This window comes from Hyperolius riggenbachi, chromosome 3 (assembly GCF_040937935.1).
Source record: "Hyperolius riggenbachi isolate aHypRig1 chromosome 3, aHypRig1.pri, whole genome shotgun sequence".
NCBI classification, from domain to species: Eukaryota; Metazoa; Chordata; class Amphibia; order Anura; family Hyperoliidae; genus Hyperolius; species Hyperolius riggenbachi.
Window position 1 is genome coordinate 414221433 of NC_090648.1, and position 144179 is coordinate 414365611.

At 44.3% G+C, this 144179-nt stretch overlaps 1 protein-coding gene across 2 annotated transcripts; it reads left to right on the forward strand.

Annotated features, from left to right (window-relative positions):
* Positions 1-33902: 33902 nt before the first annotated feature.
* NDFIP1 (Nedd4 family interacting protein 1) lies at positions 33903-102653 on the forward strand. 2 transcript variants are annotated; one of them, XM_068277488.1, is made up of 9 exons: positions 33903-34071; positions 74237-74324; positions 80697-80827; positions 82865-82915; positions 87911-87998; positions 91022-91146; positions 92508-92574; positions 94455-94560; positions 98060-102653. In XM_068277488.1, exons 1-8 carry the CDS (start codon positions 34039-34041, stop codon positions 94556-94558), a joined length of 687 nt encoding a protein of 228 aa, XP_068133589.1. In that variant the 5' UTR covers positions 33903-34038; the 3' UTR covers positions 94559-94560; positions 98060-102653. The 2 variants fall into 2 exon arrangements, with proteins under 2 accessions (XP_068133589.1, XP_068133590.1); XM_068277489.1 differs by lacking the exon at positions 82865-82915 and having other exon boundaries at positions 33904-34071.
* The last annotated feature ends 41526 nt before the right edge of the window (positions 102654-144179 follow it).

The window sequence follows — 144179 nt, forward strand, 5'->3', positions numbered from 1 at the left end:
AAATCATACTAGACACTTCCACTGCATTGAGGTCATCCTATCAGAAGGGACCCTAACCTCTATGCAAACGTCCATTTGACCTGGGAGCAGCTGGCCATTAAAGTGGACCTGAACTCTTGCACAGGATAGAAGGAAAACAGATAAACTCGCCCTGTATGTATTTAGAGAGTTTAGACTGTCTTATTCCCCCTCATCTGTGTCTAATCACAAGTTGCAATTTGATCTCTACCCTGTTGTGTCAGCTGACTGCCCTGGCAGATAAGTCCATTTGAAAGCACAGGACGTTAACAATATGTCTGCTTCCATGAAGGCAGGTAGTAGAAACACTGCAGATTTATTGCAGGATTTGTATCGGCTGTAACAAAGAAGTGTTTTTCTTTAACCACTTGAGGACCTAGGGCTTTCTACCCCTTAAGGACCGGCCACTTTTTTTCCATTCAGACCACTGCAGCTTTCACGGTTTATTGCTCGCTCATACAACCTACCACCTAAATGAATTTTGGCTCCTTTTCTTGTCACCAATAAAGCTTTCTTTTGGTGCTATTTGATTGCTCCTGCGATTTTTACTTTTTATTATATTCATCAAAAAAGACATGAATTTTGGCAAAAAAATTATTTTTTTAACTTTCTGTGCTGACATTTTTCAAATAAAGTAAAATTTCTGTATACATGCAGCGCGAAAAATGTGGACAAACATGTTTTTGATAAAAAAAAAAAAACCCATTCAGTGTACATTTATTGGTTTGGGTAAAAGTTATAGCGTTTACAAACTATGGTGCAAAAAGTGAATTTTCCCATTTTCAAGCATCTCTGACTTTTCTGACCCCCTGTCATGTTTCATGAGGGGCTAGAATTCCAGGATAGTATAAATACCCCCCAAATGACCCCATTTTGGAAAGAAGACATCCCAAAGTATTCACTGAGAGGCATAGTGAGTTCATAGAAGATATTATTTTTTGTCACAAGTAAGCGGAAAATGACACTTTGTGAGGAAAAAAAAAAAAAAAAAAGTTTCCATTTCTTCTAACTTGCGACAAAAAAAAAATGAAATCTGCCACGGACTCACCATGCCCCTCTCTGAATACCTTGAAGGGTCTACTTTCCAAAATGGGGTCATTTGTGGGGTGTGTTTACTGTCCTGACATTTTGGGGGGTGCTAAATTGTAAGCACCCCTGTAAAGCCTAAAGGTGCTCATTGGACTTTGGACCCCTTAGCGCAGTTAGGCTGCAAAAAAGTGCCACACATGGTATTGCCGTACTCAGGAGAAGTAGTATAATGTGTTTTGGGGTGTATTTTTACACATACCCATGCTGGGTGGGAGAAATATCTCTGTAAATGACAATTTAATTTTTTTTACACACAATTGTCCATTTACAGAGATCTTTCTCCCACTCAGCATGGGTATGTGTAAAAATACACCACAAAACACATTATACTACTTCTCCTGAGTACGGCGATACCATATGTGTGGCACTTTTTTGCACCCTAACTGCGCTAAAGGGCCCAAAGTCCAATGAGTACCTTTAGGATTTCACAGGTCATTTTTGTTTCAAGACTACTCCTCACGGTTTAGGGCCCCTAAAATGCCAGGGCAGTATAGGAACCCCACTAATGACCCCATTTTACAAAGAAGACACCCCAAGGTATTCCGTTAGGAGTATGGTGAGTTCATGGAAGATTTTATTTTTTGCCACAAGTTAGCGGAAATTGATTTGAATTGTTTTTCTTCACAAAGTGTCATATTCCGCTAACTTGTGACAAAAAATAAAAACTTCTATGAACTCACCATACTCCTAACGGAATACCTTTGGGTGTCTCCTTTCTAGAATGGGGTCATTTGTGGGGTTCCTATACTGCCCTGGCATTTTAGGGGCCCTAAACCGCGAGGAGTAGTCTTGAAACTAAATGTCGCAAAATGACCTGTGAAATCCTAAAGGTACTCATTGGACTTTGGGCCCCTTAGCGCACTTAGGGTGTAAAAAAGTGCCACACATGTGGTACCGCCGTACTCAGGAGAAGTAGTATAATGTGTTTTGTGGTGTATTTTTACACATACCCATGCTGGGTGGTAGAAATATCTCTGTACATGACAATTGTTTGATTTTTTTTTTTACACACAATTGTCCATTTACAGAGAGATTTCTCCCACCCAGCATGGGTATGTGTAAAAATACACCCCAAAACACATTATACTACTTCTCCTGAGTACGGCGATACCACATGTGTGACACTTTTTTTGCAGCCTAGGTGCGCTAAGGGGCCCAACGTCCTATTCACAGGTCATTTTGAGGCATTTGTTTTCTAGACTACTCCTCACGGTTTAGGGCCCCTAAAATGCCAGGGCAGTATAGGAACCCCACAAGTGACCCCATTTTAGAAAGAAGACACCCCAAGGTATTCCATTAGGTGTATGGCGAGGTCATCGAAGATTTTATTTTTAGTCACAAGTTAGTGAAAAATGACACTTTGTGAAAAAAAACCAATAAAATGGGGTCACTTGTGGGGTTCCTATACCGCCCTGGCATTTTACGGGCCCAAAACCGTGAGTAGTCTGGAAACCAAATGTCTCAAAATGACTGTTCAGGGGTATAAGCATCTGCAAATTTTGATGACAGGTGGTCTATGAGGGGCCGAATTTTGTGGAACCGGTCATAAGCAGGGTGGCCTTTTAGATGACAGGTTGTATTGGGCCTGATCTGATGGATAGGAGTGCTAGGGGGGTGACAGGAGGTGATTGATGGGTGTCTCAGGGGGTGATTAGAGGGGAAAATAGATGCACTCAATGCACTGGGGAGGTGATCAGAAGGGGGTCTGAGGGGGATCTGAGGGTTTGGCCGAGTGATCAGGAGCCCACACGGGGCAAATTAGGGCCTGATCTGATGGGTAGGTGTGCTAGGGGGTGACAGGTAGTGACAGGAGATGATTGATGGGTGTCTCAAGGTGTGATTAGTGGGGGGAATAGATGCAAGTAATGCAATGGCGAGGTGATCAGGGCTGGGGTCTGAGGGTGTGGGCGGGTGATTGGGTGCCCTAGGGGCAGATGGGGGTCTAATCTGATGGGTAGCAGTGACAGGGGGTGATTGATGGGTAATTAGTGGGTGTTTAGAGGAGAGAACAGATGCAATGCACTTGGGAGGTGATCTGACTGCGGGTCTGCAGGCGATCGGATGGTGTGGGTGGGTGATCAGGGGCTGATTGATGGGTGGCAGTGACAGGGGGTGATTGATGGGTGATAGGTGATTGGCAGGTGATTGACAGGTGATCAGTGGGTTATTACAGGGAAGAACAGATGTAATTAATGCACTGGCGAATTGATAAGGGGGGGGTCAGAGGGCAATCTGAGCGTGTTGGCGGGTGATTGGGTGCCCGCAAGGGGCAGATTAGGGTCTGATCTGATAGGTAAAAGTGACAGGTGGTGATAGGGGGTGATTGATGGGTGATTGATGGGTGATTGACAGGTGATTGACAGGTTATCAGGGGGGATAGATGCATACAGTACACAGGGGGGGGGGTCTGGGGGGGGGGTCCTGGGGAGAATCTGAGGGGTGGGGGGGGTGATCAGGAGGGGGCAGGGGGGGAGATAAAAAAAAATAGCGTTGATAGATAGTGACAGGGAGTGATTGATGGGTTATTAGGGGGGTGATTGTGTGCAAACAGTGGTCTGAGGGTGGGCAGGGGGGGTTTGAGGGGTGCTGTGGGCGATCAGGGGACGGGGGGGCAGATCAGTGTGTTTGGGTACAGACTAGGGTGGCTGCAGCCTGCCCTGGTGGTCCCTCCGACACTGGGACCACCAGGGCAGGAGGCAGCCTGTATAATACACTTTGTATACATTACAAAGTGTATTATACACTTTGTAGCGGCGATCGCGGGGTTAACATCCCGCCGGCGCTTCCGTATGGCCGGCGGGATGTTACGGCGGGTGGGCGGAGCCAGTTGCCGGGGGAAGCGCGCGTCATCAATGACGCGATCGCTCCCCCGGCATAGGAAAAGGACGCAACGCCCTAAGGCGTATTGCGGTCCTTAAGGCATCCACTTTGCCGCCGCCCATGGGCTGTAGGTGGTCGGCAAGTGGTTAAAGGGTATTATGCAATTTTGTATCTTTTAGAGCAGAGAGGAAGTTCTGAGTTCAGGTCTGCTTTAAAGTAAAGGAAGGGGTGCAGTGTGGACTTGCGCGCACACTTTCAGGTAATTGCACCCATTTTTGTAACAGTTGCATGCAAACTGTTTTGAAAGCTAACATCCTCCACTATTGTAAATTGTAGCACCCGCTTCACATGCAATTGGGTGCATTTATGCCTTTGAGGCTCATGTCAAGTCATTCAGAGGCAACCTGGTTTTTGAGGTGCTGCCATTTCTCCCTACTGTGTACAACAATGTTTTAACCACTTAAGGGCCAGCCTATGCTGGCCCGATCTGTGCTGTGTGGGCTCTCCAGCCCACTGCACAGATCGCTTTGAAGCCAGGGCGACCAGACTTCCCCCTCCCCCCCCCCTTTTTTCCCCACTAGGGGGATGTCCTGCCGGGGGGGGTCTGATCGCCGCCGGCCATCTGCGTTTTGCGGGGGGGTTCCTCAAAGCCTCCCTCCGCAGCCATTTCCGCCCTCTGCCTCCTTACCTCCCTCCCTCTCTCCGTAATGCGCAGGACGGAGTTCCGTCCTGCGCATTGAAGGATAGGCTTCCGCCTAACAGATGCCGGCGATCCCCAGCCAATCAGAGGCCGGGGATCGCCGATCTGCCTTATGGCGCTGCTGCGCAGCAGCGCCGTATGATGTAAACAGCGGGGATTTCTTCCCCGCGTGTTTACATTTTGCCGGCGAGTCGCGATCGACGGCTCTCCGGCTGTTCACGGAGACACCCTCCGTGAACTGACATGGAAAGGCCACTAGATCAAGCGGCCGTTTCCATGGTAACCCACTTAAGACCTGACGCCTATGGGCGTTAGCTGGTCGTTAAGTGGTTAACTTTTATATTTTGTCTGTTTATAGCTGACTGCAGACATCTGGATACTGCTGAAAACATGCAGTGAGAGTGTAAATAAGTGGATCTCTTATGGAAGCCAAAAGGCATGGATTTTTGTGAAAACAAATCTAGCAATGTAATTTTTCACTCTTGTTGAAAAGGCGGATTAAAAATGCAAATGCATGAAAAAGTATGCAAGATGCAAACACATTCAGAAACCTAAAAATGCAAATGTAGATAAAACCTCAGAAACGCACATGCCAGAAAATGCATGTTTTTTTGCACAGACAAGTGTGCTCCCAGCCCAAAGTACATTGAAATACATTGTACAGTGGTGTGAAAAACTATTTGCCCCCTTCCTGATTTCTTATTCTTTTGCATGTTTGTCACACTTAAATGTTTCTGCTCATCAAAAACCGTTAACTATTAGTCAAAGATAACATAATTGAACACAAAATGCAGTTTTAAATGATGGTTTTTATTATTTAGTGAGAAAAAAAATTCCAAATCTACATGGCCCTGTGTGAAAAAGTGATTGCCCCCCCCCCCCCTTGTTAAAAAATAACGTAACTGTGGTTTGTTACACCTGAGTTCAATTTCTGTAGTCACCCCCAGGCCTGATTACTGCCACACCTGTTTCAATCAAGAAATCACTTAAATAGGAGCTATCTGACACAGAGAAGTAGACCAAAAGCACCTCAAAAGCTAGACATCATGCCAAGATCCAAAGAAATTCAGGAACAAATGAGAACAAAAGTAATTGAGATCTATCAGTCTGGTAAAGGTTATAAAGCCATTTCTAAAGCTTTGGGACTCCAGCGAACCACAGTGAGAGCCATTATCCACAAATGGCAAAAACATGGAACAGTGATGAACCTTCCCAGGAGTGGCCGGCCGACCAAAATTACCCCAAGAGCGCAGAGAAAACTCATCCGAGAGGCCACAAAAGGCCCCAGGACAACATCTATAGAACTGCAGGCCTCACTTGCCTCAATTAAGGGCAGTGTTCACGACTCCACCATAAGAAAGAGACTGGGCAAAAACAGCCTGCATGGCAGATATCCAAGGCGCAAACCACCTTTAAGCAAAAAGAACATTAAGGCTCGTCTCAATTTTTCTAAAAAACATCTCAATGATTGCCAAGACTTTGGGGGAAATACCTTGTGGACCGACGAGACAAAAGTTGAACTTTTTGGAAGGTGCGTGTCCCGTTACATCTGGCGTAGAAGTAACACAGCATTTCAGCAAAAGAACATCATACCAACAGTAAAATATGGTGGTGGTAGTGTGATGGTCTTGGGTTGTTTTGCTGCTTCAGGATCTGGAAGGCTTGCTGTGATAGATGGAACCATGAATTCTACTGTCTACCAAAAAATCCTGAAGGAAAATGTCCTGCCATCTGTTCGTCATGTCAAGCTGAAGCGATCTTGGGTGCTGCAGCAGGACAATGACCCAAAACACACCAGCAAATCCACCTCTGAATGGCTGAAGAAAAACAAAATGAAGACTTTGGGAGTGGCCTAGTCAAATTCCTGACATGAATCCTATTGAGATGTTGTGGCATGACCTTAAAAAGGCGGTTCATGCTAGAAAACCCTCAAATAAAGCTGAATTACAACAATTCTGCAAAGATGAGTGGGCCAAAATTCCTCCAGAGCGCTGTAAAAGGCTCGTTGCAAGTTATTGCAAACGCTTGATTGCAGTTATTGCTGCTAAGGGTGGCCCAACCAGTTATTAGGTTCAGGGGGCAGTTTCTTTTTCACACAGGGCCATGTAGGTTTTTAGTTTTTTTTTTTTTTTTTCCTCACTAATAAAAACCATCATTTAAAACTGCATTTTGTGTTCAATTATGTTATCTTTGACTAATAGTTAACGGTTTTTGATGAGCAGAAACATTTAAGTGTGACAAACAAGCAAAAGAATAAATCAGGAAGGGGGCAAATCGTTTTTCACAGCACTGTATATGGTATTGTTTTTATTGTCTGTAAAACACTTTAAGGGCCTAATGTACTAACTAGCGGTAATGCAGTGTGGAGACAGCCCACAGCAATATTAACGGTACTACTGTAACAGTGTACATCAAATATGCTCTTATCGCAGCCCATGGTATTGGAGTAACGCAAGCGTTGCTATGGTAGCACATCAGGCCCTAAGCCTTGTACACACGAGACATGTTGCCTTAGGCTGTATAGACACGTCATTAGCCTCTAGGCTAGTGACTTGTTCTGTTGCTATGGGGGTGGAGGAGGGCTGATGGAGCAGCACATATGTAAGTGGGGAGAACAATGCCTCAGCTAGCACGTGGCCAAGTTGATATTTCAAGCTAGTTATTGGCCCTTGTGCTGAAGGAGACCAGGCGCTGCTGCGCATACCCTAGTTTCTCATCAGAGGCGGTCATTAGTGGTTGCTTTGGCCGAGTTTCACCTAGCATACATACAAGATTTAAAGAGAAACCATGGCCAAGAATTGAACTTCAGCCCAATCAGTAGCTTATACCCCCTTTTACATGAGAAATCTATTCCTTTTCACAAACTGATCATCAGGGGGCTCTGTATGACTGATATTGTGGTGAAACTCTTCCCACAAGAAACTAAGGACCATGGTACTCCTGGCAGTTTCCTGTCTGTGAACCTTGTTGCATTGTGGGAAATAGCTGTTGATAGCTGTTTGCAACTGCCAAAAAAGCAAGCAGCAGCTACATCACCTGCCAGCAGTAAAATGTCACCATGTGATAAATGCCAGAATGTAAATCAGGGAGAGGAAAGCTTTTACAATAGAAAAACACTGACTAAATCATTACTACATAATTTATTTTAAAAATGAAGCACTTTTTTTTATTACATTATTTTCACTGGAGTTCCTCTTTAAGTGAGAGTACTTCCTCTTATAGCTCATCTACAAGCTTAAACCAGGCTGTTAAGCCTCTGACTCCAAAACCTTTTAGGAAATTGTAATATTTGTCTTGGTTGAAATGTTCTAAGTACTCCCATTGCTTAATTAGGTATTTGTACATCCTTGCAGCCAATACCTGTGTTTTAATGACCCTTAAGAGACCAGGTTTATTGCACGAAGCTGGAAGATGGAGTTTTGGATGTACTGTTCACTAAACAGTGTGATTTCTTAGGTGCAAACAAGGCTGGTCACTGAGATGCAAATATTTTTTTACTGGATACAAAACTTGTTAATTTTATGCAAATCTTTGCAGTTTGCAATGGACCAGTCAAAATCATGAGCTACTGCATTAGTCCATACTATTTGTGCAACCTCAAAATTATTAGCATCTCATTGACCGTCTCTAGTTACAAGTACAATAAGTATATATTTTATATTTGTCGTATTAAAAATCATGGTTGGCCGCAAACTGAAGTGTAATGGTGGCCATTAATGATCCAGTCTTTTTTTTTTTTTTTTTTTTGTCCAATCTTACCAAATATTTGTAGTGGAAGGGTAAACTGAGTGACTATATTGAATGAATGCTTTAGGCAGTCCCTTATATTACATAGAATTGGTGAGATTGGACAAAAGACTGGATCGTCAGTGGTCACCTTAAAACCAACCTGAACTGAAAAATAAAAGTAAAAATAAATACACACTTCATACTTACCTCGCACGTAGTCTGCTCATCAAGCTCTTTCTCCTTTCCCGTGTCCTGTTTGTGTACTGTGATCAATGGAATGTTCAGTCCTCTGTGGTGATGACCCCCTAACAGCTTCTAGGTCAGCAATCCGTTAACCAGTAATATTGTGTGAGCCATAGGGAAACATGGACATTACCTTGCTCACCAGTTGTCCTTTCAGTTATAACTGACAGCAACTAATATAGTGAGGCTTTCAGCTTCCTGAGAGGCAAGTCTGACAAGATCTTGTCAGAACTGGAAGGAATCATTGTTAGAAGAAATGGTGAACTTCTAAGAGGAACTGATGGCGAGGTAAGTATGTAATATTCATTTGCAGGCACATCATGTGTTTATTTTAAATATTTTTTTGTGGTTCAGGTTCACTTTAAGGGCAGTTTTTTTGTAATAACAAAAAATGTATACCATTTTGTGTGTGTGATGATTAGGAGTTGTATGCCAGTTTGTGAACTAAAGAATAGCAGTGGCAGTTAAATGACAGTTAAAAATTGAGGTACTTCTAATTGTATTTAAATATTCTTACAGCACTATTGGGAGGGGGGAGGGTAATGCATTTGGATGATAGAAGTTGAGCCTAGAGAGGAGAGCCTTTAAGGTTAAAGTTGTAAAAGAGCAGTGGTATTGCTCAATCTATTCTAGGCAAAAGCTAAAAATGTGACCAATGTAGGAGGGATTAGGCTAGGTAAGAGGGGCGTGTGTGCGTGCGTGCGTCTCCTGTGCACGCCTCCTAGGCACTACAATTTTCAAGGACCTGACTTGAAAAGCCAAAATGACCTCCACCCAGAAAAAAAGCTCAGCAGAGACTATTTTTCCTCCGCCAACTGAAGAAGTTCGGCATGGCCCAGGAACTTCCGACGAGTTTCTACACCACCACGATTGAATCTGTCCTCTGCTCCTCCATCTTGGTCTGGTATGCTGGCTCCTCTGCCAACGACAGACTCAAACTACAGAGGGTCATAAGATCAGCAGAAATGATCATTGGGAAACCTCTTCCCTCCCTGGAACATCTTTTTAACTCCAGACCGCGCTCCAGAGCTTTGAGGATTATCAAGGACCCATTTCACCCGGGCTTCCGCTTCTTCAGCCAGCTTTCCTCGGGATGGAGATTCCTGTCCATCTACATTAGGATGACAAGGCACAGAAACGGCTTCTTTCCTTCAGCTGTTAACTCTCTGAACTCTATGGACTCTCCTCACACTGGACAAAATTAGAAGCCATCTCGATGTTTTGCTATGTTAAGCAAATTATTGTGTTATTTGTATGTATGTCCTGTTTCACACTAGCCCTGTACCTGCCAAAACCAATTCCGGGCGCAACCCTGTGTGTGTTTGTGTGTGTGTATGGGGGGGGGGGATCTGTGTCAGACTAAATCATGCGTATGCTTGATTAAAGTGGGCTGAGGAGACTATCAAGCTTGTGGACAGTAGCCCCCGACCGCCATTCCACAAGCATGCCTTCCGGCCAACTGCTTTGTGCACTTTACGTACCCACTGGTCTCCTATCCCCCCCCCAATTCCCCCCCCCCCCCCTTTCATAGCAACAGAACATCGTGTTAGCTACTCAGCTGACACAGAAAGGCCAGGTATTAATGTGGTATTTACACAGGCACATATTTTTCTTTTCAAGTCTGCTTCAGATGATTTTATTTATTGACCTTGACTGCTAATCTGTTCTGCTATCAAAAATTTCAAGATTTTGACTGTAAAGGTAGCCATGCACTGGTCAATTTGCAATCAGTTTCGACCAACAGATAGATCCCTCTCTGATCGAATCTGATCAGAGAGGGATCGTATGGCTACCTTTACTGCAAACAGATTGTGAACCGATTTCAGCCTGAAACCGTTCACAATCTGTTGTGGTGGTGGTGCTGCCCCCGCTCCCCCCCCCCCCGCCCGCATACATTACCTGCTCCGCTGGTGCGATTGCCCCCGGTCACCACTGCTTCGTCTCCGCTCTGGTCTCCAGGTTCGGCATGCTTTACTTCTTCCTGCCCGGCAGGAAGTTTAAACAGTAGAGCGCCCTCTGCTGTTTAAACTTCCTGCCGGGCAGGAGGAACTGAAGCATGCCAGAGACCAGCGCGGACACGGAGCGGGGGTAGTCGTGCCGGCGGAGTAGGTAATGTATGCGGCTCTATTGCGTCGGGTACTCGAACGCCGCTAGCGATACACTCCCTACCCGCGGGCGATTGACGGTAATTTTCCGCACGGAGCGATTGACTGGATTGTACGAAATGGATCGAAATTCGGCGTGTATCGCGAACGATTGGCAGCAGATTCAATCCCAGTTATCGAATCTGCTGTCGAAACGGCGGCAAATCGGGTCAGTGTATGGCCAGCTTAAAAACCACACCAATTCAGGCAGACTGGCCTACCTGGACTCCCAAAATTGGATTCATTTGCTGATTATTTGCATAAAGCCAAAAAATGAATGAAATGGATATAATTGGTGACAGATCTGCTAACCTTGTACTACTTAGATTTTCTTTTTATTTACTAGTAAGTTACTTTCCTGTATGCTGGGATTTGCCACTTCCTTTTGACATGTGATAGTATGTAAAGCAGCAGACTGGAGCCCTGCAATGGTTTGTGAAATTTATAGCATACCAGTTACTGAGCTGCTCTTGGTTAATGTTAAAGCAGACTGTATATTCCTGTAGTTGCTTGAGAACCCAACAAAAGTAAAGTATCTAAGCTGTTCCTGGGGGGGGGGGGGGGGGGAGGGAGGAGGGTTGTCCTGGCCACATCTTTTACTTCACATACTGAATGGCTGTCAGATCTTGCTTAAAGGGAACCTAAACTGAGGATATGGATTTTTTCCTTTTAAAATACCAGTTGCCTGACTCCTACTGATTCTGGAGTACATTTGAAATCGGCGCCGGTAGACTTGGGCGCAGGATACAGCGTTATAAGGCTGATCCTGCTTCTGCACAAGTCCGGGCCGTTTTAATTACAATTCCCCCTCCAGGCCGCCATGGATAGTGGGGGAATGAAATAATTCGGCTTCCAGCGATTGCTGGAGGCTGAATTATTCTGTTTTTAAGCAACTTCGGCTCCGTCTTCTGACAGAGCCGGCGTTACTCACTGCGCGCCGCTATAGACTGATTCCCATTACAGTCTATGGCGGCGCTGGCTGCGCCCAAATCTAGCAGCACTGAATAGCACTGCTCCGCTGATTCTGTGTCTCTAATATTTTTAGCCGCAGCCCCTCAACAAGCATGCAGATCAGGTGCTCTGACTGAACTCAGACTGGATTAGCTGCATGCTTGTTTAACCCTCCTGGCGGTATAAAAAAATCTGCCAGGAGGGAGCGCAGCAGTTTTTTTAAAAAAAAATTTCCCCTATATCATGTAGCGAGCCCAAGGCTCGCTACATGATAGCCGCTGCTCAGCGGCATCCCCCCGCCCTCTTCGATCGCCTTCGGCGATCTCCGATCAGGAAATCCCGTGCAAAGAACGGGATTTCCTGGAGGGCTTTCCCCGTCGCCATGGCGACGGGGGCGGGATGACGTCACCGACGTCACTGACGTCGGGACGTCATTGGGAGTCCCGGGCCACCCCTCGGCGCTGCCTGGCACTGATTGGCCAGGCAGCGCACGGGGTCTGGGGGGGGGGGCGTGCGGCGCGATGGATAGCGGCGATCGTGCGCGGGGCGGCGGCGATCAGTGTGCTGGCGCAGCTAGCAAAGTGCTAGCTGCGTCCAGCAAAAAAAAAAAATTAAACAAATCGGCCCAGCAGAGCCTGAGCGGCACCCTCCGGCGACTTACCGCCAAGGAGGTTAAGGTGTGTGGCTGCCATAGTAGGTGAATCAAAGAGATCAGCAGAACTGACAAGCAACTGGTTTTATTTAAAAAGGAAACTTCCATATCACTCTCAGTTAAGGTTCTCTTTAAAAAAAAAAACGTGACCAAGAATTGACCTTCATCCCAATCAGTAGCTTTCCCATGGGAAATCTTTTCCTTTTCATAAACTGATCACCAGGGGGCTCTTTATGGCTGATATTGTAGTAAAACCCCTCCCACAGTGGGATGTCAGGACCATGGTCCTGACAGTTTCTTTTCTGTGAATCTCATTGCATTGTGGGAAATAACCGCTGTTTACAGCTGGGTTCAACTGCCAAAAAAGTAAGCAGCATCTCCTTCCACTGACATCACCTGCCAGCTGTATAAATGTCCACCATGTGGAAAATGTCAGAATGTAAATCAGGGAGAGGAAAGCTGTTATGGAAAACACTGACTAATTCATTACTACATAATTATTGTAAAAATGAACTTTTTTTTTTATTACATTATTTTCACTGGAGTTCCTCCTTTAATATGTACATGTTTGCTTTCTCTGGAAATGGCGGGGCAGTATACCACCCTGCTGTGGGGGTAAAACAATAGCAGTCAGCCAAAAGCTCCCAGTATTTCTTATTGCTTTTCCCTTGATCAAGGTCACTTCTAGCTATTGAGGCACATACACTATGCAATGTTTTTAACTGATTAGATTTTTGATTCAATAAACTCACTATATTGAAAGAGATTAACATCTATATCCCCAGTCAATTGGAAAATGCAATTATTTTTTATGGATATGTGCAGAAAAATGTCATTCCAGATCCATGCACCTTTTTTCCTCTGTAATGAATGGGTCTCTTGAAAAACAAGACAGATTTTACTTTCTGCTTTGTGCAGGTGTTTGGGTTAGTAGTAAAATAGGGATGGTTAATGAGATCATTGATAAGCAAGTAAATCTGAGTTGATAAAAACTTAAATTTTGTGCAAATGTATACAGTTTTAAAACTGACCAAATGCCAGGGCTGTGGCGCACTTGGTCCATTTTCATGCTGCATATACTTGCATAAATCTACTGTATTATTTGTTACTGACTGTGCTTTGAGTAAACCAAGGTCCTGTACACAAAGCAGTATTATTCTGACTTTAGTTTTCAATTTGGTAACTTCCTACCTGAGATTCCTTAGGACACCACATGGACAGCAGAGATTTACCGATATGATTGCTTCAGTCAGATAGCAGAATTTCTCCAGACATCTGTATCTTGATAATCACATGTACTTCTTTGTGTTATTAAAGTTTTTTTAGTTGTGTTAAACGGGAAAAAAAGAAAACAATACATTAGATATCCGTATTTGCACAAAAATACCGCTGAACTCCTCAAGGGGATGGTGCGGAATAGAATTGTGATCTCCCCCAGAGCAGATGGATACCAGAAGTCATCACATCATGTCTACTTTTATAATTCAAAAATGTGTTCTCCTCCCCAAACCTCTGCAGTTACCTCTGATATCTTTCCCAGATTGCTTGAGCAACTGCCGACAGAAAATAGGAGGTGATAAATTTGCATAACGGAAAAAGAACATTACACAAAAGTACCAGAGGGTGGCAATGCTGAATATACTAACTGAACAAAATACATGCTGTAAAGAGGCATAACAGTATGGTAATATAATATATTAAACCTCATCTGAGGCAGATTAATAATAGTGTTGCCATAGATTTTAATTAGGTTGGGCCATAGGGTTCCATTGGTGAGCGATTTGCCAATTGCTGGCGAAAAAGTGCTACTAGTGGATGAGTTTGATTTTTATTTATGTTGCGCTCATGCAGGGCTGGGACCAGATCCACCACCAACAGAGGCTGAGCTGCCCAAGTGTGGACTCCCCCAACGCCCCCCCCCCCCATCGGCCACAACTATGTCAATGACATGAATTCATGGCAAGTCTCTCCCTGTTATCGTTCCTCTTTATGGGGTGGTGTAAATAGTGAGGTTCATAGGACTGTATTTGGCATGAATACAGTAATCATCAGTAGTAAAGATAATTTATGTTTTTTTTTTGTTTTTTTTTGCTATGGGTTTTAAAGGTAGCCAGGTATAGAGGTAGGAATCCTGGTATAGGTGCCCCCAGATTTCATTCAGACACTTCATAGTCTCCTATTAGACTATAACTATGGTAGGGATTAGATTGTGAGCTTCTCTGAGGACAGTCAATGGCATGACTGCGATCTGTAAAGTGCTGCAGAAGATGTCAGTGCTGCAACCACAAAATAATAATTTGGGATAAAGATAGGTGAAGTGAGGGGCACCAAAGCATGGGTGGGTGTGCCACGACCCCGTCCCAGTGTCCCTTGGGACCAGTACTGCCAAAGTGATGAATGGGTCGGCACAACCAAAAGTAAATAAAGCTCTTTAATGAACCAAGGCACAGCAGTGACGGACGCTGTTTCGGGCTGACAAGCCCGTCCTCAAACTGCTTACCAGTGCTTGCCAGCCCGAAACAGCGTCTGTCACTGCTGTGCCTTGGTTCATTAAAGAGAGTCTGAAGCGAGAATAAATCTCGCTTCAGACCTCAGAGTTAGCAGGGGCATGTGTGCCCCTGCTAAACCGCCGCTATCCCGCGGCTTAACGGGGTCCCTGATCCCCCAAATTCCCTCCGTAATGCAGGGAAGCGTTTCCTGGTTGGGGCAGGGCTAACCGCTGCAGCCCTGCCCCACGCGTGTCTGTCAGCGCGTATCTCCGCCTCTCCCCCGCCCCTCTCAGTCTTCCTTCACTGAGAGGGGCGGGGGAGAGGCGACGATGCGCCACTGACAGACGCGACTGGAGGCAGGGCTGCAGCCGTTAGCCCTGCCTCCAGGAGCGACCAAGTCTGCGACCAAGTGTCGCAGTGGGGGGTTTGGGGGTCAAGGGACCCCCGTTTAGCGGCACTATTGCGGCGGTTTAGCAGGGGCACACGTGCCCCTGCTAACTATGAGCTCTGAAGCGAGATTTATTCTCGCTTCAGAGTCTCTTTAAAGAGCTTTATTTACTTTTGGTGGTGCCGACCCATTCATCACTTTGGTAATAATTTGGGATGACATATGACTGATTATACTGTGTGCTACACTGGAGACATGACTATGTACTCTGTAAAGTGCTGCAGACGATGTCAGTGCTATATAAATACATAATAATAATAATAATAATATTGTAGGACATTAGATTATGACTACAGTAGAGATTAGCTAGTGAGCTCATCAGAGGACAGTCAGTGACATGACCATGTACTTTGTAAAATGCTGTGGAAGGTGTCAGTGCTATATAAATACATAATAATAATATGGTAGGACATTAGACTATGACATCCCTCAGAGTGTGATAAGTCTTTATGTAAGCTGCTGCTTATCTAATTTTAAATACTATTTTTTTTTGTAGTTCAGGTTTTTCATAAGGTTACATACCAGTAAGGAAGGGGTTGAGGTTAGGCCCTAGGCAAGGGTGATTAAATTTTGGCTTCAGGAATAAATGTAGCCATTGGGAATTGTACAGGATGCTGTGCTTGGTTGCAGCTGAAGAACACATCTGTAAGAGCCAATTCATGAAACTGTTGCCCAGGGGGTCATCATATCTACATGAGACAGTTATTTAAAGTTTGTATGCGTTACACTAAACATGCATATACATGCTCTATTGGTGTTACCAGTCAGGATGGAGCTTGATCCTGCAAATAGCACTGCAAGAAATGAGCGCTGTACAGAGGCATTGTTCTGTATGTATAGCAAAGCACACTGTTTCTGTAGGTATAGGGGACTGCATGGCGCATAATGGCTTCTGGCAGGTGATGTTTTAACCTTTTGAGGACCACAGGCTTACACCCACCCCCCTCCAGTTGTTTACAATTCCACACTGCGCAGCTTTAACGATTTATTGCGCAGTCATACAACTTGACACCCAAATGAATTTTACACCCTTTTCTTCCCACCAGCAGAGCTTTCTGATGGTGGTATATAATTGCTGCTTTGACATATATATATTTTTTAATCAATTTTCTTTTTCTTTTTTTAATAAATAAACCTATTTTTCTTTAATAACCTCCCTCATTCCTTCCCTCCCCCTGAGATCCAAGATTACAATCATCTCTCAGAGGCATCAGCCTATGAGAGGGATCATATTGTAAGCCTCTCCAGGGGACAGCTTAGTGATAAAGCATGCGCGCACCAATTCCCTGCTAATCCCCGCCTCCAGGACCTGCCGCCAGTCAGCATTAGACGGTCCTGGGGGAGCCACTCTGCGACTGCCCATCGGCGTTAGGCGATCGCAGAGCAGTTAAAGTTCTATGTGCCAGATCTTTGAATAACCTTGAGGGGCACCTGTACTTGCACTACATTCTGGGCCGAGACAGCCACAAATGTGGCTTAAAATATACCATCGGATAGGGGAACAAAAATCTACAAGTTTTGGATACCTGTTTTTTCTTTACATCATCAGACATTTGGAGACTTGTGGCGGACTCCTCCACCAACCCCTTCACGGTCACAACGCCACCCGGTTCCAGTTGGAGCAGGGTGTATGTATTGTGCACATAGCAGACATTGCTGCGAGGGTACTAGTCGTGCAGTTAGGAAACATTCATATGCCCAGTACACTCCCGGCAGTGGTTGCTACAAGCAGCCATGTGGGAGTGAGCAGAAAGACTGGGTATGGAGTGGAAAAAAAACGATGCTACAGTGGCAGCAGAGCAGCAAGGCCAGAGACAAAAAAGAGCCCCAAAGTATTATCACATTTTACTTTAAGAGCTTTAGAAGACTTCCACAAGTGACAGCCCTCATAAGAGCACAGACCTGTTCACACATACAACAGAGCCTCACTGAAGCACATGTGCTGCCTGTCCCAGCTGCTACTCCTGGGTCCTGACCTCACTATACTGCCCTGTCCTCAGGCACTTTTCTGCACAGGAAAACTAAAAAACCATGTTATTCAGTTGGCTAGTGCAACTTGAATGTGTTTTCCCCATGCAGATAGAAACGGACAGCAGTGAAGCACTGGGTGCATTCTCTCTATCAATTACCGAGCATTAGCTTCTGTGATAAAACATGCATGTATTTCACACATGCAGACGGGGGGGGGGGGGGGATTGGGGGGTTTGTAAGACTCCTTATCAGTGGCTGAGCAGATGCAGTCTTTGGAACAACTGTGCAGAGAGCTTTTCCTCTTCGCACCCTTAGTTGTCCATCTCTCAGGACAGGGGAAACATTTTTTTTCCTGGACGGCCTGTGGTTTGAAATGCCTCTGAAAGTGCCCCACCCCGACCTGTTGACCTGCCCACTCAGAGGCTGCAGCCTCTCGATCCTCTGGGTTGAGCCTCTGCCCTGCCCTGCATTCATGTATGTTATATTTTTTTTTTTAACAAAAGTAGAGTTGCCCTTTAAGCATGGAGTCTGGCTGCTTTTCTTTGCTTTTTTAGTGGATCACATTATTTTAAGATTAGCTTCAACAGTTATTCTTGGATTAGGGAGGAGTCTAAACCACATTTTGTAAATGTTTTGCTCTACTGGAACTAGAAATTGTTGGAGCTGAACCAGAAATTTGCTTAGGTTTAATCAGCTTCAGAAACCTAATGATTACTGTATTTTTTGGACTATAAGACTACCTTTTTCTCCCCCAAAAGTGGGTTAAAAAAATTTGTTCTCCTGTTTTTTATCCTCTAAACCTAGGCAAGTCTTATTGTCAGGAGCTTCTTATAGTCCGAGAAATATGGTATTTACCTGACAGTTCCAGTTAAGCTCCTTCAGATTCAAATAATTGTAATTGTAGAGCCAAAAAATCCTCAAAATCTGGCAAGTCCACTCTTACATCACATCTTTTAGTTGATGCTTTCCCCTGTAAAATAGGTCAGTTGAGTTTCCCACTGAATCAGTTGAGGAGCCAGCACTTTGGTCACTGAGTTAATAGTATTCAATGAAGCTCCTGCTTTCAGAGACTGAGAGGTTAGTGGGATTCTTGCCCCCCCCCCCCCCCCCGCCCCCCCGAGATTTTATCTTAAAGAGGATCTACAGTGAAAATAACGTAATGAAAAAGGTGCTTAATTTTTTACAATACTCACAGCGCTGCCCATAATTATTCATACCCCTGGAAAATTTTGACTTAAAGTTACTTTTATTTAACCGGCAAGTAATTTTTGACGGGAAATGACATACGGTAGGTGTCTCCGATAAGAATGTACAAGAGGCATTATTATGGGGAAAAAACATCAGCTTTTATTTACATTTGTGCAAAAAGTGTCCAGTCCAAAATTATTCATACCCTTCGCAAGCTGTCACAGTCTGTGGAAAAATCCAAAGTTCTATACCATTCCAAATAGTCCAAGCTGTTTTAAAGCATCCTAATTACCTTAGTTAATTGGGAACAGCTGTTTTAATCAACTCAACAGGTGAAAAACAGCAGCTCTCTGCAGTTGGTTTGTGGACATTCATAACTAAGACAAAAGCGCCCAGTGAGGACATGTGGCTGCACCTTGTGGCTGCTCACAAGTCAGGAAAAGACTACAAGGCCATTTCTAAATGTTTTCAATTGCCGGTGGCTACAATGCAAAGTATTATTAAAAAATACAAGATGTTCCGCACTGTGGAAAATCTCAGAGGACGTGGTCAGTAGCCAAAAGTGACACCTGTGCTGGCCATGAGGATAGTGATAGATAGGTGAAAAAGCATCCAAGGATCACCACCAAGGCCATCCTGGTGAATCTGGGCTCTGCTGGTGGCATTGTCTCAAGGCAGACAATCCAACGGACACTGCACACTGCTGGGTTCCACGGATGCAGACCAAGGAGGACGCCATGTCTCCAAATAAGGCACACAAAGGCTTACTTGGCCTTTGCAAATGCTCATCTGGACAAAATAGAAGACTTTTGGTCTTCTGTGGATGCGGTTGACAGGTGAGTGGTTAGGGAGGGGGCCGTGTGGGAGATCTGCCTACACGGGGCGCCCCTGTAAAAGATGTAATCTATGATTACATCCAACCGAAGCCTCCCACCTGAATGCTAATTTATGCAATTCCTGCTAGATTTGGTATGGCAGGCAAAGAGTGTATGACAGTACACCTGATTGGCTGACTGGCGCCTGCTGACCAAATAAAGGTAGGAAAGTGCCTTAGCTGGGAGTGAGCAAATTGTGTGTGCTTCTGTGTTATCGTCATATGAAACAAAAATGTAATTGTTTGGTCACAATGATGTTTCCTTTATTTGGCGTAAAAAAAGGAGAAGTCTTCAACCCAAAGAACACCATCCCTACTAAAGTTGAAGAGAAATCAAGAGCCCAATATGGTGTAGTATGTCAAAATTGATTGGATAAATGAAACAGTGAGATGGTAATACTCACAAACACGGGTTACTACCTAGGTAACCACTCATTAGGCAGGTGAGGAGATTAGACCTGTCCTCACTCAGGATTAAGAAGTCGCTCTCTGTAGATAGGAAGAAAGGGGGTAGATCACCCCTCCACCTGGGGTGGACTCAAATATATTGGTAGGTGAACAGAGGCGCCAGAAGGATAAAAGTACATAAAATTTTTTAAAAATTGCTGGGAGGAAGTGGTGGACTCGCCTGCGTTAAAGCAGACACCAAGGACTGTAAATATATAGATATACACATTTATTGAAAATACCCCAAAGATGCAACGCGTTTCGCGGGCACAGCCCACTTCTTCAGGCAATAAGCAGGGGATAAACAACAGCAATTCAGTTATAGCAAGCAGAGCACCTCTGTGACAATGTCACAATGATGTTTCCTTTATTTGGCGTAAAAAAAGGAGAAGCCTTCAACCCAAAGAACACCATCCCTACTGTCAAACATGGTAGTGGGAACCTAATGCTTTCGGGGTGTTTTTTCAGCCAATGGACCAGGGAACCTAATGACTGTAAATGGCACCATGAAAAAAGAGCAATACATGAGGATTCTCAATGACAACATCAGGCAGTCTGCAGAGAAACTTGGCCTTGGGCACCAGTGGACATTTCAGCATGACAATGACCCAAACACACAGCAAAAGTGGCGAAGAAATGGTTAGCAGACAACAGAGGCGGGACAAGGTCCTTCAGCACCCAAGGCTGAGACACCAAAGTGCGCCCACCCCATCCCTCCCACCCCAGCCGTCACACACTGATTGCTATTAGACTAATAGGTGCCACAAGGCCCCCAACCTCCCCAACACCTTAATCTCTAGTTATCTGGCTTGCAGTCACTGTCATGTATCCCCTTTTCTTATTTCTTTCTGCTTCAAACACAATTGGGAATGACAGCTGAATGAATTGTGCGCCCCCTCCCTACACTTCACCCTGAGGCTGGAGCCTCTCCAGCCTCTGCCTCGGCCCGGCCCTGGCAGACAACAACATTAACATTTTGGAGTGGCCCGGTCAGAGTCCTGACTTGAATCCAATTATGAATCTGTGGAGGCGCTAAGGATCAGGGTGATGGCAAGAAGGCCCTCCAACCTGAAAGATTTGGAGCTCATTGCTAAAGATGAAAGGTCAAAAATACCTGTGGAGACATGCAAAAAGATGGTCTGCAATTATAGGAAGCATTTGATTGCTGTAATAGCCAATAAAGGCTTTTCTGCTGATTTATTGAGAAGGGTATGAATCATTTTGGACTGGACACTTTCTGCTCAAATGTAAATAAAAGCTGAGAAATGTTTTTTTCCTCACAATAATGCTTCTTGTACATTGTCTTATTATCTTTTGGGAGACACCTATGTCATTTCCTGTCAAAAAATGATTTGCTGGTTGAATAAAGGTAACTTTAAGTCAAACTTTGCTAGGGTAATGAATAATTATGGGTAGCACTGTATTTATAAATGATTTAGTCAGGGTTTGTCCATTGTAAAGTCTTTCCTCTCCCTGATTTACATTTTGAAACATATCACATGGTGACATCTTTACTGCTAGCAGGTGATGTCTGTGAAAGAAGATGCTGCTTTTTTGGGCAGTTGGAAACAGCTGTTATTTCCCACAATGCAGCAAGACTCCCACAGTGTGATGTCAGTACCTAGATGCTGACATCACACTGTAGGAGGGGTTTTACCACAATATCCGCCATACAGAGCCCCTGGTGATCTGTTTGAGAAAAGGTAAATATTTCTCGTGGGAAAGGGTGTATTAGCTACTGATTGGGAAGTTGAATCCTTGGTTACAGTTCCTTTTTAAAAAGGCAGTGATAGACTATACTTGCTTATTAAGTACACCGTTCCTTTCTGTTCACTGACACGTGCCTCACTGAACACTTAACCAAAGTAAAACCGGTTGTTCAGGTCTAATTGTATCTCTCATAATGTGCTCTGTTCCTATAAAGTCAATGTAAAGCACATGCCTCTTGCTTTGTAATTCACTAACGTAATGAGTGCTGAGGTTGTATTGCAGAAATGAAACTGGTGCTTCAGGTCTTTTTCTATGTTGACCTTAATAAGATGGAATTATCCAGTGATAGAATGTCAAACATGTATTATATTAGTAACAGCATGCTGAGAGGTGATGCATTGGTCTGAAATGTTGCCAGCTGATGATTTTCTTATTGAAGGGAACCCCTGTAAAGTCCTCAAGGAACCCCGGGGTTCCATGGAGCCCTGGTTAAGAAAGCCTGATCTAGAGTTTGGCACAGCATGACTTGTGCCCTGGATGTCAGAGTATTGCCTGTGACAGCACAACCAAAAAACAAGGTGGCTATGGATACTGGCTTGGCTGAAGAGTATTGGGAAACATGAATGGGTAGGGCCTGTCTGATACTAGAGTCTGTCCTGAGGTGCTCTCTGTTTCTGGGGTGGTCATGGGAACTGCAGACTGTCATGTGATGCTGTCTTAATGGGGCAGACATAGGAGCAGGGGGAACTTTGTGTCACTACAAACTGTCAAGGGGTGGTGTCTGCTACTGGGGTCTGTCATGAGGGCAATCAGGCCTCTGCCCACTTCAGGCCTTGTCACCGCCTCCTCCCTCCCCTTCTTTCCACAGAGCACATATTCAGTGTTTGCCCTATGAGAAAATGGCGTTCGAGGCCCTGAACAGGAAGGCTATTTGTGTCTCCATTGCAGGGCTTCGGGTGCCATTTTCCCGTAGCCCTGCTCTTCCTGTCAGCGCGGGATTTTTGCAGCTGAACTTGCTGCAATGAAGACGATCGGAGAAGCTACGCTGGAGACCTAGAGAGGAGTCTTCTGCCAGGTGAGTAAATGTTTTGGCTTTACAGGTGCACCACTAGCACCAGTGCTAGTAGGGGGCACTAATGAGGGGGTTGGGGGTGGATAAAAGAGGAGCCCTGCCTATGTGCATTTTCTAGTAAAAGGCTGACGTATTACGTGTATTTTCTGGTGAAATGCTACTGAATTATGTGTCTTTTCTGGGGAAAGGCTGCACCATCATGTGTATTTTCTGGTGAAACCCTGCCACATAATCTGTATTTTCAGGAGAAAATACATAATGCATAATTATGTGTATTTACTGGTGAAAAGCTGCTGCATTATCTGTATTTTCTGGGGAAAGGCTGTGCCATTATGTGTATATTCTGGTGAAACACTGCCATTATATGTCTTTTCTGGGGAAAGGCTGCACCATCGTGTGTATTTTCATAGCGTATAAACGCTGCCATAATTATGTGTATTTACTGGTGGTCCCGCCCTCTGGTCAAACTTGAAAACTCAATGTGGCCTTCGAGTCAAGATGTTTGCATACCCCTGCCCTAGATGCTATTTTCCTTGATGTGTCACTGTGACAGGATTATTCCTCAGTAAAAGTGACATTGACCTTTAAGTTTACCCGTTACTTTTGGAAAGCAAAACTTAGATACCTCAGTAAAGGGAAGCATCTCGATAATCCAGAGATGGGACCCCTCCCCCCCCCCCCCCCCCCCCCTTGAGCTCACCATTACAGCACTGAAACCTTCTGAACCCTCTAAATGGGTTTTTATCTACGCTTCCATCTGTGTTTGAGAAGGACTGCATGCAGGTGCCAGACGGCCTGCGCAGTAGCATGGAACAGCTTGTGCACATTTTTTTTCCTCCATGCACAAGGAACTCCATGCTACTGCGGCGGCCATGCTCGTTCATGAACGGGAACACGGCTGCAGTGATGAAGAAGGTCCTGACACGCAGTGGAGGGGTTGCAAATGATCAGAGAACCTTCTGTAGGATCTAAAGCCTGGTACATACATCCAATTTTGTCCAGTTTTACCATTTCCATATATGGGAGCTTACCTACACAATCTGTTCATAGTTACTGGCCATACTGATTGGCCAATCAAAATTGGACATATTACTACTTTGTCCAATAAAGTCACCGGTTTGCTTTTAAGTACATGGTTTGGAGTCCCTCAGCAATCACCATCTATGGCACGGACTTCCAAACCTACAGACTGTAATCTTCTCAGCTGTTTTTTCCCTGCCTGGTAGCAGTCTCAACGGTATAATAAAGTGGTGCTCTGAAAGACGCTCAAATTTTGTCTGGAAAGCACTTTTGGGGCATTTCATTGGCCTAAGGAAGTGAGCACGGACCCAGGAAACGTGTTGCCAGTGCATAACATTAATCGTTAATATGAATTTGTAACCCTTTTTTCTCCTTTATTTTGTATTTCATGGAGTTTAATCACACCCCTGGGTGCATTTTCTCCTCCCCTTGTGCTTGCCCACTCTCCTTTGGAGGGGTGTTCCCTGGCCCTTTGTTGGTTTGCTTCTATTAGGACCAGAGATTGTTTTATGTATTGAGGAGCATGACCACATCCAGTGTTCCTGGATACCCGTGTGGAGTTGGGTTTACACATCTCCACCTGCTTCTTGCTGTTAGTTGCCCCCTTTTGCAGCCTTTCTTTGTGAGTACCATTTTTCCTTCCAATTCCTACTGGTTGTGACATATTACACTATTGGTGCTCCCGCTGTCTGTACTCTTTCTTTTCAGGGTGTCTTCTCACCCTCCCCACCTACAACTCCACCGTAATAACAGTATATAAAGAAAGTATAGTTTTTGTAGAAGACCGTGTTCAAACTGACCTCCTGATGGCTGGTGTGTTTTAAATTTGATCCTACTCCAGTTCCTTTCCACACTGCAGTCCCTCAGTATGGTCCACCTGTTGTGCTATGATTGATGAAAATATAGTGTCCTTCTTTGTGTGGTTATAAAGCAGCAATAAATTGACACTTCATCTTGTAAGTCTTTTTTGCATTAAAAAAAACTACTGCATAGCCACATGATGCTGAAATCATCATGTGATCTGGCTGACCATGGATGTGGTTGGGAGGTGACTGTGGTTCAACAAAACCTTTAGTTGAATGGTGCTTAAAGGGAACCCGAGGTAAGAGGGATAAGAAGGCTGACATGTTTATTTCCTTTAAAATAATGCACATTGCTTGGCTGTCCTGCTGATCATCTGTATCTAATACTTTTAGCCATAGACCCTGAACAAGTATTCAGATCAGATGTCTGACAAATCTGACAAGATTAGCTGAATGCTTGTTTGAAGTGTGTGATTTAGACCCTACTGACCAGAAAGATCAGCAGGACTGCCAGGCAACTGGTATTGTTTAAAAGAAAATAAACGTGTCACTCGGGTTCCCTTTAAAAGGTATTGAAGCCATTTCTGTATGTGGAAGAGATGAAATTGGGCACTAGCTTAGCACCCATCCCATCTTTGTAAGTGGACAGCAATGGAAAATTAAAATTTAAAATCCAAAGTTAATTTTTACATTTTTAACTTAGGTCTCATTCACACACTTTACCCAACATTTGTAATAATACCTTATTTCAAATCTCTGTGTGTGATTCAATTGAAAGTGCACAGTGAAGCATTTTTCCCTTTTGCCCACCTTGCAAAAGCAGAATTCATGTGGGCTGCACTGGAACGTAGTTAATCAGCTTCAAAAACTAATGATTAATTACTCGGTTAATCAATCATGCTTATGTGTATCAATTATTATCCTTGTGAATCTGATTAGACCTGTGCAGTTGCTTTTCAGCACAGTAGAGTGTTTCTGCTCCTCTGCAGAGCATGGAATACTCCAATTGGAGATCACGTGTCCTTACTTGCAGATAGTGCAATAAAGCATCATATGCCTTCACCCATCCCATCACATTGACTTTTCCTATGGTGTTTCCCTTAGTGCAGAGTCAATTTGTAACTGAGTTTGCTGGAAGGGTACTGTATAGCCTATGTTCTGTGAGAGATTGCTTAACCTACTGTTCTCCCTATACATATCCTCCGCTGGCAAGGTTATCTCCTCCATGGATTTTAACTATTGTCTGTATGCAGATGACACCCAGATCTACCTCCACACCCCTGACATATCCACCACTACCATGGACAAGGTCTCCTCCTGCCTATCAGCCATCTCCTCCTGGATGTCCGCTAGGTTCCTGAAACAAACCTGAACAAAATGGAATTTATGATCTTCCCACCTCGGCCCTCCCAGATGTGAATGTCCCTGTTAACCACACTACCATTCGCCCTACCTCTCAAGCCCGCTGTCTGGGTGTCACCCTGGACTCCGCACTCTCCTTCACCCCCCACATCCAAAACCTCACAAAGTCCTGCAACTTCCACCTCTGTAACATCTGCAAGATCTGCTTTTTCCCTACCTTTCACCACCAAACTCCTCATCCATGCCCTCATAATTTCTCGCCTTGACTGCTGCAATTCCCTTCTGTCTGGTCTCCCTATGACCCAAATTGCCCCTCTGCAGTCCGTCATGAATGCGGCAGCCAGAATTATCCACTCCTCCCATCGCTCCACCACAGCGGCTCCTCTCTGTGAATCCCTCCACTGACTTCCTCTCCAGTCCAGATTCAAGATACTGTATCTGGCCTACAAATCTGTCCACAAAACCTGCCCAACCTACATTTCCAACCTTACTCAGAGGTACACACCTAGCTGCTCACTCCACTCCTCCGATGAACTTCGCCTGAGTACCCCCCGCATCACCCAATCCCATGCACACCTCCAGGACTTCTCAAAAACTGCTCCAACATTATGGAACTCCCTACCTCCCCCCCCCCCATTAGGGTTCCCCCTCCTTCAACATCTTCAAGAAGGCCTTCAAAACTTTTTACTCTGGCCTACCCCCTCTCACTAGTGCTTTAAACCCGCAGCTGAACTCTGGTCCCCTACCTTTTGTGTCCCCACCTCTGCCTCTAGATTGTAAGCCTTCAGGCAGGGTCCTCCTCCTTATGTCTCCTACCTGATCACGCACCTTCATTACTGTACACCCATCCTATGGACCTGGGTGAACTCGACCTGCCTTTATTCTCCTCCATTATCATACATGATTGGTCCATTTTCAAGATGCATAGATTTGCACACAGAATTTGCATAATCCTGCACTAAAAGACTCTGTAACGGAAAAAAGTTTCCCTGGGGGGTACTCAACTCGGGAGGGGGAAGCCTCAGGGTCCCAATGAGGCTTCCCCCTTCCCTGTAGCTGCAGGCACTCCATCGCTGGCTCAACCGAAGCGTCCCGCAATCCTGGCTCGACAAGCATGACAAGGCTTGATATATTTATCTTCCCTGGCTCCAGCGGGGGAGCTGTTGCGGCTCTCAGCACGGAGATAGGCGGAAATAGACGATCTCTGTCGGGTCTGTTATACTACGCAGGCGCAGGAGACTTGCGCATGTGCAGTAGAGCTGCCCGACAGTGATCGGCTATTTCCGCCTATCTCTGAGCGGAGAGCCGATACTGCGCCTGCGCTGGAGCCGGGAAGGTAAATATTTACATCCCCGCTGTTCAGATGGGCACAGTGAAACTGCCGTGGGGCACAGGAGGACGGGGGAAGCCTTGATAGGATCCGGAGGCTTCCCCCACCCGAGGTGAGTACCCCCCAGGGGAACTTTTTTTAGTTACAGGTTTTTTTTTTTAGTTACAGAATGATTTATATCTCATTTGACTATCCTTATCAATGGGCATATCTGCAGGGATTGAGCGTAGGAACACACTAGGCAGAATCGCATATGCGTTTTCCACTATGTGCTATGGGGAAAACTCATGCGATTCTACCTAGAGTGTTCCTTCCTTAAAGGGAATGTGTAAAGTTTTTTCACATATTTTTTGCCTTTTCACTGATTGTTACACAAATAATATACTTATTTTTTTACTTAGAGACCTGAAATATCTTGTGAGTAGGAGAGAATGTTTGCGGTACTGCTTATTGCAGAAGTAATTTGTATTGCGAGTCTCCGAACTTGGGAACTGATAATAAGGCCTGCCCTATTTTTCCCAAATGGAGGGATCTGATCTGCACTTCAGCCAAATGAGTATTTTCTTTCGATTATATTTTAGCCACACAAAGAAGTGAGGCTAGGTTCACAGTGGGACGTTATTTTCTTGTGTTAATAAAGTCGCACAACGCAGGTTACTGAACTGCAATGTTAACCCTATGTGATGTTAAAGTCGCATTGCAAATGTTGCGTTTATTGTGAAGCACTGCTGCAGTGCGTTACCTCCAAACGCAGAAGTTAAATACAGGGAAGCATACTTTTTTTTATTGCCTGTATACTCTACTGTATCTACTGTATGCAACGGTAATGCATCGTTAAGGTGCGTTGCAACTTTTTTCTTGCATTGTAATCTTGCGTTTGCGACTTTAACGTTCCATCAAAACGCAACGTCCTACTATGAATCTAGCCTGAAATTCTGAACAAAGATAACATTTGTGATACAGTATTTAATACTGTCTTTCCTAATTTAACCACGCCATGTAGAGGCTCTGTACATGTTATAGATCACAGTAGTTCTGAGGTATATCCGTATTGATTTAGAAATAAGTTATCATTACTTATGACACCAGTAGAGTGTTGTGTACCGTGTTAGCTATCCGTAAAAGCAAGCAGTTTTGAATCAGGATGTTACCATTTATTGGCTAACTTAGAAGACTCCAAGTTAGCCAATAAATAGCATCATCATTATTATGTATTTATATAGCGCCAACATCTTCCGCAGCGCTGCAGCGCTGTACAGAGTATATTTAGTCTTGTCACTAACTGTCCCTCGAAGGAGCTCACAATCTAGTCCCTACCATAGTCATATGTCTATATTGTGTAGTATATGTACTGTAGTCTAGGACCAATTTTTAGGGGGGGGGGGGGGGGGAGCCAATTAACTTATCTGTATGTTTTTGGGATGTGGGAGAAAACCAGAGTACCCGGAGTAAACCCACGCAGACACGGGGAGAGCATACAAATTCCTTGCAGATAGTGCCCTGGCTGGGATTTGAATCGGGGACCCAGAGCTGCAAGTCAAGAGCGCTAACCACTATGCCACCGTGCTGATTCAAAACTGCTTGCTATTACTTATGACACCTAAGTGATGGACACGGGGTTGTATTTTTTTAAAAAAAAAAACATTATTCTGTTTACTATGCATTTTAAAGAGAAAAAGTATATATTTTTTTCAATTTGAAACTTCTATTACTTAAAATAAACATTACACTTTTATCTGTAGCTGCAGAGGAGGACTCGGAAGCACTGATCAGTATATTCAGCCAAAAGGAGACAATGCTTACCTGTATGCTTCCACTTGTGTCTGTGTGGAGAGGGTGTAGGAAAACACGGAACTGATGCCTAATTGGTCCTCTATTGGTTGTTACAGTAAATGAGCACATAAATGAGCACAGGTGCATACTAGTACATACCCTTTGCTTATTAACCCTCTGGGCGATACAATAAGATCGCCCAGGAGGGGGCGCAGCACTTTTTTTTTAATTTTTTATTTCTTAAATCATGTAGCGAGCCCTGGGCTCGCTACATGATAGCCGCTGCCCAGCGGCATCCCCCCACCCACTCCTATCGCCTTTCGGCGATCAGAGTAAGCAGGAAATCCCGTTCAGAACGGGATTTCCTGCTGGGCTTCCCCGGTCGCCATGGCGACCGGGCGGGATGACGTCACCGACATTGTGACGTCAGAGGGAGTCCCGATCCACCCCTCAGCGCTGCCTGGCACTGATTGGCCAGGCTGCGCAAGGGTCGGGGAGGGGGCTGCGCGGCACGGCGAGCGGCGGCGATCGGAAGTTACACGCAGCTAGGAAAGTGCTAGCTGCGTGTAACAAAAAAAATTATGCAAATCGGCCCACCAGGGCCTGAGAACTCCTCCTGCGCGACATACCCCGAGCTCAGCTCTGGATTATCGCTCAGGAGGTTAAATACTGAAGACAGATATTTACAGAATCTTCAGGCCCATTTCCCATCCCTGCTGTGTTTCAATTACAAAGCACTGCAACAGGGGGACACTATGGCATTAGATTTCAATCACCGCCATACGGAAACGGTTAAAAAGAGTTAACTTGAGAAATCTATTACTTTTCACAAACGGATCATCAGGGGGCTCTGTATGGCTGATATTGTGTTGAAACCCCTCCCACAAGAAACTGTGAGGACCATGGTCCTGGCAGTTTCCTGTCTGTGAAAAGACATTGAATCTCTATGGGCCGCTACTAATTCCGGGTCGCTATGACCCGTAGTAGCACAGCTGCGCTGGGCCGGCGGTGCGCGACTTTGATCGCGCGCCTGTTGCCGGGCACTCTCTGCGCATGAGCGTGACGTCACTCATGATGTCACGCACATGCGCAGAGAGTGCCCAGCAACAGGCGCGTGATCAAGGATGTGCACTGCCAGCCCAGCGCAGCCGTACTACTCCGGGTCATAACGACCCGGATGTAGTACAGGGTGAGGGGTTCGCTGGCGAACGGTTCGGGAACCGTTCACCGACATCACTGTCTGTGAACCTTGTTGCATTGGGGGAAATAGCTGTTACTGTTTCCAACTGCCAGAAAAGCAAGCAGCAGCTACTTCTAGTGTCATCACCTGCCAGCAGTAAAAATGTCACCATGTTTTAAATGTCAGAATGTAAATCAGGGTGAAGAAAGCTTTTACAATGGGCGATCTCCCTATACCTTCCATTGAGCCAAAGCGCTCAGAAAATGGTACATGTAGCGCATTTGCATTTTCAATGATAACAAAACGCTTACATGTGAACACTGTCATAGGAAATCATTACACACGCGCTTTTAGGGCAATTTGCAAAATCGCCAGAGCTTAAAAAAATCAGCAAACACCAATAGTGTAAACAAGCCCTAAGTGTGTAGATGACAGCAGCAGTGGTGGATGATGTACCCATAATATAGTTTATATTAGATTATAATAGGTATGTGGATGCATGGAGAAGTGGTATATGACTTTCCCATGATATAGTGCATAGCTCCCAACTGTCCCTCTTTCAGAGCCCTGTCCCTCTTTCCTCCTCATTTGTTCCTCTTTCAGGACTTGTTCCTCCTTTCTTTGTAAATATATATTTCTCTACTAAAAAAATTGTTTGATTGACTTTAAACGTTATTCCCATCCTTTGATACAATACTAATTGTAAAATGTTAATATGAAGGAAAATGAACTAGGATAGAAAGGACCAGTGTGGTTTGAATTATAAAACAACATATTTTTCTTATGAAATCTTTATGGTATGCATGACTAGGGGTGTAATGGGTTGTGACAGGGGCGTGGCTTAAGTGTTCCTCTTTCTCATCTCAAAAGGTTGAGAGGTATGATAGTGTATGTTAGGTCATGATAGTTATTGTGGATAACTGGAGCAGTGGTACAGTAACATTAAAGAGTGTAACATCCCCTATGATGGCGGCTGCGGGTACGCAGGATACCTCTGCAGCCGCCTTTGTTCTCGGTACTGAGGCCTCATCCGTTCCGCTGGCGTCTAGCACGCCAGGGACGGGACTGTCAGTTGCTCATAGGGTCGCAGTCTCACGCGGGCGCGCGCGGAGACAGGACCTTTATGCTGGAAGAAGGCGCGTCAGCTGACCTGCCAGTCGGCTGACATCAGGAGAGACTCACGGCGCCCGGATTGGCTGATTGGCAGGAGCGTGGCTGTGGGCTCTCCTCGCTGCTTCATAAGCGTTCTCCGCTCACTTGCAAACTATCTGCTGTTGCGAATACGTCAGTGTTAGTGCTCAGACCTTAGACTAGTTCCGGTGTGTTTTGATCTGGGAGGAAACCAGGGATTTCACACAAGACTAGGATTATTGCCTTATTGTATTATTGATATTCTGTGTACGACTCTGGCTTATCTCTGATTGATTCTGCTCTACGTTTCTGTACTTCTGCCCATCTGATCTAAGTTGCCGAACCTCTGCCTGAATCATTACTATTCTCTTGCCTTCTGATTTTGTACTGTACCAGCCTGTCTGTTGCTGAACCTTGCCTGTCTAACCCTTCTACTCTCCAGTGATCCCTTGTCACTGGAGAGGTGCTCTGATAGTACCCACCAGCCTCTCTGGTGAGGTCTAGCTAAACTATCTAGTTACTATTTTCGGTAGTACCCACCAGCTCCTCTGGTGGGGTCTAGCTACTATTTATGAAGAAGTGGAGATCGGCACCATCTAATATATTCAGCTCAATTACTTTATTATAAATACATCTTGACAATAAAACGATGTTTCGGAGGTGGACCTCCTTTATCAAGTTCCTGTCAGTGTCTGATTAACATTGAATCATACTCTCTCTTTATATACACCACCATGGAAAATGAGCCAATCACGCCAGTGGGGTCGCCTCTGGCGACCAATCCCCTGCTGTCACGCTCGGCGGACCTGATGGGGAACTATATGTGCGCATACAGCGTGCGCACAGTCTAGGAGGAACTCTCCAGGCGGCGGGGCGGAAACGGCGCAGCCCGAGCCCACAGGGCGCACCGCCGACCAATAGGGAGACACTCAGCGTTGACATCACCATCAGGTCACGCCCCTGGATGAGGCGGACCTGATGGGGAACTGAGCGCTCCCTCGGCAGTAAAAGAACCGCCCATTGTCCGGTGACATCATCACGGAGCTACTATTTAGTTACTGTTGCTGATAGCGCTCACCAGCCCCTCTGGTGTAGGCTCCTAGCTACCCAGCTTCTATCTTGGCTAGTACCCTCCAGCTCCTCTGGTGGGGCCTAGCACAGATTGGTTGCAGATAGTATCCACCAGCTCCACTGGTGAGGTTTAGTCGAACTATTTGCCATTTCCTCTGGTAGTTCTCTCCAGCCTCTCTGGTGAGATCTACCCTCTACTGTTGCACCAAACACTATTGTCACTACATCTCTGCTTTCTATACTTGCATTATTGGTGATACTGGATTAGGGATTAGATTGTGAGCTCCTTTGAGGGACAGTTAGTGACAAGATATATATATATATATATATATATATATACATATATATACACACACACACGCACTGTACAGCGCTGCGTAATATGTCGGCTCTATATAAATACTAAGTAATAATAATAAATATTAATACTGCAGATTACCACATAATCAGGTATAGAGTCTGCATTATTGGTGATTCTGCAGATCACACAATAATCAGAGGTCTGTGTTGCTACACAAATACGTTATACAATCGTTACAAAGAGACTCTGTAACAAAATGTTGAGCATTGTTCCTATACCTGTTCTAATGTGCTCTGGCTTACTGCAGCCTTTCCTATTTGCACAGTGGCTGTGTTATCTCTGTTACATGATCTAATCTTCTCTCCTCTGTCGGGGCTGTCGGGCTCAGGCAGTCAGGCTGGAATGTGCTGTGCTGCTTGTGATTGGATAGAAGCTATACACACCCTCTCCAGGCCCCCTGCTCACTCTGTATGACTCACACACTGAGCTATTCTCAGCCTATGACTTGCTATGTCTTTTGTTTGTAAACACTTAATAAAAATGGCAATTACAAGCCAGGATTGCAGCAGGGAGTGGCAGAAACAGCAAAGAGGGGCCCAGGAGAACATAATGAATAGAATGGTATGCTTTTTATTGTAAGAATTTTACAGTACAGATTCTCTTTAACCTCCCCTCTGCCTAAAGCTATGTACTTGCCATGCAGCGGGTCCAGCGACTTCTTCTTGACGACGACGACGAGCGTGCAGTAATTTCTCTTCCAACTCATGACGGGTACGAACTGGAAGTCAATCAGTCGCGGACTCGCGGTACTTTGTGCGGAGTCGTCAGGGATCTTAAAGATCCGATCCACCATGATGGTCGTTATCAGCGCATGTCGCTCTCGTGATCGCGCGCCTGTACCCAAATCGCAAGATCGCAGAGACGACTGCTTGTCACTCAGAAAAATCACCGGTCTTTAAAATTGCATGCTGGGTACAGGCCTTAATACTAATCTCTCAGCCCCTCTGCCTTCACCTATAGGATGCAAATTCTGATAGGTTGCAAAATATGCTACAACACTACCTCTGGCTAACCTAATCCTGGGGGCTGGGGCTACCTCGGGATAACTATTACTGGGGCTACTCAATACTGGGGGGCACCTCTGGCTACGTGCTGGAGTCAGAGGGGAGATTTTTACACCCTCGCCCTGGGAGCTATGTGACCTATATATTAGATTGTGCTAGCTGTGTGGACGGATGGAACATAATATATGGCTGCCCATAATAACATTATGTACAGTAGGCTGTGCTAGGTGTGTGGATGGAAGGAAGGAGAAGTAGAGTGACACAGCTAGTGGCCAGTGTGTTTGCAGTGAGCCTCCTCCTTGCTGACTGAGTCGAGCTCTCTCCTCCCCCTCCATAGGACAGCATTAGCCATCTCGTTCTGCAGTAAAGAGTCACAGGCTCGGTTCTCTCCGGCCGCCTTGGTTGGTCTCGGTTCCCGGAATCCTCCATCCAGCCGTGCCCGGGTCCCTCTTGCAGACATGTCGGAGCAGAGCGGCAGCAGATACCAGCAGGTATGGCGGACAGGCGGGGGAGCGGGCTAGGCGAGGCCCGGGGATTGGCAGCCAGGCTGTAGTAGGCCTTGCCTCAGTGTTGTATTACAGCTTCGCACCCGGAACTGCAGAACCCGGCCTGTGGCTTCATTATAACCAGACCTGCTGCTGGCGCCGTGCACGAAGCCGCCTCAGCAGCACAGGCTGTGGGTAAGCAGGCCAGGCTGTGCTGGACCTGGCTGGGAGGTGATCAGTGCGTATCGCACAGACATATGGTACTCCCGGCTATTATATAGCGCACTGCTGCCACATCGGAATCTGTTTTTGCTTTAAATTGTAATCGTCCTGAGTCGAAATTATTTGCAGCTCTTTATTATTGGACGTAAAGTGGAGAAAGGAAGTGGAGACATCAGGCATCCCCCATGATGAGGAGATGATGCCCAGTCAGGCAGATATAATCCCAGCAGCAGGGATCATCTGGTTGCCGAGGGACAGTTTATTCCAGCAGCAGTGCTGATTAATGGCAGTAGAGCTGATCCCATTACTAGTTTGTTTTTTCCCACAGGAGTTTTGTGACCAGCACAGCTTTAGTATTATTGCTTTTCGCATGAACCTCATATTCTTTATTATTTGGAACATACATGACCATTACCGTATTCTTCCTGAATAGAAAAATTCAGCTTTGGGGTTAAGCCAACTCTTATTGGCCTATTATTATTATTATTATTATTATTAAGTATTTAAATAGCACTGACATATTACGCAGTGCTGTACAGTATATATATATAGTCTTGTCACTAAATGTCCCTCAAAGGAGCTCACAATCTAATCCCTACTATTATCATATGTCTATGTTTGTATTATGTAGTGTAAGTACTGTAGTCTAGGGCCAATTTTAGGGATGAGCCAATTAACTTATCTGTATGTTTTTGGGATGTGGGAGGAAACCGGAGTACCGGAAACCCACGCAGACACGGGGAGAATATACAAACTCCTTGCAGATGGCCAATTGGTGAATTATACCACATCCAGGTAGTATGAGGGCTAACAGGTTTTTGTGCTTGTATGGTTGAGTTGACTCAGCGGGTTTGCTCATAGGGAAGTTACGCTAACATGATTGGTTGCTGCTTCAACAGTTCTGATAGCAACCTCTACATCTTTGGTTGTACTAGGTAGTAATAACTATGCCTACACTATTCAACCAATTACACGGTTCAAGTTGTAGAGGGTGCTGTCACTGGAGACCTGTTGAAACAGCAACCAATCACTTTAGCGGAATTTACCTATGAGGTCTCCCACTGTGTCACCTCAACCATACTAGGGGCAAGATCTTGAATACTATGAATAGATAGTGCAGGTAAGCTTTCATACTACATTTAAGGCCTGTACACATGCTGGATTGATTTTGCCCGACCAGCATTGGGAGTCCCAATCCCTCAGGCGACACTGCTGGACTAAGGCTGCTGTACGGACATGTAGTCAGCTGTACGTGTTCTGTTGTAGTGCAGGGAGGTGTTGGGTCAACGGAGTGGCACAGATGTGTGGTCATGCGGTGGGCTGCATACAAAGGAATTGGCCGTTACTTGGCTGAGTGGATCCGCCTGGCTGATTGCTGCCCAGGTGGATGTTGGGGGCTGCTGTTTACACATCTGATTGTCGATTGAGGTGGCCCTTATTCACCTGAGCCAACTTTAACCTAGTGTGTGTACTGGTGGGAAAATTGGCCAATGATAATTGGATGTGTATACCTCCTTAGTGCAGGGTAAACATTAGGCCCCTTTTTACCATTCATATTGCGTTGCTATTCTTCAATTGCACTGCAATGTTCCCGAAACACAGGCATACAGTAAGAGTGTGCCTCACTTCTGTGGTAAATGCATATGTCATACAGTTAACACACTCCATGCAGTTAGTTACAGTGTCGGTGCCCGCTGGACTGCATAGCAAGCAATGTGATAGCCTTGGGCTATCATTGCTTTTGTGTCCGTATGGGCTGATTTTGTGTGATAGGAGCCCTAGGCCTCTTTTCCACGGACTGTTGATAGGCAGTGAAATGCCTCTCAAACTCTCACAACTGCTCACTGCTGCCTGGTAACTGCTTGTTGCTGCCTAGTATCTGCCTACTGCTGCCTGGTAACTACTTGCTGAGCACACAGTTCAACAGTCCTTAGAAAAGAGTGTGCTTAAAAACAAGAAGAGAATCGAGAGCCCAATATGGTGCAGTATTGTCAGGCAAAATGAAGAGTTCAATACAATTTTATGTATATATATACTCACAAACACGGGTTACCAATAGGCAACCACTTTAAATGCAGGTGGGGAGCATTAGGACCTGACCCCACTCAGGTTAAGAAGTCGCTCTCTGTAGATAGTAGATGGGGATGCACCCCTCCACCCAGGGTGGACTAGAAGATCAGCAAAAACTCGGTATACAGAGGCGCCAGAGTAAAACGTTTTAAAAACCGCTTAAAAGGAGAGGGGGATGTTAAGGTAGACTCACCTCCCTCTTGCAAAAAAAGAAAACTCACTTGAGTCTCAATAAAATAGAATTGTCAAGTAATTTATTCAACTCCACAAATGCAACGCATTTCGCGGGCGTGACCCCGCTTCTGCAGGCAAAAATGGGAGCACAACTCAGTGGGTCAAGCAATAAGTTTGAGCGCCTCTGTGAAAAGAGGCCTTAGGCCTGGTGCACACCAAAACCCGCTAGCAGATCCGCAAAATGCTAGCAGATTTTGAAACGCTTTTTCTTATTTTTCTGTAGCGTTTCAGCTAGCGTTTTGCGGTTTTGTGAAGCGTTTTTGGTGTAGTAGATTTCATATATTGTTACAGTAAAGCTGTTACTGAACAGCTTTTGTAACAAAAACGCCTGCAAAACCACTCTGAACTGCCGTTTTTCAGAGCGGTTTGCGTTTTTCCTATACTTAACATTGAGGCAGAAACGCATCCACAATCCTAAAAATGCCTCACCCCGGGAGTATGCGTTTCTGCAAAACGCCTCCCACTCTGGTGTGCACCAGCCCATTGAAATTCATTACCCAAGCGTATCTGCAGCCGCAAGCGGATTGAAAAACGCAGCCGAACCGCTCTGGTGTGCACTAGGCCCTAGGTTCTCAACGTGTGGTACGCGTACCCCAGGGGGTACTTCTGATGGTTCCAGGGGGTACTCTGGCTTGATATACTTAACCAAGAATAACAAATTTAGAGATTTAGAAAATGATAAATCTTATTTAAACAACACCAAGTTAACATTCTAGCTAGTTAAAAGCAATAGTAAATGCTTAGAAATTGTTTAGAACCAATTATCATGTACTGCAATCAAATATATATTTGTCAAGGGGTACTTGTGATAATTTTTACTATGCTAGGGGGTACTTGGTGATTACTGGGTTTTAAAAGGGGTACATACCAATAAAATGTTGAGAAACACTGCACTAGGCCTTAGTGTTGAAATAGAAAATAGCTGTATATGCAGAGAACGTTTTGAAAGTTTCTCAAAATTTGCATTGATAGTGCCAGGGGAGAATTTCTATCCAGCAGTTCAGATCTGCATGATGTAGTTTGCATCACATGTGCATGCAAACTGGAATTATTTTTACCTTCCATCTATTGAGCAAGCACATTACCAGGCATTTTTGTTTATTTATGAAACTGTTTATGAGTAATTTAGACTTCATTAATGAAAAGGGGTACTACAAAAATCTTATTTTGTGAACAGAGTTTACTTGGTGGTGTTTAGTTTGAAGACGATTGCTTTATTTGTCTGCATAAGCAAAAGCTTGCCTCCCTCAGCCAGTGATTGTTGATAATCTGGCACATGGCTATGCCTTGCCAGCTGACACTGTATGGTGTCACATGACATGAATTCTGTGTTTGTGCAAGTCTGTTTCCACAGATTGTGTCATGGAATGTTGAGTGTGGAAATACTGCTGTGGGTGAGCTGAGTTAGCATGTTTTGCATAGTTCCCTGAGGCTGTATGATGCATATGCTGCGCAAGATTGGCTTTTGCTAGTAGGGATGAACTGTGAAACTTGCAAAAATGTTTGAAAAGCACTTTTTTTTTCTGACTGAGGATACATTTGGATAACCAGAGGTAGGCCTAAATGATAAATCGAATTTAAATCGAAATCGTGATCACCAAGATCACAATTTCGGAATCGTCAAAGCGGCAATTATCGCGATCACGTCATTTTCACATGGGGGAAGTTTGAAGAAGTGTGCTTGGCAAAACTCCGGGTTCCTGTATGTCACATGACATACAGGAAGTATTCAGTGCATTAGAAGCTATGTCCAGAACTGATGCAGCTTGGGGGACAGTGGAGGCACAGAGAGACACAGAGAGAAAGAGCGGGCACAGAGACACAAAGGGGGCACGAGAGAGACCCAGGGGAGGCATAAAGAGGCAAAGGGGGTACAAAGAGACAGGAGGGAACAACTAGGCAAAGAGAGGGAACAAAGCTTGATTGGAAGGAAACCATGCATCGAATCGAAATCGCAATTTTAGACAGAAATCGTTCAATTCAATTTTTTCCTAAAATCGTTCAGGCCTAACCAGAGGTCTTCTCATGCCTTGTTGACTTAAATGCATTTAGCAAAAAGTCTCGTTGTGAACGTGCGACTTGGGCTATGTTCACACTCTTTTTTTTTTTTTTTTTTTTTTCTTCTTGCGCACTCATTCTCAAATGTGCATTTTTTGATGCATACCATACATGTTTATTTCTAGTTAAAACATACATTTCCACTTGAAATATAATATATATATACAAAACTGTGGCAATGGCATCATATTGTAATGGTTATGGTACGTTTATGTCGGCACGTAAGTGGTGCGGCGAATGCAGTGCGTGTTAATGGTTGCAGTGCAGCATACTTTGTATAATGCGCAATGCTTCTGGGGGATTTGCAATGCAACACCCCACTGTGAACATAGATGAAGGTTAGCAAGATATTTTTTTTTCTAAATAGGGCGGAAGGGGTCCAGGCTATTGTAACAGTGCAAAACGGCGCTGGAGATTTGGAGGCTGCCATAAGCCGTGATGTGAATTATGGCTACAACGGCGGGCAGACATTAATTTGGGCACTGTCAAAAGACGGAGCCCAAATTACTTTAAAAACAGCGTAATTCGGCCTCCAGCAGTAGCTGGCACCCGAATTACGGCTTTCCCCTAAGTCCATGGCAGTCTGGGGGGTAATAGTAATTAATGCCACCAGGACTCTTATAGGAGCAGGTTGAGTTGTCTTTCGGCTCCACCCTGTGCCCAAATTACCCTTCGCCGCTTTTTTTGTATGTTTGCCTTGCTATTACTTGGTGGTAGTGCGAGGGTTGGAATTCACTTATGTTGAAAATGATGGATCGATACTAGCTAATGCTATTGTACTTCTGTTGTGGTCTCTACAGCAGGGTGCCGCCTCCCACTCATCCTTCCTCCCCCCCCCTGCCGTTACAGTAACATAGAAGAGGATGCTCTATAGAGGCTTCAGGAATCTGTCAGTACAGTTATCAGTCATAATATGCCACCCCAAAAGATTTCTTCCAGTTGTTTCAGGGACAGTTATTGAAAATGTGTATGGGGCTTTCTAGAGGCCAGGTTGGTGTCCCATCAGTCAGCTGGCTTGTGGTCAGTAGTCAGGCAGCAGCATTCCAGGAGAGGAAGTCAGGTAGTTAGATTGCAGGTCTGGATGAGGATGACTTCACGTGTCAGTTGCTTTCATTATGTGCAGTACATTTCTACACCTATTTACGGGGATGCTGTCTCTTCCAGTCCCCTAGTGAGAGTACAGGTGGGAAGTTAAAATATTGCAAAATAAAAATATTTTCTACGGTATGATACATGTTGTTTTTGTATTGGATTAGAAGTTATGAATTACCGCCTTTCCCACACACATTATGCATTTAATACACAGATAGTTTCATATGGTTTCAGGCTGTAATTAGGTGGACCTGAACTCTTGCACATGACAGAAGGAAAACATCGAGAAATGCACCCTGTATGTATTTAGAGTTTAACCTGTATAATTCCCCCTCATCTGTGACTAATTACAGCTGTAATTTGATCTCTCAGTTGTGACAGCTGGCTGCCTTGGCAGAGCAGCTAATTTTTAAACATAGGATGTTAGCCCTATGTTTACTTCCATTAAAGCAGGAAGTAGACACACTGCAGACTTATTGCAGAATTTGTATCAGCTGTAACAAGGAAATGTTTTTTTCAAATAGCAATATGCTATTGCTTATATTTTAGAGCAGAAAGGAAGTTCTGAGTTCAGGTCCGCTGTAAAGCCTTGGGCACACGCTACATGGAATTAAGCCAAAGCAGTCATTTGCAGGGCTGTGGAGTTGAGGAGTCGGAGTTGGTGGCAATCTTGGGCACCCAGAGTCGGAGTCGTGGTTTCATAAACTGAGGAGTTGGAGTCGGAAGATTTTTGTACCGACTCCACAGCCCTGGTCATTTGTTTCCATCTTGGCCAAGAATCCAGCTTAAAGAGAACCCAAGCTGGGGTTATTTTGTAATAAAAAAACATACTACCTGATCCGGGGGGCAAGGACCTCCTGAAACCTTTAATGGCTTACTTTCACTTTCAGGGGTCAAGACGCTGCATACAGAGCTCAGTGCTCTCATCCGAGAAGCACAGAGCTCATAAAGGTGGGGGATAGGTGGCAAAGGTGTGGGATACAATGCTGAAGAGCCATTAAGAGGAGGTAGAGGAGTTCTGACTCCCAGACTGAGTGTTTTACAGACGTGCCTCTCCTGCAAGGGGACGCCCCTTTCCCTCGAGAATGCCGATGAGCTGTATGTTGGCAATTTTGAGGGGTCGCAGAGGGGGGGCTGAGAATGTTGTAAAGGGGACACGGCATGGCATAGAGCAGTGAAAAGGCCTTTGCGTAGCATATGTACCCTCCGGGTATACTTTGAGCAGGGTCCCCCAAGCTTGTTTGTCTGCCATGCCAGATCTTTGACAGTGAAGCATGAGTCATTGTACTCCTCCTTATCCTACCTGCCAGAAGAAACTTCACCAAGCATTATGCCATTATAACTCCTCCACCTAGCAACAGTACATGTCTCTCTGGTATACCAGTGACTAGAGTTGGGCCGAACTGTTCTACCGGCAAATAGTTCGCAGGGGTGTTCGAAATTTGCGTCTAACCCGATTTATAAAAAAAAAAAAAATTGCTTTCACAGTTTTCCTACAGACTTTAATGGAAGGCAAGCGGCCGCAAACTTTAGCGGTTAATAGAGAAGCCATCTTACGTGCTAGAAAAAACTAATTTTCAGGGTATGTTGAGGGTGACAGTGGATACAAGAGGGAAAAAAATGTCAAAAAGACCTTATAGTTTTTGAGAAAATTGATTTTAACGTTTCATAGAAAAAAATATATTTAAATGCGGTAAATGTAGCAAACCTAACGGTAGTGTAAACTTACATATGCCAAAAGAAAGGGCAATGAATTTCATGAAGGGGTTTCCAGGGGGTACGGACCCCCTGGAAAACCCTCCAAAGTTGCAACGCTTTGGCCAGGGATTGCTATACAGCTGCAATATGGCTGTATAAAGATCCCTGGCAACTTTACCTATTTTTTGAAACTTTTTTTTTTTATGTTTAGAGTGTGGGAAATTAAAATAAAAATGATGTGGGGGTCCCTCCTCCCAAGGCTCTTTAACACATTGTCCCCCAGGCAGGCTGGAATAGCCAAAATGGGGTGCCTTGGAGCCAAATTCAAAGATTTGTGTTTTTTATTTCATTTAATACTTTGTGGAAATGGGTAAGGGGTATGTTGTACCCCTATAGCCATTTCTCCTGAGAGGAGGGTGGTCATCTGGGAGTCCCCTTTAAATGACTTACGAGGCCAAAATCACTAAAAAAGTAAAGTACCTGCATGATGTTTAAATGCACGGAGGACGCCCTCTGTGCAGTTCCACCGGGTCCCCTTAGTGAAATCGCCCCCCGTGCCGCTCGCGACTGTGGGGTCGCAAGCGGCACGGGGGGGGTAATTTTACTAAGGGGACCCGGCGTAACTGCATGGGGGGCACGGATGGCGTCCTCCGTGCATTTAAACATCATGCAGGTACTTTACTTTTTTAGTGGCCTCGTAAGTCCTTTAAAGGGGACTCCCAGATGCTATCATGAAACCTGTGGGCACATAGTGCTAAAGGCCGGTGCTCTGCAACCTTAGTGCCACAACCCACTAGCAATCACAAACTTTAAATGATTGCAGTTTGTTCATAATTTTGCCCAAATGTTCCTAAAGATTTTAAAGGAATGCACAATTTAGCAAAATTCCTTCAATAAAAATCACTCAGAAAATGCTGCAGGTGGCGCGTTTGCATTTTAATACAAAATGCAAGGGATGTAGCAGTATCACCCTCATAGGGTTCCCTGTCCTATTGCTTTGCTGATTGTTGGCAATTAGCAAGCACAGTAAAAGCGCTGCTAGTGGGCCCTGGCCCTTGTTGTTTAAAGTAAGTTTACAAAGCTGTGATAGTTCATTTCATTAGTGAAGCCTCTACGCACATACAAGGACTGTCGCCCAGCACTGAAGGAAAAGCTCCTGCAGTAGATGTACACTGCAGACCACAGTGGGAACTACAACAGTGTTCAGCCAAGTGTAGATTAAAGCCACTTACACATGCGATGCCTGGCAGTTGGGATGGATAAGGAGATGCAAATAATTCAGAGTTAATGCAGTATTATGCAAATTCTGTATGCAGCTTGAAAATAGACCAGTTGAATTCCACCTGGACAGAGGTTGATTTGGTCCATCTTCAAGCTGTATAAATTTCCATAATCCTGCATCAACTCGGAACTATTTGCATCTCATTGACCTTATGTACCAGGCCGGGATCACGACTCAATCCCTGAGGCAATAGTACGTCACTGAAGGGGAGGCTTACAAGGCTGACAGATGCCTGTAGTCACACTGTGTTTTCGCCTAAACACCCCAGTGTTCTCCCCAGAATTTTTTTCCAGCCGGGTGGCATGAAATAGTAGCCGGGTGGCATGAAAAAGCAGCCGGGTGGGACGAGATGAAAATGCAGGGCAACTCTGCTTACAGCATATTAGGAGGTGAGGAGGTGAGCCGATGACAGCCGGGTGGTCACCAAATCTAGCCGGGTGGAGCACCCAGCTAAAAGAGCCTGGGGAGAACACTGCACCCCCAAAATAATAATTCCAGGTGATGTAAGTAGACTGTGTGCACGTACCTTAACTATGACCACAGTGCTCTATGTATGTGTCTGAGCAGTGAATGATCAATGGCAGATGTTTGAACTGTGCTGGGAAACCTTGTGTAGAGGCCTGAGGCCGTAGGAGTGTTTTGTTGTAGATGGGTGATGGGTCGAGTTGTGGAAACAGTTATTTGCCTTTGTAAACTATTCACAGTAAAATGAGATAAGACTTGTGTGCATATATAAATATATGTAATGAATCCATTTGAAAAGATAAAAGCCCATCTACCAGCACAAGTCATGTGGCAGAGTTTTTTTTGTTTTTTGTGAGCACAAGTAATGTGACCGAGTGTTGTGTTTGTTTTTGTGTGTGTGTGTGTGTGTGTGTGTATGTGGTCCTTTATCACTTCTGTTACCTGTCAGTTTTCGTACTCGCAGCAAAGCTTTCAGAGCTGCAGGCTATGATATTACACAGCTTTGCTTGTGCCTCATTCTCTTGCCATCTGAACCACATGGTTGTTTTTAATCCACGTAGCAGCACATGTGTTTTTTTTTTTTTTTTCCCCATTCACGAGCCAATAGAACAACATTATATAAACAGGAAAGGAGGTACCAAACCTACCATATAAAATATTAAAATCAATGTGAAATAGTGGACTTTTCTCCAAAGAACTGCAATAGCTGTAATAAGGGTAAGTTTATTAAGCTCATGACCCAGCAGTCTAAGGGCTGGTTCACACGGGCGTCTGCTGAGCTTTTGCTTGGCATTGCGTTCAAACGCCAGCGTTTAAACGCCAGCGTTTAAAAGCTAGCTTTTGAAGGCTTTTGAAAAGCGTTCAAGGCTAGCAGTTCTGGTCTCTGCTATTGTTTCCTCGCGTTTACTGCCTCTGAAAGCAGCATGTTGCTTTTGAGACTAGACGCAACGCTGGGATCTACTGCCAGGCTTTCATGAAAGCCTGCAAAAGCCAGCTCTAAACGTTCCCATTCACTTGCATGGAATGGCAGTAGATCCCAAAAAACGCTGCGTCTGAAACGCTGCGTTAAACGCCACAAAAACGCCCGTCTGAACCAGCCCTAACACTCCCACTTCTTCAGGCGTACAATGAGCCTAATGGCTGGATCAAGATCTACGTGCCTCCATTCAGAACAGGATTGGTTAACTAAAGTGCTCACTTTGGTTCGTGCACATTACTGCAGCTCCCAATTCCTTACATGTTAAAAGGAACCCGAAGTGTGAGACCTATGGCAGCTGCCATATTTATTTCCTTTTCAACAATACCAGTTGCCTGGCTGTTTTGCTGATGTTTCCGGTCAGTAAGGTCTAAATAACCCTCTTGAAACAAGCATGCAGCTAATCTTGTCAGATTTGATATTTGATCTGCATGCTAGTTCAGGGTACGTGGCTTAAATATTAGAGGCAGAGGATCAGCAGGACAGCCGGGCAATGCGCATTATTTAAAAGTAAATAAACCTTTTGACCCCTATACCCCTGATATTTTAGGTTCCCTTTTAAGTAGCCCATTCTGTGGCCTGACGTGACCCATGTGAAGTTTTTAACCTTAAGGGTCGCACACACTAGACATGAGCACTGCCACACTCAGTACTTCCATTGCATTGCCTGCTGGTGGTCTAAAGTGCGGGTGTGCCAATCATCATCTGACTGGCACTGCAGTACACTTTCTGGAACAATATGTGCTGTGGGACATTTCTGTGGCAGTGCCCAGTGGACAACAAAACAATAGACCTGTGGGTAAGGCCCATAGCAAAGTGTGTGGACATTGTGTATCACTGGCCTACTGCGTTAAAATGCAGGGCAGAGCACATAGTGTGAAGGGATCCTTATCACAACTTGCAGGCTAGGTTTTCAGAATCCCTTATGCTGGGAATACACCTTACAATTTTATGTTAGATTTTCTGTTAAGCCTCATCTATACGGTACAATTTTCCGTCACATCCAGATCTATTAGACGGATCTATTAGATAATTTCCAATCGGATTGCAGTAGATTTTATAATAGATTTTGGGTACTTATCAAAGCAAAATCTATCGCAAAATTGATCTGGAACAATTTGGACGTCTACACACTATGCAATTCCTTATAAGATCTATCTAATGGATCCATCTATCTGATGGAAAATTGTATCGTGTAGATGAGGCTTAAAGCCCAATCTACACAATATGATTCTATTTACGATCCGATTAAATCGGACATGTCCGATCGGGATTCGATTCAATTCGATTTGCCATTGCAAAATGGCACAAAGAATCGTATCGTGTAGATGGGGCTTTAGATCTACCTGCCAGATGGATAAAATCCAACATGTTGGAAATTATCTATCTAACCATCTATCTGCCCAGCAATTAGGCATTGTTCTACTCAGCAGGAGATAACCAGAAGACAATGCACCAGAGATAATGACCAGTCTCTACAGAAAATAATCTAATTACAATAAAGGTGGCCATACACTCCTTAGATTAGCAGCAGATAGATCATCAGATGGATTTCTGATCTATCTGATGTGTTTAGGAATATTTTTTACTAGAAACAGATTTCCAATAGATTTCATTTTGAAATCTATTGAAAATCAATCTGATGGCATTTTTTTGCCATCAGATTTCCATTAGGGCCAATGCAAAATGATAAGCAATCTCAACAGATCGACCTAGATTTTCCAGCCTGCCAGATAGATTGAAATCGGCCGCAAATCGATTTTGATCGATCGGCCAAAAATCGGCTTGAGTGTATGGGACCCTTAAATCTAACAGATAAATCTAACAGAAAATTGTATGGTGTATTCCCAGCATAATGTTCTCAGCAATCTCCAAAACCATAGTAATTAGGTCTTTATCTGCATCCTCAGTCATTTGCCCTGCCCTGATTTTTTTAAGTTTTGTTGTAATTAAACAAAAACTGTTTATGCAATGATTGCTAACCACATTAATATGTATCATCCTTTATAATTTTGTTATTTTAATTGTTGTAGACAGGATATCATAGCAACTTAAATATGACAGATGAAACAGAGACTAGAGATGGGACCACAAATTTGTAGAATCCTGATATCTTCGGAAGGATTCGGGATTCAAATCCCCCCCCCCCCCCACCATTCTTTTCCCTACCTAGAATCCTGCGCATTTCTTTCCCGCCTCGGCAATGCATTTCTGCAGAAATCCATCTCCCCCTCCCCTTCTGCAGCAATCTAATTTGCCGGCATGACCCTTCGTGGATATGCAGTGTGGCAGTGAAAAGGTTAACTTACTACTACAGCAACTTCTTGAGAAATCTTTTACTAGAGAAAAACTAGTTGATCATCGGCCAGTGGTAATACCTGCCTTCAGAACTTCCGCTGGCATTTCTGTGTTCCAGTTTTCCTTACACACTGGACTTCTCCTGCACATCTATCAGCAGGTTTCTTATCAGACACCACAAGAGCAAACAGTTGACTGGCAACAAACAAGTATCCAGCTGTCACAGCCAGAAGATGTTGAAGGGTGAGATCGTTCACTTATTATTTAACTGGGAAGTGCAAACCCTTGCAGTAAGGGGTTGGACTCAGCTCTCCAGACATAGAATTTGCCATTTATTCAACAGGACAGTACTATGTAGATGTACTCAGATGCCTAAATCCAGCTTCAACAGCATTGTGTGTGGGGTCATTATTATACAGGCACGGAAGTGGTGAGCGTCCCCTGTGCATGCCTCCTAGGCACTACAATTTCCAAGGACCTGACTTTGAAAGCCAACACGACCTCCACCCAGAAAAAAGTCCAGCAGCGACTATTTTTCCTCCGCCAACTGAAGACGTTCGGCATGGCCCAGGAACTTCTGACGAGGAACTTCTCCTCTCCATCTTGGTCTGGTATGCTGGCTCCTCTGCCAACGACAGACTCAAACTACAGAGGGTCATAAGATCAGCAGAAATGATCATTGGGAAACCTCTTCCCTCCCTGGAACATCTTTTTAACTACACACTGCGCTCCAGAGCTCTGAGGATCATCAAGGACCCATCTCACCCGGGCTTTCGCTTCTTCAGCCATCTTCCCTCAGGACGGAGATTCCGGTCCATCTACACCAGGACGACAAGGTACAGAAACGGCTTCTTCCCTTCAGCTGTCAACTCTCTGAACTCTTCTCACACTGGACAAAATTAGAAGCTATCTCGATGTTTTGCTATGTTAAACAAATTATTGTGGTATTTGTATGTATGTCCTGTTTCACACTAGTAGCCCTGTACCTGCCAAAACCAATTCCGGGCGCAACCCAGTTGTGCTTGGCGAAATAAAAGATTCTGATTCCTTGTATTGGTAGAGAACTTTCGTTAGTTTAATTATGCTACTACTGTATATGGGAGTAGCAGGATATGAGAGGATATTATTTGGGGGAGTGTTATTATGGGGGAACTTTATGTGAGGGAACTATTATAGGGGCATTGCATAGGGGAAATGCTTTTATAGGGTCACCGAGAGAACTACAACAGAAGGGAGCACTAATATAGGGCTAATATACTAAAGGGGCACTATATACTGAGAGGGCACTGCCCATCTATGCTAAAGGGCACTGTATACTGAGTGGGCATTACCTTTCTCTATACTGAGGGGGTACTATATACTGGGGCAGGGGCATTGCCTATCTATACTGAGGGGTTATTAGTTATTTATACTAAGGGGTTACTATATACGGAAGGGGCATTACCTATCTATACTGAGGGGGTAATATATACTGAGGGGGCATTTCCTATCCATGCTGAGAGGGCATTACCTACCTATACAAAGGGGGTACGATATACTGAGGTCATTACCTATCAGTACTGAGAGGGTACTATGTACGGAAAGGGGCATTACCTATCTAAACTAAGGGGCCCTATACAGTATACTGAGGGTGCATTACCTTCCTGTATTTAGGGGGTACTATATTCTAAGGGAGTTTTACCTATGTTGAAAGGGAGCCAAGAGTCTGTTATACCTACCTCCCTCAGTTGTTGCTTCTTCTCCATTCATCCGATTCTCGGGCGAGAACATTTCTAGCATGTGTACAGGCCTAATGTCTCATACATACGAATGAGTACTGTCGCCTGCAGTGATTTGGACTTTATTCCTCTGGTGTCAGTTTGGGGCCGAGTTCCGTACACTGTCTCTAGCCTAGAGGACCTTGACTGCTACCAGAGTGAGTTTAATCCACCGTATGTACCAAGATTGCTGCCCAAAGCACATGAAGTGGCCAGTCGGTGGGCTGCTAACCAAATACCTAATAAATATTATATCACATAAGCTAATCAGGGAGATTCTAGGCAGACAAATGCAAGTTCTGCAACCGTGTTACCGCACAGATCTAGAAAAACATTTTTTTTTCTTCTGGATTTGGACTTTAAGTATCCTGAGCAGACTTCTTGCAGAACCTATTACAGGAATCGGCATAAAACTGTTGGCTAGAGTTTAATTTCCTCTTTGCGGCACAGAGCAATGAAGCTTTTGTAGGAGAATTGGAGTAACTTGATATGTACTCTGCTGTGTGGACGTCAGCTCTGAGACTACAGAAATGCTGAATCACAAGCTTACCATGTCCTCAAATGGTCACTAATCTCATGGGGTAGTCGTACATCACATCTTCAGTACCTTGGAGCTTATAAAGAAGCTGAGTTTTTAAAGAGAACCTGAGGCAGATAAAAAAATAATAAGATGCTTTCCTAAGAGGGAAGCCCTTGGATCCTTACCTAAGAAGACCGAGCCTTCCCACGTCCTCCTCCAGACCACCGCAGCTGACGGGGACCCCCTTGAAGTTTACGGGCGCACTTCTCTTCTTGCACAAGCGCCACCATACTGCACGAATAACAGCGGTGTAGCACAGAGCTTCTCATGGACAAGCGGCTTCGGCTTGCTGTGCAGGTGCTGCCACACTTGTGTAGGCACAGTATGGCTACGCTCGTGCATGAGGAGAAGAGTGACCATATTAACATCTAACAAGCTTCACATATGTACTTCATAAACCTAGAAAGTATAAAATGTATGTTAAACTTGTGCCATTATAAAATTTGTTTGTGATAAACTAGTTCTTTAGGCTTCTTCTTAAAAAGTGCTTTCAAACTTATCCTTTGCATTGTACGACAGTGACAACCTGTGCAGAGCCTAAGGGCTGCCTAAGCCATTAAAAGGCCATATGTGCCAAGTGGACACGCTATTAAAGCCTTATGCACATGCCTGACTTAAAGAGAGTCTGAAGCGAGAATAGATCTCGCTTCAGACCTCATAGCTAGCAGGGGCATGCGTGCCCCTGCTAAAACGCCGCTATAGCGCGGCTTAACGGGGGTCCCTGTCCCCCCAAACCCCCTCCGAGCAGCGGGGGAGCGCTTCCTGGTTGGGGCAGGGCTAACCGCCGCAGCCCTGCCCCATGCGCGTCTGTCAGACGCGTACCTCCGCCTCTCCCCCGCCCCTCTCAGTCTTCCTTCACTGAGAGGGGCGGGGGAGAGGCGGCGATGCGCGTCTGATAGACGCGACTGGAGGCAGGGCTGCAGCCGTTAGCCCTGCCTCCAGGAAGATCAGCTCCAGCGACCTTTTTCCGACCCAGGTTTGCGGGGGGTGGGTTGGGGGTGAAGGGACCCCTGTTAAGCCGCGGGATAGCGGCGTTTTAGCAGGGGCACACGTGCCCCTGCTATATATAAGACCTGAAGCGAGATTTAGTCTCGCTTCAGTGTCTCTTTAAGTCGGCTGAGGCAGCTGATAACGACCTCCTCAGCTGACAATCAGGCATGTGTACGGCATGTGATGACAAACCCACAAGCGATCTGCTGGACGAGTCTAACCAACCCTAGCCACGCTAATCCCATTGTTCGCGCCACTCCCCCGGACGCCGCTTGACATCTCCCCCCGCGTAGCAACATAGCGTGTTAGTCAGCTACACAGCTGTCACACATGTGCAGCAGGGCTCAGTGATGTCACCCAAGGGGATCAGTTCCTGGTCCCTGAAGAGCGATATTACCGTATTTTTCGGACCATAAGACGCACTTTTTCTCCCCCAAACATGGGGGGAAAAAGTGCCTGCGTCTTATGGTCCAAATGCTGCAATTTTTGCCCGGCACCAGTTGGCACCAGTTGTCGCCCCCACCCTTAAAATCAAGTGACCGCAGCTGCCCCGTCTGCTAAAGTCTGAGTGTGGCCTGCAGTATGTTAATGCACAGTGTGTGTCCCCCGAGGCTGCCGCGACCCGCCATACATTGTTTCCGCCCGCCCTCCGTCCTCCTCTGCCCCTCCTCTGCCTCCCTTCCCTGGCTCTCTAATGTGGGGATATGCGGGGAGTGTGAAGGCTGCTGCGGCTTACCGAGTGATTATCGCGCTGAGCATCGGTAAATCCGCCGCGTTAACAGCCGCTGGGTGGTCCGTGCACGTTGCCGTAGCCTCTCTGCCTTCACTTCCGCTTACATCACCAATGCGGAAGTGAAGGCAGAGAGGCTACGGCAACGTGCACGGACCACCCAGCGGCTGTTAACGCGGCGGATTTACCGATGCTCAGCGCGATAATCACTCGGTAAGCCGCAGCAGCCTTCACACTCCCCGCATATCCCCACATTAGAGAGCCAGGGAAGGGAGGCAGAGGAGGGGCAGAGGAGGACGGAGGGCGGGCGGAAACAATGTATGGAGGGTCGCGGCAGCCTCGGGGGACACACACTGTGCATTAACATACTGCAGGCCACACACAGACTTTAGGCAGACAGATTGTCACAGGGGACAGAAAAGTACAGGGTGCACAAGAACACGGGGCATTTTAGAGGAGGGGGGCACTTTGGAGGACCCAGAGGGGCACTTTGGAGGACCCAGGGGGGCACTTTGGAGGACCCGGGGGGCACTTTGGAGGACCCAGGGGGGAACTTTGGAGGACCCAGGGGGCACGTTGGAGGACCCGGGGGAAACTTTGGAGGACCCAGGGGGGAACTTTGGAGGACCCAGGGGGCACATTGGAGGACCCAGGGGGCACGCTGGAGGACCCAGGGGGCACGTTGGAGGACCCAGGGGGAACTTTGCAGGACCCAGGGGGAACTTTGGAGGACCCAGGGGGCACTTTGGATCACCCAGGGGGGCACTTTGGAGGACCCGGAGGGCACTTTGGAGGACCAGGGGGGCACTTTGGAGGACATAAGGGGCATGGATGAGGACACAGGGGGACAGAGGACCACACAGGGACAGTGGAGGTCAAAAAAGAGACACTACAGGTACAAAGGGGACACATAAATTGGGGAGGGGAGAATATCCACAAGATGCCCCTGTACCATGGATGCCACAGGTTTAGTATTTTTTTTCCTGGTTTTTGTCCTCTAAACCTAGGTGCGTCTTATGGTCCGGAGCGTCTTATGGTCCGAAAAATACGGTAATCGTGAATGTGTATGAGCCCTAACATGGTTAGGAACACACTGTTCTATGTCAGAGGCCATTCAAGCTCATAGAACATCACACCACTATGGTATCTACCACTATAGGTGACACAAAGACACTTGAGCCCACGCAATGTTCCACCAGCTGTGACCATGTGTCTTCACACTTCCCATTTTGTTTGGAATAAAACTGTTCTAGAGCTGAAGAGTATATCCTGTAGGCATTCATTGCTAACAGGAAGTTAACTTTCATCACTTCCTGTCACATAGACACCACAGACAGCAAGGGGAAATATTTCCATAAACAGATGTTCTGATTCTTCTCAGTTCAGTTGAACACTATTATGATATAAGTTTTGGCCGTCAATATCCTGACACCAAGTTTGCTGTGACAGCTTTAGGAATGCTAGACTGTAAAAATTAATGTGTCCAGGGTCTTGATGGCAGTGATTCCACACAGTGGGGGTTACTGAAGCATTTTCTAGCTGTTTCTTGTTCTTTTACGGAAAGGCACCAAAGTGAATTTAATGTAAGCAAAAGAAAAAATTTACAGCTGGCAAATCGGAAGGCCTGGCTATAAATAGATGTAATTCTATTCTCCAAGCAATAGGATCTCTCTGAGCAACCTACTAGGAGAGTTTGGCAGCAATCCACTTAGCTGCAGTTACTTTGTCATCTGGCTGGATTCTTTCTTGTGCCTCAGCAAAGCAACAGATCTATTACGTAATGTCTTTAGAATTCATAAAAAAGTAGAAAGCAGAAGGTATAAACGCTTTAGAAAAAGAACGCGCATACTAGTGTCATAGTTGTCCAGTTCACTGGTGAACGCAAAAGATTCTTTCCTTGCTGTACTGCAGTTCATATATACAGATGTCTCCTGAAGCAATACCTGCACTTGTGGAATGGTATGATGAAACCACACCCGTAATCAGGCCTTTTCTGTTCTCAGTCAGGCCTGGGAACCACTATGCATGGATTGCTCATGGCCAGACTCAGCCTGAAAGGCCTGGGAACCACTATGCAGCATGGATTGCTCATGGCCAGTCAGCCTGAAAGGCCTGGGAACCACTATGCATGGATTGCTCATGGCCAGTCAGCCCGAAACACTGCGCCTTGGTCATGTGGGCATTATGGGAAGGGGGTGCTCTTAGTTAAAGCCATGCCTCTACACAGGCTGATGACCTATTAGGATACATGGCTCTAGACTATTCAATGAGAGGAGGAGCAGGGCTGTGGAGTCAGAGCAATTTTTGGTACTTGGCGTCAGTCAGTGGTGTCATAGACTGAGGAGTCAGTCGGATGATTTTTGTACCAACTCCATAGCCCGGGGGGGGGGGGGGGGTTGTTTGTTTTGTGCACAAATCAATTTAGTTTAGGTATTTTTTTTATTTACTTACTGTAGTAGGACATTATTTTTTTCAATACATTTTCATGCAGCATTTACTATAGTCAGAACCAAAGTCGACTTATAAGTGCCATATTAAAATAAAATCTGTTTTGAGGAAGACAGTGGTTTTAATGGTAGTTGAAAATACTTATTTTAAATTTAAAAGTGTTTCCAGGCACCAGGCAATGTGTATTTTTTTTTTCTTTCAAATGAATCTCCCCATGAGGGAAGTTTGTAATGTAGTGTTGTACAGCACTCCCCAGCACTGGACAAGTAGTGCCTCAAATCGTGTGGGGAGCGCTGAACAAAATTGCTACTTTATTTTCTTGCAATTTTCCTATGTAACATCCTCCCCTCTTCTTCATCAGAAATTGCAAAAATAATTACAGCATGAAACTCAACTGATCACATAGAAAATCAAGCCGCAAAAGCATGGAGCATTGCATGTGTTAAATAGGGGCAAATTGAACTCGCACCACAGCGCTTTATGCTTTGTATGTAAGCTTTTGTTTACTGTCTATTAGACAAAAATGCCGCCTGTCATATGTGTTTATACTTGTTTACATTCAGCAAACCAGTGCCCAGATTCGATAGTGGCATATATGTTCCCAAACCCTTGCAGCCTTAGTTAACTTGCTTAATGTGAAAACAACCCAGAAATTTCTGGAAAATCTTTAGAATTTTTCCAGTCACAGAAACCAAGTAATGAGTTCTAAAGAATTTTCTGTACAACAAATTTTGATTTGTTTTTCATTTGAATCTTTTACCATGGCTGGAAAATTATGGGATATATCACTTTTGTAACAAATGTTTAAAATACGTTTTTATTTTCCCTTCCTTGCTATGTTGTGGCTGCTATGAATAATGCACCACTGGAGCACAGAGGCTGCACCCACAAGGGAAAAATTATGATTTATACATGATCCATCACCTGCAATCTGCACCAGCTTCACTCTTCAGATGAGAAAAGTTTAACAGCCTTGCCGGCTTTAAACACTTGGAGGTTTCAGTAAATCTTGATGGATAGATTTACTTATGGCTTTAAAAGGTAAATCCTCTTACAGTTAACCCACGGCAAACCTAAGTGTAAAACAAAAAAAACAAAAAAACAGATTGACTAAACAGAGGGAATCCGCTGGGTCCTCCAGAGGTTTTCCATGTCCTCCACTAGACCATGGTGGCTACTGAAGACCCTACTGAAGATGGCAACCTCACTCCTCTTTATGCTTTGGCTTAAGCTAGGTCCACACTAGACACAGTTGCAGGACGGACACTGCAGTCCGGATCTGGGGAAGATTAGGGGAAGTACCCACCGTACTGCAAACTGATGAAAGTGCATCAGTTTTGCATCAGTTTCCGTTCAGGTTTTTCCCTGACAGAAAACGCCTCCATCATTAGGAAGGAGTGGGAGGATTTTTTGGGCCAATCCTAAAGCTCAGGCTATCCGTTTTAACATCAGTTTTTTGCCTGTGGAGCCTGAGATGCGTTTTCTCATTGCTTTCACTACCCCTGCATGTATCAGTGGTCCTGATCCGTTGCGTGAAAATGCAGCAGATCCGGACCTTCCGTTCAGGTTTTGAAAACGGGTCCCCGCAAACGCAGACGGATCCGTTTTTTACTTGGGTGAGGCTGGCTGCTACTTTGAACATTAGTATCCGGGACTCCGTTTTTCATCAGGTTTGAAAAACGCAGCCACGGATACGTTTCCGGACCTAGTGTGGACCAGCTTATCGTGCAGCGGCATTACTTGCAGAGGTGCAGCACAGCTGCACTCTCGCATAAAGGGGAGTGAGATTGTGATCAGAAATCCGACAAGTGCCTGCAACAGTGGTGGCCTGGAGAAAGGGGAATCCTCAGTAAGGCCCAGTGCACACCAAAACCGCTAGCAGATCCTCAAAACGCTAGAGGTTTTTGGAGCAGATTTCAGAGCGATTCTAGGCATGTTTAGAGAGGTTTTCTAAACATGCCTAGCCTTTTTAGGAGCAGATTACAAATATTGTTACAGTAAAAGCTGTTACTGAACAGCTTCTGTAACAAAAATGCCTGGAAAACCGCTCTGATGTAGCGTTTTCCAGAGCGGTTTGAGCTTTTCCTATACCTTACATTGAGGTAGGAATGCTTCTGCAAACCGCAAAAGTGCTGCAGGACCCACGTTTGCGGTTTGCTAAAAAATTAAACCGCTGGTGTGCACCATCCCATTGAAATACATTGGCCAAGCGTTTTCACAGGGGGGAACAGTTTGCAAAACGCTACAAAAACCGCTCAGTGTGCACCAGGCCTAAGATCCAGAGGCTCCCTTCTTCCTAGGTAAGTATTTTATTTTTTTTACCCTTGGGTTTGCCTCTGGTACTCTTCTTAAATGCAAAATTATATAACATTAGCCATAAATACCCAGGCCATTTTGTAATGGAATGTTGACAAACCTTATTTTACCTACTATTTTACTTATTTTACCTAGTAGAAAGTATAAGCCATGGCAACTGTATATAGTTTGGTGTAAAATAATTTAAATTCCTATACTGGGCATGCATATGACTCAATGCATATGACTCACATAAGACTATGTCAAACATGCGGTGGTGTATTTCTGAATGCTCCTCACTTCACTTATGTGCTTGATGTTTCACCAGGACTGGAAATGGGGCTCAATAATAAACAATGTAGCATGTTTATTCCAACATCACTATTGTACAAAATACAGGATATCTTTTCTACTTGAGGTGGTCAGTGAGCTGCCTATAGTGCCACCTTGCATGCTGATTTAGTGCAATTTGGATGCAGACTGGTTCTTGGCAATCCAGATTCCAAGCTGCATACAAATTCATGAGGAAGTGCATTTAATTGGTCCAATTCCAAGCTGCAAACTGGAAAAATCAGTATCTCATTGGCCATCTGTAATTTCCACACTGCCTGTCTGGATGACAGCAGTCACTGGCCTCAATTCACTAAGATCATGCTGGAGATAATAAGGCAAGAGAAAACTTACCTCCACACAGTAAGGGCTGGTGCACACCGAGCGGCTTTTTCAGCATTTCTGCAGCCGCTTGCGGCTGCGGATCCGCTTGGTCAATGTATCTCAATGGGGTGGTGCACACCAGAGCAGGAGGCGTTTTGCAGAAACGAAAAATGCCGGGGTGAGGCATTTTTTGGATTGCGGGTGCGTTTCTGCCTCAATGTTAAGTATAGGAAAAATGCAAACCGCTCTGAAAAACGCCTGTTCAGAGCGGTTTTGCCAGCGTTTTTGTTACAGAAGCTGTTCAGTAACAGCTTTACTGTAACAATATATGAAATCTACTATACTGAAATCCGCTGCAGCAATCCGCAAAACGCCATAGAAAAATAACAAAAAGCGTTTCAAAATCTGCTAGCATTTTGCGGATCTGCTAGCGGGTTTTGGTGTGCACCAGGCCTAAGAGAGTTATCTTATCTCTTCATTCCTTACGTTACCTCTTCTGTAGTTAATTTACCTCCTCTGTAGTTATTTTCACACGCAGTTAATGAACAGCCTGTCTTTAACTCTGGAGTTATTTTAAGGATTAAAGAGTTAACTTAGAGACAGAAGAGTTAACTTTAGGTTTGCCTGATGTAAAATGTTTCCTGAATACTACATGCCTTATCACCATGGTAACAACTCTAGAAGAGTTATTAAAGACAGGAGATAAGCTTAGTGAATTGAGGCCACTGTCTTTTCTCACAATTAGCATTCAATATTTATTCCAGATGGAAGACTGGATTTTCCAGCCTGGGTTTAAATTAATGGTTCATTTTTCCTTCCATTCACTTTCTGCCATAATGGTGGGATTAGTGTTATGGAATACCGCTGGTCCTTTATTGCAATACCTCCACTGCCTTAACTGCACACTATGCAATTAAATCAATTTCTTTAATAGCACCATAGTGCTGGGAAAGGGACACAGAGAAAAAACACAGACATCCAGTCTATGATGACTTAAAGTGAAACTCCACTTAATCCACTCCACAAAATACTAGAAATGGTCTGTAAAATCAAATCTCTGCTCCTAGAGGCTTGATGTGTCAATTAACAGACCTAAAACTCAGTAAAGGAGTAAAATCGCTGATTTTTATTTTTGCCACATTACACATAAATTAAAAAACAACTGTATAGTAAAATTGGGAAGCTCTGCACCCATCTCTGAGACAACTAAATGCCTGTAAGAAATCTATGTAGGCACTAATCGTCATTTCTAGGAGGACCTACAAAATTAGTATGTATTGACAAGTTTATGGGGAAAGGGGAGGGGGGGAACACTGTGCATGCTGATTACATACACAGGTGACATGGACTCTATTTCCGCTGGATGAGTTCACGTAATATGTAAGATATGTAATTAAATTAACGATGTATTTCCAAAGGCGATCATTGGTGCATACCAATTGCGGGCTGAAATTAGTATTTTTTTAATAAGCACAGATATCTTCCCCCTAAATTGTCCCTAGACTACGATACATACACTACACAATACATATATAGACATAGGACTATGGTAGGGATTAGATTGTGAGCCTCTCTAAGGGACAGTTAAGTGACAAGACAATATATTCTGTATAGTGCTGCAGAAGATGTTGGCGCTATATAAATATTAAATAATAATAATAATATCCCAGAAAATTGTATTCAGTTGATTTTGCAACATTATCCAAATGAGGTTCCCTTGCACATAATTTGTAATTTAAGATGGAGTTGTTGGCAATGAGATGCATGGATACTGTACATACTCGACTATAAGTCTAGAAATTTAGAACTAACTCACTAAATAAAATTATAGGGGTCGACTAAGTAATGTGTGTACTATTTGTGTCATTCCAATTTGCAGCAATTTACCCAGGGGTAAGTGACACTTTTTTGACAAAGGAAATGCCAAGAAAATACGGGTCTGAAAGTCCTGGCCACAAAAATTAACAAGGAAAGGGGCAGGGGGGAAAATGCTGAGCTGCAGGCGAGTGGATGAGTAATTGCTGCACTTGGGGGGACTGGAAAAGTTATTGGCTGCACGTTAAGGACAGGAGGGGTTATTGGCTGCAATACTGTATGCATGGCAGTCATTAACCCCTCCTGGTCTCCAAGTGCAGACATTAACTTTGCTGGGTAGACTTATACTTGAGTCAATAAAAAATTCCAGCTTAAGAGGGTCAAATATTGGAGTCGACTTATACACGAAGTCGACTTATATTCGAGGATATACGGGTAATCCGAGATGACTAAAGTTGTTTGAATCATCTGACAAACAGATTTTGCTGTATCGAATGCAGCCAAAAGACGATGACGAATGAGTGACCGGCATCTGGCATTTTTCTGATCCATCTGGCAGATCAACCAGGGCTGTGGAGTCGGTACAAAAATCTCCCGACTCCTCAGTTTATGTAACCACGACTCCGACTCCCCAAAATGGCCCCGACTCCTCGACTCTGTCTCCTTAGTCTAATACTTAACAAGACTGTGGCTTTTGTAAAAAATCATCCGACTCCCGACTCCGACTCCTCAGTTTATGAAATCAACGACTCCAACTCCAGGTGCCCAAAATTGCCCTGACTCCGACTCCAACTCCGACTCCACAGCCCTGAGATCAACTCAGGCGAATGTTGTGCAGATATCGTGCAGTTGGCCACATAAGTACAATGTCATTTGAATGTCGTTCCACTGAATGCGCGAATGCCGTGCATAATGTAACTTCCACTTGCGGACACAGCATTTAAATGAGTTGTTTGCTTGCAATAGTGGTTTGTGGAAACTGCAAGTCTTTCCAACAGCTTTGCCAGTAAAGTAGTTTTCACAACATTGCTTGTCAATTTTTGGCTTTTTTTTTATTGGGTGTATGTGTGTGCGACCTTAAACACACCGATGCATTTAAACAGAATTCAGATGTTATCATTTTGAAGTCAAGTTATAGATATTCACATTCATATAGAACACAGCAAATTGTGGAGATTACAGAGACAGTGGAGCGGAAAAAAAAAGGATATTTGTATGTATAGTACAGCTAAGAAATAAAACATTAGGAGCAGAGACATAAGTCTAATATTGTTTCCAGTACAAGAAGAGTTAAGAAACTCCAGTTGTTATCTATGCAAAAAAGCCATTGAGCTCCACGACTTTTAAAGTCGCAGAGAGCTCTGTCTTCTGAAGCTTATTATCTCAACTGTCAGTCACTGTATATTCTTTTTCTCCCCAGAGGACAGATCAATAGTTCACAAGACTGCTCTGTAAAACCATTTAGAATGCTAAGTAGTGTGTAAACTGCAAATATTAGAGAATGATGCATTGTAATAAAAAACACTATATAACTGAAAATAAAAATCTGTGAATATTTTCTTTGCTAGTAATTATCCGTACTACACAACCAATTCATTATATCATAATTTTTTTTTTCCGCTTCAGTGTCTCTTTAAGTCCGCTAGGGAATATTGTCCATATCAGTTGCATTAGCCTTTCACAGATATTTAGGATTTCACCATCAAAGGTAGATGTTTGAAGCCACATGCAGGAAGTGTCTAAAGTCACAACCATATAAGGAAGCAGCAAATTGTGAAGATCCTCCAGAGAGTCCCTCTTAAGCAGAAATCCACATAAGTTGCGTTACTTTTCACGAATATTGGTGGTTACACCACAAAGGTAGAGGTTGCAAGCAGTATACGGATAGTGATTTTAAAGAGAAAATGCCACCTGGAGAAGGGTCCCCTATGCAGGTGTCCACATAAGTCACTAGGTAGTCGGTAATAGTGTTCAGGCAAATCAGATCATAATCTGGTGTAATGCAGACCCACTGTTTTGCTTGCAATAATAAAACGTTCAATAGGTTTCACAGTTCGCCCCAAGGGCTCTCAAAAATTTGCCACCGGATGCAGCACTTAGACCTTAAGTTCAAATGAAGCTTGGTATAGTGCAGTCAATGAGTACCACCGTATATACAGTATAGCACAGCGGCTCTAGATACTTAACTGTTGGATGATATAGTTCCTACATCACAGTAGGACCAATGGATGTAGGTGTGCAGAGCCCCCAATGGCTTACTAATTTCGCCAGTAAAACACCGGCATTGTCAGGACCAAGTAACTCCATGCAATTCCGGATACCAAACCGCCTGCATAAATGGTGCCTATCATTCAGCAGTAACCGCCCTGGGCCTGGCCCAGCCCAGAAACTTTGGCGTGGTTTAAACCCTAAGGCGGAAACCCGAAGCCAGCAAACCGAAGTGTGTGTGGCCCAAAGTGGAGGTTCACCTTCCAGCAGGACAATGACCCTAAACATAAAGCCAGGGCAACAATGAAATGGTTTAAAACAAAACATATCTGTGTTAGAATGGCCTAGTCAAAGTCCAGATCTAAATCCAATCGAGAATCTGTGGCAAGATCTGAAAACTGCTGTTCACAAACGCTGTCCATCTAATCGGACTGAGCTGGAGCTGTTTTGCAAAGAAGAATGGGCAAGGATTTCAGTCTCTAGATGTGCAAAGCTGGTAGAGACATACCCTTAAAGGGAACCTTAACTGAACGGGGGGTATAGAGTTTTACTTACCTAGGGCTATTACCAGCCCCCTGCAGCAGTCCTGTGCCCTCGGCACCGCTCTGGAATCCTCTGGTCCCCCGCTGTCACTTAGTTTCGTTTTTGACGACTCACCAGTCGCCGGCCGCCATGCGTATTATTGGACGCATTCACCAATGCAATTAGCGCTATTGCGGACCGCAACGCGTACAAAAATACGCGTTGCCGCATTCCGCACGCGTAGATATGCAGCAATGCGTATTTTTGTACGCGTTGCGGTCCGCAATACCGCTAATTGCATCGGTGAATGCGTCCAATAATACGCATGGCGGCCGGCGACTGGTGAGTCGTCAAAAACGAAACTAAGTGACAGCGGGGGACCAGAGGATTCCAGAGCGGCGCCGAGGGCACAGGACTGCTGCAGGGGGCTGGTAATAGCCCCAGGTAAGTAAAACTCTTTACCCCCCGTTCAGTTAAGGTTCCCTTTAAGCCTCATCTACACGCGTAGATGAGGCAGCGATGTTCCTTATCAATCGAGCCGCTGATGCGGCTCGATTGATAAGTTCCGACAGGTCCGATCTGTGAGCCGCCGATTCCCTGCTCGTTCCCCACGAGGGGACAATGGCAGGGAATTGAGTGGAAAATAAGCGGCGCCAGGCGGGGACGAGCGGGGGATCGAATACGACGCACGCGCGGCGAGCGGGGGCGCGGCGGGTACGCGGAAGAGGCGATCCCGCCGGATCGCCTCCACATCTCCCCGTGTAGACTGGGCTTAAAAGACTGGCAGCTGTAATTGCAGCAAAAGGTGGTTCTACAAAGTATTGATTTAGGGGGCCGAATAATTACGCTCACCCCACTTTGCAGTTACTTATTTGTAAAAAATGTTTGGAATGATGTATGATTTTCAATCCACTTCTCACATGTACACCACTTTGTATTGGTCCTTCACGTGGAATTCCAATAAAATTGATGCATGTTTGTGGCAGTAATGTGACCAAATGTGGAAAACTTCAAGGGGGCAGAATATTTTTGCAACCCGCTGTATATTAAAGCTAATCTGAAGTAATTAAAATAAATAAATACTTACCGCGGTAGTTGGATGCTTCCAGGGGCTTCTTCCCTAATCCTTCATGACGCTTTCGCTGCCGGCCGGGAAACTTTTCTTTTTTGCAGTCACGTTCTATGCACAATCTTGCCCAATATGCTTAGAGGGTCCCGGCGCTGGCACAGAGGGGTGTTAGGACTAACCAGAGGCTTCTCTTTACTGAGGGAAGTATGATAGTTTTGCAGGGTTTTTTATTTATTTATTTATTTATTTTAATATGACTTTAAAGAGAATCTGTATTGTTAAAATCACACAAAAGTAAACATACCAGTGCGTTAGGGGACATCTCCTATTACCCTCTGTCACAATTTCGCCGCTCCCCGCCGCATTAAAAGTGGTTAAAAACAGTTTTAAAAAGTTTGTTTATAAACAAACAAAATGGCCACCAAAACAGGAAGTAGGTTGATGTACAGTATGTCCACACATAGAAAATACATCCATACACAGTCAGGCTGTATACAGCCTTCCTTTTGAATCTCAAGAGATCATTTGTGTGTTTCTTTCCCCCTGCATCTCTCATGCACTGAAGTTTCAGGCTGCTCTTTTCTTCCTGCAAACAGCTTTGCCCTTGTCTGTAATTCCTCACTATGTGAAAGCCCAGCCAGCTCAGAGGACGATTTATCCAGCTTGTAAAAGATAAGAGAGAAGAGAGAAGCTGCTCTAATCTAAATAACACACAGGCAGTGTGCATAGAGGGCCTGGAAGGGGGAGTTCATAGCAGAACCACAACACTGAAGAACTTGGCAGCCTTCCAGACACAGGCTGACAAGTCTGACAAGAGAGAGATAAGTTGATTTATTACAGAGACTGTGATAGTACAAAGTGCTGCAGTAAGCCAGAACACATTAGAATAGCTTTTGGAACTTGTAGGATGATAAAAAAACAGGATGCAATTTTTGTTACGGAGTCTCTTTAAAGAGACACTGAAGCAAAAAAAAAAAAATTGGTTGTGTAGTACGGATAATTACTAGACCATTATTAGAAAAGAAAATTTCCTCATATTTTTTTATTTTCAGTTATATAGTGTATATTGCATCATTCTCTAATATTTGCAGTTTACACACTACTCAGCACTCTAAATGACTTTACAGAGCAGGCCAGTGAACTATTGAACTGTCCTCTGGACAGAAGAAGAAAATACTGTAACTGACAGTTGAGATAACAAGCTTCAGAAGACAGAGCTCTCTGCGACTTTGAAAGTAGTGGAGCTTAATGGCTCTTTTGCATAGATGGCAACTGGAGTTTCTTAACTCTTCCTGTACTGGAAACAATATTAGACTTGTGTCTCTGCTCCTAATGTTTTATTTCTTAGCTGTACTATACATACAAATCATTATATCATAATTTTTCTTCGCTTCAGTGTCTCTTTAAGTTCTCTTTAAAGCGGACCTGAACTTAGAACTTCCTCTCTGCTCTAAAAGATAACAAGCAGCATAACCTTTAACTCCCCTTGGGACCTCCTAACGCCGATGGGCGTGGCCGCAGCGGTAGCCCCAGGACCGCATTTTGCAGGAGATCGCACGCAGGCTGCACGCACATCTCCTGCTCGAGGGGCGAAGCTCCACCCCGCCTTCAGTCTCCGAGTGGCGAGACTGTTAGACAGCGAAACTGCTATCTTTACAGTTAGTACAGCACTACAGCACTGTACTGGGGACAGCCGTGTGACACGGCTGTCCCCCTGGGGGACAAGAGATTGATCGGCTCACATAGGTAGAAGCCTATGACAGTGGATCGCCAGGATTGGCTGGCTGAGGGGAAGGGAGGGGATTGAAAAATAAACGAGTAAAAAAAATAGTCAAAAAACAAACATTTATTAAAAATAAAATAAACAACTTGGGGGCGGTCAGACCCCACCAACAGAGAGCTCTGTTGGTGGGGGGAAAGGGGATCAATCGTGTGCTGTGTTGTGCAGCCCTGCAGCTTGGCCTTAAAGCTGCAGTGGGCATTTTAGTAAAACTGTGCCTGGTCTTTAGGGGGGTTTACCACTGTGGTCCTCAAGTGGTTAAAGAGAAACTTTTCTTTGTTACAGCACTCCTGCAATAAATCTACAGTGTTTACTTCATGCTTTCATGGAAGCAGACAAATGGTTAACATTCTGTATTTACAAATAACCTGTCTGCTGAGGACTGCCGAATATCTGTCTTGACACAGCTGAGTGATCAAATTACACTTGTGATTACTTAGATGAAGAATGAATTAGACAGGCTCTTCTATCTAAAAACGCACAGGGTGCGCACACACATTTCTGTATTTTCCTTGTGCCCTGTTCAAGAGTTCGGGTCCATTTTAAGTCTGCAAGGACTTCCAGCATACCAACGAAAATGCCGCCGGGAGATTTGGGCACAGGGTAAAGTCGTTCCAGGCTTACCCTGCTCCTGTACAAGTCCCGGCGAGGTTCATTACTATACCCCTCCAGGCCGCCATGGATAGTGGGGGAAAGGCGTAATTCCGCTTCCAGCTATTGCTGGCTGACGAATTACAGTGATTTTAGAGTAATTTGTGCTCCATCTTTTGACAGTGCCCAAATCGCTCACTGAGCGCTGCTATAGTCGTAATTCCTATTATGGCTTATGGTGGCGCCAGCTGCACCCAAATCCCCTGCGCTCGGGACTTCCAACCCTGCTGTTGTAACTGCTCTTTATCGGAGAAAAATAAAAATTTTTACTAATATTCTTACTTACGTTTGTACTCCACAAGCACAAACAGTTTTGTAGTGTCACACCTTTTCCATGTGTTGGGTGCTGGACCTAGGTGCCAAGCCACAACACCCACCAATTCAAATAGTATGCAGACTATATGTCTGCACTTTTCTGAAGAAGGGGCCCTCCTTGGCCCTGAAACAATTGTCACTTGTGTTGACATATGCAATAAATCAGAACACTGCATTGGAACTTCAGGTGTGCTGACCGGACTTTATTGCTGTTTGTACTCCTTTCAACTTCTGCACCCATGTCTAGTAATTACCATATATTCCAGTGTATAAGGCATATAAGACGACCCCCAACTTTTCCAGTTAAAATTTAAATTTTGTGATATACTCACCGTATAACTACCCCTCTTGTCTGTTGGGCAGATGTATACTGTATGTACTCGTGCTATACTGTATAAACCGGTACATATACAGGTGCTGTACTGTGTGTTGTACCCAGTATACAACAACCAGCCAGCAAGTGATGTAACTTACCGGCAATTGGCTGGTTTTTATACAAAGCCTGCTTGGACTGGTCAGCTATCCCTGTCTCCAAGACTACATGTACAGCACCACCCTTTCTGGTTTCATACGATTGCTGCATACGGTGGGGATGCAGCCACGGACGGTTTTGTGCTCCCCACCACCATACACCGCAACCACAGATTTTCCAGTCTGGCTCGGAAGTTTCAGCACCTGCCCTATAAGACAACACCCGGCGTATAAGACGACCCCCGACTTTTGACAAGTTTTTTCTGGGTTAAAAGTAGTCTTATACGCAAGAATTTACAGTATCATATATACTTGCATATAAGCCGACCCACATATAAGCCGAGGTACCCACTTTCCCCCAGAAACCAGGAAAAAGTAATTGACTCGTGTATTAGCCTCCTCCCCAAAATGGCTCCTTCCACAGTAGTCATACCTTCTCCCCATAGCCAGATGTGCCTCAAGGATGATACAGCTCTGTCCCAAGATGCCAGTAGATGGTGTCATAGATCTGAGAGACAGCAATTGCCACACAGGAAGAATACCAGATCATTACACCCGTGACACTTTGCTGACAAGCTCTGCTCCACAAGCCAGGGGACACGGGTAGTCTTGAGCAGAGCAATCTGCACACCATGTTGCGGGGGACGGGAGCACGGATACAGTAGGGAGCCAGCTGGCAAGAGCAGGATCACTAGTGCAAGATCTCTACACTCCTCTGCCAGTAACAAAACCTGCTCCACCATCCGTTCTGCTCTACTGACTCGCATTTAAGCCGCATGTAACCGTTAGTGCAAAAAAATTAGGCTTATACGCGGGTATATAAGGTATACTTTACAGTGCTTACAGAAGGTGATAGCGATACTTTAATCTATGAAGTGTGTGTATGTACAATATACCGGTATTATTTTTATATGCCAGTGTTTGATAACATAATGAGAGGATTTAACTGGGGCAAGAAGTGAGGAGTGCTATCTGCAGAGAGATGCTTGTCTCTTTCCTAGAGGTGATTGTTGCGTAGATCATGTTTTTTCTCGGTTACGTTCACAAAACCAGTCTTGCTGCAGTTGGTTACTCAACACAGAACATTTGCTGTAACAGAATATCCTCTCATTGCTCAGCAGATTCTCTGGCAGAGATGAGAAATGACTTCCTGTCACACTTAGCACACTTTGGGGGTGAAATGCAACAAGAAAGGAAACCAAATTACATCTTTCTACAGAAAAGTCTGCATTTTTTATCTTCAAACACTTGGGCAAGGAGCGATTTTTGACCTATTGAAGAGCGTTTTTCTGCAATGGAAAACCGTATTATACCTAAGAACACATGTATTTCCATTGGTTTGGCTCAATTTTGATGTGATTTTTTTTTCATCTGTGTAAATAAAACATTTTTTGCCACATCAGTGGGAATCTACCAGTGTATGGCTACCTGTGACTTTAAAAAGTGAAAAAGATACCTTAGTAGAGGGAAGCCTTTGGGAAATCCAGAGGCTTCCCTTGTTCCCCTCAAGTTTGCTGTTCCAGAGCGAACTGATAAAGGCATGAAGAAAAAGTTAGTGCAGCCACACTGTACATGGGAGGCCTGCGCAGTAGCACGAAGCCCACACGCACGGCTTTTCTTGCCATGCAAAAGTGCCATACAAAAGTCACGCGTTGAAGCCGCTGATGTTTGCATTAAAACAGACCATGCTGCGCATGCTTTGCGTTACGGATTGTGCACAGAATCGCGTTTGTGCAGGTATTGCTTAGTATGAAAGAGCCCTATTGCAAGGGGAGCGCCTCCCATGACTCTTAGCGTCATGCGGCTTACCAGGATACCACATGTTGCTATGATTATGCCACACATTCTCTGTATTACGTGTGTCTCTAATAAAGTAATGGGCGGTGCTCTTTGGTGGTACCGGTGAAATTGCTGTGCGCTTCCTGCCCATAGCAATTTTTATCAGCCTTTCGTGCATCAGGTACATGTCTTTTTGGATAACTGAGCAAAGCACATCACAGCCTATACATTCTAAACCATATAAATACTAAATAATAATAATAAAATAAAAACCATGTACAACAAAACTTCAGCTTGCTCTGTGTTTGCAAACCCCATAGAAACTGTCCACAAGCAATGATGAGATTTGAATAGTGGTATTCGGCATCCTGGGCAGATGTTAAACAGTTCTTTTGAGTAGTAAACCCATTTGTGGATGGAGGTATGGCAGTTCAGTTATTAGGGTTTTGCAGGATAGGAACCACTATAAACTGGTTATAGAGTAGATAGAGATATGTGCTGGAGTCTGCCTTGTGACTAAGCTGCTGAGCTCTGCAGGTTCAGTGCTTTGCTTCAGGCAGTTTTGCTAGTACAAGCAATCTGCATTTCCCCCATTTCTAGATTAGCTCATATTACTTGTGTCTCTTTATTCATGGAAGAAAATGTTTGGCCTTATTTCTGTGGCATCTTTTAAATCCAGCCATAAAATATTCAACAGCCTGATTAGAAAAGCGATCAGCACTCTCCAATACAAATGCACCTGTGATTTAGTGCGATTCCCAAAATGGCAGTGGTGCCATTTATTTGATCTGATTTAAGTCCTAGTGCAATGTGGATTAATTGATACTCCCAAGGCAATTTTGATCAGGGAGAAATCAAACCTTTGGCCCCGTTCACATCTAAAATCGCAAAACGGCGGCGATTAACGCGGAAAAAATTACTGGACACGCGGCGGTTTTGACGCGATCGCGATTAGTGTGCTATGCATGCTAATCGCGAAATGCAAAGCGTTTGCGGTTAACGCTAACCGCAAACGCGGCAGTGAAAACACACTGCCATTTGCTACAATGTGTAGCGGTTTTTACAAAACCGCTAGCGGTTTGCCTTGAGCGGGAATCGCGCGATTCCTGCTCAGGTGTGAATGGGCCCTTACTGTATACTAAGTTTTTTTTTTTTCTACATGCAGTAAGCGTATCACAGGTTGTGCTTCAGTTAAAGGACAACTGAGACAAAAGGGATAAGGAGACTGCCATATTTATTTCGCTGTAAGTACCGTATTTTTCGGACCATAAGACGCACCTAGGTTTAGAGGACAAAAACCAGGGGAAAAAAAAAACTATTAAACCTGGTGCATCCATGGTATAGGCGCATCTTGTAGATCTTCACCCCTCCCCAATTTATATGTCCCCCTTGTACCTCTTGTGTCCCTGCGTCCCCTTTGTACCTTTTAATGTCTCCCTTGTGACCTCTGTCCCCCTGTGTCCCTTTAAATGCCCCCATGTCCTCAAAAGTACCACCTGTGTTGTCTAAAGTGCCCCCTGTGTCAATTTAAGTTCCCCCCCCCCCCCGTGTGCTTTTAGATGCCCCCCTGTGTGCTCTGTTGTCCCCTGTATTTTTTAAAATGCACTGTGTGCTCTTAAGTGCCTCCTGTACTCCTCTGTCCCCCTGTGACACTTGTATTATTTGTCCCCGTTTTTCCAAGTCATCTGTGTGGGGTTTGCAGGATCATAATGCAGAGTCCGTGTCCCCGCGGCCGTCCCGACCCTCCATACAGGTGTATTACCGCCCCCTGTCCTCCTCTGCCCTGTCCCGGGCTCTCTAAGGGATACGAGTGTAGTGTGAAGGCTGCGGCTTACCGATTAATGCTAGCGCTGATCAGCGGTAATCTTTTGTGATAAAGCCGCTGGGTGGTCCGTGCACTCTGTCGAGTGCCGAAGCGTCTCTCTCTCTCTCATTACTTCTGCTTACATCACCAATGCGGAAGTAATGAGAGAGAGACGCTTCGGCACTCGGCAGCGTGCACGGACCACCCAGCGGCTTTATCATGGAAGATTACCGCTGATCAGCGCTAGCATTAATCGGTAAGCCGCAGCCTTCACACTACACTCGTATCCCTTAGAGAGCCCGGGACAGGGCAGAGGAGGACAGGGGGCGGTAACACACCTGTATGGAGGGTCGGGACGGCCGCGGGGACACATAGACTCAGCATTATGATCCTGCAATCCCCACACAGATGACTTGGACATACAGGGGGACTTGACAGCCGCGGGGACACGAGATTTTAAGGGGGTGAAAACTGGCGCTGAGTAGAAATTGCAGCATCTGGACCATAAGATGCAGGCCCCCCCCCCCCATGTTTGGGGAAGAAAAAGTGCGTATTATAGTCCGAAAAACACGGTAATACCTGTTGGCTGGCTATCCTGCTGATCATCTGCCTCGAATACTTTTAGCCATAGAGCTTGAGCAAGCACGCAGATCAGATGTTTGACTTAACGGTAAGTTTGACTGCATTTGCTGCATGCTGTTTCTGGTGTGATGTTCACTACTGCAGCCAAATAGATCAGCAGGGTTGACAAGGCGACTGGTATTGTTTGTTTAAATATGTATGGCTAGATGTTATTCACCCTGGGGAGTACTTGGCATACATGTTCTTTTATAAAGGGGTACCATGGCTTCATGCAGTTATACTGAGGAGAGGGGTCAAACTTGGGGGAATCGCATGCAGTTTTCCTGCATTAAAAATGTACTAGATGTGACTGACCATGTTAGTCAATGAGTGGCTCACATTAGTGCGGTTCCCACATGCAGGAAAAAAAAATGTACTGCATGCACTACTTTTTCACACACCACCTGCGATTCGCATTGCAGATAGAAAGCTGCTGTCAGTTGACTATCGCCAGGCGCTTGTGAAAAATACACAGAAAATAACCACAATAATCTGGAAAACGGTTGTAGGGAACACTGATCTATGATATGCCGCTATTGACCTGCGTGTGGCCACCCTGACTGAATTTTCTTTTAGAGCAAAGAACTGGCTTTCTGTCTGATTTTTGCAGAATCATCATGACACGTGTGCTGCTGCACTGCAAGAGGCTATTGTGTTGCTTTCAGAGCCCTTGTATGCAGAATTTTTTACTTGCTTCTCTGTAGTTTTCCTCTGCAGCCCCATTTATCCTACATTAAAATGTTTAGTGGAGTTGAAGCACATTAGATGGTGAACATGATGGAATAAACAAGTGATTGATTTACAGTTTCTCCTCAGATCTGCAGCTGAGTGCATTGTAGAAATGCCAGGCTTCATGAATTATGGATGAGACGGGAGTGTTCTGATAAGGAGTGGTTAATGGAAATACTGCAGTATCTATTCATAACGCTTCTCAGACATTTCTGCCTCATAAAACTATTGTTGATAAAGTTTGTCTGTTTAGTCTGTAGCAACTGTCCAGTTCAGTTTGCACTGTAAACCGAAGCCATGTAAATTCTGTAAATCAACATGGCAATAAATGGTCCTTCGAGATTGTTTTGTGTAAGGAGTACTTAGTGCTTTGGAAGACTCTGGGAAACATGGCTATGCCTGCCTTATATCTGGAGGGGGCAAAGTTTCTGTCATTAGTGAATTACAGGCGAGCAGATGAGTGATTAACCCTACCACCCTCTGATCCTGGCAGCAATAGTCTTACACTGCAGGCTTTTTTACATTGGAAGTCCTTAACGGATAAGCAAGGTGACAAAAGAAATGTAGTTTTACATACCCGGGGCTTCTTCCAGCCCCTAGAAGTCATTTGTGTCCCTCGCCACAGCTCCGGTGATCTCCTGGGTCCCGCTGACAGCCTCTAAGGATCGGCGACCCCCAATGGGTCAGGATTTGCCAGGATTTGAACCCTGGTCTAAGGCTCAAACCCTGTATTAAAGGCAGCATACGTAATAAGTACACTATTGTGCTGCCCCTATAATAATAATGTTTCTCCTGTTGGACTCAGAACGCCACTAAGGGCATGCTCAGTAGGCCACCCTGGAGTATTAGCGAGTCTTGTCCAAGAATCTTTACTGAAGCTGTAAATGGCGCCAGCCAGGATTAAAACTCTCTGGTCACCTGAGTCAAAGGTGGTGTCTTCAACCGTACACTATCCATCCACCTGTAATAAGGTGTTATTGATCCAATATGATGATGGATCACTAAAGGGACATCTGTACACACTCGCTTGATTTCCCTTAGCCAAAATGATAGTATTAGCTGACAAACTAGAAGTTGTATGCAGCTTAAAGAGAACCTGAACTGAAAATAAAAAGTCAAAATAACCATACACATGTCATACTTACCTCCTGTGTAGTCTACTGCTCAATCTCTTTCTCCTCTCCTGCACCACATTTGTCCACTGTGATCAATGGAATTATCCATCCTCCATTTTAAAAATGGCCATTACCCCCTAACAGCTTTCTGGTCAGCACACAGTTAAACTGTAATATCACTCACTTGAGCCATAGGGAAACATGGACATTACCTTGCATATTCAGTTGTAACTGACAGCTGCTGATGTATAACTGGCAGCAACTGGTATATTTCAGTTCTGACAAAATATTGTCAGAACTGGAAAGGATCACTGTAAGAAGAAAATGGTGATCTTCTGAGAGGAACTGACGGTGAGGTTAGTATGTAATATTCATTTGCATCTACATTATGTGTTTATTTTAAATAATTTTACTCGCATCACGTTCCCTTTAATGTTTAGAAAACGCACACTGTTCTGTAATTCCAATACGACGAACCTGATCTAGTTAGGTTCTCTGAGGGTCGAGATCAGTGGTTATCACGGAGTGTGATCCAGCACACCTACCACATGTATTTAACTACAAATTGTCCATCTCTTGGGAGATCAAGCCCAGTGTGTCTAAGGCTACATTCACTGTGGGACATTGCGGTGCAACATAATAGCTGCAATGTAATGCAAAATGTTGCACTGCGTTGCATTTCAAAAGCGGTGCAGCGTTTACAGTGTGGCTGTTGCGTTGGGGCCTCGTGGAGTGTGGTATCCCTACGCACTGCATGCAGTGCATTTACCATATAATGTCCGCATTAACAGTACCGTGAAGGATGTGTTTTGATGGTATGCTTCACTGTATGCAACGGAATGCATGGATAACTTGCGGTGCTGCTTTCCCAATCCATTACTTTTCGTTCCTGCTGTCACCAAGGAATGCAGTGGCCACTGTGAACTTAGCCTGATTTATAGATCTGGGGTAAAATATTCTAGCTCGATTTCTGCATCCCTAATGTCTGGAGGAGATGATTGCACCTGCAAAGTATGCACTCTTCACACTTGGCTCATTTCCCACAGGTCTAGAAAGAAGTTGACATTGGCCATGAGGTTATATGACATTGGCCATGAGGTTCAAAATGGTCTGTCTCCCTTCCTTTACACACTCCTTTCTGCCTTCTTCTCATATTTAGTTCTATTTTGCCTTGCAAAGATGTTTTATAAATTCCATTTACAACATTTAGTTTCCTAAGAAGTGCCTTCTTGATTAATTCTATGGAAACCTTTGGTGGTGGTTGTGATTTATTACATGTAGTTGCCAACCACATGATTTATGACATCATGGCATGCCAGTTTTAAAGGTCAGTTTGACCCAGCACAGCAATGTTACATTTTACAGTGTGCTGTGGAACAATGGTATTTTACAGATTGAGTCCAGGGACAATTTGTATGTAGATTTGGTAAAGCTTTAATTCAAAGGTAATCTGAAGCAAAAAATTGCTTTCATATGTCATATATGCCTATATAGTGGAATGGCTCGGGATATCCTAGAGCCTTCCTAGGCCTTGCTTTGTCCTCTCGTTCCTCCCCCTTCTCCATGAATGCTAATTCGCATTGCTTGCTTGGTTGAATAGCTTCCTCGCGCAGCCTTTGGAGCTAATTGCGAGCCCAAGTAGTTCTGAAGACTAGTGCTTCCATACTGCGCATGTGTGAGCCCGGACTTCTGTATGTACAGTACGGTTGCGCTTGTCTTCAGTACTACTTGAGGACATGAGTAGTTCCGAAAAGCTGCATGAAGAGTACCTGGGGACAGTGCAGGAGCAACATGACAGACCCAGAGCCATCCATCTACATACTTATGTATTATAACTTAAAGTTTACAGAGTAGTATTTTATTACTTTTTAAAAAAACAGACCTCCCAATAAGGGAGGTTCATAAGTGTGTGCCACTTAGGGTGGGAGGGAGCACCATTACTTACTTTTGTTGTGCTGCTCCTCTGGTCCCCGGCCTGTTCAGGATCCTCCATCTCCTTGAACTACTGCATTTTCTGTAGGCATTTGTAAATTCGGAGGGGGAGGGGAGTCAAGCTTACTGCAGTGTGTGCTGGGAGATTTCAACTGGAGCACTGTACTCTCATCTCCCAGACTACAATTTGTGGTGTGCATGTAACCCCTGCTGGGAATCGCAAATGCTCACAGAAGGTGAGGTGCAGCACCCTCGTAGGTAATTAATGGTGCCGCCCCCCCCCCCCCCCCCTGCATCCTCCTCAGCACACAACTTATTGGGAGGTTTTTAATTTAAAAAAAAAAGTAATAACAAGCTGCTCAGTACCCTTTTAAGTAATGTTTTTTTTTACTTAAGATTTGCTTTAAATTATGTATACCGGTAAATGGTTTTGTAAAAAAAACAAAAAACTTCTTTAGCAAAATGCACAAAGGATAATGCCTTTTACAACAATTAATTTTGCTCAGCTCACACACAGTCTGCCGGAAACACTACCTTTTTAGTCACATGGACTTGAAGGGGGCGGAGTGATTTCTCTTTTTTTTTCTAAAGCTATACCTGCTATACCTCCCTGCAGTCTCACATCCCATCAAGAGGCATGCTGCAGACTGACTGGAGGTGGAGTTGAGCAGACAATTAAGGCAGTAGGAGGTTGCAGAGGATTTATAAACTGGTATAGCACACAATTTCATTTTGTTTTACGAAAGCTGCAGTAAAATGCATAACTGTTTGTTTTAAAATGTTTTATTAAATTTAAAGACATTTAAAAAAAATCTACCTGAAGATGGGTCTTTAAAGCACATCTGAGGTGACGGAAATATGGAGGCTAACATTTATTTCCTTTAAAGGATGCCAGGTATAAGCAAATACTCACCTTGCCTCCCATTCCCCTTTGTCACTCGCCATACTCCTACACTTAGTCCCGTTATCCTCGGCGACTCCAAACCCGGACAAACTGTGACGCGTATGTGCATTCTACTCCCCTTTGGCCATGCAAAGTGATGTCACAGGACAGGAGCGCGCGCTTGATCCCCCTTGTCTCCACTCAGCATCTGATGCTCACTGGAGTGGCCCGCCAGGACACAGGAGCAGGGAAAGTGAGCGCGCTCCTGTCCTGTGACATCACTGCGCGCCCACAGGGGTGCAGCACGGACATATTGCGCATGTGTAGCACGTTAAGTCCTGGTGTGGAGTCACCAAGGATAACAGGAAATGTGGTGGTGATTGACATGATGGCTTTGTAAATAGTCTGAAATGTGCAGCTTTCATAATAGTTTACTCATTGTGAACGTACATGTGCCAGTTTGCAGGATGTACTAATCAACCTTAAACTGGAAAGCTGAATGTTTGGTCATTGAATTTTCCTCTTCTGCTTGCTGTTACAGTATTTCCTGTACTGACACCATGAAAATAACCATTGTTCTGCTAATATAAGCAACTCCCTATTAATTACCTATATGTGTTTCTTGCAGTTACAGAATGAAGAGGAGCCTGTAGAAAATCCCCAGGGGGGGTCAGATGCTCCTCCTCCTTACAGCAGCATTGCTGGTGACAATGCAGGTCAGTTGGCTTTTCTCTTCATTTTTATAGTTTGTCAGATTAAGATAATTTAAATAGACAGCAAAGGATGACACAACTAGGAACAGTTCAGTGATCTTTGGAACTTTGCATCTGCTTTGGTGAGTATGCACATCTTTTACTTATGTCTATGGCAAGGGAAAGGAGAACAATGACCGCACCTGGCTAGTGATATCTTCATAGGATCCTAATGCTGGGAATACACCACAAGGTTTGTTTTGGCAGATAGATGGCTCAATAGATCATCTCCGACAGGTCCGATCTGATTTCAATTGATTTTCTGATTGAGTTTCTCATAGACATCAATGAAAAACAATTTGAAAATCGATCGGCCAGTAAATATGGTGAAAAGACTCGTGTTTTTCCAGCATAAAGCCTCGTACAAATGTGCAAGGGCTGTCAACCTGCAGCAATTTGCACTCAATCCCTCAGGTGGCCATTCAGGGCCAAGGCTGAAACTGATTAGTACTTCATATTTCTTTGTTGTTCATCCATATGCTAAACTAACTGGGCATACCGTATCCTAGATGTGAACAATGATCAATAACCACCTCAGATTAATCATTTACCACATTGCCCCATTCAGTATTGGGTCAGATTTCTAAGGCTGCATACACATTAATGCATGTCGCCCATCGGGGATCAGGACCTGAGCCCCTTGCGACATCATTGGGCTGGGCCGCATACACGCTGTGTTGCGTGATGAGGGAGGGACAGCAAGCAGTCCGTGAGCAGGGAGGAGGAGCAGTGCGAAGAGGGGGATCGGCATTGGTGGGGTTGAGTAGGACCACCCAGCGGATTTGTTGGGTGATCGCCGACTGCTGTACACACACCTGATTGTCGGCGAAGGCAGTCATTAATGGCCGACTTGGGTCAGGCGTATGTATGAGGCTTAATGCTTGGTACACACAATTTCATTTTCGTCAGACGGGTGTAATAATTTATTTCCAACAGGCCCAATCAGATTTCCAATCTTTTTTTCTGATCCATTCCAATCACTTCTATACAAAATCGATCAGAAAAATTATCGGAAATCAGATCAGGCCTGTCGGAAATAATCTATTTAACCTGTCTATCTGGGAAATTGCATGGTGTGTATCAGGCATTATAGAATTCTGTAAGCTTTCTACTCCTCAGTGCAGTACAAAGCTGTGGACCCCACATCTCATGCTGCTCCTGCTCCTTGAACTAGTCTACAGAACTGGCTTCATCTACATATTGGTTGCATATGAAATATCTACTTTGGTTAGATTCAAAACCAGTTATGTCACATGCATCAAGTGCACTTCTGTTTTTATATGTGTGAAAGGATCAAATAGTATTTAAAGTAAACCCGAGCTGGACGTATCTATTAAACAACCGCCGTGAGATTTGGGTGCAGGGTAAAGCCGATAAACGGCTAACCCTGCTCCTGCACAAGTTTAGGCAGTGTTTAATACTATTCCTCCTGCAGGCCGCCATGGATAGTGGGGAATTATGTAATTCGGCTTCCAGCTATTGCTGATGGCCAAATAAGTGTTTCTTTCATAATTTGTGTTCTGTCTTGTGACGGCGCCCAAATTACTCACTGAGCGCCGCTATAGCTGTAATTACTATTCTGGCCTATGCTGGTGCCAGCTGCGCCCAAATCTCCGCTGTTTTTACTAGCTTGCGAGTTGGGGCTCACATCAAATAGGAAATACCTGAAGTGGGAGGTCTCTGGATCCCTATATAGGCTTCCTGGGTCCTCATCGCTCCTGCTGCTGTTTGTCAAGACCCTCATTAACATCGGGGCCACGCTCTTCTAGCGCACCGACGAGCACTTGTTGGTAATATTTGGGGAGGGGGATCCATGCTCAGCTGCAGGGATCCAGAAGTCGCGTCGGAAGCCTCTGTAGAATCCAGAGGCTTCCCTCTTCTTGGGTATGTATGTATTTTCGTACCCCAGGTTCGCCTCAGGTACACTATAAATGGTCAGTGGCCCATTAATTGACAGTAAGTTACCAAACTGATTAGCTCTGGCAAGGCTCTAGTTCCATTGATTTAAATCCTGATTTTGGTTGATCCTCAATTTGGATATTGCTTGAATTTTGGGCTCACTATTGTGCTATTTTCCTATTTTGGTTGTAGTTGCTCTCCCTGTTTTGGTCTGATGGTCTGGCTTGCACCTAATTCATGTCCTTGCAGCTAGAATGAATTTTGAGATAGTCTGCCTGCTGCCTCGCCCCCTCCTACTACCATCTTTCTTGCGCATGCTGAGTAAGTGAAAAAGGGTTAAGGTGCCCATAGATCTAGCTTTGTATCGGCAGATTCGACCAAGAGACAAATCTCTATCTTTTCGAATCTGATAAGAGAGTGATCTGTCAGCTGCCCATACACCACAGATCGATTCCCAATCAATTTCAGCATGAAATAGATCCAGAATCGGCCCTGTGTGCCTTGCCAATGTGCCCCCTAATGTAATTTACCCCCGGTGCCAAAATTTATATATTACCTCTCCGCGGCCTCCGCTTGTCCCCCGCAGGCTTCCGGGATTCCTCTTCCACATACACATGAACCCCAAGTGGTTTCTTAGTAAGGGCGCGCGTGTGTAAAGTCAGGAAACCATGTGGGTTTTGCATGTATGCATAAGAGGAATCCCGGAAGCCTGCGCAGGAAAAGCAGAGGCTGCAGTCAGGTAATGTATCCTTCACACCGGGGACATTACATTACACAGTGACAAGGTGGCAGATGGTTTTGTTTATCATTGGGAAATTGTACGCCGTTCCCTCCGCGCACCCGACCAACAAACTTCGGCTCCACATCTTACAGCATGCGCAATCGACTATGCAACCAATTTCCATCCCGAAATTGGTCTCTTTGTCGGTCGGGCATGCACTTGGCAGCACCGATTTTCATTCAATTTGTTTATAATAATCAAACTGGATAGTCGATCGGCCGCCAAGTTGCCTGATGTATGGCCACCTTAAAGAGAACCCGAGGTGTGTTTAAAGAATGTTATCTGCATACAGAGGCTGGATCTGCCTATACAGCCCATCCTCTGTTGCTATCCCAAACCCCCCTAAGGTCCCCCTTCACTCTGCAATCCCCCATAAATCACAGCCGTGCTGTGAGGCTGTGTTTACATCTGTAGTGTCAGTCTCGGCTGCTCCGCCGCCTCCTGCATAGCTCCGGTCCCTGCCCCCATCCCTTCCCTCCAATCAGCAGGGAGGGAAGGGATGCAGGCGGGGACCGGAGTTCTGAAGGAGGCGGGGAGAGCAGCAGACTGACACTATAGAGATAAACACAGTCAGCTCTGACAAGCTGTTTGTCAGCAGCGTGGCTGTGATTTATGAGGGATTGCAGAGTGCAGGGGGACCTTAGGGGGGTTTGGGATAGCAACAGAGGCTGGGCTGTATAGGCAGATCCAGCCTCTGTATGCAGATAACATTCTTCAAACCCACCTCGGGTACTCTTTAAGTGATGTATAAGGCCGTGTCTGCAAGGTGGTGGTGTGACCGGAAGAAAGTGTTTGTTTTGTAGCTCTGCTGATTAAGCTAAAGGACTCTATTCCAATTCCCCTACCATAATAAGCCTTTAGCCCAATTTGACACTTACACCTGACTTTTCCCGGACTCTTATCTTCCACGCTTCTTCTGTTTAAAGCTTAGCCATAGATGTCAAAATTGACCCAACATGGGAAGTTCTTGATCCCTTCTCTGTCAAAAATTCATCAGCTAGGCATCAGTTCTCAATCACATTGCCAACTCGTCTCTATTGCATTTCAGGAGAAATCTATGAAGTGCCAATAGAATTGCTAGCACTGTACCACTCATTGGAGTGTAGCACAATAAGACTTGATCCCCAGGCTCCCCTCCCTCTACAGGAGATCAATTTAAGATCACTTAATCAACCAAGATTGCAAAATGCTTATTCAAATTGTTTGGCTGGCAGAAAAAAGGACTATATTGGTAGAATTTCCACACCTAGCTGCCTCCTCTATGTAGTGCCAGCGGATTTGCACATTGTGTACCTGCTAGGCTCAGGTGCCTTTCTCCGAGCTTTGCTCTCTTGGCTCCTTACGATGGCTGACGCCTCGCAGAAATTGTAAATTCGCTTATTTGGCCCGACGAAGGGCATATTTAGCCCGAAACGGACTAGTGTCGTTGCCAATTCAACCATTATGCAAATTCTACTAATATGGTCCTTTTTTCTGCCAGCCATTCAATTTGAATAAGCCTTTATTGAGTTTTTTTATTCAAGTTACACAGATTTTTTTTCATGTCAAGTTGTGTGTTTTGTATCAATAAAGTTTTTGTATTATCTTTGAGACACACTGCATTGTTGTGCAAATGCTTTTGATATATTACATAAAGTCCAGTACTTATTGCAACATAGATTTTATGGCTATAGTGGCACACCCACTACGTGGACTGTACTTTTTTGCCTTTAAGTTTTAAAGGACAGTACCCACAATATATATTAAGAGATCAACCAAGAGACAGATCTGTCTCTGAATGAATTTGATCGGAGAGAGATCTGTTGGCTGCCCATACACCGCAGTCTGCCCATACACCACCGATCGATTTTAGCATGCAATCTTTCAGAAATTGGCCTCACGCCGCTGCTGATTCTGTCTGCCTAATGTCAGGACACAAAATCGCTAGATAAATGACCACCTTGAGAGTTGATTGGGTAATAGATTTCCACTAGATTAGTCACCCTCACATAGATGGATGGATATGAAATTGTGAGATACCAGTAAACTACTACCTCTGTATAAATTATTTGATATACCTTATCTGGAGTATGGAATACGGTTTTTGGGCAGCACACTCCAGTGCTGCCTTGGTCAGCCACATGCTATTCTACATACCTCTGGCTCCCAGTACATGCCATGTGATTGGGCGCTGGAGGTTTGCAAGCATAGAGCATGCAGCTACCAGTTAGAACAGAAGAGGTCCAAAGCCCTGCTGGAGCAGTTAAATGTTATACTGTTCTGCTTCGCTACTGTACAATGTCGGGACAGGGTGCCTGGGGGAAATGTGTGTAGGTGTGTGTTTTACCAGCCACATGGGGGAGTTTGGCTCAAAGGAGGAGGCCCCATGCCAGTTTTGTTTTCCTGTGGGCAGTTGCTACATCCTGGTTCAGACTGATAATGTTTTAACCAGAGTTACAGATTGCCCAGCCAGCTCATGGTGAACCAGAACACCTAGGAGTATGTAAGGGGCTAAAAATGACCAAGCTGACACATCATTGCATTCCAGCGGTTCTGGGGGGTACATTTGGCTTACAGGGACAATTTGCATATTCAGCAGTGATGCATTGTGGTAGTCCTCATATTCACACTCCAACTTAAATAATTGCAAATACTTTGTTTTAAGAAGGCACATTTCTGTTTTGCAATGTTTCAACCAGAAACCCTGTCATTGGTATGCTCTTTGGAAAGTGAAGGCAGTGTACGATCAACCTAAATTAATGTCTAGCGCTGCGTAATATGTTGGCGCTTTATAAATACAATAAATAATAATAATCTTTTAAAGCGGACCTGAACTCAGAACTTCCTCTCTGCTCTAAAAGATACGCATCAGCATAATAACCTTTAAAGAAAAACATTTCTTTGTTACAGCTGATACAAATCCTAAAATAAATCTGCACTTTGTCTACTTCCTGCTTTCATAGAAGCAGACATACAATACTGCACATCTGAAGGTTTAGAGAGCCACATAAAATGGCAAGGAGGGCCAGAATAGGCCCGCGGCCTTGAGTTTGACACGTGATGGAGATAAAGCCGTAGGAGGATGCAATCAAATTTGTGGTGGTTTCTAGCGATGTTGCTTCCTTTGGCAAACCACAAACATGAGGAGGGGAAAGAAAATATACTGCTGGCAGGACGAATGGAGAAGTAGCATTTCGATAAAGCGGTAGAGGACTCCTTGATTTATAGTAGAATCGTTTTTGATGTTTTCTTAAAGGACTTACGAGGCCAAAACGGCTAAAAAAAGCCAAGTACCTGCAAGATGTTTAAATGCATGGAGGACGCCGTCCGCGCCCTCCGTGCAGTTCCGCCGGGTCCCCTTCCTGAGATCACCCCCCCGTGCCGATCGCGACCCCACAGGCAGGGTCGGGCTCTCGTGCCGCTCCCAATATGGCCGCTTCCTCTGGCCGCAGCTGCGCAGTCCGCCTGGCCGCGAGTGCGGCTGCGCAGCTCTAGGGCCAACCCCTCCGATCCACGCTACAGTGCGTGGTTCGGGGGGTTGGCCCTAGAGCTGCGCAGCCGCACTCGCGGCCAGGCGGACTGCCCAGCCGCGGCCAGGAAATTATATTCCTTTTTCCACTTGTTTTACGTGAAATGGTTTTCTTATTGGTGTTTTGTCTTTTGTTATCACTTTGCAGCATTTTTTGACTACAAAGATGAGCCAGGTTTCCCGAAACCACCTTCTTACAATGTAGCAACTTCACTCCCTAGTTACGATGAAGCAGAGAGGACCAAGGTAGAAGCCACAATACCTTTAGTTCCTGGAAGGGTAAGTGCTCTCTGCCTTTACCTAGACTCCTTTTGTTGCAGTTTTACTAAAGCGGGGGAGTGGATAATTTCTGCATTTGGGGACCAAGAAGGTAAATGGATGGGGGCTAGGAGGGGGCAATGGCTGTAATACCTTATTCAGTGCAGCCATTAGAGGGTACTTGAAGCGAGGTCAAAAAGTTACATACATACTTCTGTAAAGGCATGCCTCTGGATAGTCCAAAGTCTTCCCCGATTTTCTTACACTTCTCCCTTTCTGTGCTACATGAGTGCAGTCTCAAAGTACGGGCTGCCCCTGCACAGAAGCACAGATTTTTGCACTTTGCATGGGTGGCTCCGTGCTACTGCACAGACACCAACTTTAGCAGTGCTTGCACAGTGCTGCCACGCTTGTACAGTGAGGGGATGGGCAACCCTGAAGAAGATGAGTGTACTAGCGGAAAGCAGAGGGCTCGATGAGAGTTTGGGAAGCCTCTTGGGTGGGGGCAGAAGGACGACAGAGCGGTACGGGAGTGATGTCACGCGAGAGTCGAGTAAGTGGGGGAGAACAATGCTTTTGGCCATTTCTCAGGCAAAGTGATTTACTATTATCTCTGGGCAAGCAGCCAAGAGGTGTTGGGGCCTGCTGTACACATGCTGGATTCTTGGCAGAATTTTATTCTGCGGCTGAGTTTTATCTAGCGTGTGAACAGGGAACCTGAGATGGTGCCCCCGCCATAAAATATACATACCGGGGGCTTCCTACAGCCCCTTCCAGCCTGATCGCTCCCACAGCGTCCTCATCTCGCTCTACGTTTCTCTGCAATTGGCCTGGAAAGTCCTCCTGCCCAGGGCCAACTGCACATGCGTGGCCTGGACGTGTTCACGTCGCCTTGAGCATTCTGCTCCTGGCATTGGGATCAAGACAGGGGAGCGTGTCTGGCCAGACTGCGCCTGCACCAACTGGCCATGACCGTAGGGTTTTTCTGGGCCACTTTTGGGCGAACAGAGAGTGGTACACTTTAAGCATAACAGACAACCAAAGCTTGACTAACCATGGGAATTTTCCTATTGCTGTGCAATTGCAGAGTACATAGAGGAAACCAGCATATTTCGGCCAGTGTCCGTTATCAATTGCACTGTGGTTGAACAAGCTCTGGTTGTCTGTTATGCTGGGAATACACGGCTCGATTTTGAGCCATTAAGATGGCTCGATAGAGAATTTTTGACTTGTCCGATCTCCCACCCGATAGTTTCACCACTCGATTCCAGATTGAAGTGAATGGAAAAAGATAAGAAAAACAAGCGGAAGGTAAGAGAATTGACTGCGTAATCAAGCTGCGAAATGATCGAGCGGGAGAATCGAGCGGCAAAATCAAGCCGTGTATGCCCAGCATTATACATGATTCAGATGGATTGAGGGCTGAAGGATAACCCAGCCCAACCAGAAGTTTGTTGTATTTAAGAATTATCCTATGGGGATAGGCGTGTCTATGCAAATCTCAAAATCTTGTAATACATCATGGGTTGCATAGGAAAGTTGAACTGTTCTGAGAGTAAAGGCGAAAGATTTATACGATCTGAAGAGAAACCAGAGTATGATCTGTTCTGAGAGAAAGGAAGGTAATGTGTCATCTATATACAGAAAAGTTCAGGTAGTATATTTGTTGACAATGACCTCTTTTGAAGAACCATTTTTGGGTTTATTTTAAATAAGTGATTGGCAACTAATGGCTAACTAGCCCCTGCAGTTTATCACAAATCATGCAATGTAGGACTATCACTGCACAGCTGCTAGTGTGTAAGGGCCTGTACACACTTTGAACTTGAGCTAAATTAAACCATTGTTCTTCTGTAGATTAGAATACATTTCTTGGCAGATAGCCGATTGGTATAAGATGACCATTATTGAACTTGTCTATTTAGTTCAACATAGAAATAAATTTTGAACTAGGACAGGTGTCATTCAGTTTCCAATAAAAATGGCATTTTAAGAGCAAACCGTTGGTGAATGTCTGTGACAGTTTATCCTTTCTGGCTGTTATCTGCTCTCACTCAGCACAGAGAGAGACTGGATGACTTGGATGACTTCTTCCCAGTCTCATTGGAGGTATGGCACATGCTTCTGCCTTATCTAGAAACTGCTGTCTGTACTGTATGACCACTAGTTGCAGTCTGTATTCCTCTATGTGCTTTCATATATTTTAGAGTTTATATAGACTGAGGCAATGCTGGTAGCATTGAGTTAAGCCTGGCTAGCACATGTTATCTTTCGACAAAATATATAATCTAAAATAGGTTTATATCTGTGAATGTTTGATTTTTGCATTTTGTGTATGTACCAGTAGCATTTATTTTTCCCTTTCTACAAGATCTGATACTGATGCAGATGCCATTACCTGTAAGGCAATATCTCTGGGGGCAATCTTTCTTATCACTGTGGTCAAAACAGTTGGTGTATCTTGTCACCAACACACAGGCAGACTCTTACCCTAATGGAAGTAGCCTTAACTACAGAGTTGTAAGCGTGTTAGTCCCAATTTCTTAGGAACACTTTTGATTAAGGGCCCGTTTCCACTAGAGCGAATCCGCATGCGTTGTCTGCATGCGGATTCGCATAACTAATACAAGTGGATGAGACTGTTTCCACTTGTCAGTTTTTTGGTGCGTTTTTCTGTGCAGGATTTTTCTGCACGGTAGGGCCTGCAGAATTCGCCTGCATGTGGAATGCAGGCGATTCGCAGGCAATGTATTTAATAGGGGAAAACGTACATTGAGCCAGGCAGTGACATGGTTAAAATCGCTGATAGCCTGCCTATGCGAAATCGCATGCGAAATCGCGGCAAAAATCGCATGCGGAATCGCATCCGCATGCGATTTTGTCAGCGGTGGAATCCCAGCGATTCGCACCGCACTAGTGGAAACGGGCCCTAACATGGTTTTTTTTTCAGTTGAGATGGGAATAGTTTGGGAAGTGCTGTTAAGTACAGGTGTATACATTTCAATGCTTATCTCTTTGACAGGAATTTGATAACAGTAAGCACTCTTCTGTGTCTTCAAATCTGACAGCTGAGTGAACCATGAGAGGAGGGAAACTCCCTCACGCTACATCTGTTAACCCTGTGTGTGAGAGAGAGTCTCTGAGAGCTGACTTCAGAAAGCAGAGGAAATGTATCTTATGTGCAACATAAACATTTGTAATAGTATGAGAAACCTGACACCAGAGGCATTTCATATAACTCCGCTTCAATATTACACTGTTCTTAGAATGTCAGACTGCAGAGATTCATACCTCTGCAAATGAGATATTAGTAGGATAAAGTAGGAAAATGTTTACACAGCTACTTGGACATTATTTGTACATTGTCATTTTAGAACAATTGGTTTGATAGTGTTCCTTAAGCATTAATGTCCTAGCAATTATTTCCTTCCAAACATGTAGAGTTCTCCCAATAGATACGGTGACAGGTATAAATCTAAGTGTATACTACTTAAAACTCAAAAAAATGCTTTATTTCACACAATAAATATATACAGACTTGCATATTGGGTCAATATAGTTAATAGACCGGAATCGCCATCAGTGTGTAAAATTTCAGACTCCTAAATAAAGCGCTGCGGAATATGTTGGCGCTATATAAATAAAATATAATAATAATAAATCACATTGGCTGCCTCTGCTCCGCCCAACTGGTTTCCCCTTCACTTTGTCAGGGGCTCCCACTGTTTTCACCACAGTGATGTTAAGATTGCACCTGCTGCTTTTGCTTTAAATTTATTGACTGATCAGAAGAAACAGTGACTGTGTGGTGGCATTTACTTATTTAATTTTGTAGTGCTGGTGTTATTTTGCAACTTTTATGTCAATATCTGTTAATGTTATTGAAACAGGGTGCCCAACCGGGCTTTGGAGAGCCACCACGATTGTGGAGGCTAAAAGGAACCTAAAATCCCATTTCTGGGGGGAAAAAAAAAATTGCCTTGTTAACCACTTGAGGACCGCAGTGTTAACCCCCCTAAAGACCAAGCCCTTTTTCTTGAAATTGGCCACTGCAGCTTTAAGGCCAAGCTGCAGGGCCGTACCACTCAGCACACAAGTGATTTCCCCCCTTCCTTTTCTCCCCACCAACAGATGATGATGTCGGCAATGTCTGTTTCTATATCGGAGGCCTTTTTCTGCAAGGTGAAGGGACTATATCTCAGGCCCTGGTTGATATTGGGCTCAGTGAATCTTTTTACACACGATTGTTATATTAAATTAGATGAATCTGAGTGAAGGAGTTGGAGTTGGTGGATTCATAAACTGAGAAGTCTGAGTCGGGTGATTTTTGTACCGACTCCACAGCCCTATTCACCTCGAGCCGGATCACGAACGGTCAGGTTCGGTGTGGACAGTACAGTGTCTGCTCCGGTGGTGTTTTGTGTCCGCTTGGTATCCGGAGTGGATGTTTTTCCATCACGAAACTCATCAGGAGTTTGTTGAGTTTGCTTAGACTGTCAGTTTGTGTGCTTCGCTGCAATCCAAATCGTCCATTTTGAGTTGCAGTGTGAACCGAGCCTAACTGTAATGGATAGCCTGTGACAAGTACAAGTATACCCTGAGCCCAAACTAAGCACCCCATGGGGCATGTGTGTCATGTATAGAGCAGGACTGTGGAGTTGGTACAAAAATCTTCCAACTCCAACTCCTCAGTTTATGAAACCACCGACTCCAACTCCGGGTACCCAAAATGGCTCCGACTCCTTGTCTCCGACTCCTTCGTTCCCAGGGCTGTAGATTTTATACAAAATCATCTGACTACGACTCCGGACTCCAACTCCTCAGTTTATGAACCACCGACTCCGGGTACCTAAAATTGCTCAGACTCCGACTCCATATCCCTGGTATAGAGGCAAGGCTCTGAATTAAAGCATGCATGTGACAGTTTGTTTCATGCTCATGTAGTTTTTATTTTCATATTTTTACATTTGGCAACCCACATAACTAGATTTGATTTGAATAGCAGGATAGTTCACTTCTAAATAAAGCAACAAAAGCAGTATTTCTGGAAAGGCAAGAAGTCAAATGTTTGTAGTTGTAGATAAACAGATGCCACAGATATTCCCAGCACCTAGTAGAAATACAGAGCTCGATTCAAAAAATGTTTTCAATGAACTGTTGTTCATACTTTTTCTTCTTCTCTATATAAACCCCTTGAGCACACAGCAAGAATAAAGTTCTAAAAATAAGGCAAGAAAATTAATATCGAAGTGCAGTTAATCAGTTAAAACTTAATTGTTTTTTTGTTTGTTTTGTTTTTTTATCCAAGCTCAGAAAATGCTGTAATGTTTTATAGATGAGGTGATAAATACATGTTGTGAAACCAGGTCTGTGCAGTCTCGGAGTTGGAGCAATTTTGGGTACCTGGAGTTGGAGTCAGTGGTTTTATAAACTGGGGAGTGGGAGTCGGAATCGGATGATTTTTGTACCAAATCCACAGCCCTGGTAAGTATTAAACTAAGGAGTCGGAGTCGAGGAGTCGGACCCATTTTGGGTACCTGGAGTCAGAATTTGAGTCGGAGTCAGTGGTTTCATAAACTCAGAAGTCTTAGTTGGAGTTGGATGATTTTTGTACCGACTCCACAGCCCTGTGTGAAACAGAGAGGTTATGGTTAGGTAAAGGCAATACGATTAGGTTAGTAATGGTGTAGGAGCAGGTTTAAAAATCACAGTCAGGGCAAAGGAGGAGTAGAGGTGCAATATTCACTAGAATTACATTGTTCTCCCCAAAAAATTTTTTTCCAGCCGGGTGGCATGAAATATTAGCCGGGTGGCATGAAATATTAGCCGGGTGGGGCAAGGTGAGAGAATGCAGAGCCAGTGTTTCTGTGAGCAACTCTGCTTACAGCATAGGAGGAGGTGAGTCGATGACAGCCGTGTACTTACCAAAATTAGCCGGGTGGAGCGCCTGGCTAAAAGAGCCTGGGGAGAACACTGAATTATCTAGGGCTGTGGAGTCGGTACAAAAATCATCCGACTCCTCAGTTTAAGAAACCACCGACTCAGACTCCAGATACCCTAAATTGCTCCGACTCTGTAGTCTAATTTTTACAAAGGCTACGGATTTGGTTAAAAAATCATCCAACTCAGACGTCTGTTTATGAAACCTCCGTCTCCAGGTACCCAAAATTGCTCCGACTCCACAGCCCTGGAATTACCTATGTGATCACTATTCTAGTCCACAGTGCTATCTGATCTCAGTCAGTATGGTATGCAGTCCCAAAATGAAAACGCCCAGTAAAAACTTTATATGTAAATTTTTCTGTGCCAAAACCCAATGAACTGTGGGAGGGAACTCGCAACAACCCATCAGGTTATACTATTGTCTGTCCTCTTCATCTCTCATGTACCCAGAAGTGTTTATAAATTACCTACTTTTGTTTTGCTTCGTGCTTAAATTTTTTACCTAGTGGAAAAAGTCTATCTCTGTTTTAAATGACAGCGTGTGTTATGCTGGCAACGCACAATGGAATTTCCTATCCGATCGACGGGAACTGGCTAATTATTTCCGACATGTCTGATCCGTTTCAGATCAAGAAGAGAAGTGATCGGAAAATCGATTCCTTTATTGCTGAACAGAGCAAATTTTTTTTTGGGGGGGGGGGGGGGGGGGGGGGGGAGCTGTTCACTTCCAGGTCAAAGTGTACTTCCTGTTTTGCCACAAGAACTACAAAATCGCTAAACGCAAAAGCTACAAAATAACTAGGCATAAATAGAAAATCGCTAGACAAACACCAGAAATCGCTTCTGCAAATCGCTAGAATAAGCGCTACGTGTTTACACAATTCCACTTATCGATTTTTGGTGTGAACTAGCCCAAAGTCAATGTGTCTTGGAAGGGAAATATTGGTATTAGCCCATATTTTGGCAACTTTTATAAACTCATTTTCAGTTAAATGACATCAGATTTCATTGTGTGCTGTTTTTTCTCTCTTGGCTGTAAAAAGACGTTTTGTTAGTTTCATTATCTGATCATGTTCAGAGCTAGTTATGATTTTATCGTATCCAGAAAGATTATTTTTATGTAGATATCTGCTGTAACTGACGTCTATTTTTCCGTGGCAGGATGACGACTTTGTGGCACGAGATGATTTTGACGATGCAGATCAGCTCAGGATAGGAAATGATGGGATTTTTATGCTCACATTCTTTAGTAAGTATATGGCCTTTCAGTTAATAAACTAGTATAATATATGAAGGTTTAATGCACACCACTGTATTCCTACTTGCACTTCAGGGTCATTCCAGTATGTTTAGTGGAAGAAGGAGGTTAAAGGTTTTAAGTTGTAGTATCACTTACCATACTTTTAAAATAAGTAAGGCTGTATCAGGTAACATTAGTTCATTTCACAGAACGGCCCACAACAGAGGAATGGATGTGTCCTCAGATCCTATGTTAAAGGGAAACCATGACCAAGAATTGAACTTCATCCCATTCAGTAGCTGATACCCAATTTCCCATGAGAAATCTTTTCCTTTTCTCAAACGGACCATCAGGGGGCTCTGTATGGATAATATTGTGGTGAAACCTCTCCCACATTGTGATGTCAGCACCATGGTCCTGACAGTTTCCGGTCTGTGAACCTCATTACATTGTGGAAAATAACAGCTGTTTTACTGTTTACAGCTGTTTCCAACTGCCAGAAAAGCAACCAGCAATCTCCTTCCACTGACATCACCTGCCAGCAGTAAAAATGTCACCATGTGATAAATGTTAAAATGTAAATTATGGAAAGGAAAAGTTTTACATTGGGAAAACACTGACTAAATCAATTAATCATTTATACATAATTATTGTAAAAATGAAGCACTTTTTTTATTACATTATTTTCACTGGATGTTTGTTTTTTTTCTGTTGTGTCCGTTGCAGTGACAAAACACGAAGTCCTGACCTGCACTATTTTTTTATAGACGCAGGACAGAGGTCAGACATGTTATTATGACCTGTCCAATGCAACAGACAGATTTGAACAAGAGTTTTATGCCAAGGATAGTGCCAGTATATACATCATCACCATCCATGGGACAGACCCATTGTAGTTTGAGTCCAATCTATCAGAACCTGCAGGGGGTTCAACAGTAAGAAAGTTATGTGAATACTGCCTGTGTTTGGGGATTTAATAGCAAGTCACTGGCCCCATTTATTTAAATTATGACTGAAGTTTCCCAACCCCCACAGACAAATTTGTATAATATTTGCATAAAGCAAAAGAAACCCAAGCCAATGTATGCAAAATCAATACATCAATTTTATTCAATGACATATTGAATACATAAAAACAATTAAAATAAATGTAAAATGCGAAAAAAAAATGGGAGGAATCCTACAACCAAAAGGAGCAATTAAACTAATTTAACATCATGTGAATCATTCCATAGTACATAATTAATTGTAAATGGTAATATTCAGGGCCAATTATAGAAAAGTTGCTACAGTAGGGAAAAAAAATCTAACAAATGCAAAAGGGAGGGAGAGGTTAGTTTAGGTCAGCCTTTCTCAACCTTTCTACTATGGAGGAACACTGCAAATAACTTTTGGATCTCAAGGAACCCCTGCAAACAGTTTTTTGGTCTCGAGGAACCCCTGCATTTATTTTTCAGGAGGCATGGTCTTTAAAAGTATGTGTGGCTGTTTATTTTGGCTGTTTATTTCACTACCCCATTACACTGCCACTCATTATACCGTCTCCTGTTGCCCCAATTTAGTGCTTCTTGTTACAGTATCCCCTATTATAGTGTGCTCTATTATACTTCCCCCACGATGGGGTAAAATGCCAAGGAACCCCTGCAAAGTACTCAAGGAACCCTGGGGTTCCAGGGAACCCTGGTTGAGAAAGCCTGGTTTAGGTGCTGGGGGAGGTCACTATGGGTGCTGCTGGGGACAGAAAGGGTGCTGCTAGGGGAGGGAAAAGTCAATGTAGGTGCTGGGGGGGGGGGGGGTGAGAGATCAATGTAGGTGCTGGGGAAGGGAGAGGTCAGTGTGGGTGCTGGGGGATGCAGGATCACTGCAGTTACCAATGCTGGGGAGGGAGAGCTTAGTATTGATCTTAGGTGGAGGCAGAAGTCACTGTGGGTGCAAGGTTGAGGGAGAGGTCACTGAATGTTGGGGGAGGGAGAGGTCACTGCTTTCAGGGAGACATTATCTTACCTGCTTCCACACAGCTGTGGTGATTTCTGTATGGAACCACTTTACTCCAAAGTGTTCTAGGAGGGGTAGGAATTTCCTGCGGGTGGTGGGCGGGGCTTTCTTTTTGCCACCAAAGGCAACTTTTTATGGATTATTAAGGGTGGGGGTGCTTGGGCACCCAGAGACACCCCTCCTACCATGCACATGCCTGGAAACTGGTGTTAGGAAAAATTTGGAGACTACCATTGTTAACCTTTTTTTAAAAAAAAGTATGCTCCTGATTGTCATCTGACCCTTTGCAGTTCTCTGTTGCTGACCTTAGACAAGTATGCAGCTAGTGGGTGCAGAGTTTCAATCCTGGTAATTTTTTCGGCATTCGTAACTAGGAAAGGATCAATTAGAAAGGCAAGTTGCATTTTTCCTTTTAGAAGATAGAAACCTCCATATTTCTCTCGTCACAGGATTCCTTTAAGCTTTTAGATTGGGCCCGTAGAAGTAGTAGTGTAACATCTCTGTGATGAGGATAGTACCACAGTCCTAATCTAAGCTTAAAGGGGTTCTGTGGAGGTTTGGTAAGGATAAAAACCGCCACTTACCTGGGGCTTCTATCAGCCCCCTGTAGCAGTAATGTCCCACGCCGTCCTCCGATCTGCCGTTTGCCGCCGCCGCTCCCGGTCTAGTGCGACACGCTGTCCAACTGCGGCTGCGCGGCCATGCTCGCTCCTGCCCACGTCATCAGAAGCTCACTGCGCAGTACAAGAGATCTTCATACTGCGCAGTAAGCTTCTGATGACGCGAACGGTAGCGCGCATTATTCGGCGATGCCAGATGAATAATGCCTGGTGCCAGCGGCGGAGAACGCCAGATCAGAGGAGGACGGCGTGGGACATTACTGCTACAGGGGGCTGATAGAAGCCCCAGGTAAGTGGCGGTTTTTATCCTTAGCAAACCACCACAGAACCCCTATAACGTGTACAATTATTGTGTGTGTAAAAGTTCCACTTACTACATTATGAAGCATCACAGCCATAACATTGCTCTTTTCACAGTGGCATTCCTGTTTAACTGGATTGGATTCTTCCTGTCATTTTGCCTGACCACCTCAGCTGCTGGCAGATACGGGGCGATTTCTGGATTTGGCCTCTCCTTGATTAAATGGATTTTAATTGTCCGAGTAAGTGAAAACACTTTTCTCTCACTACTTGTTATATTTCCTCTTTAAAATTAATGATGATGTTACTTTCATGGTGAAGTTGGCAGGACTTTGTTTTTGAATTACAGCTGCATAAACTTACTGGTCAAAATAAAAAATAAAAAAAAAACTTAGACTAGCGCTATGCAGTTATGCTTTTGCTGAGGCTCGTATTCAGTTACGTGTTGTAGATGGGGGGGGGGGGGGGGGGGGATTTTACAGGGATCCCAGTGCAAATCCTGTCCATAACCAGTAGGGATGCTCATTCGGTTTCCGTGGAATTGAAAGTTCTGCACTTCTGATTGGAAATCCGATTTACCGCAACTCTAATTTTAGTCCAATCACAGAACTCTGAAGTATTGGACCAATCATGCAGAATTTTTCTGCAAGAATCTAATCACCATGGTAATTTATGACCGATCAGAATACTTTCCGATTTTCTGGGGGGTTTCTTCCGTTTTTGTTGGGGTGTTTTTTTATTTCATTTTTTGGCATTCTCTGATCCAAAAAATGACTACTAAAATACCCCTCAAAAATCAGAAAATGTAAAATTGGGAGAACGGAAAATTGGCATTGGCAGAAATTGAAATTTCTGTGGAATCGGAAAATGGGTATTATTGACCATCCCCAGTAACCAGCAAGAATTATCAGATTAAAAACACTGTGAGGGCTGGTGCACACAGAGCGGGTTTTTTGGCGTTTTTGCAGCCGCTTGCAGCTGCGGATACGCTTGGTCAATGTATCTCAATGGTGTGGTTCACACCAGAGTGGGAGGCGTTTTGCTGAAACGCATACTCCCGGGGTGAGGCATTTTTTGGATTGCAGAGGTGTTTCTGCCTCCAATGTTCAGTATAGGAAAAACGCAAACCACTCTGAAAAACGGCAGTTCAGAGCAGTTTTGCAGGCGTTTGTTACAGAAGCTGTTCAGTAACAGCTTTACTGTAACAATATATGAAATCTACTACACCAAAACCACTACACAAAACCGCAAAACGCTAGCTGAAACGCTACAGAAAAGAAAAATAAGAAAAAGCGTTTCAAAAGCTGCTAGCATTTTGCGTATCTGCTAGCGGGTTTTGGTGTGCATCGGGCCTGAGAGCTATAAAGAAAGAAAAACATTTATTTTGCAGGAGTATTTAAAATTTTTCTCTTCTTCATAGTGTGCCTCCTTTTAGTTATGTGGTGAACACTGCCCTCTAATGTTGGAAATGCAGAATGCAGCTTGTTATTCTATATTGCACCACAGGCAAATTCTCTAATTACATACCTGCATGCAAATGCATTGTGGAATTTGAATTGTGTGTTTTTTTGTGTGACATGTTACGTTTTCTTTTTATGCACAGTTTTCTACCTACTTTCCTGGATATTTTGATGGCCAATATTGGCTGTGGTGGGTGTTTTTGGTATTGGGTAAGTACAGTTTAATAACATATCTTTTACAGTGTTTTTAGTTAAAGCAACTGCATAATGGTTTTTTGTGAGTGTACGTTTGTTTTTCAGTAATATAAAATAGACTAAAATATCTTAAGTGGGTGAATGATAAATATTACATATAAATTGTTCCTATTTACCAGATGCAGGCAACAGGAGGTGCTTTCCAAGCAAGAGCCATATGTTTCTCAATCTAACACAGTTGTGTAGTGCTCTGAAGCTACATTGCCTCTCACTACACTCATACAGCAGGGGATAGTCTTCCAGTCCATCTATCTCCTCATCAGTGATATGTAGGGTGCTTAGCAGCCAATCGAGCAAAAACTTAGCCGGACATTTGAAGCGCTGCCATATGCTGCAATGTGAATTACGGCTATAGCGGCGCTCAGAAGGTAAAAAGACGGAGCCCAAATAACGAAAAATACAGTGCAATAGAGCCGCCAGCAATAGCTGGCACCTGAAATTACATCTTTCCCCTCATTCCATGGTGGGCTGGAGGGGGAATAGTAATAAACGCTGCTGGGAAATTTGCTATAGCAGGGTGAGACTTTTTTGGCTTCACTCGGCACCCTTTTTGCCTGTGTGCGCTTAGAAATATTGATGGGCTTAAAGTGAACCCGAGTCCTTATACCATATATATCAGTGGGAACATTAGAGAAAACACCTACCCTGCTCTCTGCTTCATCCTTCATTGCTCAGCCTACTTGTTAACAGCCCTGATAAAATCCCCGACTGAGCATTCAGTCTGGCTTTGCTCAGGAATCATAGCTGAGTCATTATAGCAGAGCCACAAGGGGGCAGGCTTCGGCTTAAAACGACATCAGAGAAGACGGACTCAGCTATAATGATTCCTGAGCAAAGCCAGACTGAATGCTCAGTTGGGGATTTTATCAGGGCTGATAACAAGCAGGCAGAGCAGTGAAGGATTAAGCAGAGAGCAGGGTAGGTGTTTTCTATAATATACCCACTGATATATATGGTAAAATACTAGTGAGTTGATGGGCCACTGCATGTGCAGCAGTGTGCGTCCTCTATCAAGCTTGCATCGCCGGGAGCGTTCTGCGAATGCACATTCGAGATTTCTTCATACTGCGCAAGAGCACTCCTGTCCACTGGAGCGCAATTAGAGGGTGTGCGGACCTGGGCCGTGCATCCAAGTAACAGATGGTCACTGTTTGGGACCAGATGATCGCCTTGTCACGGCGCGGCTACAGGGGGCTGGTAGAAGCCCAAGATAAGTTAAACTTTTTTTTTTTTTCTACTGTTAAAGAGGAACTGTCATGAAAATCTTGATTTAAAACACATCCAAATAAAAAGTATGTTTCTTCCTGAGTAAATTAAGCCATAAATTACTTCTCTCCTATGTTGCTGGCATTTACAGTAAGTAGTAGAAATCTGGCATTTACCGACAGGTTTTGGGTTAGTCCATCTCTCCATGGGGGATTCTCAGCATGGCCTTTAATCTTTATAAAGACACTAACTTTAAAAGATTTATACAAAGATGCTGACCAGCCTCTGTGCTCACCATACACTTTTTTTTGGCAGTTGGACAGAGCAACTGCCATTCACTAAGTGCATTTTGAAAATAAAGAAATTCCTGTGAACTCCCTATGAGGAGATGGGCTAGTCTAGTCGGTTCTGTCAGATTTCTACTACTTACTGTAAATGCCAGCAACCTAGGAGAAAAGTAATTTATGGCTCATTTTACTCTGGAACAAATGTACTTCTTAATTGTATAGGTTTACATATATTCAAAATGTAAGATTTTCGCAACAGAGGTCCTTTAAGGTTCCCTGTAACACTGCTCAGGCATTCAGCTATCTGCTATTCCTCATGTATCATTTTTTTTTTTTTTGTAGGATTCCTTCTGTTTCTCAGAGGCTTCATTAATTATGCAAAGGTCCGGAAGATGCCAGATAATTTCGCCACCCTCCCCAGAACCAGGGTTCTCTTTATTTATTAAAGGTAAGATGCTGATTGCTATGATGTTATGTTGGGGGTTTCAATTAACTGTTTATAAAGCCCAGATTATTAACCACTTCACCACTGAGGGGTTTTACCCCCTGACCACCAGAGCAATTTTCACCTTTCAGCGCTCCTTCCATTTTTATCATTACTTATCACAATAAAAATGAACTATATCTTGTTTGGTTTTTTTTCGCCACCTATTAGGCTTTCTTTAGGTGGGACATTATGCCAAGAATTATTTTATTCTAAATGTGTTTTAATGGGAAAATAGGAAAAATGTGGGAAAAAATTATTTTTCAGTTTTCGGCCATTAAAGTTTTTAAATAATGCATGCTACTGTAATTAAAACCCATGAAATTTATTTGCCCTTTTGTCCCGGTTATAAAACCGTTTAAATTATGTCCCTATCACAATGTTTGGCGCCAATATTTTATTTGGAAATAAAGGTGCATTTTTTTCAGTTTTGCGTCCATCCCTAATTACAAGCCCATAGTTTATAAAGTAACAGTGTTGTACCCTCTTGACATAAATATTTAAAAAGTTCAGTCCCTAAGGTAACTATTTATGTATTTTTTTTAATTGTACATTTTTTTAAAAAAAATTTCTAATTACAAAAAAAAAAAAATGGGGAGTGTGGGAGGTAATAAGTTAATTTTTTGTGTATAAGTAATTCATTTGTATGTGAAAAATGTTCAGGGTGTAGTTTTACTATTTTGCCACACGATGGCAACAGTAACTTTTTGTTTAATACAACCTCCAAGCGTCCTTCTGGAGGCTTGGGAGGAAGTACAAGGAGGCTGGTAATGTGTTTGTTTTTTTTTCACAATGATCGCGCTGCTCATCGGAGAGCAGCGGATCGTTGCGGGGCTTAGATCAACGAACGGGAATGGATTTTCCCGTTCATTGATCTCCGGGCGAGCGGCCGGCGGCGTGTTTACGAGCAGGAGCGCGGGCAGCGGCGGGAGCGCGGAAAGTACGGATTTCTCCGTCCCTGGGGGTTAAAGGATGGAAAAAGGGACGGAGAAATTCGTACGGGCGGGGGTAAAGTGGTTAAGGCTGGTAGAAAGGAAACAGGAGCAAAACGTAAACAGCATCTCACGCCAACAGTTGAAAGTTTTTGTTCTAAGAGGACCACAGTAGAGCCACCTACATGCATTAAGTGTTCAAAGCAACCAGTTAAACCCTGGTCTCAAAATTGCTGTCAGTGTTTTCTGCTCAGAAACCGTGAATACTAAAGTAGGTCTGCAACAATTATGATGTTTATTGTAAAATCTTTTAAATTAGAGCAGGCACAGTGTAAGTCTGTTTGCAAAAGGTTGGTTTGCTGTATTGATAGCAGTCCCATCTTGTATTGTGCCCGCCCCTTGCCTCTTCACTAAACTGTTCCCATTGGAAACTTTTCTCCATCTCATTGGCAACAAGATTAGTGGGCAGTGGAAATTATGTAGATTGGAGAGAGAGAAAACCTCTAAATAGGGCCTGGTGTGTGTAGGGTTTGTGCACCAAAGAAGTCAAATGCACTCAAACACCAATCAAATATTTAAAACATGAATTAGAAAACGTACTGATGAAAAAAAAAAACCAAAAACCCCGGGAACACAACTTTTTCTAAAAAAAAAAAAAAAAAGGCAATCCCTTTTTGCAAGGTTAAAGCGGACCTAAAATCTTGCACGGTATACCATGCAAACGCACAAAGTTGCTAATAAATTCACTCTGTGTGTGTTTACAGTGAGCAGCCTGTCTATTTAGCCATTATCAGCAAGTGTGAATTGGGGCTGTGAGCTGTGCTTCATGGTATGCCAAGGTTCTGTGACAATATGTGAACACTGAATTTTAACCCTTTCTGTGCTCCCAGGAATGCAAATTCAGTCCACAGGACACCCGACCATGGTACTGTATAGACAATGACTTCTGATATTAGTAAACTACTTGGCCAGGTTTCTTGAAGTATTCTATAAGGGGATTTTACCTTATATTATTGGCATGTAACTTTATTCTTTGCAGTGCCATCACACTTGCCTGCTTTGTGGTGTTGGTGATTCTAATATGTAGTCATTGTGTAATCCTATACAATAAAATGCAAGTGTCCCTGCATCATAAACTGAATGGTTGTGTGTCCCTGGCTTTTTTGTACTGAGTATGTGCACAGCCAGGGCAGTTAGGACACAGGGCCGGATCTGACTGTTTGCTGTGTGTGGTTCACAGAGGTTCTCATTGCATTGTGGGAACTTTTTCCAACTGCCAAGCAAGCAGCTCCCTGTGTGCATATACTTCAGACAGTGGTGGGGAACGAGCAAGCAGGACGCGTATGTGCGCGAATTGCAGCGGGGGGCTAGCGGCTGTGACCTAGCTCCCCTTTTTTAACGGGCGGGCCTTTTTACAACGGTAGTGTACTAGATTGTTAGTAAATTGCAGCGCTGCAAACTCTTTACTAAGGTTAAGTAGCTTACTGCACAATTAATTTCTAACTTTTTGATTTTTTGTTTACTGAATTCCCCCAGGATTATACTTATGGTATATGTGCATGGCATTACAATGTGTGTAAATTGATAATACTGTATTGAAAACAAAAACATACTTTGTGTGTAATGTCTTTATAGGATTTATGTATGGTTTATCCAGAAATTGCAGTACTCCTGGTTTGTTATTACAACTCCAACCCTGTATCATCATTCATCGTAGAGGACAGATGTAGCCACCAACTGAATAAGGGACAGATCTCTTCTAAGAAAGAGTTCTAGGCTTTCATAATGCCCTGGCTTATTGATTTATATTTATCAGCAAATATGAAATGTGTTAAACAGAACATATCCCTCATTTGTCATTGGTGACAAAATTGAAAGGGCGAGGCTTCTACAAGGTTTTAGGCACTTAGCCATGCCTTAATAACAACTATTAGACTGACGTAGCTGCACAGTATGAAGGGAGGTTTAAATGGGGGATATAAAGTTAGAAGAAAGTGAAGCCCTGCCCACATAGGGAGGGACACTGAAGATGAACAGGCAGCAGACATCATGTAACTGTTGTTTTCAGATTCAGGTAGCTAAAGTTCTCCTTTTACAAGTAGATATGTCTATAGTAAATCTGCGAGCTAAGCAGCAAAGCATTTACTTTTGGTTCTGAAGTATCACATCTGTAGGGTTCTTCTGCAGCAGTGCTGTGTAGGTACATGAAATTCATTTTCTGGGTGGCCATATTGGGGGGTTTCAGAGGCAATTTTTTTTTTTTTTTTTTTTTTAATATTAAGGCTTTTGCATTAATGTTTTTGTTAGACACAGCGCTCTCTGTAGTCATGACTAAAGCTTGGTAGAAAACGGTCCCTGGCAGGTGTCATCCTACATTGCAAGTGGCACGTAGCCTGGACATTGTGTCCTGGTACAATCTGTACTACCATTTATGTCAGCTATAGCTCCGTGACGAGTACAGCACATCTGAGATATGTACACAGCGTACAGGAAATCAGCACTTTCATTGTTGTCCTGTCTTTTCATTTCAGCTGTTGGATCCTGCCTCTACAGATCTCCCTATATACGGACTGACAGCATAGACACGTGCAGGAAGAGACTCAAAGTTCCTTGAAGGAAAAATGAAAAACCCTGCGTAATTTTAGATGAATCAACAATCATAAAAAAACAAACAGACAAAGCTATTACAACTGAAGAAGAAAATAAGCATTTATTTTTGTTTGTTTTAGGTGTTAAATGAATAGTACTTACAGAATTTCTGTTTTATTACTATTATGGAATCATTAGTGGCTATTGTTTACCGGTAAATTAAAGCTATCGCAATCAAGTGGAGTACTAATAAAGCCTTATACATTGTAGGTAAGAACCAAGAACATTGACCTGCAACTCTTCTGCCAGAAGAGGGCAGTGTTGCTTCATTCTGTTTTCCCGTTCTTCATATGACTGCCGCACAGATGTTTTGTGTATCGTATTGTGTTTTGCTTGGAGAACAGTTTGTCAATGCTTCATACATTATTTTTGATTTTTTTTTTCTTTTTTTTTATACTACTGTTTCTGTTTTTACCTGTCTATATATTATATATGGTCTTCTCTAAGAACAGAGTACATGGAATTTTTGACAGTAATAATCTAATATGCGAAGCATGGAATAATTGGAAAAAAAAAAGCAAAATAAATGTAATAAATGAATTCATATTAACTTAAGATAATGCAGTAATAATTGTAACCTGTTTGTATCTACAGAATGGAGCTCTTTTGGGTTTACTCATTGGTATGCAAAGAAACGTAATGATGGTTAATGAAAAGCAACCAATCATAATCCCGGTTAACTTAGATTGAATGTACTAAGCTGATGGATACTGTAATTTATACCGTCTCCTGATTGGCTGTCACGTGTTACAATTTCATGGTTAAAGCAACAGCGCTGCGTACGTAATATGTTGGCGCTTTATAAATACAATAAATAAAGCAGAGCCAGTGACTGTCAAAGTTAACTGCTTTGTCTCTGTTTTTACAGATTCCCTTATATTTTTTTCACCAACTACACCACAGAACCTCCCCCAGTGGGAACAATAAAACCAAAACCATTTTTTTTATTATTATAAAAGTCACTGTAGTGATATATAGTAGAATGCAGTCAATTATTCAGGAAAAATATTTCATGGTCATTTTCCTGGTCTCAGCTTCAGAAACACTTCTTATATCTATAGATTTCGGTAAAATATGTATGTAACCTCGCCCTCCCAGTGATGCTTAACCTAAACTGTTTAGATAATTGGAATTCTCCTCCCAGAGCATTCTGGGAGACCAGGTATATTTTGTATTGGCTTTGTAATTCTCACAAACAAACATTCTGTAGAGTTGCACCTGACAGGACTACCTGTGATAAATTTCAGAATGTAAAATTAAGTTAAAGAAAGATGTCACAATGGGCAAACCTTGAATAAATAAATTATAAATTAATATTGTTAAATAAATAAGCAATTTGATTTATTACGTTATTTTCACTACAGTTCCTCTTTAATCATTTTTAATGACCTTAGTGTAACAAAAACAAACTGAGGTTTGAATCCCAGTTCATGCAGGAAACTTAAATGTTTTACAAAGAGCAGACACTACTCTTAGGATTTTATTGTTGGCTGTGTGCTTTTTGCAGAGATTCCTCTTCGCTGCGCTTTCACCAGAAACAGGAAGTGGGCAAATCTCCACAAATAATACCACAGCCAGTAGAAAAGCCTGGTAAAGTTTATATCCTCTGCATGTTACTAAAGTGTTTTGTTCACCAACTAGTAGACAGAGGATATTTCTAATGGGGATTCAGACAGCAAACAAACCTGATCGAGATTTTAATTCTTCCCTAGATTGTTCAAAACGAGAAGGAAATAAGTCTGGTGATTAGAGTGGAACATTTGCATCTTTATTATGCTACACCACCATTATTTCCACTATCTTTGCAGATTCTCTTCGTAGTAGGACTCTGATTTGTGAGTCAATAAAAAAGTAATTGTTTATCTCTTTCAAAACGTCACTAGTTAATGTTATTCGGTAAATCTGCAGAATAGCTTCAATGTCAGCTTGGTAGGCGTATTGTGATCAATCTGGCAGAATCCTCAGTAAGGCCAGGGACCCACTCTACCAGCGTTTTTCTAAGCGCTCATGATTTTAAAATCTCTTGCTAATGTATCACTGGTGATCGGTAAGTGTGAACATTGCCATACACTTTGGATTGCAGTAGCGCTTTTCAAAATGCTAGTGATCACCAGCAATTGAAAATGCTGCTGAAATCACCAGTCAAACACTCCAGTCTGAATGAGGCCCAAGACTGCCGAACTGCCTGAGTACTTCTGCAAGATTACAGACTCCAAGCTTGTGAGTTATTTGTAATTATATCTGCATTTCTCATACCAATCTTACCATAATTGCAATTCAAATTTAAACTCATTGCTTTGAAACTGGTGTGTTATTGCCATGCCACAGCTAGAGATAATAAAATATACAAATAGCTGTTTGTAAGGTAACTGGGATGCAGTTCTAATTGAAATTTGATAGCCATTATGAGGAGAAAAGCTGCTAGGATTCAAATTCCTCACAAACTACCTCAAATTTTTTGTATCTGAGTCACAATGTCTATCATACTAGTTGTGTTAGTTCCGGTGACCATATAGAAATCTTCATAATTGTTTAACAGATAATTCCTTGGAATAGCTTTCGGAAAATATTGTTACCCATCAGTGTTTTATCTTGTGCACAGAAGAGACTGGCGTTTCATCACAACATCCAGTTCATCAGATAATACAGCTGCCATTTTCCCTGTTATTATTGGGCCTCAGTGACTATATATTTGGTTTATAAGGTGTCTGCACTCTAAGTGGAGGTGATGTACACATTTATTAAAGACAAAAATGTAAAAAAAGTTATCTGATCCATTTGCTTAGTTCTACAGAAGGATCTGTTTGTACATGACAGGATTCAAAATATTTAAATATGGGGCAAATAAGATGCACGTTATGTCTCTGTGGTCTCACTATAATGCTACAGTAAGGGCTCCTTTCCACTAGGGGTGATTTGCTGCGTTTCCCGCATGTGAATGCAGATGGGAAATACAAAATCAATAGGCTGCCGTCCAATTCGCTTGTGGAGAAAAATAGGCTTGAATGCAACAAAAAACAAGAGTATGCAAGCGAATCACCATAGTCATGCATGGCATAACAGCTGTGCCAGCATCATGTCTCGCAAGACACATGCCAGGCACTGTGGAATTGGGTCCTTAAAGCAGCTGGCTTCAGGCGGAATTTGTCTGACTTAACCTCCTTAGTGGTAGCCCCGAGTCAGGCTTGGGACGTAAATTTGCAGCTCAGAGTGGTAACCCCGAGCGGGATCCATGGGAGGTGTGTAATGTGCAGGGCTGCCGCAGATCCATCCAGCGGAATGGTTTTTAGGGTCTAGAACAGGCATGGGCAAACGTGGCCCCCCAGCTGTTAAGGAACTACAAATCTCACTCAATGCATTTGCCTTTGAGTCATGACTGTGGCTGTCAGACTCCTGCAATGCATTGTGGGACTTGTAGTTCCATAACAGCTGGAGGGCTTTGCCCATGCCTAGTCTAGAAGCGTGTGAAAATTGCACTGCTTTCAGAGCCTAAAATCCAGAAATAATCATACCGCTAAGGAGAGTACCCCTGAACCAGTTTTTAAACTGCATACTTTTAATGCTGCTTTAGTTGTGGTGCTGTGACAAATTGTGCCCCTTCCCATAGGTCAGAACGATGGTGGACTAATACAGCTATTAGTACATTATCGTTCTGACTTCAATTATCACAAGACCACACACAGCACACCTCCCCGTGCACTGTGTGCTGTAACGCTTGTCAGAAACTACAAGCGGTGAGTGGAGGGGGTGGGGACTAAGGACGGGCAGAGAGGAGGAACAACTGACACTTCCTGCTCACCCATATTTGACGTTCTGCTCAGTTGTATATTACGGCTGAGCAGAATGGGGCACACGGGGCGCTGGAGGGGGGGAGGGGAATACATATGTCACAGCACCACAAGTGAAAGCAGCATTAAAAGTATGTAATTTAATAACCAGTTCAGGGGTACTTTAAGTACATGGATGAGCTTTCTGATCTGATTGGGATTTCACATTTGAGTAATGAGATTCCATTTTAAGATTACGGTTACATGCCACTTGGCTATTAGAACTATTCTAAGAAATAAAGTAGTAAGTTTTGTATATGGCCAGCCTTGCTGTATCCATCAATGAAGCTAGAGTGCATGGTGTTACACTGGAATGAATGTCAGTTCCTGGCTGATGCCTCTTTCCACTACTCTCCCCACAGGGAGGTATCTGGGCCTGCCCATTGGAACTCCACAATCTCCCTACATATGGAAGATCATTAGCTCTGGTTCTTCTTTTCTATTGGGAGGGGCTATCTCTTATGGGCTGGGAGGGGGATTGATGCATTAAATACATGTGCTTGTGCTTTTAAACTGTGTAAGCAAAATCTTTGTATTTTGTGTAGACTGATATGCACCTTTATTTGCCAGCTGGCAGTTCACTTTAAAGTTTTATTATGTTAAAAGTGTAAAGATAGCAGAACATTAATAAATGTCACTTATGTAGCAATTCTCAGAGTACACTTATTACTATGTGTTTTAGCAGTCTATGTGGGCTACAATATTCTGGACATCAGCATCTTGACACAACTTGTAGTGAAGAGATATGGGGCAGCATTCAGGCCTTGTTCACATTGTGTGCTGTTCGTGTTGGATGCAATTTTTATTTCCAATTCCTGGCGATTACCTGCACGCTGGCTTTTTTTGTGAACCGCTTTTCTAAGCGGTTTGGCCGAGCGATTGCATTTTTTTAACTTCCTGATATCAGTCGAAGTGAACTCTTTGTTCTGGAAAATAATAAATACAATGTATTTATTCTTAAAACCGCAAAACACCAACCGCACAAAGCAATTTTTTGAGTGTTTGCGTTTTTCCTATACCTTCCATTATGGCAAAATCGCCTCAAAAATGGCCCATGCAGCGCTTTTCTGAGCAGATCGGAAACGAACCGCTCAGATGTGAACTGTCTCATAGACAACAATGGTGTAAGCGCTTTCAGGGCGACTTTGAAAAATCGCCAGCGCTTAAATGCGAAAAAGGCCTCTAGTGTGAACGAGCCCTCCCAAAGCTCAGCTTGGTTAAAAGAACATGCTCAGGAAATTACCGAATGCTGTATTTTTTCCTTTTTTTTTTTTTTTAATTTGCACAGGTGTAGTAGTAGTTTCGGTAGTTTACGGAAGAGTCCTGTGCGGTAACCGTTACATGCTGCTCTCCCACGGCATTACAATAGTAAAAGGCATCCCCAGAATCCCTTTAGATGTACAGATTATAATAATGTTTGTTCTATTCCCTCTGAATCTGTCTATTAGTCAGGGGAAGGAGTAGTTGGGGCCCCCCTGCCTGTGGCTGTGTGTGCCCGCTATTCCTCCCCTCCCCCCTGTGCTACAATCCTAACAGCACTACCTGGATACCTATACTGGGGGCATTTATACCAGGCTACCTATACTGTAAGGATGTTTTGGTTTTTTATATCCTGCCTCTTCAATTTATGTTTCGAGGGGGGGGGGGGAATAGGGGTAATTAAAATTTTCATAGGGGGGTCCTGGTGTGCAGTCAGTCGGTAACGGATGGTGGGTGCAGGGCACAGCTGCCTGATGATGGAGGACTGCACTTCTAGGGTGGCTTAGTGCGAAATGGCCATCAGGCAGCTGTGCCCTGCACCTACCATCCATTATCCACTGACTGCCCACCAGGACTGGCATGTGCACCCACCCATTGATTTGTTGCACTTGCACTGGTTAGCACTTTACAATGTTGCTGTTTGCATTTTAATATTGGAATAAATAGAATTGCTTGCAGTGTCAACTTCTGCTCTTTTGCCTCTATCTACTGCGAAAAATCGTGTGTAGTATAAAACAGCCCTTTTTATTCACTAGCAAAGCACTTTATTTGAGGAGCATGTCAGCACTTTCTATTACAGCATGGCATATGGTAATTATGTCTTCAGGACATACTGTATAATGCTTGCTCCATGTGCACATTTTTTTTGTATAATTTAAAGAGGCACTGTAGCGGAAAAAAAAACCCTCTGGGAGATACTTGCCTCAGGAGGGGGAAGCCTCAGGTCCCAATGAGGCTTCCCCGTCCCCTGTAGCTTGGTGGAATCCAGTGCAGGCTCCCCCAAAAGTCCATCGACAAGGGGGCGCAGGCAATATTTACCCACGCGATTCTGCGCAGGCGCACTCTTTGTTCAGGTTAAGGCTGAAATAGCTGAACCCGATCAGTTCCGCTCTACTGTGCAGGCTTAAAAGGACTCGTGCCTGCGCAGTAGATCCGATCAGATCGGGCTCAGCTATTTCCGCCTTAAAGCAAATGAAGAGCCGCTATAGCTCCTGCGCAGAATCGCGATAGGTAAATATTTACCTTGCTGCTGTTTGGAGGGTCGCCGCACGGAATTGCCGGGACACCGGAGGACTTGGAAAGCCTCGTTAGGATCCAGAGGTTTCGCCCTCCCAAGGTAAGTATCCCTCAGAGGGTTTTTTTTTTTCATTACAGGTTTTCTTTAACCTTCCTGGCGGTATGATTCCTTCCTGATTTTAGGGTCTAAAAGCGATATAATTGACCCGTCAGGAAGTGAAAAAACAATCGCTCTACAAAAGCGTTTACAAAAACGCTTACCAAAACTGCCCAACGCACAGAAATAACCGTGAAGGGGGAAAAAGAAAGGCATCAAAAAAACACCCAATGCAAATGCGATCGGAACGCAGTGTGAACAAGGCTTCAAAGCAAGAAAAAAAAATCTTACCACGAGAGAGCCTGGAGCAGCCCCTGCACTTCCCTCCCTGGGATCCAGGGCTGCCGTTATAGTGATATTGCTGGCTGACGTCACGTCGACAGTCAGCGATCTCACCAGGGGAATGCAAAGCCTCCATGGACAAGAAGAGGAATGGCAGCGAGCGCCTAGATTACCTGGGAGGTGAGTGAAATCGCCCGCTGTGTGCAATGCTCTGCATGGACCTCCCGGCCGCTACCACAAGTGTAGCTCTTCTAGTTTTAGGAGCCAGAATGTTTGTTGCCTCTAGAGTTCCCCAACCCTGTCCTCAAGGCCCACCAACAGTGCATGTTTTGCAGAAAACCACCAACATGCACAGGTGAGGTAATTAGTGCCTCAGTAGAGCTGATTACCTGTGTGGACTTCCACAAAACATGCACTGTTGGTGGGCCTTGAGGACATGGTTGGGGAACACTGATTCTCCAGTCCATTGGCAACACCTTGGGCTCTATTCTCAAAGACTTCCCGCATGCGGTAAAGTACATGCGGAAAGTTTGCACCCAAAATACCGTCAAGTTGGAATTCTCAAAATGTTCCGCATGTTTTTTCCGCATGTGGAAAAAGTGTGATAAAAGTGCGGGATTCATGCGGAAAACTTTCCGCAAAAGTCGGTATTTTCCGCAATAAAAGATCAATTCTCAAAATTGTTCAGGCGCATCATTTCGTTGTTAATTACCGATTTTTTATCACCTACAAGTAGTAGGTGATATATTCCGCATCCCATTGACTTTAATGAAGTGTGGAGGCCTAAAGAGAACCCGAGGTGCGTTTGAAGAATACTATCTGCATACAGAGGATGGATCTGCCTATACAGCCCAGCCTCTGTTGCTATCCCAAACTCTCCTAAGGTCCCCCTGCACTCTGCAATCCCTCATAAATCACAGCCAGGCTGCTGACAAACAGCTTGTCAGAGCTGGCTGTGTTTATCTCTATAGTGTCAGTCTTTTTATCGCATCATTCCCGCATGAATAATGGCTGTTTCCGCATCTTTTTTCCCGCATGCGGCAAACATGCGGAAAATGTTAGTAAATGCTGAAAAAATGCGGAGTTTACCGCTGGCGGGAATTTAGCGGTAAAATTTTGCGGTACTTTTGGCTCTTTGAGAATAGAGCCCCTTGTCACTAGGAATGATCAATAAAATGCAAATTTGATTGGTCCTTATTCAAGCTGCATATATTTGCAAACAAAACTTGCAATGCTGCATCAACTCAGAATTAGGGCCAGTGCACACAAACCTCTAGCAGATCCGCAAAACGCTAGAGGTATTTGAAGCAGATTTCGGAGCGATTCTGGGCATGTTAAGGCCCGTTTACATCTGAGCGTTTTGCCGGTGATTTCGGCAAAATGCTCAAGCGCTTTTTAAAGCGCTAGTGCCATAATACCCTATGGGCCCGTTCTCACTTGAGCGATTTAACGCAAATTTGTATCCTGCACCATTTTCAGACAATTTCCAGACGATCGCGTTAAGTGCTATAGAAGCGCTAATCACAATTGCGAAAAAATCGCCAAGTCTGAATGGTGATTCTTTTTCAACGTTAATCGCCAGAGAAAAACACAGCAAAAGTGCTAGCATTTTGCAAGTGTGAATGAGGCCTTAGAGAGGTTTTCTAAACATGCCTAACGTTTTTTGGAGCGTTTTTGTGTAGCAGATTTCAAATATTGTTACAGCTGTTACTGAACAGCTTCTGTAACAAAAACGCCTGGAAAACCGCTCTGATCTATCGTTTTTCAGAGCAGTTTTCCACTTTCCTATTCTTTAACCACCCTGGCGTTCTATTAAGATCGCCAGGGCGGCTGCGGGAGGGTTTTTTTTAAATTTAAAAAAAACTATTTCATGCAGCCAACTGAAAGTTGGCTGCATGAAAGCCCACTAGATGGCGCTCCGGAGGCGTTCTTCCGATCGCCTCCGGCGCCCAGAATAAACAAGGAAGGCCGCAATGAGCGGCCTTCCTTGTTTTGTTTAGATCGTCGCCATAGCGACGAGCGGAGTGACGTCATGGACGTCAGCCGACGTCCTGACGTCAGCCGCCTCCGATCCAGCCCTTAGCGCTGGCCGGAACTTTTTGTTCCGGCTACGCTGGGCTCAGGCGGCTGGGGGGACCCTCTTTCGCCGCTGCTCGCGGCGAATCGCCGCAGAGCGGCGGCGATCGGGCAGCACACGCGGCTGGCAAAGTGCCGGCTGCGTGTGCTGCTCTTTATTTGAACAAAATCGGCCCAGCAGGGCCTGAGCGGCAGCCATCGGCGGTGATGGACGAGCTGAGCTCGTCCATACCGCTAAGATGGTTAACACTGAGGCAAAAACGCCTCACAAATCTAAAAAATGCTGCAGCCCCCCAGTTTGCATTTGTGGAAAAAAAACAAACCGCTCTGGTGCACCATCCCATTAACTTTCATTAGCCAAGTGATTTTCCCCCTGCAAGCGGTTTAAAAAAACGCTCCAGAACTGCTCTGGTGCGCACCAGCCCATAGGGTAAGCCAATAAAATGCAAATAATTTCTCCTTTAATTCAAATCTCATGTAAATTATATGGATCTTAAAACTGGACCGATCAGAACAATTTCTTGTAATGTTTTATTGGTTCAAGTTCAAGCTGCATAATATTTACATGACATTTTAATGCAAGGGGAAAGTATTTACATCTCACTGACCATCCCTAATTTTGAGTTGATGCAAGATTGCAAATTTTGTATGCAAACATGCAGCTTGTATATGGACAAATCAAATTCCATCTTAATGGCATTCAGTTGGTGCAGTTTCAAGTTGCATACAATGACATTCAAAATTTGCATAATCCTTCATTACCACAGAACTATTTGCATCTCATTGACCAGCCCTACTTGTTACTGCATCTTGAACCACACATACATTTTTTAGTATCCAAATTATAAATTCAATTCAAGTTTGGATTTTAGGTGAAGATTATGAAAAACTCATTACTTAGGGCTGTTTAAGTTAGAAAAATTAGATGCTTCTGATTCTCTGAGGGCTTTCACATCTGAGCCCGTTTTCTGCGGTTCAATGCAAAGTCAATACTTACATTAACCAAGGTAAAATCGGAGCAGTGCTTTTCAGCGCTGCTAGATTTGGGCGCAGCCAGCGCCGCCATAGACTGTAATGGGAATCAGTCTACAGCGGCGCTCAGTGAGTAACGTTGGCTCCGTCAGAAGACGGAACCGAAGTTGCTTAAAAACACAATAATTCGGCCTCCAGCAATCGCTGGAAGCCGAATTATTTCATTCCCCCACTATCCATGGCGGCCTGGAGGGGGAATAGTAATTAAATCGGCCCGGACTTGTGCAGAAGCAGGATCAGCCATATAGCGCTGTGTCCTGCGCCCAAGTCTACCGGCGCCGATTTCAAATGTACTCGGTAAAATGAAAGTCCATAGACTTTCATTTTACCTTTCACATCTGACGCTGTATTTTGGTGCGTTGCGGTTTGACACACCCAGGAGCTCTTAATTGTCAGGAGCGGGCGTTTTCCTGCCGGGTGAATTAATAACTACCGCCACTGATTGCGTTGCACCGCAACATCCCGACGACACACCGCAGGCCATAAAGCGTGCAGGAGAATGGCTTCTGCACGCATTGTCAGATGTGAAAGAAGCCTGATCCGTAGTTCTGGTCTAAGGCCACATACACACATCAGACCATAGTCTTTGAAAAGTGAAAGTTCACAGACCAATCTTACCCCCTTCCATGTAATATGAGAGCCATACCTACACAGTCTATTCTATGGAGCTGAACTCCCCATCAGAAAAAAATCTCTGCAGGATGCTGCACACAAAGATGCCCGTACAGACACAAAAGTTCTGTTCCAGCAAAAGATCCGTCCCTGCAAAATGCATTCATAGTCTATGAGATCTGCAGATCATCATACTCACCTTGTTTAACTGACATTCATCTGCAGATCAGACAATCATCTGCAGATCTGAAAATCCATCCTGGTGGATCTGATCTGCAGATGATTGTCTGTTAAACAAGGTGTGTATAATGATCTGCAGATCCCATAGACTATTGCTGCGTACACACTGGCGACTATGGTCGTTTGAAACAGCTCATTAACGATCGTTCCGCCGACAATCGGGGAAAGAACTTTACCCAACGATCATTAACACGAACGACAAAAGAACGACATCGGGAAGATGGAAATATCCAACCTGACGGATCGTATCTACCGACAATCGTTACATAACTATAGTGTGTACAGACATCGGCCAAGAACGATCGTTACAAGGGCCAATGCGCCTGCGTTGAATTCTGCCCAGCTTCAGTACTTCCTTTGTAACGCGGCCGTAAAGATTGTTACATTGCTCATTTCAATTAAACTTTGTTTTCAAGTTAACAATCATATATTTGTATCTATTGTAACTCCATGTCAGTGTTTTTTTTTATTTTATATAAATATGTACGCAACATTTCCTTCTGATCGTTCTTTTCTGCGAGAACTATCGTTAAAATGTGTATGATGATCGCTGCATCCCATCGTTGCATACCAATCTTTCCAATATCGTTCGTCTGGTAACTATCGATCTTTGCAAACGATAGTTATCGCAAGTGTGTACGAAACATATGAATGCAATTTGCAGGAACGGATCTTTTGCAGATACTGATCTTTTGTGTTTGTACCGCATCTTTGTGTGCAGCATCTTGCAAAGATTTTTTATGATGGGGAGTTTAGCTCCATAGAATAGACTGTGTAGAAATGCTCTCATACTACACGAAGGGTGGTAAGATTGGTCTGTGATCTTTCATTTTCCAAAGACTATAGTATGATGTGTGTATGCACCTTAAACCTCTTGCAGGATCTGTGGGCCTCTTTCACTGCAAAGTATCAAATTGCATGCATTTTCCACATGCGTTTCCATGTGGTTTTTATGCAATACTTTTTTTTGCTACTATGGCATGCAATAAATTAGTCAGGATAGCCATTTGAACCTAATTACCCTGATTTCAGCATCAGAAATGCTTCTTATATCTCTATATGCATACATTTGAAATCGGCGCCGGTAGACTTGAGCGCAGGACACAGCCGGTATATGGCTGATCCTGCTTCTGCACAAGTCCGGGCTGTGTTAATTACTATTTCCCCTCCAGGCCGCCATGGATAGTGGGAGAATGATATAATTCGGCTTCCAGCGATTGCTGGAGGCCAAATTATTGTGTTTTTTAAGCAACTTCTGCTCCGTCTTCTGACAGCGCAGACGTTTCTCACTATCCGCTGTAGATGTGATTCCCATTATAGTCTATGGTGACGCTGGCGGCGCCCAAATCTAGCAGCGCTGAAAAGCACTGCTCGGCTCTATATTGCTGCATATTGGCATGTAACCCCACCCTCCCAGTGATGTTTAGCCTAAACTATGATGTTATGCAGCCTTCCTTCCCAATGCACTCTGGGAAATCATGTGATGTTCCTGCTCATTTCACAGAGGGAGATAAACAAATCCCCAAAAACAATTCCACAGTGATTCACCCTTGTCAGCAGTACATTTAAGAGTGCAAATCACAGTGAGGTAAGCCTTGGACATACATTATACCTTAATAATTTGTAATTATGGTATAAAATAAGCAATATTATTCAATAATGACATGACTTGGAAGATTCAGTGAAGTGGTTCGTTATTTATGGTGCCCCCTAAAGATGAAATTGGTTTTTGTTATCTTACCAAATATATGTAGTAGAAGGCTAAACAGTATGAATATACATTGAATGGATATTTTATGTATTACCTCATATTACTAAAAAAAATTGGACAAAGATTCTTATTAGTGGGCATCTGTAGAGCTGTTTCACACTTGGAGCTGGGCAATTACGATTTTGCATCTCAACATTTCATGATTCGTGCACAATTGGCAATTCAGGTTCAAAAGCAAAAATCGCATCCCAGTTGCCCCCAAAATGCTGCATGCAGCACGTTTGCTCTTTATGCAGATAGAAAACATTGCAGTGAGAATGACCCCATAGGGATACATTTGTCACAGTATCTTGCTGATAGGTGGAGACTGGCAAAGCGTCAAAGCTCCGTAGAAATGTCCCAGTGTGAACCTGCCCTTATTACCCCTATTAGTCTATGTTGGGATGTCATGTGGGCCCATTCGTTCAGCTTCCCAATGTGGCTGTAAATGGTAGTAGAAGGTAAGTGCTGGAATCCTCTAGAGTGTATTTTTGAGCGTTTAGGGATCGCTTTAAATCACTAGGGTTTTCTCTTAACTTTCTCCCAATGTAAATGTATGGGACAAATTCCAGTAGAGCAATTGCAATTAGATAAATCGCAATTGCAGGACATGCAGCATTTTGGAAGAGTTTCTATTCTAATGTATAGGAGCAGGGAACACTCCCAAAATCCCTTTCAAAGCGCTACCACAAATTGTTAGCAATTGCGATAGCGTTTTGCAGTGGGTCCCAGGCCTGCGAGTCTTGTAGTGTCCTTGGAAAAGAGGGCAGTGGATTGTGCAGCTGGTAGTGTGAGCCTCTGTTCTGACACACCCTTCTCTGTGTTGTTTTATCTGCTACGCCATGCAGAAAATGGTGATGTGTGCGCTTGTATAATTCTAACAATGGCTGCCTAGCCAAGGCTTGCTGTTGTGAGATGTGAACCCTGGCACACACCTGTCTTTCTTCACAAGTTCAAAATGAAAAACAATTTGATCCTTTAGAAGCTCCCCGGATCTCGCGTACCCCGCCTAGTAAGAGTATGTTATTTTGCTTTGCATAGTAAAGGTGTCTTTTACACCTGGAGGCTGTGTTTGCTCATAGAAGCTGTTAACAAAGGTCACATGGGTTGCCCTACCAACAAGATTCCTATGGGAATCATTTCAGAGATCTGAATGCTTTGTTGTCTTAACTGTATTTGTCTTCCTGCTTTGTTTGTGTCTTGTGTATTTTTGGTATCTCAATAGAGTGTGTTCAGGAAACCGCACCTACTTATGATTTCCATGGCTTTGCCCGAGCGAATGACATCATCCTTAAATCACCATCTCCATGTACTGTAAGGGCCAGTAGCTGTAAAGCCTGTCTAGCTGGCATAACTGAGACTCCCAGCATATTAGTGCATAAACATGTTTAATCTTGGCTACATTATGGGGTTATCAGCTTAGATTAAACCGTTCAGAAGCAAAATGCTACTTGCGTTATAATGCAAATATTTTGTTGCTCAGTATTGTTGACATTTTGACTTGTATAATTCAGAATAATTTAATTGGTGTCAACTTTTATCTGTTTTTATCAGATTTTTAGCACCAGTTTGCTTTTGTTACTCTGCAAAGCATAATGGGAGCTGAGCACAGGTTGTTCCTAATGAGCCAGAACTGAGAGCCTGGAAGCTGCTGGTCTTTCTGCAGGGCCATTTCTAGCCCGTTAACCAGCCTCCCCAAAAACAAACACACAGACACACTTAATTTAACCACTTGTGTACCGTACTAGAGTGACCAGATTTTTGTGGGTCCAACCTGGGACGGGGAGGGGGGAGGACTGAGGAGCGCGCAGCGACGAAGACTGGGGGGAGGGGGCTGCGGAAAATGGACGCGGCAATGACATTGTATGGGCGGAACTAACGTAATGATGTAACAGCGAGGCATAAGAAAGCAGTGTTTACTCCATGATGTGGACAACGAGACTTTGCATCATGGGTGTGCAGAAACTGTGTGATGCTAATAGTATACCGTAACCACAAAGCAGCAAACATAGCCATCTATGACCATTAAATAATAAATGCAGTAACAGTTACCCCGGACACCAGAAAAAAACGCAATAGGCAACATGTCAGCACAAAATAACCGCAATGCGGGCAACATGTCAGTATAAAATAAATGCAATGCGGGCAAACATGTCGGTATAAAATAAACGCAATGTGGGCAAACATGTCAGTATAAAATAAACGCAATGCGGGCAAACATGTCAGTACAAAATAAACGCAATGCGGGCAACATGTCAGTACAAAATAAACGCAACGCGGGCAAACATTTCACCAGAAAAGAAACGCAATGCGGGCAAACATTTCACCAGAAAAGAAATGCAATGCGAGCAAACATTTCACCAGAAAAGAAATGCAATGCGGGCAAACATTTCACCAGAAAAGAAATGCAATGCGGGCAAACATTTCACCAGAAAAGAAACACAATGCGGGCAAACATTTCACCAGAAAAGAAACACAATGCGGGCAAACATTTCACCAGAAAAGAAACGCACTGCGGGCAAACATTTCACCAGAAAAGAAACGCACTGCGGGCAAACATTTCACCAGAAAAGAAACGCACTGCAGGCAAACATTTCACCAGAAAAGAAACGTAATGTGGGCAAACATTTCACCAGACAAGAAACGCAATGCGGGCAAAGTTCACCTGGAAAAAAAGTATTTACTCACCTGGCAGAAGTCTCTGGCCTCTGGCGCGCTCCTCCCGGGACCACCTTCCCCCTGCATATCTCCCGCGCTGACAGGGCTACGGCAAGATGGCGCCCGAAGCCCTGTACTAAAGACACAAATAGTCTCCAGTACAGGGCTTCAGCAGCCATCTTGCCGTAGCCCTGCTCGCCTGCCGGTGTCGGAACAGACACCGAAAGAGGAGGCTGGAGCGGGGCTGCGGGCAATGAACTGCCACGGCGTCTATAGACGCCGTTGCCAGTTCATGAGGAGAGAGTGGCCAGAGTCCCGAGGCCGAAAGCGGGACGTTTCCCGGGACCTCATTAAGCCTGGGACAGCGGACCCCGAATCCGGGACGCGTCCCGGGCAATCCGGGACGTCTGGTCACTCTAGTGTACCAGCAGTATCTGGCTCATTAAGGACTGCTGGTATCAAAAAATTGGGCTTACCAAGGAATTGCCATATGCCCCTCGCTCTACTATTGCTATGACAGCAGAGATCTGTGAGCCAGCCAGGAGCTGATTTCATTGGCTCCTGACACTGTCATCCATGTGGGCCAATGGGATAAGCTCACAGTGATCACAGGGTCAGGAGCCAATGAAATTGTCTCCTGACCGGCTCACAGAGCTCTGCTGTCAGGCTATGTTCACACTTCAAATCGCTAAACGCAAAAGCAAATGTTGAAGCGTTTTCTGGCATTTTTCTCCATAGTATTTTGAGCGTTTTTTTCACTGTATGGGATAGCATTTTTCAGCGTTTTCCAGGAGATGGCCGCTAGCCAGGAGTTGGCTGCTAGCCAGGAAACAGGTGTTTTATGGGTAATCTGCTCTGTCTTGTGGCTAATCTGCTATATTTACTGAGTAAAAGCGCTGGAAAAACGCTGATTATTGAGAACAGCCCAGCGCTTTTGGGCGATTTTGAAGCTCTCCTATCTTTAACATTGAAGCGCTAATCGCTCAGAAATGGTGCAGGTTACGAGTTTGCATTTCAGCTAATCGCTGAAAAACACAAAACACTTAAGTGAGAACAGCCACATACACTTAACATTGACCAAACGCTTTTCAAAACGCTAGTGATTTCCAGCGATGCTGAAATCAACTGAAAAGCACTCTAGTGTGAATGGGGCCTCATAGCGGCTGCAGAGCGAGGGGCCTGCAGTGAGACAGAGTGGCAGGGTAATTGAAATCTACGCCCTGGCAGGAATAAGCAGCCACAAACTGGGCATAGATTTCAATTACTGCTGTACAGAAGCTGTTAAAATACATTTAAAAAAACAATACAGGATATGCAAATATGTAACCGCCTGTTAACCACTTAAAGTGGACCTGAACTCAGAACGTCTCTCATCTCTAAAAGATTCACAACAGCATAATAACCTTTAAACAAAAAACATGTATTTATTACAGCTGATACAAATCCTAAAATTTGTACAGTTTCTACTTCCTGAATCATGGAAGCAGACATATTGTTTACAGCCTGTACTTTCAAATGGGCTTATCTGCCATAGGCAGTCATGTGACACAGGGGAGGATCAAATTACAACTTGTGATTAGACACAAATGAGGGGGAATTAAACAGGCTAAACTCTCTAAATACATTCAGGGTGCATTTCTCTACAATTTCCTTCTGTCCTGTGCAAGAGTTCCAGTCCACTTTAAGGACCACAGGCTTACACCCAAGAAGTGACTAAGCTATTTTTTTTTTTTACAATTCAGTGCTCTGCAGCCTTAACTGCTCACTGCAGAGCCATACAACTTAGCACACATTATTTTTTCCTCCTTTTGTTGCCACCAACAGAGCTTTCTGTTGGTGGCATCTGATTGCTGCTGCAGGCTGTTTTTTCTGTTTGTTTTTTATTAACTACTTAACCACTTGAGGACCGCAGTGTTAAACCCCCCTAGTGACCATGACATTTTTTGTTAAAATAGCCACTGCAGCTTTAAGGCCAAGCTGCAGGGCCGCACAACACAGCACACTAGTGATTCCACCCCCTTTTCCCCCCACCAACAGAGCTTCCTGTTGGTGTGGTCTGATCCCCCGCACAATGTTTATTTATTTTTTCACAAATATTTTTCTTTTTTTAATGTTTTTTTTTCTTCTTCTTCTTCTTTCCCCTAAACCCTCCCTTCCTCCCCCTGCTAGCCAATCATTGCGATCGGCTGTCATAGGCTTCAGCCTATGACAGCGGATCACCGCTGACACTCTGGAGGGGACAGCCGTGTCACACGGCTGTCCCCAGTACAGCGCTGCTGCAGATCGCAGCGCTGTACAAAGTAATTAGACGGCGTCTACCGAGCGGCGATGGGAGGCCTTCCAAGCAGGAGATGCGCGCGCAGAGTGTGTGCAATCTCCTGCTAGCCCCATAGACAGCCGTTTACGCCAATCGGTGTGGAGCGGTCCTGGGGCTGCCGCACTGCTCACGCCAACTGGCGTGGAGCAGTCGGCAACTGGTTAAAGAGAATCTGTACTCTAAAATTCTTACGAAAAAAAGCATACCATTCTATTCATTATGTTCTCCTGGGCCCCTCTGTGCTGTTTCTGCCACTGCCTGCTGAGATCCTGGCTTGTAATTGCCAGTTTTAGGCAGTGTTTACAAACAAGACATGGCTGCTAACCAGCTTGTGATAGGCTCAGAGAAGCTCAGTCTGTGACTCATACAGAGCCTGCAGGGGGCGTGGAGAGGGTGTGTATAGCTTCTCCCTATCACAAGCAGAGCAGCACATTCTTGTCTGAGCCGACAAAGCTGACAAAAGAAAGATTAGATAACAGAGATATTACAGCGACTGTGCAACTAGGAAAGGCTGCAGTAAGACAGACCACATTAGAACAGGTATAGGAACTTATAGACGAAATAAGGCTGAACATTTTGTTACAGAGTCTCTTTAAGGACTAAGCTAATTGAAATCTACGGCCTGTTTTGGAGGTCACCTGGCTGGCAGGGCGTAGATTTCAATTAGCCGCTGCTGCGCGCATCCGCCATTTCCGTTGCTCCTGACGATCTTGCCACTTAATCCCAACGTTTCTCGCCTCAGCTCTGCCTGTCTCTATGATGGCAGAGTTTTGTGAGCGGGTCAGGAGCCGATTTCATTGGCTCCTGGCCCTGTCTTTCAATGTAAGCAACTCCCATAGGCTTACATTGATACACAGGGTCAGGAGCCAATGAAAGCAGCTCCTGACCAGCTCACAGGAACTCTGCCGTCATAGAGACGGCAGAGTGGGTGGCCCAGGTTCCCCGGATGCGGCGGATAAGTGCGGCGATTCGTCGTCTTCCATCGGGAGTCTGCCCCCTTAAGGACCAGCGGTCTCTGGTCCTTAAGGGGGCAGAAACCGCAGGTACTTAAGTGGTTAATTTATGTTCTATTTAATTTTCAATAAATGTGTATTTTGTTTTTGTTTTCCCTCCCCTGAGAACCAATCAGGGCTATCCTATCTCATAAGCATAGAGGCCAGCTCGGGTCCAATTTTTCATAACTGCAACCCGCTTTCAGGTGAATTTGATACCTGCAGCTCCACTACCCGACCCGCTTTTTCTATTTTCTTCTAAGGCCTCTTTCACAGTGAGACGTTAAAGCTGCACGTTAAAACAACATTTAACCCTCCTGGCGGTATGAAAAATTCCGCCAGGAGGCAGCGCAGCAGTTTTTTGTTTTTGTTTTTTTTTTAAATCATGTAGCGAGCCCAGGGCATCATTGGGACGTCATTGGGAGTCCCGATCCACCCCTCGGCGCTGCCTGGCACTGATTGGCCAGGCAGCGCACGGGGTCTGGGGGGGGGGGGGCGCGCGCCGCAACGGATAGCGGCGATCGGGCGCGGGTTTGCGGCGATCAGTGTGCTGGCGCAGCTAGCAAAGTGCTAGCTGCGTCCAGCAAAAAAAAAAATTATGTAAATCGGTACAGCAGGGCCTGAGCGGCACCCTCCGGCGGCTTACCCCATGTCACACACGGGGTTACCGCCAAGGAGGTTAACGCAGAATAACTCACTGCAATGAAAAATCAATGCCCCATTCACAGTGCACAGGTTGCATTGGTGACTAACGCTGCACGTTAAGGGAAAGTACTGCATGCAGTGCGTTATACACGTTATTAGCTGCGTTGGACTGTTTGCACATGCTTAGTAATGCCTGTATGCTCTACACTGCCTGTATGCTCTACTGTATGCAACCATAACGGGGCATTAAGTTGCAACTTTTTGGGGACATTGCGTTGTAATTTGCGTTGCGACTTTAACGTTGCATCAAACCGCAACGTCCTACTGTGAAAGAGGCCTTAAGTTCACATTTAAAGCAATATTGGGGAGCTGTAAAGTAAATAAAACAATTTTTTTTATACACAAACCAAAGCCAAAGAAGTGATCTAGGCCTCTTTCACAGTGCGACGTTAAAGTCGCACGTTAGAAAATATTTTAACGTGGACTAACGCATAGCAATATTAACAGGGGCGTAACTAGAAATCACTGGGCCCCCCCTGCGAATATTTGGATGCCCCCCCCCCATAGGTGCCTAGAAATATTTAGAAGGTGCTGCATGCTGTGCGTTTACCAATACATTTGCTGCGTTATGTGTGTTGCACATGCTCAGTAAGGTTTTTTTTTTTTTTTTAAATGTAATGCATGCACCGTTTTCGTTCCATCACTGTGCGATGAAAATGGCACACTAAACGCAGGGCTAAATAACGGCCAAGTTATAGTCTTTCAATGCGTTGCATTAGGGGCACGTTATGCGACCTTAACGTCGCATCAAATGCAACGTCCAACTGTGAAAGAGGCCTTAACCTCCTGAGCGGTATGGACGAGCTCAGCTCGTCCATCACCGCCGGAGGCTGCCGCTCAGGCCCTGCTGGGCCGATTTTTATCAAATAAAGTGCAGCACACGCAGCCGGCACTTTGCCAGCCGCGTGTGCTGCCTGATCGCCGCCGCTCTGCGGCGATTCGCCGCGAGCAGCGGCGAAAGAGGGCCCCCCTAGCCGCCTGAGCCCTGCGCAGCCGGAACAAAAAGTTCCGGCCAGCGCTAAGGGCTGGATCGGAGGCGGCTGACGTCAGGACGTCGGCTGACGTCCATGACGTCACTCCGCTCGTCGCCATGGCGACGATCTAAGCAAAACAAGGAAGGCCGCTCATTGCGGCCTTCCTTGTTTATTATGGGCGCCGGAGGCGATCGGAAGAACGCCTCCGGAGCGCCCTCTAGTGGGCTTTCATGCAGCCAACTTTCAGTTGGCTGCATGAAATAGTTTTTTTTTAATTAAAAAAAAACCCTCCCGCAGCCTCCCTGGCGATCTCAATAGAACGCCGAGGAGGTTAAAGATGTTTTTTTTTTTTTTTTTTACTCTTATTTAAATCAATAAAAACTGAGAAGTTACAATCCTGCTCAAACAACAAATAGCAGAGCAGAGCACCCACATCCCTGTGCCTGTATGCTGTAGGCCAGTGTTCACCAACCCTGTCCTCAAGGCCCACCAACAGTACATGTTTTGTGGAAATCCACAGGAGTAGTTAATCAGCTCTACTGAGACACTAATTACCTCACCTGTGCATATTTGTGGTTTACTGCAAAACAAATAATTTTCAGATATAAGGGTGCATATACACACACAGTCTTGATCCTCCATGTAATATGAGGGCCAATCAAAAGTGTGTGTGTGTGTGCGTGCGTGTGTGCGTGCACGTGTGCACCTAAAGAGCAATTACTTCTGTTAGACCCTTTATTTGTTAATGATAAGCTACTGCTGAATGAAGGTGCTTGGCAGATCTACCTGTGCAAAAATGTGTAGGCTTGAGAAGAAATATTATGTGTCAGAATTAACTTGTCTTGTAACGACGTGGGTACGAGTGTGTGCGACTAGGTGGACAAGGCTTGGCGTCGTGCAGCTGTAACGACCATGAGCAAATTGAGTAGGTAATCTCACTACATAGGAGATGTAAAATTGGGAGATAATTGGCCAATCCAAATTGGATGAGTATATACACCCTAAATTATTATTTTTTCATTACTGTAGCTCAACAGCAAAGTAAACGACAATTCATTAAGAAAATTAGGATTGCATAAGAGTACAACAAGGCTTTTAAGCATGGAGAACAAATACTGTATTTTTTGGACTATAAGACTCACTTTTTCTACCCCAAAAGTGGAGGGAAAAAGTCACTGCATCTTATAGTCCAAATGCAGAGAGTTCTTGATTTGTGAACGCCTGCCAATACGCACCTCCAACCTGCAGCAATGTTGGGGACTCCCTGTACTGTGCCTATGCAAAGGAGGACAAAAGGGGACAAACAGAGGACACAGGGGAACACAAAGGGGTATAGAGGAGGACACAGGGAGACACATGGAGGACACAAGGGGGACAGAGGCGGACACAAGGAGACACAAGAAGTAAAAGTGGGCATGAGGTACACATATACACATATACACATACACCTACACATACACATGAGGCATGAGGTACACATATACACATACACATATATATATATATATATATATATATATATATATATATATATATATATATATATATATATATATATATATATATATATATATATATATATATATATATATATATATATATATATATATATATAATATTTTTTTTTTTACCCTAAATTTTTCCTCTAAACCTAGGTGTGTCACTTGACCCTGCTCTGCCATCCAACTACCGCCCAATCTCTCTCCTCCCTTTTGCCTCAAAAATTCTTGAACGCCTGGCCCACCAACGCCTGACCAACTTCCTTAACTCCAACTCCCTTCTCGATCCCCTGCAATCTGGTTTTCGCACAGCCCATTCTACAGAAGCCGCCCTCACCAAAGTGGTAAATGACCTCGCCCTTGCCAAAGCCGAAGGTAAATACTCCATCCTGCTCCTCCTGGACCTCTCCTCGGCATTTGACACTGTCGACCACTCCCTCCTCCTCCACTCCCTGCAGCTAATGGGCATTCAGGACCTAGCCTTAGCCTGGATCTCCTCCTACCTCTCCAACCGCTCCTTTACAACATTTTTCAATGGCTCCTCATCCACTCCTACACCCCTCTCAGTTGGTGTTCCTCAAGGTTCCGTCCTAGGACTCCCACTGTTCTCACTCTATACTGCCTCAATTGGCAAAATCATCTCCTCCATGGGCTTCAATTACCACCTGTATGCCGACGACACCCAGATATATCTCCACACCCCAGACCTCTCCTCCTCTACCATGGACAAAGTCTCTGCCTGCCTCACATCCATTTCCTCCTGGATGGCTGCCAGGTACCTGAAGCTTAATTTGGACAAGACTGAGCTTCTAATATTCCCACCCCGCACAGCTGCACCCCTCCCAGATCTGCACGTCACTATTGAAAATACTATAATCCACCCTACCTCCCAAGCCCGCTGTCTAGGCGTTACTCTGGACTCTGAACTTTCCTTTACCGCCCACATCCAAGGTATTGCCAGATCCTGCAACTTCCACCTCCGCAACATCTCCAAGATCTGCTCCTACCTGTCCCCTGACACCACTAAACTCCTTATCCACGCCCTTGTCATCTCCCGCCTAGACTACTGCAATTCTCTTTTATCTGGCCTCCCCTCTAACCGTACTGACCCACTTAAATTGGTAATGAATGCGGCAGCCAGACTGATACATTCTTCTCACCGCAGCGCCTCTACAACTCCGCTCTGTAAAGCACTACACTGGTTCCCCATCAGCTTTAGGATCAATTTCAAAATCCTGTGCTTGGCCTACAAATCAGTGCACAAGACCTGCCCAACCTACATCTCTGATCTGGTCCACAGGCACATACCAGCCCGCCCCCTCCGATCCTCCAATGACCTGCGCCTAGTCGCACCACGCATAACTCATTGCAGGACTTCACCAGGGCCGCCCCGACTCTCTGGAACTTTCTCCCACCAGCCATCAGACTCGCCCCCACCTTTAATTCCTTCAAACAAGCTCTCAAGACTCACCTCTTCACGCTCGCATACCCCCCTACACCAGCACCATAATATGTTCTGTTAGACCCCCTCTCAAAAGACGCACCTATTGTCTCCACCCCACCCTTTAGATTGTAAGCCTCCGGCAGGGCCCTCCTCCCTAACGTATCCAGCTTGATTATGCAATCTTACTCGCAACCACCCCTCTTGTAGACTCGAACAGTCTCTATTTTGACCTATGACACTGTATTGTTATCAAATCATTTGCATGATCTTGTTTTGTTGTGAGTTTCCGTATGTTCTACCTGTATGTTAACCCATTTATCTATTGTGCAGCGCTGCGTAAGATGTTGGCGCTTTATAAATACAATAAATAATAATAATAATAATGGTCAGGAGCGTCTTATAGTCCAAAAAATACAGTATACTGTATATGCACACCTACTCGGGACTTACCAATCAGAATCAAATTTAATTGGAGCAGATTTATCACATTCAAAAAAAAATAGAAAGCAGAACACACATCAATTGTTTCACTTTTGCAATAGATTTCCCTCCATTTTGCATGCAATTGTATTGATAAATCTGCCCCATTAACTTGTACCTGTCTGATAATAGCCTGTATTTAACTATTCTTGTCATATGCAGCAAACAGAGCCGGGACCAGGTCCTCCAGCACCCAAGGCTGAGACCCCAAAGTGCGCCCCTCCATCCCTCCCACCCCAGCAGACACACACTGATTGTTATTAGACTAAGAGGCGCCCCAGCCCCCCCCCCCCCCCCCCAATACCTTAATCTCTAGTTATCTGGCTTGTAGTCACTGCCATGTATCCCCTCTTCTTATTTCTCTCTGTTTCAAACACAATAGGGGAATGATAGCTGAGTGAGTTGTTTGCCCCCTCCTACACTGCGCTCTGAGGCTGGAGCCTCTCTCGCCTCTGCCTTGGCCCGGCCCTGGCAGCAAATATATACCTGTGTGTGCTAGATAGCTGTGGACGCAGCTACACTGTCTGTCATCCGTTCTTGTCACGTGTGGCATGTGCTTCTCTATCTGCCACGTGCTTCTCTGGCTCCTCCCTCCAGCTTTCCTATCACACCTTTTCCTGTAACAGAGCATGCCCCAGTGATTTCTGGCCATCTATGAAAAACACATCTTCAATCTCACACTGGCTTATTCCCAGCTATATGCACTAGTATGGAGGGGGGGGGGGGGGGGTCTCATATTAAAGATGAGAAACAAGAAAGTCAACAAGAAAGTATTCTGGTCTCTGCATTCATCACAGATTTTGGGAAGGCAAAAGACACAGAATTATCTTATGCTTGTTTTGACTACCCGCGACCCGCAGCTCGAATCAATTTGGGTACCCGTGCCCGACCCGCATTTCGGGTAACCCGTGGGTACCCGACCCGCTGCAGGCCTCTAGCATCAGCCTATGAGAGGGGATCCCATGCGGAGCTGCTCCAAGGGACAGCCGAGTGACAGGGCTGTCCTCAGTTCAGCGCTGTACAATCAAAATAAACAGCCGCTTGTTTTTTTGTTTTTTTTTTAGTTTGCCAGTGATGATCGCTGCAGGCAGACTATTGACATATCAGAGCTCCGTCACTCAAGCGAGGATGCGCGCGCATCCGCACACGCTATCCCGGCTAATCTCCTCCCCAGGACTTGACGCCTTTTGGCATTCTCTGTGGCCGCCAATCGGGGTTAGGCAGTCGTAGAGTGGTTGATACATGTGGAGTGGGTATATCATGACATTGAAGGGTACAATAGGCTAAAGGTACATGCATAATATAGGGAGTCCCCATGATATAAAAGCCTGTATGTTGCGGGATTACATGTGACATGAGGAGAGTGAGATGCCAGCACTAGAGGAAGCAGGAGAAGGGAAGGATGATCACACAGGCACAGCACTGGACTCTGGTAGAGAATGGAGAGCACAGCTTCTGCTGCGCTATCCTTTGCATTTAGACACTGGGCAGGGAGAGCACGGGAGGAGGGCAGGTGGTGGCAAAATGGAGACAGGAGGCGTACAGGAGAACAGAGGGTGGTACAGGGGGACAAATAGTAGGACAGAGGGAAGCACAGGGGGTCAGAGATGGTATGGAGAGAGATGACAGAGAGAGGCACAGGGGGACAATGATGGCACAGAAGGACACAGAGGACTGGAGGCTTTGTGCAACTTTCAAGCATAACTCCCAACTGTCCCTCTTTCGGAGGGACAGTCCCTCTTTGGGAGCCCTGTCCCTTTGTCCCTCTTTCCTCCTCATTGGTCCCTATTTCAGGACTTTGTCCCTCTTTCTATGTAAATAGATATATTTCTTTACTGAAAAATGTGTTTGCTTGACTCTAAACTTTATTCCCATCCTTTAAATTGATATATTTCTTAATTTCAAATGTTAATATGAAGGAAAATGAACCAGGATAGAAAGGACGAGTATGGATTGAGTTATAAAACAACATATTTTTCTCATGAAATCTTTATGGTATGCGTGACTAGGGGTGTGACAGGGGCGTGATCAGGGGTGTGGCAGGAGCGTGGCTTAAGTGTCCCTCTTTCTCATCTCAAAAAGTTGGGAGGTATGTTCAAGGTCCAGACCTTGCAATGTGGCCTCTCATGGGATGGGTGATTCTGCTGGGCTAGCTACTGGACTTCCTGCTGCTGCATACACTCAGCAGAAGCAGGTGAGCATACACTTGTGGGTAGTGGGAGGCGGGGCTTCATTCTTATGTATAGCGGATCAGTCTTTTTTTCTATTAAACATGTGGCCAGACTGAGCAGGAGGGGCAGCGAAGAGTGGGGACTCAATGGAAAGCTGGTGCTGCTGAGGTGATCTTACTGATCATTTTTAGCAAACACTATAGCGCGCTCTCCAGGACCAATGGCACGCCTGGAATGCCATTGGTTAAAAATACTCCTGCTTGTCTGTGCAGAAAACCATGTGTTTTCTGCCATGTGCGTTTCTGCGTTTTGCATTTTATTGATTTGCGTTTTTGTATGTGGTTGCATTTTTTTAAGTTTTGTTTTTGTCATGCATTTCTTTTTTATGATCTCCCTTTTCAACAGAAGTAAAAACATATATTTAATAGTGTTTGTTGTTTCTAAATCATTTTCTATTGCTTTTAATTAGGTAATATAAATTCTAACTTGGTGTTGTTTATCATTCTCTTAGGCTCCTTTTACACTATGCACACTGCATTGCAATAAGATCGCAAAGCAGTGGAGCCAAAAAGTCGCATTGCGCTTTAGTGTTGTGGCCGTGCAGTGAGGCATACAGTACAGTGAAAGTATGCCTCACTGCCACTGTAAATGCACACGTTGCCCTGTAAACACACTGCATGCTGTGCGTTGCCTCATAGGAAATTCATGATGTGATGATATTGTCCATTGCAGCAGACGCAGTGTGAAAAGAGCTATAAATTTGTTATATTTAATTTACTATATCAATCACAAGTACCCCCTGGAGCCATGGGAAGTACCCCCTCGAGTACGCATACCACATGTTTAGAATCTATGGTCCAGGGCACCCTACAATTCGGTTCCCAAGTTACACTGGACACTTCATGTAGGACAGTGGTGACACGTTATGGGAAGGTTCTGTACATGCAAAGCAATTAGCCCTCAAAGGGACTTTTTTTTAGACAATAAAGTAGTGTAGATACAATGCAGTTACATGACAGATTGCGTCCTTGCCTCTTTCTAAAGCTAAGTACATACGTTAGTTAAAATTTGTCAAACTTCAATTCGCTAAGGTTGTTACTGCATGGAAAAATGGAATTACTAACTTGTGAGGTAAATTACCGATTTGTGCAGTAAATACCTCAAATGTCAATTCACTAACATTGAAGCATTCACTAAAAATGTACTATTTAACTCCAGCCATTTGGTAAAATTGTAAGGCAAATGATCCAGCCAATAGGAGGAGTCACCCTGTCTAACTACTCACCCCATTGGTACTGATGTGCTGCAGGCGGCCCCTCGTGACATAAAGAAAACATGGGCCTCGATTCACAAAACCACACCTAAAAGCTTTGAGCGTGCTAAGTAGTTAGCACGCCCACAGCTTTTACTCATTGCGCGCAAACTTTAGTGCCGTGGTGTGTGCCGAAAACGGCGCACTAGGTGCGCCTATAACGTCGCATCGGGTGCGCCCTGATCATCGCAGTGCGCAACGTTTTGGGTGCACCCGGTGTGACATTCTAGGCGCACCTAGTTGCACCTGTCTACCGCCTGTGCCAAGCACTAGCCTTCAGCTGCTCATGGAAAAGCGTTCACACTGCTAGAATTTTTTTTTTTTTTTTTTTTTTTTTTTAGCACTAGTGACTTGAAAAGCTCTTGCTAATTCAATGCTATGGGTGATTTATAAAATCACGTTGCTCAAGTAAGAACAAGCTCATAGCATTACATTAGCAAGAGCTTTTAAAATCGTAAGCCCTTAGAAAAAGCTCTTACAATGTGAACTTGCACAAGAAAAATCACAACTCTGACCAGAAGTGGGAGAACATAGCAGGATACAGCTTGCTATCGATACCTTATCAACAGCTGGTTAGACTGACTTTTTACCGAACAGGTATTAGTGAATTGAAGCCATTTTTTTTGTCATGTAAATTACTGAACTATTATCACGTTTGAAAATCTTAAAGGGGACCTTCAGCCTAAACAAACATACTGTCATTTAAGTTACATTAGTTATGTTAATTAAAATAGATGGGTAATAAAATCTCTTACCCACCCTGTTTTAAAAGAACAGGCAAATGTTTGTGATTTCATAGGGCAGCCATCTTTTTCATGGGGGCAGCCATCTTTTTGGTTGAAAGGAGGTGACAGGGAGCATGAGACACAGTTCCAACTGTCCTGTGTCCTGATCACCCCTCCCATCTGTGTGAGCTAGGCTTCAAATCTCAAATTAAAAATAAAAAAAAAATTGCACCAAAACAGCAGATCGAAAACAACATCAGATATCCCATGCATTGCACAGCATCAGGGGAAAAATGTCTGGGCAGTTTTCTTTGCAGCTAAAAATGAGGCTTGGGTAAGAAAAACAGTTCTGATGCTGTGAAACTGCTAAAGAAACACCAAGCCTTTTCAGTGCTGCCGAGTAGATTTTTAGTATTTTTATTTTTAGGTTCACTTTAATGAATATGAAAAAAAGGTCTAAAATACCAAATGCGACCTATTCTTTTTACCAAACAGTTTTTAGTAAATTGAAGCCATACTGCTTGCAGGGAAGCCTGTGAAGTATACTTAACGTATGAATGAAACAGCATTTTTCTGGACAAAATGACAAGACAATGAAAGATTGCTATGGATGACTAAATTGCCACTGGTAATAAAATACATAAATAAAGCAAACCCGTTTTGAAAAATGTTTCTCGTCCAAACCACATTTTCTAAATTATTTTAAAACTTTGTTTAATAGGAAAATATTTTTTCCTTTTTTGAGAATGCTGAAATATCAGTCTAGACTGAAGAGCTGGCGATCTAGTTATACCTTATAATACCATTTCTCAACAATTCAATCCTCAGCGTACAATTTACATTTCACAAACGGTGATAGGATAAATTGCATATCTAATTTAATTTGCAGTAACTCTAGCTAGTAACAAGCATGGCAGTCACGGATGTTGCGCAGTGAAGTGACAAATATTCAGAGTTCTCTAGCGAAGGAGGTGAGCGGCAACACCATACGTTCTCCTCCCAGCACACATTCCAAGATACCTCATGGGGACTGTAGCAACAAGACCCCTGTGAAGTCCCTCTTAAACCCATTACTCCAAGGATAGCATGCTTCACTTACCCATTTCAAAGGAACAAAACTGTTTCAGCACAAGGATTAAAGGAGTGAAGTTGTTAAAAGCAATTTTATCTAGCACCTACATGAGCAGTGCTTTGACATTCCTTCCAATGAGTCAAGATCATCTGTGTGCTGCCTACCAGTTTATATACTACTGAAATTCCACATTCCATTTGCCTTGGAACTGGAAGTTACTTTACATATAGCCAAGAACATGAAGGCTCTATTTTCGTCCTACCAGTTGCGTGGCAGCCTATGGGATTGGAAGGCAATCTTCACATATAGTTTATTGGAACACATGCAAAGCTATGAGCTGTTTTAATATATGTAGTGCAGTACTAACAAGCTTATCTATATAAAGTGATATTTGTTCTCAGGAGAAGCTGCGGGCAGCTTATTTAGCCAATGCTAAACGCTTTTCTGCAGCCAAGCAGAAAAGCTGTGGTATCGGTTCCCATCATGATGCGATACAGAACTGCCAAAAGCAACTGCAGCAACGTCCAAGAAATTTGGTTCACCGCAACATTTGCAGCAACTAGTCCAGTCAGATTTCAGTCAGAACAACTGATCTGTATACATAGGAGTGGTCACTCTAGGGATCCACGGTAGCCTGTGTGACAAGATAAGACCAGGAGCCACATGGTGCAGTGTCGTTGGATACGAGAATAGTTTAGGTAGAAAAAGAGTAGTTCTACTCACAAAGGTGGGTTGCAGAACCTTTAACCACCGTATGTCGTCTACGGGGAAAAACCCTTCCCGCTCGGTATCTCAGGTCCTGCTGGAACTGTATGGTCGCTCTCCTATGATCTTCACTGGCTGTGGATAGCACCACACCAATGGGAAGACTACCTCTAGAGGAGGTGTGGTAAGCGATGAGTGAAGGCACCCAAAATATGATTGTCAGATTGTATGACAATCACATTTTGGGCACCTCCACCCTTCATCATAATTGATCTGTATGGTTGTTCAGTGTCTGTGGCTAAAAGTATTAGAGGCAGAGGATCATGGGGACAGCCAGGCAACCATACGAGCGTGCATAGTCCAAGACGTGTAAGGCACTCTGCAGAAGAGGGACAGAAATCCTTTCCTGCAAAGTCCCTGACCATTTCTCACCTTTGTAAGGAAGTGGAGGTAACTACCACCATGAAAGTGGTGGTAGATGCTGGGGGGGGGATCTTGTGTTGGTTTTTGAGAGCCCCTTCAATAATAAGGGAACCCCCAGATGCTGAGACGTGATCGCTATTTTGTCCATACACTTAGAGCGTGTTTGCCACTGCTAGTTTCTGATGGAACTAAAAGAGCACAGTATATTTAGTTAATTTATTTAAGGGACTAAGTATAGAGTTATCCTATTGAAAAGTAACTGTCCCCTTAGTTGTTAGGATAGCGTATGCTCCATTATGTCTGTTGTAATCAAGTCCACAATTCCACAATAAGAATATTACAGCAAACAGTCAGATGTGGTACTAGAATACTTTGTTGGTTTAGTACCTGACTGAAAACATTTGCTGTTATTGAAGGAAATTAATTCTCCACTTTATCCGATAATTCTGGATGGAGGGATGATATTCGGTCATCTGTGAGCTGAAGTTGTGTATTTGGGTCAAATGGAAAGACAAAATCCCAAATGCAAGAACATGATTTCATCTGAATGGGGAGGAGAAACGAAAAAGTTCTGGAATGACCTAGTCAAAATCCTGAGTTAAACTGAATACAGATGCTGTGTCCGGAGTGGAAATAGACCGTTTATTTAGTTTGTAAACCCGTGAATATGTCAGAATCAGAATCCCGTTTATTTCGCCAAGTACAACGGGGGTTGTACCCAGAATTATTTTTGGCACAGACAGGGTCGGAGATGGTACAAACACATGCATGCAGTCCAACATATACAGTCAGGTACAGTAGTACAAGTAGCATATACTTATATATACAGCACATTAGCTATACTGACGGAGGCGTGGGGAAGTTTGGAGAGCTGTGTGAGGGGAGCAGCCGGTGGCCATCTGCCGGTGGCGCTCGCTCAGCTCCACAGCAGCTCCAGACGCCCCGCCGTGTGTCCTGGAGAAAAAGTGGACAGCGAAAAGAGAGAAAAAGAGAAGGAATAGCTAAAGAGACTGAGGAAGGAAAGAGAGAAGAGAGAGAACCAGGGCAAGGGGAGAAAGACAGAGGCAGAGTCCCCCCCAGGGCTGCAGGATAAAAAGAAGCACCCCAGGGTCCGACGAAACAGTCCGAACAGAGTCTATCCCCATGGAGAATCGTCAGGTGGTAGTCATCCGGGCTGAGTGGTGGAGCAGGCAGACTGCTGCCTCCCAGCTGAGTGGTGGGCGATACGAGCTTCGGCAGTGGCGGATGACCCTGATAAAGGCTGGGGGCTGCGGCTGGAAAGGACCCCCCTACCACGTGGGAGACTCGGCAGGTAAGGCCTCCTGCACACATTTAGTGGCGGTGGCTGAGGGGCTGGATCAGGGCAGCAGCAGAAAAAGCCCGAACAGCTGATCAGCTGTCAGCCCTCAGGCGGATTGTGCAGCCGGGCGCACCGCTGGAGGCCTGCATGGCATTGTCCCCTGTGCGTGCGAAGGATGGTGGCCTCTCCCTAGGAGCCAAACCTGGTCGTCGGGCCTCAAATGCTGCGTAGGGTCGGTGGCTCTGCGCTGATGGTGTCCCTGATGTGTCTGAATAAAAGCAATTCTGCAAAGATGCTCAATGTGATATCAGATTATAGACAACATATAAGGTGATGCACCCTTTTATTATGTTTAATGGCCTTGGCGTTATGATTATTTCCGGATTTTAGGGTCTAAAAGCGGTGTGGTTTTTTTTTTTGTTTTTTTTGGTTTTTTTTTCCCTCCCCCGCCCTTTCAGTCCCTAAAACCTGGAAAAAGTCATGCTGCCGGGGACATCTGCAGCAGTTCTAGCAATCACTCACCTCCCTGGCTCCAGCGCTGCAGTTTTCCCTCCATCCTCCGGGTGGCGCTGCAACCCTAAAGTGAGATTTCCGTCTGTCATCATGACGACAGCTGGTGATCTCACCAGGCGGAAGCAGAGCCTCGGAGGAGCGGAAGAAGAATGGTGGTCGACGTCGGGATTCCCTGGGAGGTATGTTGAAATGCCTAATGCGTGCACTGCTCTGCACACACCCGCCGGCAGCTACCCCGAGCACAGGTCAGGATTACTGCTACGCCACTGGTATCATGTTCAGTGCACTGAAGAGTAGGCTTTTGGTGGGATCAATTCTAAGCAGATTTCTGCTGAAAATGAGATGGAGTGGGCCCAGATTAGGCCCGGTTCACATTAGCGGTTGTTTGCCAAACGGACCGGATGACCTGACCGGATCCGGACCGGATCCGGATCGGAACCGTACGGTTCTGATCCGGATCCGATCCGGATCCGGTCAGGTTGCATCAGGTGGTAATCAGGATGCGATCCGGATCCGTTTGGCAAAGTTAACGTAAAAAAAAAAAAAATGTTGGGGTCTGGGAGGTCAGCAGAAGGGGGACCTGTGGAATCAGGCCCTCTGCTGTTTAGCACTCACCTCCACCTCCGACATGCTGCCAACATCCTGCCAACACCTCCAGCTCGTGCTGCTCCACTCCAAAATGCTTGCCCATGTGTCCCCAGCCAATATCGCCGCAAAAATCCGCATAGGAAGTGGGGTAGAACATCCGGATTTCTCAGCCAGTGTGTTGTGCGGCCTCCGGTTCCCATTTGTTTGTATTGGCCGGATGGTGCAGTCCGGCTCCGCCCCGGATGCGGCTGCCGGAGGGGCCGGATGAAAAAATAGCGCATGTTGGAACGGAGGCCGGAGTCCGGATCCGGCCCGGATCCGGTCCGGCTCCGGTTCTGCAGAACGGACCCATGTGAACGGACGCATAGGCTTTAATTGCTATGCCGTGCGTCCGTTCCGTCCGTTCTGCAGGCGGTGCGGCTCCGGCACGGCGATTCCGGAGGGCCACCGCAAGTGTGAACCGGGCCTTAGAGATGAGAAATGAGATGCCAATAATTCTGGCTTAATAAACACAAATAGGGCCAATCAAATGCACTTCCTGACAATTTTGATTGGCTCAGCTCCAAACTGCATCCAATTTTAATTAGATTTTGTGTGCAGATTTCCCACTGACTACTGTAGATTGCATAAACTTGTACAGTTGTATTCCACATGGTTATAGTGCTGAGGCAGTGCAATGATTTCTGCTAAAAGAAAGGTAGGAGAAATAATTATTATTTTTTCCTATCTGTTACTATTAGGCATGATCAATGATATGCAACTTTTTCCGAATTGATGCTAATATTTATGCAAATATATGCAGTTTGATAATGGACCAATCAGTTTAAACCCAGGTTTAAACTTATTGGTCCATTTTAAAGCTGCATATATTTGCATAAACTCAGAAGAATTTGCGTCTTTGATCATCACTAGTTACTATTAAGGATGATCAAATATATGCAAATACTTCTGAAATTATGCAAATTTTTATGCAAATATATGCAGCTTCAAAAATGATCAATTTAAACCTGGGTTTAAATTTAATTATTGGTCCATTTTCAAACTGCATACATTTGCATCAACGTGGAAGAATTTGGTGATCTGTGATCATCCCTAGTTACTATTTCAATTTTATTCCTTGCCTACAATGCACTTTGGTTTGTGTGGGACTTGTATCATCATTTGGCATTACGATGTGAACTGTGATAACGTTAATGCATCCATTTTTTTTCCTTCACTCCGGTGCGCATTTCCTAAATGCATAAACCACACTTTTTTTGCATAACTGTTTCCACCCACTACATGAGTATGTTCCTTAAAAATGCAGCATGCCATGATTTTGAATATGCAACCCAACATGAAAAAATGCAATGTGGTTAGAAAATCTTTTAGCATCGGAGTTGTAGCAATTACCTTGTGTTAAGATGCAATGGTTTCCCCAATAAGTGCACTGTGATGGTGTGGTGAGGAGAGTTGCTTAAAGAGGAACTCCAGTGAAAATAATGTAATAAAAAAGTGCTTAATTTTTACAATAATTATGTATAAATGATTTAGTCAGTGTTTGCACATTGTAAAATCTTTCCTCTCCCCAATTTACATTCTGACATTTATTACATGGTGACATTTTTACTGTGGGCAGGTTATGTAGCTGCTGCTAGCTGTTTTGGCTGTTAGAGACAGCTGTTAACAGCTAATTCCTGTCTGTGAACCTTGTTACATTGTAACAAACTGCCAAAAGTACCGTAGTCCCAGAGCTTCTTGTGGGAGGGGTTTCAGCACAAAATCAGTCATACAGCGCCCCCTGATGGTCTGTTTGTGAAAAGCAATATATATCATGTAAAAGGGAGTAGCAGCTACTGATTGGGATAAAGTTCAATTCTTGGTTGGAGTTTCTCTTTAAAGGGAACCTAAACTGATAAGGATATGGATTTTTCCTTTTAAAATAATACCAGTTACCAGACTCTCCTGCTGATCCAGTGTCTCTAATACTTTCAGCCACAGCCCATAAACAAGCATGCAGATCAGGTGCTCTGACTGAAGTCAGACTGGATTAGCTGCATGCTTGTTGCAGGGGTGTGATTCAACACAAGAGGTCAGCAGGATTGACAAGCAACTGGTATTAACCACTTGAGGACCACAGTCTTTTCGCCCCTTAAGGACCAAAGCCTTTTTCTCCATTCAGACCACTGCAGCTTTCACGGTTTATTGCTCGGTCATACAACCTACCACCTAAATGAATTTTACCTCCTTTTTCTTGTCACTAATACACCTTTTTGTGTGCTATTTGATTGCTGCTGCGAGTTTTAGTTTGTATTATATTCATCAAAAAAGACATGAATTTTGTCAAAAAAATTATTTTTTTTTACTTTCTGTGCTGACATTTTTCAAATAAAGTAAAATTTCTGTATGCATTTTTGTCCAAATTTATTCTGCTACATGTCTTTGATTAAAAAAAAATCCATTCAGTGTATATTTATTGGTTTGGGTAAAAGTTTTATAGCGTTTACAAACTATGGTGCCAAAAGTTAATTTTCCCATTTTGAAGCATCTCTGACTTTTCTGACCACCTGTTCCGTTAGGAGTATGGTGAGTTCATAGAAGATTTTATTTTTTGTCACAAGTTAGCGGAAATTGATTTTAATTGTTTTTTTCACAAAGTGTCATTTTCCGCTAACTTGTGACAAAAAATAAAATCTTCTATGAATGGAATACCTTGGGGTGTCTTCTTTCTAAAATGGGGTCATTTGTGGGGTTCCTATACTGCCCTGGCATTTTAGGGGCCCTAAACCGTGAGGAGTAGTCTTGAAACCAAATGTCACAAAATGACCTGTGAAATCATAAAGGTACTCATTGGACTTGGGGCCCCTTAGCGCAGTTAGGCTGCAAAAAAGTGCCACACATGTGGTATCGCCGTACTCAGGAGAAGTAGTATAATGTGTTTTGGGGTGTATTTTTACACATACCCACGCTGGGTGGGAGAAATATCTCTGTAAATGACACATTTTTGATTTTTTTTTTTTTACACACAATTGTCCATTTACAGAGAGATTTCTCCCACCCAGCATGGGTATGTGTAAAAATACACCCCAAAACACATTATACTACTTCTCCTGAGTACAGCGATACCACATGTGTGACACTTTTTTGCAGTCTAGGTGCGCTAAGGGGCCCAACGTCCTATTCACAGGTAATTTTGAGGCATTTGTTTTCTAGACTACTCCTCACGGTTTAGGGCCCCTAAAATGCCAGTATAGGAACCCCACAAGTGACCCCATTTTAGAAAGAAGACACCCCAAGGTATTCTGTTAGGTGTATGACGAGTTCATAGAAGATTTTATTTTTTTGTCACAAGTTAGTGAAGAATGACACTTTGTGAAAAAAACAATAAAAATCAATTTCCGCTAACTTTTGACAAAAAATAAAATCTTCTATGAACTCATCATACACCTAACAGAATACCTTGGGGTGTCTTTTTTCTAAAATGGGGTCACTTGTGGAGTTCCTATACTGGCCTGGCATTTTACGGGCCCAAAACTGTGAGTAGTCTGGAAACCAAATGTCTCAAAATGACTGTTCAGAGGTATAAGCATCTGCAAATTTTGATGACAGGTGGTCTATGAGGGGGCAAAATTTGTGGAACCGGTCATAAGCAGGGTGGCCTTTTAGATGACAGGTTGTATTGGGCCTGATCTGATGGATAGGAGTGCTAGGGGGGGTGACAGGAGGTGATTGATGGGTGTCTCAGGGGGTGGTTAGAGGGGAAAATAGATGCAATCAATGCACTGGGGAGGTGATCGGAAGGAAGTCTGTGGGGGATCTGAGGGTTTAGCCGAGTGATCAGGAGCCCACACGGGGCAAATTAGGGCCTGATCTGATGGGTAGGTGTGCTAGGGGGTGACAGGTGGTGACAGGAGGTGATTGATGGGTGTCTCAAGGTATGATTAGAGGGGGGAATAGATGCAAGCAATGCACTGGTGAGGTGATCAGGGCTGGGGTCTGAGGGCGTTCTGAGGTGTGGGCGGGTGACTGGGTGCCCTAGGGGCAGATAGGGGTCTAATCTGATGGGTAGCAGTGACAGGTGGTGACAGGGTGTGATTGATGGGTAATTAGTGGGTGTTTAGAGGAGAGATCAGATGTAAACCATGCACTTGGGAGGTGATCTGACAGCGGGTCTGCAGGCGATCTGATGGTGTGGGTGGGTGATCAGATTGCCCGCAAGGGGCAGGTTAGGGGCTGATTGATGGGTGGCAGTGACAGGGGGTGATTGATGGGTGATTGACAGGTGATCAGTGGGTTATTACAGGGGGGATAGAGACATACAGAACACGCAGGAGGGGGGGGGGTCTGGGGAGAATCTGAGGTGGTGGGGGGTGATCAGGAGAGAGCAGGGGGGCAGTTTAGGGAATAAAAAAAAATAGCGTTGACAGAGAGTGACAGGGAGTGATTGATGGGTGATTAGGGGGGTGATTGGGTGCAAACAGTGGTCTGGGGGGTGGGCAAGGGTGGGTCTGAGGGGTGCTGTGGGTGATCAGGGGGCAGGGGGGGAGATCAGTGTGCTTGGGTGCAGACTAGGGTGGCTGCAGCCTGCCCTGGTGGTCCCTCGGACACTGGGACTACCAGGGCAGGAGGCAGCCTGTATAATAGGCTTTGTATACATTACAAAGCCTATTATACACTGTATCAGCGGCGATCGGGCAGCTAGTAACCCGCCGGCGCTTCCGAACGGCCGGCGGGTTACAGCGCGAGGGGGCGGAGCCTGTCCCCAGCGGCTGATCACGTCACGAATGACGCGATCGCCGCATAACCACACCCGCCGCCGATGGGCGTATTGCGGTCGTTTGGGCCCAGCCCTTGCCGCCGCCCATTGGCTGTGGGCGGTCGGCAAGTGGTTAAGAAGGAAACATCCATATCCCTCTCAGTTTAGGTTCACTTTAATACCTGGGTTACTTGCCTCATAGCCGTAGTGGCTGGATAGTATACTGGTTAGGGTTCGAATCCTGGCTAGGGTCAGTACTTCTTCAGTAAGAAGTCCTTTGGCAAGACTCCCTAACACTGCAGGGTGGCCCCTTGAGTGCCCTTAGTTGCTGCAGCTCTTGAGCACTTTGAGTCCAACAGAAGAAAAGCGCTATACAAATGTTAGGATTATTATTATATCATGTATTCAGCTTTAACCACTTGAGGACCCACCCTTTACCCCCCCCCCTTAAGGACCAGCGCTGTTTTAGCTGATCTGTGCTGGGTGGGCTGTGCAGCCCCCATCACAGATCAGGGTGCAGGCAGAGCGACCAGCTCGCCCCCCTTTTTTCCCCATTAGGGGGATAATGTGCTGGGGGGGTCTGATCGCTCCTGCCTGCTGGGTGTTGCGGGGGGGGGGGGGGGCACCTCAAAGCCCCCCTCCGCGGCGAGATTCCTCCCCTCCCTCTCCTACCTGTCCACCCCCGGTGATCGGCGCTGCACAGGACGCTATCCGTCCTGTGCAGCCAGTGACAGGCTGTCCCATGTCACATGGCGGCGATCCCCGGCCGCTGACTGGCCGGGGATCGCCGCCTTACGGCGCTGCTGCGCAGCAGCGCCGTACAATGTAAACAAAGCGGATTATTTCCGCTTGTGTTTACATTTAGCCTGCGAGCCGCGATCGGCGGCCCGCAGGCTATTCACGGAGCCCCCCGCCGTGAATTGACAGGAAGCAGCCGCTCGCGCGAGCGGCTGCTTCCTGATTAATCAGCCTGCAGCTGGCGACGCAGTACTGCGTCGCTGGTCCTGCAGCGGCCACTTTGCCGATGCACGGTATAAGCGTGCGGTCGGCAAGTGGTTAAAGGTGCGTACACACTTAACTGATGTCGCCCACTGGGGATTAGCTCCTGATCCCCTTTGGTGACATTGCTATGCAGCTGACAAAGCATTTTGTTGCTATGTGGAGGGATGATGGAGAGGCACAAGCGTGATGTCACGCGACAGGGGAGTGGCGTCTTCAAAGAAGTTGCCCGCTGCTCGGCCAAATTGATCCGCTAGGTGAATCTCTTGCGAGTGTGAGTAATGGCTTAATCCTCAATTTCCCTTTATTAATAATGGAAGATCTGGGAGAGTAACTTAAAGCTTTAACGTATTATCGAATTAAAGGGAACCTAAACTGAGAGGGATGTGCATGTTTCCTATTTAAACAATCCCAGTTGCCTGGCAGTCTTGCTGATCTCTTTGGCAGTAGTAGTGGCTGAATCACACACCTGAAACAAGCATGCAGCTAAACCAGTCTGACTTCAGTCAGAGCACCTGATCTGCATGCTTGTTCAGGGGCTGTGGCTGAAAGCATTAGAGACACAGGATCAGCAGGAGAGTCAGGCAACTGGTATTATTTTAAAAGGAAAAATCAATATCCTTCTCAGTTTAGGTTCCCTTTAAGGATATATTCTACCAAAAATGCTGTCAAATAGTTTTTTGGTTTTTTTTTCTTAATTCTTGGGAGTAGAGTTGCAAAACGTTTCATGAATGATGGCCACATTTACAGAATAATACGGCTAATAGGAAATGATGCATACCCTACAAAGCACTATTACTTGTCAAGATTAGTCTATCAGTGTTCAAACACAGCAGGCAGCCGGTATAAGCAACAGTCTCTTATCTCTTTCCATGTTTACTCACACACATTCATCAGTCATATGATTTTGTCTAACAATATCCACACCAGCTTTAGAAGCGCAAACATTCTATGTTTTACCACTGTTCTCTCATCTAGTGACAACATCCGATTTACAATCATGAGATCTCACCATTTATGTAAGGAAAGGGTGTGGCATGCTGCTAAGTACATACATCGGACATATGGAAAATGCGGAGAAGTGATGTAGTATTGAAGGTATGAGAAATTCATACCTCACTGATATAACAACAACAGATCACTTCTCCCTTCTGACACAGAAAGGTTGAATGCCATAAAATGTTATCTTTCAACTTCAATCTGTGGCTGTTTTTTTTAGAAATGGAAGGTTACAACATACCAAAATGTGCAATAGGAACTTTAGTGATTATCAGTAGGCATCAACAAGCTTGTTCATTACTGACACTGCTATGACTCCTGAAGAAGCCTGTTCGCAGGTGAAACGCGTAGCTTCTTTGCTAGATGGACGCCTGTGTGAAATTCAGATGCAAATGAGCCAGGGACAAGTACAATCTAAATCAATATGGACACACCAGCAATGGTGATATAAGAGCAAAACCTCACCACAGATTACATGATTCTCTCTATGATGTACATAGTTGATAATTTGTGAACTGGGCTTTGTCATGGACATAGGGGTATCACTAATATATTGGCTAGATTTCAATGCAGATATTCAGAATTTTATCAGTGAAGCAGCACAGATGGTGCCCAAAAGATTTGCTCTAAGCTGAACTATGCAATGTATATGAAATGTAAGCTTGCACAACTACTACTGTTGATTTATGATATTGATTGATTGATTAATTGCTGAGATGCATAGCAATACCTATGGAACTGTTCGTTGTTTCTAATGTGTTGGTGGCTAATGTATATAGATAACCTTACAATATTGCCATACATGTATAAACTGAATGTGTGTGTAAAACAAAAATAATAGAAACTGAAAGCCCCAATAGTGCAGTATGTGCTGATAAGAATGGAGATGTAGGTGAATATGAGATTATACTCACAAGTGTATGTCGCCGCCAAGGCAATCACTGTAAAGGCAGGTGAGGATAACAACCCTGTACTCACTCAGGTAAAATTGTCGCTCTCTGTAGAAGGAAGATAAGTGAGGATACACCCTGTCACGGACGAGCCGTAAGGAGACGCAATCAATTAGGGAAGAACAACAATCAAATGGTTTTCTGATTGTTTCCAATTTAGATTGCGGAATTTGGACCCGGGCCCCTCCACTCTACGTTAAATAGCCAGGTATAGGTGCCTCCAGTATAGGTAGATAGCCAGAAATAGGTGCCCCCAGTATAGGTAGCCAGGAATAGGGGCCCCCAGTTTTGGTGGTAGCCAGGTATAGGTGCTCCAAAATGGGTAACCCAGGAGTAGGTGCTCCCAGTATAGGTAACCAGAAATAGGTGCCTCAGTGTAGGTAGCAAGGCATAGGTACCTCAGTATAGGTAGCCAGGAATAGGTGCTCCCAGTATAGATAGCCAGGAATAGGTGCTCCCAGTATAGATAGCCATGAATAGGTGCCTCAGTATAGCCAGGAATAGGTACCTCAGTATAGATGGCCAGGAATAGGTGCCTCGGTAAAGATAGTCAGGGATAAGTGCCTCGGTATAGATAACCAGGCATAGGTGCCTCGGTATAGATAGTCAGGGATAGGTGCCTCGGTACAGATAGCCGGGGATAGGTGCCTCAGTGCAGATAGCCGGGGATAGGTGCCTCGGTGCAGATATCTGGGGACAGGTGCCTTGGTGCAGACAGCCGGGGACAGGTGCCTTGGTGCAGATAGCCGGGGACAGGTGCCTTGGTGCAGATAGCCGGGGACAGGTGCCTTGGTGCAGATAGCCGGGGATAGGTGCCTCGGTGCAGATAGCCGGGAAAAAGTGCCTTGGTAGCCAGGTGGAGGGGGGATGCAGTGGCACGCACCAGCAGCTATGGAGGTAACATCAAATACTCACTTTGCCGCGATCCACACTCTGCTTCTACAAACTTCTTCCTGTTCTTGCGTTCCATCTCACAGTAAGAGCACCCCCTAGGGTGGCGCTGTTACTGTGAGCTGGAACGCAAAACAGAAAGAAGTTTGTAGATGCAGCGTGTGGATCCTGGCGAAGTGAGTATTTGGTGTTCCCTCTGCCGCTGCTGGTGCGTGCTGCTGCATTCCCCCACGCAGCACGTGGGGTGTGAAAATGCCATAACCATTTTGGTTATACAAAGCCAAAAGCAAGCTTTCCATTTAGCATGACTGAAACATGCTGGCACCATTGTAGCAGATTGAAAATGAATGTGTTGTATGATTTTTGCCCTTTTTAAAGGATACCCTACGTATGACAGGTATGAAAATTCTATTATTGTGTTGGTAAAGATCTGCTGAGTATTCTAATATCAATTTTATGCCACTGACATACCCAGTCACCGAGTTTTTAAACTTCTCAAGAACTGAATGTTCTACAATATTCATGTCTGATGTCAATGAGACTATTTTTTTTTCGGATTATGAATTTGTTGTTGTTATTTGTGTGTTTGTGTGCGAGAAAAGTAGGCTGAAATATGGAAAGTGTTATATTTTTTCGACTCAAAGAGAACCAGAGATGAAGCACCCTCTTGTATTTTACCTTTATAAATCAGTGGGAACATGACAGTAAACACCTAATCTGTTCTTTGTTTCATTGTTCTCTGTTTAACCACCCTGGCGTTCTGATTAAATCGCCAGGGTGGCTGCGGGAGGGTTTTTTTTAAATAAAAAAAAAACTATTTCATGCAGCCAACTGAAAGTTGGCTGCATGAAAGCCCACTAGAGGGCGCTCCGGAGGCGATCTTCCGATCGCCTCCGGCGCCCAGAATAAACAAGGAAGGCCGCAATGAGCGGCCTTCCTTGTTTTGCTTATATCGTCGCCATAGCGACGAGCGGAGTGACGTCATCGACGTCAGCCGACGTCCTGACGTCAGCCGCCTCCGATCCAGCCCTTAGCGCTGGCCGGAACTTTTTGTTCCGGCTACGCTGGGCTCAGGCGGCTGGGGGGACCCTCTTTCGCCGCTGCTCGCGGCGAATCGCCGCAGAGCGGCGGCGATCAGGCAGCACACGCGGCTGGCAAAGTGCCGGCTGCGTGTGCTGCTTTTTATTTCATTAAAATCGGCCCAGCAGGGCCTGAGCGGCAGCCGCTGGCGGTGTTGGACGAGCTGAGCTCGTCCAGACCGCTCAGCTGGTTAATCTGACTGTTAACACCTCTGATAAGAATCCCCGACTGAGCACTCAGTCTAGCTTTGCTACAGAAAGAAAGATTATAGCTGAGTCTGTCTTCCCTGGTGTCTTTTCAAGCCCAAGCCTGCCCCCTTGTGGCTCTGCTATAATGACTCAGATATAATTATTCCCTGCAAAGCCAGACTGAATGCTCAGTCCGGGATTCTTATCACAGCTGATAACAGACACTTTTAGCAGTGAGGATGAAATGGAGAGCAGGGTAAGTGTTTTCTCTAATGTTCTTACCGATATATATGGTAAAATACACAAGGGTGCTTCGTCTCTGGTTCCCTTTAAACTTCCCGCCCAAAATATAATAATGCCCAGTCCAGCCCAAGGGCTGACTCTGAGATCCCGCCTTAAAATCTGGATCATTCATAAGCCAAGGATTGGAATCTGGTAACCAGTCCTCCCTTGTGTGACATCACCTGATCAGATCCAGCCAAGAGGACCAAGGTGGTGGGCGGCCATTTTTTACTTGTGTTGACTTGACTTGTGTTCTGGAACAAAGGACTTTTCCATGTGCTTGGAGTTTCCACAAAGGACATATTTCTTCTGAACTAAAGAATCCTTTTTCGTTTGTTTTTACCCTTTTTTTATTTTAAGCTCGGCTACCCTTCTCTATAATTGTTGTTTTCAAATAATTTCCTGTATATATTATTTATATTGCATTTATAATAAAAAGACCTTTAAGTAACTTTATCTCAGCTGCAACCCTGCCTTCAGCCAGGCAGAAAGGTTCCTAGCCTTTCTGAAGATCCGCTACCCTGAAGTACTGTATTGATAGCTAGAGTATGGTTTTCCCTTTTTCCCCGAAAAGGAATTGTGGCAGCTCATTTTCTGAAATATTGTGTAAGTAAAGTGTTTATAGCTCGCAAGCTCCCATCTAGTCTGTCTGCTGCCCAATTCCTGTGGTTTCAGGTCATCGATTGCATCCAGGAGGTTAGATATGTGTGCTGAAATAGATTGGAAGGCACTGAGCAGTCCGGCCACTAGGGGATGGGTAACACACCCCTCCATCAAGAGTGGACAGCGATGATTATTGGGTTCGATGATACAGAGGCACCAGATAGAGTAAAACACTGTAAAAGTATTAAAAAGAGGTAGTGGTGGACGTACCCTCAAGCAGTCAGACACAGGTTGCCAAATTTCAACAAGCAGTTCTTGGTTAACAAAAAAAAAGCAACAACTCCACTTGAGATGCGTTTCGCGGGCTCACCCGCTTCCTCAGGCAAACATAATGTGGAGCATCTAGGAGGCATTAAAAACCGAGTTCATAAAACACAATAGATAAAATGGTATATGTACCAGTACTTAAAAGTATCATTAAAATATTACTATTAAACTATGAGGGTATAAACATGTCTATAAACTAAGTTTTGTTAATAAAGAACTGCTTGTTTTAAATTGGCAACCTGTGTCCGACTGCTTGGGGGTAAGTCCACCACTATCTCTTTTTAATGTTTTTAAAGTGTTTTACTCTATCCAGCGCCTCTGTATCATCGAACCCGATCATTGTGTGCGTGTGTGTATTGGCTTGATATTAATAAGATATTTAGTCAATACTAATATACTACTATGTGGTTATTGGAAATACTGTAGATGTGATATACTTGGACTTTGTAAAGGCCTTCGACACTGTTCCCCACAAAAGTTGAGATTGCAAGGACTGGGAACAGTCTGTGTGCATGGATAGGGAACTGGCTAATGGACAGAAAACAGAGTTGAAGTCAATGGATCTTATTCAAAATGGGAGGCTGTTAGCAGTGGGGTCCTACAGGGGTCAGTACTGGGTCCAGTGTTCTTCAATATATTTATTAATGATCTAGTAGATGCAGTAAAAAGCAATGTTGCTATTTTTGCAGATGATACAAAATTGTGCAGAATCATCAACTCTCAGTAAGATAGTGACATATTGCAACAGGATCTGGATAGGATGGCTATATGGGCATATAAATGGCAGATGAAATTCAATGCTGAAAAATGTAAAGTCATGCATTTTGGTCGTACCAATGGTCTAACACCATACAAAATAAACGGGATACAGATGGGGACATCAAACTTGGAGAAGGACTTAGGAGTACTCATCGAGAACAAGTAAAAAAAAATTTATTCAATGCCAAGCCGCTGCAGCTAAAGCTAATAACATTTTGGGATGCATTAAAAGGGAAATAAAAACTTGATTTTTATACGAGGGATGGAAGGTCTCACTTACCAAGAAAGGTTAGATAAACTAGGTTTATTTAGTTTAGAGAAAAGACGCCTTAGAGGGAATCTAATTAACATGTATAAATACATCAGAGGGCAATATAAAAGCTAGGTTGGATGAGCTTTTTGTCCCTAGGCCTTCAAAAAGGACTAGAGGACATGATCTGCGCATGGAGGAAAAACATTTTTCGCCATTTAGGAAAGGATTCTTTACAGTAAGAGTGATTACAATGTGGAATGCAATGCCACAGGAAGTAGCTATGGCAAATTCTATATCTGCATTTAAAGGGGGCTTAGATGCTTCCCTTGCATTGAAAGACATCCATGGCTATAATTATTAGGCAATGCCCAGTTATGTTGATCCAGGGATCTTATTTGATTGCCATCTGGAGTCGGGAAGGAATTTTTTCCCCTTTTGGGGCTAATTGGACCATGCCTTGTAAAGGTTTTTTGCCTTCCTCTGGATCAACAGGGATGTGTGAGGGAGCAGGCTGGTGTTGTACTTTTTCTGGTTGAACTCGATGGACGTATGTCTTTTTTTTTTTTTCAACCCAAATAACTATGTAACTATATTTTCATCTACTGTCATAGGTTTATCATATGCTCACTCCAACCTGAATTATCGCTAATACCTTCTGTTTTAAGAAGGCAAACTTTTGTTTTGCGTAACATTTTAGTAAGAGGGCTTTTTGGTCCTTTGTAGCCCCCTTACACGCTTTAATGAGTTCTGGTCCATCATGAGCTAGCTGGGTAGCCACAATGCAAAGAATGGGAAAACAGTGAGATGTAATCAAGTCATTGACCCTCATTCAATTCACTTTCCCTCCTAACTTTTTTCCTAGTAGGTCAATTTTCATCTTCTGTTTAAAATAACTTTTTAGCATTCTGCAGTTGAAAAAGTACAGAAAGTAGTTTAAAATAGTACTGTCTAAATTATTTATTGTTTGCTTGCTGGCGGCTTAAATGTCATTTTATTGATAAGGTGTGAAAATATCACCTAGGAGAAAACTTAGGAGAAAAGGTGAATTGCATATTGCCCATTATATATAAGTGATGGTAAGTGCAAATTATCTCCACTTAGCAAAATAACTTCCTGCAGCCTTAAAGGACTCACGAGGTGACATGTGACAAGATGAGATAGACATGTGTATGTACAGTGCCTAGCACACACATAACTAGGCTGTGTTCCTTTTTTTCTTTCTCTGCCTGGAAAAGTTAAAAATCAGGTATGTAAGTGGCAGTTCCTGTCCGGGTCGGGACCGGGTCGGACTCTAGAGTAACCCTCACTGATGAGGAATTGCAGCCATAAAACACTTTTGTGGCAGTAAATGGCTTCTAAGAGCAGGAAAGAGATAACAAAAGTCAATAGCTCATATATTTTAGCCCTGGCATACTTCAATTAATGCGTCATTGAGAAAATGCCATGAAACAGTAAAAGCTAAAAAAAGTTGATTTAAAGATAAAAAAAAAAACTGCGGGATAACTTTAAAAGTCATTTTTAGAAGGAGGAGGAAAGATACAATTGTTTATCTCAGTTTTTTTTTTCCGCCTCGGATGTCCTTTAAAGCGGAACTGTAAAGTCACTGTAAAGCAAACTTGCTAGTCGACGGTAACGGAACTAGCTGG

Coding starts and splice junctions, on each gene's coding strand:
- NDFIP1 (XM_068277488.1), top strand. CDS start 34,039: ATGTCGGAGCAGAGCGGCAGCAGATACCAGCAG. Junction 82,916..87,910: donor TCTTCCCAGTCTCATTGGAG/GTATGGCACATG, acceptor TTTCCGTGGCAG/GATGACGACTTTGTGGCACG. Junction 87,999..91,021: donor TTTTATGCTCACATTCTTTA/GTAAGTATATGG, acceptor CTCTTTTCACAG/TGGCATTCCTGTTTAACTGG.